Below are 135179 nucleotides of genomic sequence, written 5' to 3' on the forward strand. Positions count from 1 at the left end.
CCAAAAATTCTTTTCTTCGTAGGTGACCTTGGCGGAAACCACAGCCCGATGTCACGCCGGGATACACGACGTCCAATCAGACGTGAGCATTGTTGACCTGTCACGCCCCTCGTGCACCTGGACCGTCGTCAGTCATCTTTTGGTTTAGTGTTCAGTTGTCTCTCATATTAGTTATTTATTCATTGTCAGATTTTTGTTTTTTGCTCTGCTTTGGGGGGAAAAATCTTTGTTTCTTCATTTTCACACTTAACTTTTGTAATTTATGTTCAAGAGACATTTCTTACCGAAAACCCCAAAGTATATTACTACATTTTATTAAAACTTTTTGACATCATTTTCTTGTCTTGTTTTGATTCAGAGCACGTTTTACATCTTCTTCAAAACCTCATCATTTGTCCCTCAATTGGGGGAAAGTCGTGCTGTTTCCCTTGTTTTTATTTGACCGCAGCACGTTAACGAAGATCAGCTCAGCAACTCTACACTAAAGTCAAAGACCTTGAACTCCCATCTCCCCAGTCGATATTTAGCATCGCCCTCTCCTCCTCGAAGCCCCCGTTTGAACCGGACGGGGCGGTTTGGGGGTTTCGCGGTTGGTTTCAGATAAAGAGCGCTGCGAGTCGACGGTTTGAACCGACGGGCCAAACGCAACAGGCCTCCACCGCCGACGGCTCCACTCAAACCCCCAGCCGAGGGGCTCAGACGCCCGGCCCCGCGTCTCCTGGTCTCCTCGGGGGCCCTCCAGCCTGTGGAGGTCTCTACGATGATGATAAAGGTTTGGTGGACCCGAGGATGGGCTTCGCAATGAGCCCCCTGACATTGTTTTCTCTTCTCCCCGGTAGGTGAGGAATGCTTGGGCTTGAATACTGCTCATTTCAAAAGTATCCGGTGTTCGGCCTGGAAAACAATTTGGAGGCGTTTATTAAATTCCCCAAAAATCAGATTTGATTTCAAAGACGGTCCCAGCACTTATTTGCACTGGAACCGCTTTCTTTTTACACCCGCAGCTCACGCGCTTCCATGTGTTCCCGCTGTCCGTGACCTGTTCCGCTGTCTCCGAGCGAAACACTACACCTCTCTCTGTATTTATTTGATGTGCTTATTCTGCTGCCCAGGCAAAGAGAGAGAAGAAACACCAAAAAAATCGGGACGAAAGGAGACTCTCTGCAGAACCGTCTGACCGACATCTGAGAACGGAATTTAGTCTTTCAGCACAAAGCCTTTGTAGAGTCTGTTGTTTTTGGATGAAGTGCACGGAGCATTGAGTACTATTGCAACAAAGCATCACGCGTGCACTTATGTACACCCAAGGAGGTATGTGGGATGTTCTGCTGGTAATACGTGTGTGTGGTTACATGGATCGTGTCAAGAGGCAAACGATTTTAAACCTTTTCTGAACCGATCACTCCAATAAGTGGTTTATGACCTTAGTTGATCTCTCTCACACCTTGACCTCCTCTTGATATCGGCTGTAAAGCGTCCTTTCTGTATGAGGGAGCGAACTTCTCCCAACAATCACGCGTATCTCACGCAGGGGTTTGGCCTCTGTGTGTGTGTGTGTGTGTGTGTGGAGGAGTGTTTGCAGGATTCCTCACGCGCGGCTATCAAAGATCATCAAAACCATAGATAGACGGGATAGAAGGGGGCTTCCATTTGCCCTTTTTGTCCCCACTTGTAAGATTACACCATCCGAAATAGATGGGAACACTTCAAGCACACTTCGTAGTCTGCTTCCCTGACAATGACGTGGTCCTTGGGTACGGAATTCATCAGACGCTCCACCCAAATCCGACATATCCGCATGACGAACTGCTGATCCCGTAGAATAGATCTAAGCGGAAAGGTGTTTTTTTTGTTGTTTAACCCAAACCGGCCTCTTTTGATCGGCGTCATTGCTCCGACATAGTTACACTAATTGATTGTCTACCGCCCCAAATAACCTTCATTATTGTGCTTGTGTAAACAGAATGTCATTTCCACAGCCGACGTGGCCCCATTAGGGATCAAAGCGCCGGCTTCCTCTCCGTTATCTCCACATCAGACGGCGGCCTGTTGTGCGACGGCAGTAAAGGGGCAGTCGGGGAGCTCCCAGGGTTTCCCGCCATATTCCGACTGTGTCACTCGAGACGGGTGTCTGCGTGTTTGCTTGGGCTGGAGGTTTAAATGTGTCGTGGGTTAAAGAGTTAGTTTTTTTTCATGAGTGCACAAAGGCCCATTTAAAAATCACTGCACACGAGATTTACAACAAAAAAAAAAGAAGCGCAGCCTCGTGGCGCTGAATCAGAAATTTGAAGCAAACTACAAAGCTAACTTTCTTCTTCAAGTATTTTATTCCACGAGGATATCTGACAGTTTTTTGGGGGGGTTTCCAGGCTTTTGTAATAATCTGTAGTTTCGGGTGATTTCAGGTCCTCCGCCGCTCCTCCACTCTCTACTACATCATGTGACAAGCTGTGCTTCTCTGAGCGCCCGTGACAGGGCCTCTGGGATCCACTGTACATCAGCGCCTGATTGACAAAGTGTGCGCGCGTCACCGGGTCTTTTTATAGCGCCGTACTCTGAGTCAGACCCGAGGAGGCCTGCGTTTTGGCTGCCGCTCGCATAAATAAACCTGTTTATCACCAAACACTTCTCACACACACACACACACACACACACACCGGCGTCTTCTGCCTTTGTCGCTCTCCCAGCTAGTATCACTCTCTTTTGTTGAGATGGTATTTATGGCACTGATTTCTTTTCCTTTTCCTTCTTCCCCCGGTCCTGTCACTCAAATGCAACAAGAGCCGTGCGGAGGATATGCGGCTGTGTGATTTGAGAACAAGCGGGTTGGAGGCCACGCCGCCCGAGTGAAGGAGGCGCCGAGGGTCGTGTTTGTGTGATGGTGGCGTGATTCCGCTGCGTGGGTTGAGCAGAGTGACAGAACGCCATGTGCTAAAGATTGTGCTCTTCTGTACACAATCTTCCTGCAGCGCAGGTGATGGTGAAGTAAACCGTGGCCACGTCCAGACTAACTGCACATCAGGATAAAAATGGATGCTTTTATTCTTCTTCTTGACCCTCGTTTCATTCCATCTCAAAAAGGATTGTTTTGCAGTGCATTGTTTTGACGTTGTGTTACTTTGGAAATAAATAGGCCAAGTAGATTGAACACAAACACACTGTTGGGCTGTTTTTGCCGTCTTTTGCATGTTCCCTTTCGTCTCTGCTAGTCTATGAAGTGGAGTCATTTGGGATCGGTGCACTTTTTTTTGCTCAAGTTGTTGATTCACGACACCCAGACAGAAGCCGCATCTATTTGTGCCCAGTTGTTGTGTCTTTGAATTTCATATATTTAAGAAAGAAAGCATCCTTCATTAATCCCCTTGGGGTAGTTATTCTCTGCATTTAACGCTTTATCACGGGACATGAAGCAGCAAACCTCAGATTTCTTTATCTTACAACATTATGGTCTGAAGGCTGTGTGAAAACGTTCTCCTCATCGACACATATGCAATTGTTTCTACAAATCAAAAAGTGCCCAAAAAATGTAATCCTACTTCCCCAGAATTAAGACCAAATCCATTTTGAGGTGTGAAGCTGCTGACTCAAATCGCCCAAACAAGATTTGACTTGATTACTCAATCAATCGCCTCGCCGGGTCTGGGAACCCTCTGAGTCCGGAAAGAGGAAGATGGGAGTTAAAGTGATGGATTAAGGATGAGTGATGGAGCCCAGGGGTTGGAGACGCATGGCTGGGGCCTGTCGAGCGCGGCGGCGGTGGCGGCGTCCGGCCTGCGAGGCGGCGGCACGGTGCTTCAGTGCGAGCGGCGCAGGAAATGAAAGTCATTACTGTCGGTGCGGAGTGAGCTTCATGCCCCAAACGGGATTAGACAGAGCATCCGACATTGTTTCTATACATTGGTAGACTTAAAAGTCAAGCGCAAAATGGGATTAAAACGAGGGGGGGGGGGGGGGACCCAATAAATAACCTTCAACACCCCCCCTCATCCCCCGCGCCCCCCCCCCCCCCCCCCCCTCTGTGTTCTCGCCTCTCTTTCGTTTCTTCTCTGCCTCCCTTTGCCGCCGATTCCGCACCTCTTTCCTGTCTCCTTGTGTTCCTGTCGTCGTCTCTCTCTCACCTGTCTCGCTCCCTCTTCTGCCCCTGCGTCACATCTGTCTTTCCCTGCTTCCGCTCGCCATCGAAATGTGCAGGTGGGCGCCGACTCCCACGCGTACTTTACAGTCTCAAAAAAAAGAGAAAAGAAGAAGAAAAGAAAAAACACCCCTTCTGGGGCCAATTGGCGCTTGAAATCCAACTTCATTCCCCTCCAACTGAACCCTTTCAAAAACACCCCTCCTCTACCTCCCGCACTCTTTTTTTTTCCTCCCCCTCCTCTTTCAAAACAGCCCCATAACAAGCCGGCGAATTGTTGCCCTTCCTTAACTTTTAAGGGCATTATGCACCATGTCCAACTTCAAAGCCTGTCTTAACTCCACACTTTAATTGTATCTTCCCCAGCTCTCCGCGCGCCATTTGATTCCCGCTGACAACAGCACTTCTCCCTCCGTCCTCCTCCATCCTATCCCCCCCCCCCCCCCCCCCCCCTCCCGTCCTCCTCTGGTCCTCGACAAAGTTGTGTATGTTCGACGCACCCCGCCACCGCCGCCGCCACGCCTCCTCTCATCGGCTCCCTGCTCCCTTCTGAGGCCATTGTCCCCCTGTTGTCACCTACTTTGAAGAGGCAGCCTGCATTTCCTCTTGTTGCCCGGGGTGTGTACACACCAAACAAACCTGAAACAGTAACCCCCTGTCCTATAGTTGGCTGTCTCCCGCTGTCCTCATCATCTCCCTGTGCCCGTGTGAGCGCACTTCCTCCTCATGGCCCTGGTTGATAATTGCCATAAGCTTCCCTCTTGGTTTCATTTTCCATTGTCCTCCCCCAAAATTCTTGGCTCTGGCTTGAGATAAAGGGATGAGTACTTCAAAGGGGTCGGCAAAGAGTTTAACCCCGAGCCGAAAAAGAACAGCTCACAATACTGTAATTGAGAGCAGTTACTGATCACAGAGCGGCAGCACAGAGAGGAAAGCGCTGGAAGACGCACACACAAACACACACACACACACACTCTCTCTCGTAGTGTTTATTACTGCAACTGAGGTGGCCAGCAGCAGTTAAGACTGCTCAGAATACCATATAACACTTAAACCTTCCTCTTAAGTGGTGATAAATGAGGGGTTTTCCATCAAATCTGACTTGAGATACAGACATTATAGTTATTTTTTGTACTTTGTGCACACAAAAAGACAGTCAACAGACTTGATTGACCCCCGCAAGAGATTTATGCGCGTCTTCCGTCTCTATTTATAGGGCGCTTTGTAGTGAGGCCGAATTTGACCTGTCCCTGTAATAATATCTGTCCAAACACAGGGACGGTTACGCCCCATAACCTGCCGAAGTCCTCTTTCAAGGGTCTTTTTATAGGGCCAGGAGCCAAGGACGCCCCCGGTCTCAGGCCGGTCTCAGACCTGGGGTCGGCTCCTGAGGGGCCAGCAGGGAAAGAGCCGACCTATGGGGACCTCCCATGAACCATGCAGGGGGTTGACAAGGCAGGACATGAGGGCCCAACTGGCCACCGGTGTTGGCAGGGGGTCCACGCCATCGTCATGGTGACAGTTTCCACCCTGGTGTGTTTACTGTCAGAGGTCAGGCTCAGCCCTCCAAAGTTAACAAAGGCTGACATTGTCGGGGTCTGTATATTAGCCAGATGACCTGTACACCTACAGAAAGACCCAGAGTGTGTAGAAGAGCTTTTTTTTGTGTGTGGACTTGTTTTTAACTTTGAATCATTAGTGTCTCACATCTGGCCCGGCTTCAGGTGTCGAATACACTATACATCAGTGGTGCCCCAACTTTCTTGGTTAAATGTGGCCACAGAGCGGTCTGAGAGGAGCTCCAGGACTCGTAAGTAACGTTTAAATGCGGTTTAATCATCACTTTGTTCTCTTTTAAAACTTCAGCCATCACTCATTACAATTTAAACTCCCCTGCTTGCTGGCCAGCTCGTTTTTATGCATTCATCACAAAAGGTTATTGAGTTACAGCTAACTAGGGACGAGGTCTTAACGGGATCATAATTTCCTAAATGAACTTAGGGACGACCTCTTTCACAACCACATGCGGCTGCGCTGCCTGTTGTCGGCGGTTGGTTTTCCTGCTCTGATTGGCTAATTCTCAATGCCTCTTTCACAGACTTTTTAAGTTAAGTGCTGATAAACAAGATTGTGGGAAGGCTGGTCGGGTTAATGATTACATCTCACATGTTTAACAGCCCTTTGTATTGTGCTCTCGTATATAATTACAATGTTGTAATTGTTATATGCACGCCGCCTATTGATGTAATTACAGGTATGTAACTACAGGAGTTATACCTTTCCAGCCGATATTACCGTTATACCAATTAATGGGAATGTTTTTTTTGTGCAGGACGTGAGCGTACAGAGTTTAACGGTGATCAAATGGCCTTTGACTGATGAGTAAGGCCTTAGTCATCATGGCCTCTTCAACAGAAGTTTCCTCTATTAACCTTGATGTGCATCACTGCATCAGGGGAGAAAGTTTCCCAGCAAACCGGCTGATCAAAGTGTTTGCCTTTGTTAGGCAGTCATCTTGCGCAAAGGGTCATTGAACACTGAAGATCTATCCAAAACTAAACCAGCACCGTTGACTCTGTTATATAAACACTATAGTAAGATCACTGTCTGTAGTTATAGTCCCGTATGGATTGACAAAATGTAGGTTCCCAAACTACTGTCTGTTTCGGAACAACTCAGACAGACCAGTGAATGGATGTATATTGAATGTCTGTCTGATAAGGGCTTTTAAAAAAACTTTTTGTGTTGTCTTCTGCACTGTCAGAGCTGCCAAGAGGAGTGTTTCTTCTGTAGCTTAAATTATACAATCACATCCTTAAGGGAATTTATCCTGGCTGAACAGATGTTTTAATATGGAGCATGCTTGTTCCATGTGCCTTCACCGCCACTAGTAGGCGCTGTGGAGTGATGAACAGCGCTGCAATGTGCTATTTCCACACGTGTATGTGAACAGAATTTGCGGATTGGGACCTTTTTTTTAATCTATAATGCATGGTTTTAACATTGAGCTTGTCGTTGAGTTCTGCAGGAGGGACGTCTCTATTACCGTTAGAATAGTGTTTTTAAAAGGGGATTATAATCACAGCTGTATTATTCCCCTGAGCCATTGTCTTCTCGTAACGTGACCAATAATTCATACGCGGATATATGGACGTGCCATTTGATGCAAGCCAGTGCATTCTTTGTGCTTCAGCCGGGTCTCCAGCGGGGTTAATCTCGAGAACCCACGCGGGTCTTGAAAAGAAAAGGATCCCTGCGTCTTTAAAGTTTATGTAGCAACAGAGGGATTGTAGCGATAATGCCATTGGGGCGGCAGATCAGTTACTTCTGCCGCTCTAAAGCCTCGGGGAGTTGGCTCAAGATTACTTGTCTTTGATAAGGTCCTCGTTGTGCAGCTGCAACTTCGTGATCTGCTATTAAAAGAAAAAGATTGGTAAAACGTGGCAAAAACTCGCTATTGAGGAGGTGGGTGGGTGGGGGGGATATGAACCCTTTAAATGATGTTTCACCCGGAGTGAACGCAACGTATCTGGGCAGCTCGCGACACTTGGTTTTTTTTTGGTCGCGGGGCAATTGTTTGTTATGCAGCTGCCGGGACCTCGGCCGTCGGCTGCTCGCTTTGAAGTGCGCTGCTCCAGCCTGTCGGCTCAGTCGGTGTCGGAGTCGCCTACAGGAGAGACCTCGACGCGGGGCATGGCAGCCTGAAGCCAGAGAGGGAGGAGAAAAAAGGAGGCGGCACAGAAAAGCGGCATTTTTTTTCTTCTCTCCCCCCACCACCACCTCTCTCCCTCCTCTCGAGTGCTTTTTTTCCCTCCTCCTCTTCACCATAAACCAACTGGAACCTGAAGCGGACTGTACGTGGACGCGTCGCGGAGACGAATACTGTGGATTACACGCGTTTTTTCTTTTTATCTTGTGTGGATAAAACAATATATATATATAGATAAAAAGAAAGCCAAGAAGTGGAGTTTAATTTTGAGGAGATAACTCGTGGATCGATGGTAAGTTACACGAGTGAGTGCCTCCTCAAAGCGGCCCCCATCGGAGTTCCCTTTGATGTGCTGTTGACTCGCCTTTGAAGTAACGTTCAAGGGGGGGAATGACTTTTCTTTCAGTATCATTCTCTCCGTTTTCTTTCCGGTTTAAATTATCATTTAAAGCGAAACAAGGTGGTTTCACAGAAGTAAGGTTATTTGTTTCTTTTTTTCCTTCTTTTTGTGGTGACCCCCCCCCCCCCCCCCCCACCCTACAAGATGAGAGACTGTTGTAACTACTTGGGATCGGACGCTGTTGTTCCTATGCGCCTTGAACGCGACGTTAAATAGACTTTAAAGGACTACAATGAGGTATCAGGCGTGTGTATGCAATCTGTAATCTTCCACGTCTCCTTTCATATCATTCAAAGTGTTGCTGTCCTTAACTATATTGCCACCCCGTTTAGAGAGTGTCAGGGCTGCTATCGGGACATGTGCTGGCGGTCTGCTTGCAGCGGACGGGATGGATCCGGAAGCAAAGAGGATTTATTTGGGGGGGATCATCTCGACACGCGTGGGATTACAGACTCCTAGTGCGGTTACAATATGTATATTTTAAGAAAGAGGACAGTTTCACGCATCGCTCGGGGGGTGGGGGGGATGTTCATCTGGGTCTACTGCGCGCGTGCCAAGTTAATTCAATGTGTTGTTAATATTAGTTAATATAGCGCATTCCAGGTTGGAGATGTGGAGAAATTGTGTTTTAACTTATGTAATAATGCTGCTGCCGCGGTTGATCCTCACATTTCAGCACAAGTCAGCGAGGATCTGGAAAAAAAAGATTCCTGCTGCGCCCCCCCCCCCCCCCTCTTTTTTTTCTTTTTTCTTTTGAAGTTTGGGGCGGATCTGGTTTTGATTCAGATCAATACTTTGTGTTCCAGAGAGGAGACGGGCGGTCGGAGAGAAGCTCCCCCCGCTGACGGCAGAGAGCGAGGAGATTACACAGCCGAGGCGAACCGATCACTGCGCCGCCTCCCGGAGCCATGAGCCGCGCGCTTATGGACCACATCTCCGGTAGTTTCCGAGAAGATGCTCCTCGACCCCCGGTGCCGGGGGAGGAGGGCGAGCCCCGCCGCTACCCCGGCAAACCGGCCATGACCAAGCCCCCGCAAAAAGCCGAGGTGGTGCTCGGCTCCTCGGCGCGGAGGAACCAGGACGGTCTCGGGGAGCCGGAGGGCAGCGCGTCCCCGGACTCCCCGCTCTCCCGCTGGAACAAGTCTCTGCACTCGCTGCTCGGCGACCAGGACGGCGCCCTCCTCTTCAGGACGTTCCTGGAGCGGGAGAAGTGCGTCGACGCGTTGGACTTTTGGTTCGCCTGCAACGGCTTCCGGCAGATGGACCCGCGGGAAAGCAAAACGCAGCGGGTCGCCAAAGCCATCTACAAGCGCTACATCGAGAGCGACGGCGTGGTGGCCCAGCAGCTCAAGCCCGCCACCAAAACCTTCATCCGGGATAATATCAAGAAGCAGCACGTGGACTCCGCGATGTTCGACCAGGCGCAGACGGAGATCCAAGCCGACATGGAGGAGAACGCGTACCGGATGTTTCTGAGCTCCGGCGTCTACCTCGAGTACGCCAGGACCGGGGGAGAGACCCCCAACCACGTCGTCCAGGTCGGCTGTGGATACATGCCCACGCTCATCGAGGAGGAGGTGTGGAGCTGCGACTTCCGAGTCAAAGCGCCGCCGGGCTGCGCGTCCGTGAACGCGCAGGCGGTCACCGCGTCCGCGAGGGCGGTGGAGGTGATGGAGAGGGGACACAGGTATGGCAGCGACTCCCTTTAAAATAATAATAATAATAATGATGACGCGTTGGACTGTAAATGATGCCCGCATGTCATCTGGGGTTCTTTTTAGAGTTTGTAGAGAAACTCTCTACTCTTTCTTTTAACCCTCCGGCCCCCCTCAGCACCACCGTGTCCAGCAGCAGCAGCAGCAGCCTCTCTGCTGGCGAGGCTTTGAAATAGTCCAGCAAAGCGAGGGATCGCCTCCCTCTGGGTGGGGGGGGGAGTTCACAGAGCATGGCTGGCTCCGGCCCCAGCCAGCAAGCCGTGTGGCCGGAGGGAAACGCATCCATAGCAGATCGACATGCTGCACTTAAAGCACCTTTCTGGTGTTTATTATTATGAATGGCCTTTTTGTCCATTTCTAAAAGTGCCAAATCAAGTGCGCGCTTTTATTTGGTCGAGCAGTTTCTAAATGCATGGGATGTTTGTTTGGGGAAAGTCATCGGCGATCCGAACTGGCAGCTCGCGTGCGATGACGGCAGTGGTGAGGACTTTCTTCCAGTGTAGCGCTTGTTGCTCAGAGCCCCCTCCCTCGTCTCCTCCTCACGTCTCCTCTGAAAACGAACCCTGAACGTCAGCATCAACACCCCCCCACACTCTTCCTTCCCTCTTTACTCGTTTGCGTCAAATCTTCTCTGACCCCCCCCCCCCTCCCTAATTTTCTGCCACCCCCCCTTCCCGCGCTCACTTTTACCTTTTTCTTTTATCTTTCCTTTTGAACTTTTTGGGACTACGAAGCTTTTGGAGAGAAATTGAGGGGAAAGGAAGGACACAGAGGAGGGGGAGTGGGAGGGGGCGGTGCACCTCATGAAAGAAAGGGAGGGAGGAGAAAGGATAAATGAGAGGGGGGGGGGGGGGCGCAGGGAGGGAAGAATGCAAGGCCAGCTGTGTTAAATACCTGACTCTTTGCAAGCCCCTCTGAAGGTCAGCCTGGAGCCTACAGCTTTAGTCCTGCTGGGTCTCTCCCTCATGAAGACCCCACCCCCCCCACCCCACTCCCCCGTTTTTTCCTCTCCCCTTTCTTTCCCTCTCTTGACACTCTCCCAAGCTTCCGCTCTATACTTTTCTCTCCCTCCCGTAGCACATGTAAGAATGCAGGCCCAGCAGGAGACGAATGGGAGGAAAGAGCCAACGAGAGAAACGGAAAGAGAGAAATCGGGGGCTATTTAGGAGTACATAAATGGGGGGGGGCAAAAAAAAAGGAGAGAAAAGCCCGGCGTTGCCACCGGCGATGAGCTTCTATTTGAAGGGTGGAGGTCGGCAGGCTGCAGGGAAGCCGGCTCCTAACCGCTTATCGCTACCAAAGAAAGTCCCATTTCACTATTTCACGCACCAATCACTTCTTTCCTCGGGGTGTTTTTTTTTTTTCCAAAAGAGTGGAACAAAAAATTTGAATTCTCCACCCACACCTGTTGTGTCAGCATTGATCTGACTCTCGCCACTTGTTGCCCCCCCCCCCCCCCCAACCCTCGCAGATCGTACAAGAGAGGAGACCACGCGGGCTCGTTCGCTCCGGCCACCAGCACCAACGACAGCGAGGTCTCCAGCGACGCCCTGACCGACGACGCCATGTCCGTGACCGACAGCAGTGTGTAAGTGGAAATGAACCAGAGAGGCGACACAATGGAGGCCGTTTTTTTCCCTGTCACTGTTCTGTGACGTTATACTGTGGATGGAAGAGAAACTGTGTGAGAATAGAAGATTTTAAGAACATTTTAGTGCATCAGTTGACCGAGTAGGAGAGAAGTGCAACTACTGCCTCGTTCCCTTATTACGTCATCACAGGAATACGTTCATTCCACACCTCCTCTCCTCGCTCGTTTTGTCCCAACAGAAAACACAAAAGTTCATAGATGTTCAATTTCTCATGAAAACAGCAACAAAACAAATTTGACCACCTGAAGCGAGCGGATGTCCGGGCGGACGATCCAAAGCTGTCGCTGATTAACCGCCGTCGGGTCGACTAATCGTCACTGAAGCGCCGTGCTTCCGTCCGCACGGGGTCCACCGCTTATCTGTGTACGTGCCGGGGGGCCCGTCGCTCAGAAGAGGCGTCTTTCTCAAGCGACAGGGGGCGGGGGGGTACGATGAGGTCATCGCGCGGTGCACAGCTCAGGGCCAAGAGTGGTCAGCTAAGGGTGGGGGGTCGTACGAGAAATTGGCAAAAAACAAAAACAAATTTGTGAAAGAATCTCTGTGCAACTTGTACTTTGTCTCACGTGGGCGGCACCGAGGCCGACATGGATGATGTCACAGAAGGTCAACCGAGCTACAGATACTGACGCACTGAGGCGCCGCCGGGCAGCAATATGGCAGCTATAAAGAATTTATTATGACTTCTGACTTTTACAACAGGCTCCACTGCTCAGGCATATCTGTAGACAGCCCTGCTTCAGAGAGGCCGAAGGCCATATAGTATTATTCTGCTGTACTTTGCCCAGTGCAGTGACACTGGACACAGGGACATGCCCCACAAACACACACACACACACACACACACCTCAATTCCTGCCCGCTCTGGCCTTGATCAGCATATCTGCCTCTCTTTAGGTCAGTTAAAAGGGAGCCATAAACATTGAATCCCATTTACAGATAAAGGAAAGAATAGAAAGGGGGGGGGGCAGCACGGGGGAAGGGGCGTTTTTTTCTGTGGGAAGAGAGAGAGTGGCGGAGGGGGGGGGGATTTCTGCTTATATCTTATTTATGGATTTGCTTGGACGCTGGGGAATGCAGCTGCGCAGACTTCAAACATTACCTTATCTTACAAACCAGCCTTTTGATGTGCGGAGATCAGAGGCTGGCTGCGCTTGCCAAATGAAGATTGGGAGGGCGGGAGGGGGGGCTGCTTATGCGCATGACTGTGGCATTTCAAAGCCAAAGCGGAAAAGAGCTCCTCAGTTAGGCGAGGTCACCAGAAAGCGTCTGTTTTACGCTGTCAAGAGCTTCACGTGGAAGCTTTGGTCCCTCGTTACAGAAACCAGGTTGACTCTCTGAATCAGTCACTAATGCTAACAGTAGCCTCCGCTTAGCACGGAAGTCAGTCAGGAAATGCTAATGACGACGCTACTTCTGACTGTGTGTGTGTGTGTGGATGCAAATATGACTAATTTATGATAACCTTCTGACCAATTAAGTCAGAGCCGCGACAAACAAACAGGAAAATGAATGTCGGCATTATTTACCTCTTTCTTTTTTTAACTGAAGTTTGATGAAATAGGCGGGGGGTCAAATAGACGGGAGAATCAACAGCTTGGATTAGTTCTTTGCTTTGCTCTTCCTTGCTTACTTTGATCCACCCAGTTTGCTAATAAGCGTCTTCCCGAATGGCCGTTTGGTGTTAATTGACGTATCCGATCAGTTCCTTGACCTCTGACCTTTTGTGTTCTTTGCCCCCCCCCCCCCCCCCCTCCAGAGATGGCATCCCTCCCTATAAACTGGGCTCCAAGAAGCAGCTACACAGAGATATGCAGCGCAACATGAGGATGAACAGTCAGGTCTCCCTGCCTGCTTTTCCTGTAAGTAAACAAACACACACACACACACACACACACGTCTTTTTGAAGCAGCCCCACAGTGTTATTTCCATAGCGCCCTCAGTTCCGGGTCTCTCTTGGTTCTATGAATAGTACACAAACTGTATTCGGCATTCTCAATTCAACACGAGCAAAGATCTGAAGAGGAGCGTCAGAGACTCAGCCTCCCTCTCGGAGACACACACACACACACACACACACACACACAAGCCCCCTTGCTACCTTTGGTGTCACCTACATCCCCGTTAGGGTTCCTTGACGTCTGCGGGAGTCGGGGGGGGGTCTCTAAGCTGTTTACTGCCTCAGCGCTCGGAACGCGCCCCCCCTTTTTTCTCCCCCAATGCCGTAAATATGGAGAACAGGGAGAAATGAGGAAGATCTCTGCCGCTTTATCCCGAGGGCTCTGAAATCAGCCCGGATCCCAACAAAAACAGAAAGCCACTCCGGCACATTCACACGCACAGGCAGCGCTTTGATCCGAGGATGAATGGAGCAAACGCACAGGGAAGTGACAACTTCCAACAGAGTTGGCCCCTTCCTCTTTTTTTTTTCTTTTTTTCCACAGCATCCCCCCCCTCCCCCTACACACACACACACACACACACACACAGAGCTGCCGCATAGCGCCCCCCCTCCTCCCCACTCCTCTCAAAGCAGGCGACCTCAGGGAAGAGCGTGTCATGTGATCTCTCAGTGGGTCAGAGGTGGGAGCTGGAGGCTGAAGAGCGGCTAGCTTGAGCTTGCGAGGCGAGGAGCTCCGAGGCGGAGATCGGCTGACATGTCGCCCGAGTGGGAGCAACAGAAGCAGCTTGTTGGAATAAACTCGCCGTGACCCCCCCCCCCCCCGTCTTTGTCGACGTTACGAGACACGCAGCAAGTGTTAGTTGGCAGAGGAACGTGTTCACAGATTTCGTTCTCGCCGCTCTTCTCTCACTTTGCCTCTTTTTTGCTGCATTTTTACTTTTTTTTATGTTCTTGTTTTGGTTTCCCGTTTGATTTTTGGCAATGGCTTCCATTCCCATGGTGCACCAGCCCCGGGCTCCATCAGACAGCGCCTCCTTTTCTCACTCTTTCCTCCCCTTCATCCCTACTACAAAGGCATGGGAGAAACAAAAATCAAGAAAGCCCCCAGTGCAGAAATGCTAATAATTTAAGATGTGTGCGCGCACACACACACACTCCTTATACTGTCACTATATTGTACCTCAAAGGTGCCCAGTGTGTGACAAGGGGGGGATAAATTACCTCAACCTTTCTGATCTTTCATCCTTTTTTGGCACCTTTTTTTATCTCTTATCTTCTTCTTTCAGCCCTTCCCTCTCTTCATTCTCCTCTTTCTCTCCCCCCTGCCAGCGCACATCTCTGCATCTCAACTTCTCCCTTTTTAATCCCTCATCCTTTCCTCCCTGGAGTTCTCTTCCACCCCCTGTCGATATGTGGCTTTTATTCCTAGATGTAAAGCCACTGCTTCCCATCTATCTCTCCCTCCATCCCTCCCCGTTCTCCCCCCACTGAGTGTTTGATATTTGACTAGGAAGCCTTTGAAGTGAGCTGACTTTAAAGAGGCCCGCTGATGATGACACAGGGAACCAGCCGAGGCCTAGCCCAGCATGACTATACCCCCCCCACCCCCACCCTACCCGCCCCACCTTCCCCCATGAAACCTGCGCGTGACAGAACCCGATCGGTACCACCGGTGGTGGACAGACTGTTGCATGCGGAGAGTAGCGGTGTCCCCGATAACCAGAGGTTAACTCACACACACACACACAGACATGCAGTGGCTGACGGTTCTGCTTCTCTCCCCCCCCCCCAAAGCGCACTTGCTGGCCTCCCAAGGAGGTGGTCCCGATGAAGCCGTCGGAGTTCGCCGCCCAGCTCATATCCCGCCTGGAGAGCCTGAAGAGGAAGCAGGACACCACCAACTCCCTGGAGGAGATCCAGGAGGTACGTACGACGTTTCTCGTCCCGTCGCCAGAGAAGACGGCTGCCGGTGTTTTAAGTGCCTCGGTTGATCGTCTTGCATTCCCTGGATACCAGGAGGAGGAAAGAGATGAGGCGGAGACGGCGCTCTCACCCCACCCCTTCGCCCTCCTCCCCGAGTCCTCCGACGAGGACCCGCAGGCCATTCTGGACGAGCACCTGTCTCGCGTCCTGAAGACCCCCGGTTGCCAGTCCCCCGCCGTCGTCCGCCGCTCGCTGTGCTCCGGCTCCCCGGAGTGTCGGCCCATCGCGCGCGCCGGCTTCGGGACCAAGGCCCCGGCGGGTCCCTGCACCCCGTGCGTCTCCAGTCCCGACCAAGGGGCCAACAGCCCGACGCCGGGCCCCGGCAGGAGCTTTGTGAGCCGGCAGAACACAAAGCACATCCACCACCACTACATCCACCACCACGGCGGCCCCAAGACTCAGGAGCAGATCGAGAGGGAGGCGGCGCTTCGTGTGCATGGCCTATGCGAAGGTGGCGGCGGCAGCGATTGCCAGCCTTACCAGCGCAGCCGCAGCCTGGGCCGGGAGATGTGTGGGGCCGCCGCTACTGGCGGCAGCGTGGGGTGAGCCGCACGCACCTCTTTGCGTTATGCCGCTTGGTTTGCTTTTTCTCCATCGCCAATGCTAAGCTTCTCCCTCTCTCTCTCCCAGGCGGTCCAGCTCTCTGTCCAGGCGCGCGTGTCGCTCGGGGGCCGAGGACGGGGTGGCGGAGAGGTGCATGGAGGACTGCGGGCCTCCTCTGCAGCTGCCCAGCAACACAACGGACTCCACCCAGAACGTGCTGCAGTGGATCCTGGAGAGCAAGCGGCAAAGCAGGCACAAGTCCCACAGGTAAGCTTGAGTTGTGACTTCCCGCTTAGTTCTTTTCGGGGGGTTTTCCCGTGGCGCTGACGTGTGCCGTCTTGTTTCCTTTCCCTCCCCTCTCAGCGTCCAGAGCGTCAAAAAGACCTTCGGCGGCTCCTCGGCGCAGACGCACACGTGGGGCGGGGGCGGAAGCTGCGGCCACCTGCGTAGTCACCAGCCAGCCCAGCCGTTCATCCAGGACCCCGCCATGCCGCCCCCGCCCCCCCCCCAACACTTTGGCCCAGCTGGAGGAGGCCTGCCGCCGGCTAGGGGAGGTTTCCATCAAGCCCGCCAAGCAAAGGTACACGGCAACGAGATGCCTTATGATCATGGATTATGATGATGATGATGATGATGATGACGGTGTGTATTGTTAACGTATTGTTAACGTCTCTTCACGTCTTCAGGCATCCGATGTCCGGTCTCCAGCAAGAGAAGAGCCACCCAGTGCCTGTGCAGGCCGAGGGCTCCGCCCCTCCGTCTCTAGCCAGTCCCGCTCCCCTCGGGCTCCACCCGACCAGCGGCGGCCTCCAATCAGAAGAGTACGATGCCTCTAGCGTCCTGCCCTCCCTCTCCTCTGCTCCTCCTGTCCGCTCCTCTTCCTCCTCTTCTCAGCCATAAGCTCCACCTTGCAGTGTACTTCTACTCTTTTTTTTTTTTTTAAACTCTCCTCCGTATGCGCCGCCCGCCGCACATGTAGGGAGTCACACCAGTAGTCGCTGTGCACACGTCACATATGTGCACATACACGCGCACACGCGATCACAGTCATTATAGAAAAAAAGGTGACCCCCTTTCGTAAAGTTATTTTAAGCTGCTCTGCCTCTTTTTGCTTGCATGTGTTTTGTTGCTGCGTGTGAGTGTGAGGGGGGGGTGTAGTCACGGCACCACCTGACTGAGACGGCCTGTCACATACATATGCATCGTGTTTATTGGCGGCCCTTCAGTGGGCGGCCGGTCGGGGCCGAGCAGAGCTTTGCAACAGGAGCTTCTCTGAAGCGGCCCTACAAAGCCTTGGACAGAGCTGAGGGGCATCCGATAGCGCCGTGCCCCCCCTCCGCGTGCACGCGCCTCACATGACGGCGCCGGGTCTCTCGCCTCGCATGCGTTATTCCTCAGTCAGGGGGCTGCTAGTGCGTCTCCACCCAAGTGTTGTTGTAGATTCCCGTCTCTCAGCAGCTTTGCCTTTTTGCTTGTTTTTCTTTCTCCCGATTTCCTCTTTTGATCGTCGTTTTTGCTGCGCGCCGCGAGCGTGTAGCCCTCCTAACACGCCGTTCTCTCGCTGTGTGTCCGTCTGCAGGGCGAAGGAGGCCAGAAAGGGTTCAGGAGGCGAGACGGTGGTGACGTATTTCTTCTGTGGTGAGGAGATCCCCTACCGGAGGAACATGAAGAGCCACTGCCTCACCCTTGGCCACTTCAAGGAGCAGCTCCGCAAGAAGGGCAGCTACAGGTGTGTGTGTGACCACCAAACCGTTAGCTGGCAGAAAGGCTCCCAGCGACTAAACTGATCAGTGCTCGGGTGACCCTAAATCCCTGCGTGTGTCTCACATTGTGGGCTGTGTGTTTTTCGTGCGTACGTGTCGAGGGGGATGCAGTGAAAAGGAAAGGACACGAGGGAAGGAGGGAGGGGGCGGCGTCGGGGTTAGTGGAAGAGTTTGAACTGCAGCGATTTGGGTCCCATCTGGTATTGATTTCCATGCTAAGGCACACTTAATACACACTAATACACACGGCTTTGAAGCCTCGGCCTCTTTCATTTCAACCAACAAAGACTCGCACAAATGGCCCGGCGTGCAAATTCTTCACTGATGCTATCAGGGGCTCTTTTTCTTTCTTTTTTTCTGCCCTTGATGTGCGTGTGCGCACGCACACACACATGTACTTTGTTGAACATGCACAATGTTTACACATGTTGTAATCATTTTATGGCTGTTTTAAAGGACGATTGTTAAATGGCGCGTTTGCCGGTTTGCTGCGCCGGCCGCACAGCTTCCATTTATTTATTTTTTTATCTGTTTTACTTTGATTGCGCCTTTCCAGTTGGCATTAAAACTGAAAACCGCCGTGGTCTCCGGGATAAGCGCAGCCGTAGTGTTAATAATTACAGGTATGGAGCCATTACGCCTTTTTCCCCACCAGATGCGTAACGGAGCTTTTTGGCTCATCGAATGTGACGAGCACTTAGCTCGGTTTGCGCCACCACCTCTCCGTCTCACCTCTCCGTCTCACCTCTCCGTCTCACCTCTCCGTCCCGCTTGTCTCCGGTCCCCTGTCGGACCGTCCACTTCTTTGGATGGAGCTTGTGCGGCGCGTTTATCGCAGCCAGAGAATGTGTGGAGTTTGGGTCATTTCAGCATGGCAGCGGTTCAACAAAGAACAGTACTGCCGGGCCCTGCCAGACTATATTGGTGCCAGATGTCAGTGCAAACGTAAAGGGGGGGGCAGATCTAGCCACATAAAACACGTTGCATTGGAAATCCAGGCTTTTTTTTGTCTCTGTCTGTGTCTCAGCAGAAAATATCATGGCTCTTTAAAGGAGAAAGATGGCTGCACTTGTTGTTTTTTCTCTTTTTCCTCGTCCATATAGTCCACAAGGACACGATGATCAAGGAGTCCTCTGCGCTTTCATGTCCTCTTATTCACTCGCTTCTTCTTCCTCTGGTATTCAGTGAAGCCATCGCTGCTTTTTCTTCTCGAGCTCGTCCAGCTAGTGTGTTCTTTGGGGGGCTTTTTTGGTATCGCACATTCAACTTTGTCCGCCTTCCGTCCCATTAAAAGCAAAACGTTCACAAACATTCCAGCCCCCCCACACATGGAGCACATGGAGGCAGTTTTCCATTACATAGTTAATGAGTGATTCCTGAGACACACCAAGCAGCCCACCCCTGCTGCTTTCCCTTCCTCTAAAATGAGGATGGGGGGGGGGTTTGCATCATTAATGGCCCAGTGAAGTCATGGCTGAGGAGAAGCCCCTCCTTTCTGTTCACACACACACACACACACACACACACACAGAAAGTTGCCAGTCGGGTGCCCTTCCTACAGCCGTCAACAGGAGACAGGAAGTACACTGTGTACCGCTCGCTCCTTCCCCTCCTCCACCTTGTCTTCTCCGCTTTGTCCCCTTAATGAAACAGGGATGAGCGGTAGTTGAAGGACCCCTCCATTTTTCGGTTTATAAAGTTTATAAAGGTCAAAGGGCGTTTGACTTGGTGTGTGAGTGTTAACGCCGCCTTGTCTCTCCGGTCTCAGGTACTACTTCAAGAAGGCCAGCGACGAGTTTGCGTGCGGCGCCGTGTTCGAGGAGGTGTCGGACGACGGCTGCTCGCTGCCCACCTACCAGGGCAAGATCCTGGGCAAGGTGGAGAGGATGGAGTGAGACCCCCCCCCCCCCCGCCCCACCTCGTGGATTTTAAAACGGACCCTTCACACCTCCATGGATGTAATCCCTTCGTTCGCTCGCAAACACACACACACACACACACACACGCAGGAGCTTATCGGACTGGACATGCCGCCGAAGGAATATTGCCGACGTTCGGGAAGAGGAAGGAGGACGAGTCATCGCCATTACAGGACTGTCACCGCCTCCACGTCTAGAGGAATCAAAGAATGCGTGTCTGTCTGTTCTGTGTGTGTGTGTGTGTGCGCTCGTGTGTTGCTGGACAGAAACACGTGTGTGTGTGTTTCCAGAAGAGGAAACTCAAAAGACTTTAGGTGAATGACCACTCCTCAAAGAAGCCGTTCGGGTGGCGTTTGGATCTGAGACTGGCAGCCCACCCGAGCCCCCCCCCCTGTGCCGGCATCTGCCACTGGCTAAGCGACCCTGCTAGTGTGTGTGTGCACAGATATACATGTACATTGCATTGTAACGTGATGCTCGTATTGCTGTGTAAAGATTCGTATTGCTATTTATTGGAAGCGTCCCCGTTGTTCCTCTATGGACAAGCTGCTTGTAGTTGGAGAAACTTCTCCAAGTTTCCACATCCGTGATTCTTTTTTTTTCTTTTTTCTGTTGCCCCCCTCAACCCTTTCCCATCCTGCTGAGCATTAGTTCTCAAGCAAAAGAAATGGCTTTTATTCATTGTCCGCCCCTCCATCTTGAGCTGTAAACTTACAAAATACCTCTTCGAAGGACCCTCTCCTCCTCCTGCAGATTCAGCGATGACTCCATCTCTGATCTCCTGGCGGCAGCGCTTACTGCTGAGGCTCTTATCACTTAAAAGTTTGATAATATATTTACTACTGCAGTGCTATTTGTCGCCATCTGCGCCGAGCGTACTATGAGTGGGGGGGGGGGGGTGTAAAGAACAAAAATGCCATTAACGTGTAATTCCCAGCTAGCCTTGATCCGTCGCGTCTTAGTGCCTTTGTTTCAGTGGCGCAGGCATCGCACAAATAGCCTACGAGTTAACGAAGAGGAAAGTGCCCTGAACGTGGTCCTAGAGTCCCCAAAATGTGTTTACGCCATTATTAATATTTACCAACACAAAGCTCTATAGTGTGCCCCCCAACGTGCTTACCGATGTGATTGTGTGACTGAGTTGCTTTTGAGTAGTGTTACTCTGTGTGTTTGAAAGCTGCACTATGCGCTGCAGATGATGATGATGGTGATTTACACACTATGTCCGTAGTGTTCTAACTGAGTACAGTAGCTGTGCCTACATGGATTCTTGCCGTGTTTTACCCAATTTTCCGGGTCCTTTTACTCCCTTGGTTTTTACAAGGGGCCTTATGTTAAAAAGATATTTTTATGCCTTTTAGTATCCGTTTCATCATGTTTTATGTTTTATAATATTTTTCATGGCTTCCTTGGCTCCACTTGTAAACTGTAAATTATGCGTTCTATAGAGCTCAGTTGAAAAGATGCCTCGGTACTTTAATTATTGTAATTATGAAGAGATGTAGCCTTTATTAAAATGTTCTATTTTTCAAATTAGCAAATGGCTTCCTATGGTTTTGTGTCTGTCCAGGGGGCCGGGGTGGGGATTTTGGGTGTGTGTGCGTGTGTGTTGCAAACTTCCCCACACACACACCCCACTGCGAATATTGCAACTCGTTGGATCCGGAGAGGAATCTCTGCCAGATTTGCATCCATTATCGGCTCTTAATTTACTCCCTGTTGGAAATTAAAGCATGCAGCATTAATTTGGCCACCACAGTGTGTTTAAGTGTAAGACAGGGGGGGGGGGCTTTAACATTACACTCTGTCTTTAAAGGACAGCGTCACATTTCCTCAAGTCCGTCATTTTCTCAGGTTTTAGTTTTTTTTCGTCCCCTTCATACTGGCGGATAAAGACGCGTCCTAGTGAGTCTGTGTGATGAGTGGGGGACAAAAAACTCGCTGACACTGAAGGAACGTACAGATTCCACGCCAAAGGGCCATGTTTATGACAAACAAAGAATTTAAAATATAAACCTGCTGTCATGGTGGGAAAACCAAACATTTTAAATGTAGCTGCTTTTCTACATTTATTCTCCAATAATCTCTTGTAAATGTTAATCCATCTCTCTTCATACCATTTAACATGCCTACCCACCTCAGCCATGCTAACCCGTATGGGCAGCGTCCCATTTAGCTGAACGGGAACCGTGGGTGGCTCCCTGGACTGACGGCGTGACGCGTTAAATGCTTTGGCCTGTGACGCGAGTGCGATGCAGAGAGATCTGGGATCACAGCGTACGCCAGGCGGCCTCACGCGTCGTCTTATTTCATTTCCACTTGTACCAGCTTCTAGCTGCACATCAACACCGACGCTGAAACCCACACCGCTGTTGGCACACCGCTCTCCTCTGACACGGCGCGCTCCTTTTAAGTCGCATTGGCTCAGAGTGTTTCTCATCCACCTTTTCATATTGAAAGGGCATCATGATATTGTTAAAATATCCTTTTTCGGGTCTTTCATCAGTAAAGGTCAGTGCATACGCTTGAAGGCCGTCCTTTGGACTCTTCAGAACTAAGAGGCTCCCGCTCAGCGGCAGAAGGCCCCGTGAACCCGTCTTTGTGTGGAGGGCTATTTTAGTAGGCTCACCTTTTTGAACGGTGCACAGGGCCGGCTGGACGCTCCGCTGCTATTCAGACATCAAGCTGCTTTTCGGGTGAGTTTTTTTTAAATTATTTTTAGATTTGAGGGTTGCTAAAAAAATTCATGGACAAAGTTTGTGTGTTTTTGTGTGTTCAGAGAACATAAATTGTCCTCTGCTTCTGCTTCACCGCCCACGTCTCTGCTCTTCGAAGGCGATTAGAGAAAGACGAATGAAATCTTATTCTCACAAAGTAACCCTGACTTAAGATCCACTTAACGCTGATTTAGAGGACTGAGAATGACATTTCCATCTCCTGCTCCATCTCCTGCTCCATCTGCAAGTGTCCGAGAGACTGAATCCCTGCTCCTGGAAGTTCTGCCGTCGGTGTGTGAATGTGTGTCAAAAGAAAGAGCGACTATAAAAGAGGAGACGTCGCCTGAAAATCAGGCGACGTCTCAGCGAGAGTTATCTAGCGTAGCGTTGAATCCATGCATCGTCTCACACAGTGAGTATTGACGGCCAGATACTGCTCACCATCTTCACAGAACTGCACAAAAACGTCGTACCCCCCCCCACACACACACACACACACACACCCTTTATGTCCACATCTATGCCTGCTATTGTTTCCCCCGATGATATCCAACGTCTGCTACCTGTCCCGCCCACATGAGGCGAGATCAAAGCCTCTGACTGTGAACAGCGGCTCACAGGAACACAAACAGGAAGTGGAACCAGGATCACACGGATGCGCTTTGATTGGTGGAGGCCAAGCTTTGACGTCCGCGTGCAGTCGTTGCAGTGTTACTTCCCTAAATGTTTTTACATTTTTTTTATAGATGACCTTCACCCCTTTGCGAGAAAGTCAAATAGCTTAAATAGTCCGGAAATATGAAAAGCTTTGTGACAAAAAACACAATATGGACGAACACACAATGTAGGTTAATGTGGAGACGAGGACATGGGAAAATCTCTACTCACTGTATTTCACCGCAAACCCCAATCTCATTTAAATACAACAATCATTCCACCAGAGATGGATACGAAAGAACGAGACCCCCAATTTTGGGTCCTGAACCCCTTCATTTGGACCTCGGATCAGCCGCACAGGCATCGACCCAGACAGCAGCGGGACTGTGGTGAACCAGGGGCCCTCGTCTGGAACCCGGTCGGGCGCCGCTGTGGTCGCTGATCCCCCGACCATCTGACCAATCATGTGACTTTATATACCGGCTGATACGGCGTCTTAGCCAATCAGAACTTCGCAACCAACCAAACGGCACATCTGCTGACATGTTCAGATGACAGCTGCCTGGCCGAGAAAGAACCAGAAACCATCCCTGAAAAATACAGACGTAGCATTAGTGAACGGAATGTAGGAATCTGTAGGAAGGATATGCGTTAAAGGTGAGTGAGATAATACAGAACACTATGGGAGAAGATCTTTAAGCTTTGAACACTGCATTGCCCCCCCCCCTCCCCAAATAGATAGGGCTGACTGAAAGAAAAATCCTTATATTTCCATCCCCGATCACAAGGCAGCGGTCTGAAGAGATTGTGTATCTTAAAACGCTTTGGGAAAGGAAGAAGACGATGGGGTTTGACCGCGAGGGCCAGAAACATAATCTGCCACAAGTATCGGATGCTGCGCCGCTCGAATGGGGCGGCGAGGACGTGTGGTACGGATGGGGGCCCCGCCGTCCTGGAGGGAGTCCTGGTCTGTGCATCCTCCCCGCGGGCCCGGAGGAAAAGCATCTTTTGTGGAGCGAGCGAGCGCCATTGTCCTCCTCCGGGTGTTTACGCTGGTCTTGGATTTCAGCGAGTGCACAGCGCAGCCCCGGCGAGCCACAGGATCGCCATTGTTCTGTGCCCGTGCAGGAATGGTAGCCTGCAGTCACCTTCTGTCTGACTGTCGCCATTGTCCCCCCCCCTCCACGCCACCCAACCCCAAACTTCTTTGTTTTTGCTCCTCAACACCAGACAGCCCAGATCGTTGCCCGATGTCGCTTCCTCTCCCTCCCCATTGTTTCCTCGTCTCCCCGTGCGTGACTTTTTCTCCCCCCTTGTAGGTCGCCGTGCGCGCGTCGGTTGCTGTGAGTGGTTTGGGAGGACGGGGGGACGGGGGGAGGGGGGGTTGACTGTTAGGGTGCACACAGTGCATGTGAGGATTTATGGCTAAACACATGTGTTTCTGAGTCTTTGAGCTCCCCGTGGCGAGGGTTTGGGTAGAGTTTACAGCGAGAAGACGGGGCGCAGAGAGGGACGTGGGGGTGTATGAGAGAGAGAGAGAGAGAGAGAGAGAGAACCCAGGCCGGGACATGTGGTTCTTGTTTGGGGCGCTGCATGCAGAGAAGGCGGGTCTGGCTTCTCTTCGACTCCAACCTGCGTCTAGAATCTAAACATCCCACTGATTATTAAACAATACGGACGCCCTCGTGGCCCGTCCGTATGAACAGGGAATCGGGTTCAACACACCGGGATTCACGACCAATCAGCCTCTTTTTCCAAGGGCACGTTCTCGTATTACACATCTGTCATATTTCCTTTGTAATAGTCTATATCTGTATCTCCAATGTCCTGGATAATGTTTCTTGTTGGTTGTAACTGAGTGGGAGCATATGAGCACGATGCCTCTGGGCTCAGAGAATTCACTACAGCATGTAGTAACGTTAGACTGTGAACCATGTGAACACCCCCCCCCCCCCCACCCCCCCTTTCATTCTGCTGGAAACAAGCACACCCACAGAACTCCAAAGCCCTCTGGGTGAACAACTGTTTTACATGTGCGCACCAACCTCCAACACGCTAAAAGGCCACAATCAAGAGGCATTGATTTTACCCGATACGCTCTTCTGATGAATTTCCCACAACACTTATTTTATCAGGAAAAGTTCATCTCCGGACTATTTTACAGGTTAATGGTGGTTATGAGACGTATGAATTGAATTAGTCAAGAGTACCATTGAATGGAAAAAAAAAAGTTGTTATGTAAAGAAAACCCTCTGGAAATTCACGGAAGATTTAGCGTCTCGTAAAATAAAGCATTACTACTTAAATGCTGCGTGTAACCATGGTATCCACAGAGGCTTTATTTCATACACTATATCACTATACTATATACTACTATATAAGTCTATGTGACAAAGAAATTACACTCAGAGTCTATTTTACAGGCTGTTTCCTTCTCAACCACATCTCACTGGCATCCTCCGCGTTGGGAAAGCAGGGCACAAATAGTTCAGTATGGTACCTCTAAAATATTTCAATGGATAATAATCTGAATTTGTATTTTCCTCACTTCAAATCAACATTGAAGCTGAAACGGTTCGCAGGACATTTAGTGTTAAATGAAAAAGGCCCGTTGTGGATCCGATTTCAGTTCCCTCCGTCTGTCTAGGAGGGAAACATTTTGTGATTGTGAAGTTCAAAACGCAGAAATGAACACGTCAACTGATCAAAAGAGACATAAATAGGACAAGTGATGAACATAGTCCCAATCAAACAACGATACAGGGGTTGATAATTGGTAATGTTGCAAATAGCCAAAATCTCATACTTAGTTTCTAAGTGAAACATTTCAATTTAAATGTAGTCTTTATGACCCTCATAAACATGGTGCTGTGGAAACCACAAGAACAACATGCTGGTAAGCTTTAAAGATGGAGGTCAGTGAAGGCCGTGGCCCAAATCCTGGTGGCTCCACACAATCACCCCCGCTGCTTCTTCCACTTCTCCTCCCATCATCTCTCCGTCGCCACCTCGCTGGGAAAGACACAAGAAAGGGAGGAAGGAGGCGAAGAAAAAAAAAAAAAAAAAGAGCCGGGGAGGTGAACACGCGTGAGCCGGGGGGTCCTCGCTCTCCTGCCGGCCTGCCTGCCTGGGAAAAGAACAGACCCGGCTTCACATCGCACACACAACACACACCGCCTGCCTCAGCATACGTGTGAGCACGCATGTGAGGGCATTGGCTTGCGAGGGAGCGCGTGTTCTTGTGCGTGACCGGGAGAGCACACAAAGGGAGGAAGGATTGTTTCAAAGGAGAGAATTAGAAAGGATGACAGGAGGCCGTGTGAGAAGGACGGGGAAATCAAGCAGAGGGTGTTAGTCCCAAAAAAACAGAAGAAGAAGAAGAAGAAGAAGAGAAGCCCTTCATAAAATGTGATGAAAGAAGTCATGCAGAGCGGGACTGGATGAAGGCTCCACAGGTGCAGGAGAAAAAAAAGGCGATTCCATCGATTTTAGGTTTAGGGAAGACCTACAAAAAACCTTGCTGAAAACTTTTCAGGGGGCAAAGAGGGCAGAGGGGGAGTCATCGGGAGTCGGAACGAGGGAGGGGAAGGGACGGGACGAGGAGTCTGTGATCCAGATGAAAAGCGGAGAGAGAAAAGACAAACGTGGAGAAAGAGCCGCAGCGCTCGTGCGCCCCCCCCCCCGGCTGGGCGCGCGGGTCAGAGCCGGAGTAAACAAACCCACAGCTTAGCGGCGCGTTTGATCCGATCCAACACCAAACACCGAGCGGAGTAAACAGGAAAAGTAGACCGGGTCAGCTCCAGAGGAGGCCTGTGTGTGTGTGTGTGTGTGTGTGAGTGGCTTTGGGGGGGGTTAGATGTACCGACCCGAAAGCTAGCGATGGCCCCTCCAACGCAGCCCGTCATCACTTATTTAAACTGAAACAAAATGGGCCCCTGGTGGATGTTTTCCTACCACAGCGAACGAGTTGAGCTGATTCCTGTCGGCATGTTGTGTACACATGTTTCTTCTACGATGTACTTAGAGGGACGTTCCTCACCGGAAAAACATGTTTTGTTGATCGCCTGATAACCTTTTGGTTAATAGCAGCAAGCAGGAGGACATTTTGGACCCACTGCAGAAAATGAGGAGACGAATGATTGGAGGAAACATTGTGGAACATCTACACTTCACTCCGGTTCGCTTCGTTGGTGTGGTTGGGGCAGTGAGTGGTTCCAACGAGGGACCCCCACCCCTCCCTCCCCCCCCTGCATTACCGGAACGCGATGGTGGATGGTGGAGAAGCACCCGTCTCTAAGTACGTTGCAGAAGAAGAAGGCGTCAGACGGGACAGGTCTTATAGCGACACGCCTTCGACTGGAGTTCCAGCCTCGAAAAGTTCAAATTAGTCCATTTTTTTAAAAGGCAGTATTCAAAGGCGGTAGCATGAAAAGCATAAAAAAGGGGGGATGAAATGTCGGCACTGCGGCGTTAAAAGGGAGATGGGAGATGAGAGATGCTGGTGTCTGACTTTGGTGCGACTTCAAAAGGCTGGTGTTTAAAGCGGCGGGCCTTAATGCCGGCCCGATAGCGGAGCTGTCATGTCTGTGTGACCTCCCGCAGCTGGCCGGCCAGGGACACACGACTCACGCCGCGCGCGCACGTGTGTGTGTGCGTGTGATTCCTCGATGTGTGTGCACGACTTTTTGTACACTTCTGTGTCAGCACTCGTGTGGCTCTTGCTTTATGTCTTGATGTGATTGTCCGTGTGCCTTTTAATGTTTGTGTTTTGATGTCGTGTGTGTGTGTGTGTGTTTGTCTGAGCTGTGACTCTGTGTGTGTGTGTGTGTGTGTGTGTGCGCACAGAGGTTGAAGATCTAAGCCAGGCTCTGCCCTCTCTCTCGCCATGCACAGAGGCCTCCCACCCCCCTTTTCTTCTTGTTAAGATTCAAACGCCGATAGGCTTTGAACTGCAGCTGTAGACTCTGCAGTCGTTTCGCCGCTTTAGCTCGACTAGCTAAAGTTGCCGCGGCCGCGGATGACCATCACGCCGGCCCGTGATTAGCGGCGCGGCCGTGGGCGAAAGCGCGTCGCGCCGCTTGTTAAAGCGGGGGACTTGCCCTTGATGTGGCAGAACAGACGAGTGGTCTTAACGTGATGTCGCTCCGCTCAGCTTTTTTCTCCCTTCGGAGAAATACAGTTGATCTAACGTTTGGCACCAAGTAAACAGCTTCCAAAATGGATTAAAGAAAGTTATATTCTTGGAGGTCTATGCCCTTTTCTTTTTTTTTGGATGGCACTTTCGAACTGTTGGAAATCCTTTCAGAGGAATCTCGTACCGACATTCATGTTCCCCAGAGGATGAACTGTAACAACATTGGTGATTCCCCGACCTTCCAGCGGGTCAAACCTTTCCCCTTGACGATTAGCTTGTCAAATGTTAGCATGCTAACTCGTGAATCTTAGGGATTAGTCCCTCGTGTTGATCTGCAAAGATAAATGAACCATCTCCGTCATCTTCAGTGTTAGCTGCTCGCATTTCGCCCTTTCACTCTTGCTAAAAGAGTCACAAAACTCTCAACGGCGACGCGAACATCGCTGGTACCGTGACGGCTTCTTAACAGATTAACGGCTCTCTTATCATCTTGCACAGACCCGTCAGTTTATTTTTCTCCCCGCTTTGCGTCGCTAATGTTTTCTTGCGCTGCGTCTCTCCTTATCTGTCGGTGCTAGCGGGGCCATGAAGGCCGAGCGGCCTCTTTCCTGCTCTTTAAAGTCCAAATGGCAGCGTACCGCTGAGAGCTGCCTCTTCTCTCCTCCACCTGTTTGTTCTCGTTTCATCTTCTCTCGGAGGAGAGAGAGTCTGCCGGCCGGTACAGATGTTGTCAAAAGACCAGTACACACACACGCGCGCACACCGCGCCTCGACATATCTTTGTGTCCTTTGCATCTTCATGTTCATGCGCCCGCGTCTCCTTCCTTGATATATTCGTTTTTTGAGGCGAGCTGGAGAGCGCCGCGCCCGATCAGTTGATCAAACGGAAAGTTTCCAGTGGTCACCTCCCGGCTCCTGACTGCGCGGCCGCTCGGGCCGCCAGCGGGAGAGCGAGGGAAAAACATCGGGAGACGCTTCTGTCACACCCACGATCCCCGCTTTGATGAGTCGCATCAAACGATGTCCATATCCAAACGTCATCCTCAAAGGAAAAAACTGGGGTGGGGGGAGTCGGGGGTGAGGGGAGAGGGCGGGAGGGGGAGGGGGGGGGGGTGTATGTGTGTGCGGGAGATACGCCAGAAGAAAGAGGAGAAAAACAGCCCATGAAGATAAATAAACAGGATTCTTTGTTTCACTGGGGCGAGCTGTTGATACGGTTTACTTATTTAAAAGTGGCAGATGCGAGGTCTGCGGTGCACTTTAAAGTCCTATGTGTGTGTGTGTGAGTTTTGGGATTGTGTGTGTGTGTTTTTTTTGTCGAGATGCAAGTTGCCAGGCAGAGATAATGGACTTCTGAAGGAATAATAAGTCTTGGAAGTCCCTCGCCGGGCTATTCACAGGCAGAGATTTAGACCCGCTATCTACGCTATTCCGGAGAATTTGCATCTCAGGCATTGGAGCGACTGTTTCTGCAGTTTAGGGTTTAGTCCAAGCTGTTGTGCGCTGGCGAGGAGTCTGTGATGATAGCACACCACGGAGAGCAAAGGAGGAAACATCAAAGGCCGATTGGGCCGGTGACGTTTACCTGTACCTGGTGTCGAATGTGGTCCAACGATCCGCTTATTTGCATTCTACTTCCTGTTTCCTCGTAGCTGCTGTCTTCCCGTCGTCGCTTTTGTGGCCTTTGTTGACGCTTCTGTCGGCACTTTGTCCCTCATTTTCCTCCTTTGTTGTGTCCTCTGGCTCTGTCTTGGCATCGTGTTGAAACTGCAGCTGCCAATAAAGAGGCTTTTTCCTGTGATGAAGCTTTAATGTGCTTGTCACACGGAGCGAATGGCATATGTTTGCCCCCGTCGCTGCTTACCCAATATTCAGCCAGGGAGAAGGTAGGAGGCATGCATTTATTCATCGTTTCCTGGAGGTTCCGGGGCGCCGGTGTAAGGAGCAAATTAATAAATACAGTGAGGCACCCGGTGGAAAATGTTTCAGAGGTTTATTTTTGCTTTGTGCGGCTCAGTTGTGTGCTTTATTTGTGCTGGACTTTTCCAAAAAAACTCCAGCCTGTTTCCTTCTTTTTGTGCCCAAAGAATGGACGGACATGTGTTGTTGTTTTTATTTTTTTGTTCACCACTTCAACAAAAAGTGGGTTTAAAAGAATGAAGTGCATCCAGGGACGTTTTCCCATTGCAACCTTTCTGAAGTCACTCTGAGGTCTCCGTTTACTTCAACACGGAGCGCTTTCTCAAGCAAAATGGATCACAGTCCACATCCCGTTTCCGCCAGAAGGGCTTTATTAAGTCATGCAGAGTACCGGAGCTTTACGACTAAAAACCCCCCAAAAAAGAGGGGAAGATTCCTTTTTCAATCCTCACAGTTGCACAGAGTATATTAAGAAAAGCCGAATGTACTGTGTGTGCGTGTGTGTGTGTGACACGTAGTTTGAAATGTGTATTTGTGTGGCTGCTTTCATGCCCGTAGGTTCTCTCTCCGTTTGTGACATCCTGCGGTCTCCGCTCTGTGGCGTTCTGATGAAAGTGATCAGGCATCCTCCATCAGCATGGGGGCCACCGGCCCGCTCATTAAAAATGCTAATGTCCCCCGCCGGGCCTTTGATGTGGGACCCGGGCACACAAAGCCAGCCAAGGTTACCAAGGGCCCGTGTAATCCTTTATTCGGGGCCCCGATGCAGAGAGACACCCAGCTGAGAGCCCTGACAGTCACAATCAATCATGTCAGGGCAGCGTCACACAAGTCTGCCGACCCCCTGCAACACGCTCTGCTTTAATTAGCTCGCGGAGGAGATGCACGCACACACACACACACACACACACACACACGGCCAAACATAAAAGTACATCCTCCTGCTTCTCAAGTGGCTTCAGATAGGCATCAAGCTGTGTGTCTCTCAAGCTGTCTAATATTTGTGTGTGACTTAATTACTCTAACATACATTACAGTGTGTATGTGCAAATGGATGTGTGTGTGTGTGTGTGTGTGTTTGGATAAGGACGGATTCTTTGCCGTGATCACTTCTTCCACACTTCTGATAACTTTCTTCTCCTGACAGCAAAGCAACGAGGCTTAAAAGAGAGAGACTAGTGTGTGTGTGTGTGTGTGTGTGTGTGTGTGTGTGTGTGTGTGTGTGTGTGTGTGTGTGTGTGTGTGTGTGTGGAGGAGGAGGAGCGCAGAGGATTGAGATGGGGGTTGTTTTGAAGTTTGCTTGACATCATGTTAACAAAGCTTGCATAAACCCTCGATGGAAGGCTCGCCAAGGGCTGTCATGATAGTGTGTTTGTGTGCGTGTGTGTGTGTGTGTGTGTGTATTTGGGACCCATGCTAAGGTCTCGTCGCACTGGGAACAACGACACAAAGCTGTGGCTCCGTGCCAAAGCTCGCCCGCGCAGACCGCTAGCCTTGAGCACAGCGCCACACTTTAATTCTTGATTGAAGAGAATAATGCAAAACTGCAAAATAATTGAGTCTTTTCCAGATTGTTGCTTACCGGCTATCGGCAATATAGAGAAAATCAAGTATATATATTTTTGACCAAAACGCCTCAATGTCTATGATGTGAATAATACCAACATACTGCTCGGCCCGAAGCTGAGGATCAGTGGTGTGAAACAAAAACAGTCGGGTACTTTCTCTCTTTTTACACAGCCCTCCTGTTTTATGTATTTACACACTTTTAAGTGGCTGATATTAGAATCCAGTGCAGGCTGATGTAGAGCTTCCCTGAGGAGCAGAGTTACTTTGCTCTTTGTAACAAACTTCTGAATGTGCTGCACACACACACACACACACACACACACACACACACACACTAGTACTCGGCTCAACTCCAAACAACACCTGAGCGCAACTTCTTTTCCTGCTGTCACGCTCTGCTTTTATTTGGTGTATTCTTGGCTTCCCCAGCCCTGAGCGCTTGGCACGAAGAGTCTGTGTGGCCTCGTCATCATCATCATCATCATCATCATCATCCTCCACTGTACTCAGAAATAGAGCGTTGCTCTCACTTCACAGCGGGGCAGACTGCGGTTCGCTCTGAGTCCTGACAGCCGAGCGGCGGGGTTGGAAGGTGGCTCGAAGGAGACGGCGCAGACCAGGCGTGTTTGTTTGCTTCCCACCTTGATGAGAACAGGTGCCTGCTGGCATGAGCGGGATTTGTGTTTCTGGGAGGGAGCACGGAGGCGATCACTCGGCCATGAAAAAAAGGAAATCTCTTCCTCCCTCCTCCTCCTCCTCCTCCTCCTCTGGTGCCACACGTCAAGCGGAGGCAGGAATGCAGGAAAGGGGAAACAACAACAGAGAATGTCCTTCTCCCTGGAGCTATCTGGCAGGGTTGGATTACAAACTGAAAACACACAACTGCATGAACCCAATCACACACACACAAAACTCTGTAGTGAATCCACCTCTTGTCTCACCTCTGCCTATTCCTGGTGGCAGAAATGTGAGAATAACCTGGCTCCAGGGCTTTAAATTAAAAAATCTGCAAATTAAACCCGTAAACCCTTAAGGAAGCACAGTTCATTCGCCTTGTTAGTGATGGACTGTAGACGTATGCGAGTATCAATAATCGCAGTGATCCAGGAAAAGAAAGCTGGAATGGCGGAGCAGAACAGCGGAGGGAAAGAACAGCCGGCCAGCTCGTCCGTCGGCAGCCAGCCAGACCGACGTTTAGTGCCTGCTGTCACTCAACCGGCCCGTCAGCCCGGCCGGCGAACCAGGAGCCGTGGATTGAAAAGACGAGCGAAAACCACAGCGAGTGTCCGATGGCGGCTCCAAAGACTCTGTCACCCAACACTTTAATTACTAGTGTTTATGTGTGTGTGTGTGTGTGTGTGTGTGTGAGTGTGTCTGCAGCAGTGCCGGACCCGTTGGGCCAGTTAGGATGACCTCTCATCTCCTCAGGTTAGTCCCCCTCGCCAGCTCATTTCATTGTAGCTTCAACAGAGATATCAGCCCTTTTTTCTGCGGCAGGATTTTAAACACCTCTTTTTTCCATGGCACCTTTCACATCACACCATATATAAGAAGTGTCACATTCACATTGTGTAAAGGAATATTTAACAACCCTCTCCACGACTCCTGCAACTGTTCAACACTCGCTCCCTCGTCATTTTGACTTTTTAGACTTGCGACGGTAGCTGATGTCACGTCATCTGATGTCTCCATAATGATCATCGCACGGGCTTTAACAAAAACTCCTGAACTTGTATTTCACACACTTACAAAATATGGGGAATGGCAGAAAAAACATCAGCAAACTGGAAAATCCACATTTGGTCATTTGAGGAAAAGTCCCCATGACCTGAAAGACCTTCCCACGTCTGCCATGCAAATAACCTTGCGAGCGGTTGTAATATCTGATGGTAATCAAAGCCCTACTTCTTCCGGTTCCTCACTCACACTAACGCTGTGTTCTTTGTTAATTAAATCTTTCTTCCACCCCGTACACACGTCACAAACATGCTTCGGTCATCCCGTCTGCAGCTGTTCTGGAGGTTTTCCCTCCTGACCCCCTCACCTGCACATGCTGACTCAAGGTGTTCACTTCCCCCCCCTTCCCCTCCCTGCCAAGTACAACCGATATGCGCAAACACACACCTGCAGCCTGCAACAATAGAGGCCCTATTCTGGGTGGGCAGCCTGCTGATCCTATCGAGGACTGTGATCTGGACATGGACGGCTGCTATGCAAAGACCTACAGCGCCTCACCTTAAATGCACTCCAGTCCAAGCAGCGCATGATGCTTTTTTTTTTTTTTCTTTCAACCGCGGCCTTAACAATGATCTCATCGGGCAAGATAAAGATGTGTCGTTGCATTGTCGCGTTAGCACCCTTCTCCCGAGGGAAAGAGGTCATAACCGTCTACCGTCATTATATCTTGGACGCAGGGTCAACCGCACCACGTCTTGTGTTTCCCCCACCGGTGCTGCTCGGCCTGAGACATAACACAACATCCCCGTGGCCGTGACATCACAGTCTAAATAACATGCCTGTTAGGAATCTCCCCTTCATGTCTGCGGCTGCACGGACGGATGAAAGCGAGCGAATGAAAGAGAGGCCAAAAGCCATCAGACTCACGAGCTGCCGCCGGCTTCAAAGGCAAAAACCTCAGGCGCTGTGACACAGAACAACAAGCCGATGACGTCACCGAGGGCGCTGGGAGATTTTAACCAGACGTCCCGACGCAACTCTTGGGAATCGCAGACGGAGAGGGGGGGGGGGAAAAACCCGATCGCGAAGGAGGTTTGAGGTTTAATGAGGAAGAGAGAGAAAAACAGGGAGATCCGGAGAGCAGCAGGGTTCACAGGGGTCGGTGTGTGCACACATCGGGGCGAGATCAGAGCCGCGGGGAGCGTTCGCGTGTTTGGGAAAGGAGGGAAAGATAAATAAGCCGGACTGGCCGAGAGGCAAGGAGAAAATGGGAATGTTGAGATTCCAAAAAGGAAAATCCACGTCTCTCTCACTCAAAAACCCACACATGTGCGTTCAGAGCAGGCTGGTAAACACTGTGTGTGTGTGTTTTGTAACCATGGAACACAAGTTTTAGAAGTTTGTTATGGATTTGTTTTCAAAATTACAAGCTTTTACAACAACCCCCTTCCACAGCCAGTAGGGAGCGTATGTTTCACATGGCGACTGAGTAAAAGAGATATGATGAGAAATGATACGAGCAAAAAAAGTTGTCTGCTAGTTCCCTTTTCTCCACATGCTTGGATGCATTTCCCAGTGATATTCTGTGGCACAGTGAATAACACGTGATAACACACTGCCCTCTATGGTCCCCATGGACGGAGACAACACGAGACAAGTCCACCACCCTTCACATGCAGAAGATAAACTCAGCTGCCACGCTTGCTTTTATTGGTCCCTACTTAATGTTCTCCCCAAAGGTCGATTATGAACCTGGGCAGCAGATTGGCCATATTTACCGATGGCTTCTTCCCCCTGCAGAGAGCCAGTTTGCTGGAGGTGGGAGCCAGGCGGTAATGGGAGGATCCAAAGTATCCCAAACAAACCTGATCACTCCCCTTCCCGCCCGTCCTCCCCTCTGATCTCTCCTCTTTCATCCTCCTCCGGTAAAGCACCCTAAACCCCCCCCCCCCCACCACCACCTCCCCACACAACTCTCTTCCTCTCGCTTCGTTGTCCCAATTCTCGCTCGCTTTTCCCCCCGTCTCTAGGCAACAAGGCAATGGAGATCTGAGCGGAGAGAGAATGAGATCGGGACGCAGATAGTGAGCTGCTCTTGAAACTTTGGAGACAGCTATGCCCGGAATGCAGGTGCCTGCTGTGAGGACAACAAAGTGAGGGGGACCTGACGTGGGAGCGCAGCAGGGGGGGGGGGGCGAGGCAGCGGGGGGGGGGGACGGCGTGAGGGAGCCCGGCCCACATCTCCGCTCAAAGTTCTCTCAAACATCTCTTCAAAGTTGGTCACCGCTTGCGGCTCCCCAACACACTGCGGGTCTGAACCCCCCGCCGCCCCCCACCCACCCCCCCCAATGTGCCCGTTAACTTACAGTGAGATACGCACAGCGCACCAAAGTGCTCTGTAGACGTGGTTGAGAATGGGACATGTTTTCGTTTGAGGCAAAGAAAAGGTAGAATCTGACTATCGGTCAAACAAAGGAGCCTTGATTTTTCTCTCCCCCGTTTTTACTCTCCCTGTCTGTGTTTCTCCCTCTTTCTCTGTCTTTCTTTCCCTTGAAAGACGCTCCTCCTCTCCTCCTCTCAGTCTGTGTTCAGCAGAAGCAGAGAAGCCACATCACAGGGAGCGGAGAGGAGAAGTTAAAACAAAGTGGAGGACAGAGCTTGAGAGAGCGTGTGATGTGGTTGAGTAAAAGGACACAGATGACAGAGAATACTTGAGACAGAGATATAAAAGAACATGATTTATTCAGCGCTGTTGTGTGTGTGTGTGTGTGTGTGTTCACATTGATCTGTGTGTCCCTGAAAGTGCTTGAAAGCAAGACGTGTGTGAAGGTTTATTGGCCCCTTTGTGTTTTCTTATATGTGTGGATTTATACTGAGCATGTGTGTGTCAATAAGAGCAGTGCACAAATGTGTGTGTGTGTGTGTGTGGCCAGCTGCCCATCTGCCTGTCGGAGTCTCGGGACCCCGTGGGCCTCAAAGCCATCGAATGATTTGATTTAGTGGTGCGGGTCAAAGGTCAAGAGCCCCTAGTCTCCATCTGCGCTTGAAGAAAAGGCCATCAGGAAGGAATTAAGTTGGAGTCAATGGTCCTGGTGACATGTCTGCCATCAGTGCTTTCACACACACACACACACGCGCGCACACACACACACACACACACACACTACCAGTATGAACACCTTTGTTGGTATTAGCATTCAGATAATAGAGAAATAGAAGATCAATACTCATTTTCGCTGACGGATAATGGATATCAGTATTAACACCGTGAATGGTTAACGTTACGTGTGAACCACCAAGGGGATCCGTGCCTACAGCCTGTTACCGCTACGCCACAATGGATGCATGCTAACCAGTTAGCTAGGTAGCGGTAATGCTAGCAGCGAATCCCGACGCTCGCCCCAGTAAGTACCAGTAAGTCCCCTTGAAGCCGACACAGTGGTTCTTCAGTGAATTCTGGTTCTTTTTTTTCCAGCTGTCTCGTAAAGTAAACACTCCACCTTCCAGGAGACACCAGTGGCTACCTGAGAAAATCAGGAGCTGTTTCCCTGACAGACAGGCCTGCGATGGCTGAAGACAAGTGTGTTTGATGAAACATGGCAGGAGCCGAATCCCAGTCAGCCCCTCGGCGTTGAAGCAACCGAAGGACGACTGTGTTGTGGAAAAGTTCCCCCAAGTGGCTCAGAAGAACAGCCCCTTTTTTCCTTGTAGGTAAAGAGAAAGCTGGCGAGTTTGGGAAATAATGTTTATGTATTAGATTTCCAACGCTTCCTTTCCCGTGAGGAAATACAGATGTGAAGGTATGTTCTCCTGCTTCGAGGATCTGACGTATATCTTCTTCGGGGGGGTGACGTGAGTTTGGCTCTCCATCATTCTCAACACACAGAGGACGTTTGAGCTAAAAATGCAAGCCGGGTCGCTACTGGATGTGTTGCCTGGCATATTTTTTAAATGTATCATGTGTGCACAGTGTGTGTGCTCACACAGCCTCAGACACCTTTAAGGTTGCGCGGTGGAATGCTAAAAAGAGATGGCTGCCATTAAAGGGAACATCGGTCAAAGGCGCTCCCTATAGGCGGACCAATTTCTGCGCCTTTCAAGAAAAAGAAAAAAGGCCTGTTCTACGATGACGGCAGAACTTTAATCTTCAAACGAGCTTCATCCAGCTCTAGTGTCTTATCTTCTGGTGAGCGTTGTCAGAAGAGTGAATTTCTCTATATTCTTACTCTTTTTGTCAGCATATATAAACAAACCCGAGACCTTCGCAAATACGCACCTCCCTGCTTCCAAAAGTTGGATAAAGTCCTTTTCATTCTCTCTTTCTTGCTACTGATAAGGAGAAATAAGCGCAGGTTGTTCGCTCTTTGAGCCGGCTATCAGTAAATCCGGGGGAAATTACGCTGAGCGCAGCAGCCGTACAGCAAGTGGGTGATTACGAATTCAAATGGATGCTTTTACATCAATGGAAGGCTTTGAAGACCTCTTAATGAGCAGATAGCTGCAGTTTAACATTTGTGGAAGTGCCATCTTCGAAAGGGAAAAAGGAGTCGGGGGGGGGGGGCGGTGGACTAAGGGGGAGACTAAGGGGGAGACTAAGGGGAAAGGGTTTTTTTTGTTGATCCTGGCAGATATCGGCGGGGCAGCGCCGGGCGACTGTCTACCTCGGACCGGTGCTTGTCTTTTGAGAGCGTGCCGTTCAAGGCTGTGTTTGGAATTCGGGTTCTTTAAAACCGAATAACACCGGGACAGCGTCCCCCTCCTCCCACCCCCACCTCCCCCGCTGCTGCTGCTGCTGCTGCTGCTGATCAATGTCTGTCAAATGCGAGAGAGACGTGGCGCGTGAGATGAAAGCCGGGACGAGATGCTAAGAGGCTGAGCGCGAGAACAAAAGGGTGCTGCGGAGAACCCGACGTGCCCGCAGGATCAAATGTTGGAAGAGGAAATCAGATGAGGTGACGAGGGGGGCAGAGAGAAGGCCCGGGACGAGGCAGGCGAGGCCCGAAACAAAAGTGATGGGTCTTCTCGGGGAGGGGGAGAAAAAGGGGGAGAGATGGAAGGAGGAAGAGGAGAGGCGGCAGATAAACAAACACAGTGAGGGAGACGGAGCCCAAAAGTGTTGTTCCTCCATCTCAGCAAAGCTGCGGGAGTCTGGTGCAGCTTTGAACTCGGCCCCCATTAGAGCCCTGATGACGGTTTGAAGTGAACGGTTGAAACGAACCGGAGCATTTTAGATGTTAATTTGTTGTTGTTGTGTGTGTGTGTGTGTGTGTGTGTGTGCGGGGGGGTATTTTCTCATCATTTTCCGAACCTCCGAATCGTTCGTAGTCACACCCAATTTAACACAGCAGGATAAAATGCTTCCTTTGGCTTTGTTGTTTTCTGCTCATTGCCTCTCGTCTCTTACCTTACTTTTTGTTTCAGGCAGGGGGGGGGGAAATGTTCTGTGGCGATGTCATCCTCATACTGGGATTATTTTTACCTTTTCATCACATTGGTAGAGAGAAAAAACTCATTTTCCAAATCCTTAGTGGAGTCACATTCTGCTGTTTACCATAAGTGACTGATTTGTTGGGAAGTTTAGGATTTGACAACGGTGATTGTGTGAAAGTGCTGTGAGGCAGATTATGAAATCTCAGGCTGGTGCCGGAATAACGAGGCTTTTCGGTGCTTTGGCTTCTGTCCGATTGAGCCCAGGCAGCTCGTAGGGTTCAACGACTTAACATTGGGATCGCTGTAATTATTCGACGTCCCATCAAGCGTGTGTTTGGGGGCGGAGATCGTGCCAGGAGGAGGTCAGCTGACTTTTTTTCTTTCTTTACGGCTTCTTTGACCTCCGACCCCTAGTCGTATCTCCCGTCAGGTCCGCGGCAGTCGCTCAGATCAGAGGGCCAGTCTGGCACCACCGCCTCCAGGTTGACTCACAGCCTTTTGTCCCCAAGCCCCCCAAGCCAGGGTGACAGGTTCTGGTGGGGGGGACACGACTGGGGCTGAGGAGTGGGGGCGGGTGGCGGGGAGCGGAGGGGAGGAGGGGGGCTGGGGGGGTGAGTGTGTCTGGATGGGTCTGGTGTGTAAACACTGAGCCTCTGTGATCTGATGACACATGAAAGGGGTCTTACCCACGGGGTTGCCGGCCGATCGTCTATATGTCAACATCCCCCACCACACACACACACACGCACACACACACACACACACACGCACACACACACACACACACACACACACACACACACGCACACACACACACACACACACGCACGCACACACGCACACACGCAGACAGACTGACAGGCCCGCTCTGACACCAGATTTATGTATTTATGCATTGGGGCGGCGCAGCTCAAAGGGATACGGTTGGAGGAGGTTTGGGGAGAGTTGATGGCGAGCGAGGCTGTTGGTCTGCAGACTGTGGGGGAACTGGGAGCTGAAGGGGGGGGGGAGGAAGGGGGGGGAGGGGTTATAGGTGACAGGAGAGATTGAAGGGCAGGGGGAGGCGGACATCTGGAGAGCGGTGATGCAGAGTCATAAGTTGTCGCTTCGGTTCATCCAGACGTTTTATTGTTGAAGGGTTACAAGTATTCAGCCTGAAACACAACATTTCCTGTGAAACCTAAAAGTATCGAGTCAACCGTTCGAGTTCATATGTTTTCCTCTCTTAGTAAACACTGAGGACGCTGTACGCTGAATGCGTGGTGTAGATCTGATCTACTCCACACGTGTTTGTGGTCTTTCACCTCTTAATTTGACATACTGAAATAAAAAAACAAAATAAATACTACTTGAATGTGTTAAAAGAAACTCATTTATGTTGCTGTAGTTAAGCTGAGGTAACAATGTGTAGTAATAAAGGCCCGACACTAGAGGGCAGAGACATGTGCCTCCCCTACAATCAAAAGTACAACCGGGTGTTGCACTTATTGCCTTTGTCATTGGCATATAAAGTATGCTTCCTTGGGCAATCACGCTTACTTTTGATGTATCACAAACACGTTTCAGATGAGTCTGCGTTTGGGTGAGTTGGTGGTGGTTGTTGGTTCCAAAAAGCACCGTCACACGGAAAGATGCTGCACCTTTGTTCGCCAACCAGTCCGTTTTTTTTCTATTTTCCTAATTTATCGTTTTTCTTTTCGTTAACCAAATTTTCCCAAAACTGCTTAAAACTGCAGCTGTTCGATCTGGACGGAAAACGTACTTCCCCTCGACATGTAATTGAGGGGAGCAGTGTCGTTTTACGGGGACTTTACTTTGTAGGAGACAGGATTGGATCTGGTTGAGGAATCTCCTTTTTTTTTACTCCGGTTGGGTTTTCTACTGTTTCCTTCCTGTTAGGATGCAGCTTCAAAGGCCTCCGCAGGTCCCTCTCATCCTCGCTCTCCCTTCTTGCCTGTTTTTGTACTTAATTGCGTAAAAAGAAAAACAGGCTTGATTGTAAGCGAAGGGAAAAAAGTGATTCCAGACAATAAATCCCACTTTATGAAACGGAGATATTTCAAGGGAATTAAAGACAACGGTCATATCATCATATCATGTTTGCTCAAATCCACAGATGGTATTTTCATCATAGAAATGAACACAAGATTCATTTCAGTCCCCAGAACAGTCTTTCACTCTTTTCTTGACTGGCAAACAGCTAAGCCTCCGAGAGTAAAGAGAGATGGAGAGAAAAGGAGAGAAATAAAGGGGGGACGTCAGAGTAACTTCAATGGCCTCTCTGTGTCCATCTAATATAGAGGGCTAGCATGCTGGGAGTTGGCCCTTTCCATTCAGACAGACCCCAAACTCATAAAGACCTCTTCTATGGCCCCCAACCTGAAACCCACCCACCAAAGCCCTCGCTGGTATAGGCCCCTTCCATGGGAACTCGCAATCTGCAACGTAATCCCACTTTGGCCCCTGGAGAAGCCTTTCCAAACAAACCATGTGAGTCCTAATACCCGCGGCTTCACAAGTGGCTCCTAGCTAGGCCCGAGCTCCACCACCACCACCAACAACTTGGCCCTCCTTCTTTCTTTTTTTTCTCATTCTCTCGCTTTTCTTCTATCCGCGGGTAGACGACAAAAGAAAGGGATCTCCTTCTAATTGCTTCGGAGATTGAAAAGCCGAGAGGGGTGGTGGGCGGCTTCACAGGGAAATGAGACGGAGGCTCTGGAGGCAGCGGGGGACTGTCAGTCTGGCTTTGCCCGCCCTGGGTGTGCGGTAGCTGGGATAAAGGAGCTGGCAGGGCAGCCTCCGCCGCAGAGCAGGGCCGAGTGGATCAGAGCGGAGGCGGGAGCGGCTCCCAGGGCCCCCCCGGCCTTTACAACTCGGGCCAAACGGAGGGCTCTGAGAATGCGGCGGAGCCGAAGCTGCTCTGCTGGAGGCCCTCTTCGCTCATGGGAAAAGGACGTCTGGTCTTCACAACCCGGATTCTCACAAACCCATAGGCCGCTGAGAACACGGCGCTCGGGCCAGGAAGGACAGTCTGACGGCAGAGACGGCAGAAAACACGCTGCTTTTGGTGGCCGTCCAAAAACTCCTCCGCCCCGGATGAACGGGCTGGCCGCTGCTGATCAGCGCGGCGGCGGATGATGGAGCGTGTGAACACACAGCTGGGGTGGTCCGTGACCTTTGGATCGGTTGCTATGACATGCAGAGTTGCTAATAACACTCGTACACACACACACACACGCACACACACACACACACACACACACACACACCTTGACCTCTGCAGCGAGCATACCGTGGCTCTTTCTGTTGCTAACCCATCACCAAGCAGCAGCAGCAGCTCCTCTCATCTGTTGTCCTGAATGGAACGAAAAGGAAAGAAGCTGCTTTAGTGATGATGAAAATTTAAGATAACATTGCCAATTCATCGCCGTTCACTAATTTTCACTCATCTGTGTGTGTGGTGACACGAGATCCAAAGGATGTTAGCCTCACTCGCTCCCGAGAGTTCCCCCCAGTCTCCCCTCTCTGGCCCCCTTTCATCCCTCCATCCCTCCGCCTTTCTTCTTTTTAATACAAATCAGCCCCTCGGTGCCACGCACATGTTTTAGCGTTATTTGAACTCTGGCAGAGAACTTCAAACAGCTTTCAAAGTGAACAGTGAGTTTTTATTTATTTATTTCCCCCTCACTCGTTCTCTGCCCTTTTCTCTGTTGGAAAGAACACAGGCGGCGCTTCCAAGTACACCTGATCAGGAAGTCGAGAGACGGGGATTACGATATGCAAAATGAGGCTTTGTTATCAGAGTTGACATTCGTTAGAAATCCGAACAGAGGAGAGGTTACACGAAAAGGTGGCAACCCCCCCCCCCCCCCCACCCCTACCCGTGCCCTCTTCTAACATAACCTCCCCTCGTACACATTGGCCTACCTATAAGCCTCCTTTTTTTCCATTTAGATCAAAAGGTTACACACAACAAAGAAAGGCCTGTGTGGAAAGGAAACGCACACGCACACATACTTCTGTGTACTTTTACACAGTCAAGACTATTGATCGGTCGACTGCCCCGAAGGTGCGTGAACATCTGAGCAGCACGCGCGTGGATGTCGGGATCGGGCCGCGTCCTGGTCAGGCTGCCGTCTCCGGTGCTGTATATGCAGAACGGGAGGTCTTTTGCAATTACCAAACACTGTAGAAAGCCTTTCATGTCCCCCCCCCGGCCCCCCCGTCCCCGACCCCCTGCTGTGACATGGTATGGAGGAGGACACACATACATTATGCACACACACACACACACACATACACACGGAGAGATTGAGTCTTCCTCCCTTTCAAATACACACAGAGGAGCGTGCATATGCCCCCCCCCCTCCTTGTTCATTCTGCATACAGTTCAGTTCAAAGGAGCCCAAGCGAGGTGGCGGTCCGTGCTTCCTTTCCAGCGATTAGCCTGGCCCACCATACGCAGTGATCTATTGAGGAGGGGCTTTTATGAGCTTCATGAAGGGGTGGTTATTAGAGCTGGGGAGTGGAGATGGGCCGTCTGGCCTTTGAGGGGAGCAGCAGGGGTCCCGAGTCCTTTGATGTGAATCGCGCCGTCAGATGACTTTTGAGAGGCAGCCGCAGAACGGAATCCTCACAGAGGAGCGAGCCCTCGTGTTCTGTGAGCGACGATTGACCCACTTTGTTTGCTTCTTCTTTGTTTTTTACACCTCGCGTACAAGACAAAGACACCAAGAGAGCTGATGATGAATAAAGAGGTCACCATTATGTCCACACCCTCGTCGTACTCTAATCTTAATTTTAGTGTCACTTGTTATTTGAAAACGTCTCTCTCTCTCTCTCTCACTGTGAATTAGCAGTGTACTTGTGTACAGACACATACATTCGCTGTACAATAAACAGCTCTTGGTGATACACAGATGGAATTTCCAAGGCCATTGACCATTAAAAAATCCAATTATCTCTAGAATAATTAACAATGACTTTAATTTGAATCACTACCCCTTCTTTTGACGTGTGGCCTCGTCACAGGTGAGGAGAGCAAAGCCTCTGTTGGCGGGATGCTGGAAACAGGAAAAGCATCGACTGCCCGCTCAGACAAAAACAATGTGAATGCTTTCTCACCCACAAATAAAACCAACCTGATACTTGATACTCACTACGCTATTTGTGGAATCTATAAACCAAATCTAAAATGTGCTTGCGCGGAGTGTCCAGCGGGTGGCGCTGTTAATCCGCATCCCGTGAATGTTTTTTTTTAGCAGAGTCCTGCAGGTCTTCACGTTCATCACCCTGTTAAACAAGTGCATTTAGATATAGTTTGCAGGCACACTTTGATAACAATAAATAAATATTAAAAAAAAAACTAAATAAATAGTGATACACGCATTTGAAAGATTTGTGAAGTCAGGTCATCAAATATGACTTACTAAATATAACCAAATATGGCCGTTAAAACATTTTGAGGAGTAAGTCACTTGTATTTTAGGGAAACACTGTGAATATGAGCAACATAGAGAAAAGAGCAAGGCAGCTTTATTTGTAGCGCGTATAATTTAAAGTGGCGAAAAACAAGGCGTCGGTCAGATTAAGAAAATAAATTAAGAGAAAAGGGTGGAGAATAAAGTGCTGGTTCCTATTCACCAAACATGTACTGTATCAGTGGCAGTGTCCACCAGATGGATCCCTCTCCCCGACTCCGATCCACCGGGGTTCACGCTCACAAACTCTTATGTCACAGGTGGCTGTGCGCGCCGACGCCTCCGTGCGCTCAGTGCGGATGCGAGCACCGCCTCGCGCCGCTAGGGGGCGACTTATTCAAGCGAATACTGAATAGAACGAACCGGCCGGGTTTCGGATCGAACGTTACCGGCAGCCAGCTAAATCCATCCTGGGGTAGGTTGCGTCTGCGGCTTCTCTCTCTACGGCCGTTGCAGTTTGAATGACATCCACCTACAAAAGGATGATGGTGGTGTGTTTACCTGCAGCTAGTCGCTATTAAGGGGAGACGCGCGGGGGGGGGGGGGGGGCTCTTAGTGCTTCTTATTGGGGGGGGGATCCGCGTCGGGTGTGCATGCTGCAACGCCATGACGCGATTCACACTCTCCTGCAGCAGCACAACAAAATGTGAATCAGCCGGAAAGCCGACGATGGGACGCGTCTTTTGGGCTGTGAGTAGCGTTTGAAGAGGGGGGGGGGGGCGACAAAGGGGGCGGGGCGCCGGATATCGCCCATTCAACAATACAACACACGCCCTGGCATTAAAAAAAAAAACGTCGCGTCGGGAAAGGGGAGATCAGGTTTGGGCAGTGTGTGTCTGCCGTGGACTCTCTCTCTCTCTCCGGGTGCACAGGTCTGTCCTCACGCACGGATCCGATCATCGCACCTCGCAGAACCACAGCCTGCACAGTGGGGAGGGAGGGGGGAGGGGGAGGCGTGCGATAACTACGGTAAGGTTATTAAGGTTTTCCTTTCTTCTCCCCCGCCCCCCTTTTAGTTTGTTGTGTTGTATCAGCTGTTCAGGCCGCGGGTTGTGTGTTACGCTGAAGTGGTAAATCAGCGCGGTCTCTGAGGGGAACAAAGGGGGCGGGATGGAGCCTGAGGGAGCCAATATCTGTGATTCCTAGTGTTAATAATAGAAAAGCATAAAGAGACACCCCATGGAATGAAGCTGTCAGGGTGCCACCTCCCTGTTAACGGGCCTTGGAGCTTTTTCAGCTGTCAGATCCTCTGGGTTTGGATGGTGTGGTCCATCCCAGCTGTGTGGTGGACTCCTGGCAGGTAGGCAGGCGGCTGGCGGATCCGCGGCTCTTCACTAAACTGCACCGGTCTACTTGGTGAGCTCGACCCCCCTCTCTCCTCCTCGGTCCCCCCTGTCCAGCAGCAGGCCACATGAGACATCATCGATCGCCCCGGGACTTTTATCTGTGTGCCACCTAATTACGCCCTAATCCCCTCTTTATTCCAGGGATAGCCCACGTAGGCCGGGACAACGTTGCTTAGCCTGTTGGATCATTCGGAGGGAGTTTTTATCTGCTCTGTGGTCTCTTGTGTGTTGGTTTTCTGACGGAGTTGTATTGTGGCTTTTAACACAGGTGTGAATAAATGTCCTACATTATGTGGAGGTGATTGTACCGATCCAATATGACGTTGAGGCTGTTTTGGTTGTTCACAGTGAAACAGCTGTTGCTTTGAAAGCACATGACGGTTGTGCGCTAACCATTAAACAAAATGCGTCCGTCTGTGTTTTTCTAGGCATGCTAGCACCACGGCTGCAAGTTGTGCTGCCAGAGGAGATCGAATGCCTCTGAAATCTCAAGGTGAGACTTCTCCGCTGCTTTGACCGCGTGTGTGTGTGTATGTGTGTGTGTGTGTGTGTGTGTGTGTGTGTGTGTGTGGGAGGTGGTGGAATCAATCCAAGGCCTCAGACGACAGCCTCCTACCTCGCTGCCTTACATTGCTGTAATCATGTCCCCTTCATCTGGACTTCTCTCCCTCAAACCCCCCCAACCTCATTCCCATCTCTAACATATGCACGTGAATGTTGAATATGCTTGAATATATTTCCAAATTCTGCTTTTATGATTAAATACCCACGTATTCCGTACTGTAATTACACAAATCGCTGTGACGGTGAGAGCAAACAGTAGCAGCTGACCCACCTGAATAGGCTTTTGTTTGGATAAAAAGAGACTTGATAGCTCTGCCGCGAGGCCTTCATGCACAAACACTGCAGTATAAAAATAAAAATCCAAAGCTAGAGAAGTCTGTGTGTGCTGCAGGCTTTTAAACTTTCAAGTTCAACGGCAGCTCACATTTTTAAAATAAATGTTGTGCCCTCTTTGTGGTTTGAACCGGTGCATCCCAACAGCAATCAAACAGTCAAATAATCTGTATCTCTGGCTGAGGTGTTGACAATTCTGCCTATTAACTGCTCTACTGAGAAAGGGACACATGTCAAGGAAAGAGCCATCCAAAGTTTGTCTGATATGTTCGAGAAGAAGGTACGAGAGGTGAGCTCATTTCATGTCCGATTTCTGCAATAGTCTTTGATACGTTTTAACTGCTCTGACTGCAGGAAGTCAAGGCCGCAAGGACGGCGACACATTGCACGTGTCACCGTGCTCTGGGTTCTGGTGAAATGCAATAATCTGCCACGATAATCTGCCAAAACCAAACGGTGGCAGACGCATACGATGCTGCAAGAAGCGTCACTTTGCTTACGGTGGATGTGGAAGGACGACACAACCACACGAATGCATTCAGGAGTTACAATGGAAAAGCCACAGGTGGTTGTCACTGTGACGAGCAGCCGCAGGGGACACAGCTAATGGCTGCAGTGCGCGTGTGTGTGTGTGTGTGTGTGTGTGTGTGTGTGTGTGTGTGTGTGCGTGTGTTGACCAAGCATTGAACCACTTGAGAAAGAGAGGGAGAAAAACGAATGAGTGGTGCTTTCCTCTTATTGCAGCTATCTTGTCAAACAGGAAGTTAATCGTCTTGGGAGAGTAGATTACAAACAAATATTGCACTACACACTGACTACACACTGTTTGCAAGCCAGAGGTGTACTTCAGCCGGGCCAAAACTTCCCATCGCAAGCTTTTTCAGAGTGATAAAACCCGTTGTGACCCCGAACATGCATCCATGCGATTATGCATTTGCCGTTCGTGACACTTGAGGTAGAGAAAGTGTTACTTCCTCCTGGGCATGTTAAGCGTACGCTACAATGATACCGCATCTGTCGGGTTTCCGCATGATTCTGCATGACCTTAGATGCTATCTGACAACCATCAGGGTTGTTTCTACTTCTTGAGATCTTGGAGAAAAGTCTGCGTCTCTAACTCACTCACTCACTGCTGCTGCCTTTTCAGATATCTGATACGGGAAAGATTACAGGTTTCCACCCGCTGTCATTTTGTGTAACTCACACGCTAATTCTGCATGTATTGTGTGGCGCGTCACTGTCAAAACCCAAATGTGTTTCTCTTACGCTCCTCTCCTACTTACCGCAGGGTGTTCTCCTGATGCGTACCATGGCGTTCCCGGCTCCCTCGCATTTCAGCACCACCTATTCCTGGTGTTCAGAAAGGATAACAACATTTCTAATGTCGCCCACGCCTCCATCCCTCCATTCATCATGTAAAAAACGCTGGATTACGACTAATACCAAATCTTCCGGCGGGTTTGCAGGCTGTCAAGCAGCTTTCACATAGATTATACATTTGTTTGATATGTTTGGGTGTCTTTGTTTAAGACTGTGCGTTCCTTCGCCTTTTGATCGTTCGGCGGCACCGCACATCGATATTCGATGGCAAACCCGCTAATTACAGGAGCAAAGCGCGAAAACCCGTGTGGCGCCACTTTGGCAATTCACCAGCTTGTAATTTAACACTGAGTGGAAGAGTCAACAGCTGAAGATGTCCGGAGGGAAGCGTACTGATGTCGACCGGCATAATCAGAGGTTATTGATCAGAGGTCGTCTCTTTTTGCATTTTGAGAAGGGACAGCCACATTATGAACCAACGCACGATCTCTCCGTCTCTCACTGGCCTCAAAAAGGTAGATCTAAGCTTCATCCATTCTCTTTGGTGCTCTTAGGTGGTTTAGCGCCTACGCATCTTACACACACACACACACACACACACTGAGAACCGTTCACTGAAGATTTGAACAAACACTCCACGCACTCCGGGGAGACCAGGGTTTGTGAAGTGTGGAGGGAACTGCCATGGCGAACAAAAGGACGCGGGGATGAGTGTGGAGAAAGAAAAAAAAAAAGATGAAAGCATCACCGTTGGCATGGCAACCACCAGCCGATCTGCACGGCAGGGTTTGATGTTTGCCGCTGGATTCTGGGTTAGAGACGGAGGGGCGAAGATAACCGGTCTGATCCAGCCGAGCTGCGTGAGTGCTCTTCATCTCCCCGGCTGTTGTTTTACTGTCGTTTTATTTCGACTCCTCTTCGTTGTGAGTTTCCGTTGCCGCGCTGCTCGGACGCTGCCGGTCGATGGGCTGAGCACTGCGTTGTGTTGCAGTTTGGTGCGTTCACGTGTGCATCCGGAGGCTCGAGGTCTGTCGCTGTCACAGAAATAAATTGTTCCAGCGGGCGTATTGACGCGTCACACAGTAATGGTGTCAGTGTTGTTTACTGCCTCTTTGTAATGATGGAGTCCCGTACTGGAGCTGCTCCGCCCAAACGGTCCGTAAAGGCTGGCTGGGGAATCCAATTTTCTTTGAAATTTTCCTATTTAAATGTTTTATTGCACGGAATTCAATACGAGCTGATGGGAAATGAGCCGATAGAACAAGTCAAATGGCATTAGCTTTACATTAATTAGTAGGTAGGCATTTTATACACTTTATCATTGAAATGACAACAATTCACTGGCTCCAGTTTCCCAAATGTAAATATTTTTGTCTTCTCTGTTAGTTAAATGAATATATTCTGGTGAGATGGTCGTCGTATTACGGTACATTTACAAATACACGTGCACAGTGTGTGTGTGTGTGGTATGACCATGGCGCTGGTGATGACGGTGGAGGTGCAGGAGACAAGGCCTGTGCAGAGTTGACCTGGAGGCGGTCTGCTGTGTGTAATGTCCCCTAGCCATTGTGTCTTCTTCTATTTGTCTTCCTCTGCGTCAGGTGCTCTCTGCTCGTTACCCGGCTCCTCTGCTCCTCCGCTCCCCCCTTTTGTGTCACTTTTGTTTGCGTTCATGCACATCCAGGCAACTGCACACGTCACGGGACCAAGGAGCTCCTTTCTGTGTGCGTGCTTGTTGGTGAGTAAATGTGTGTGTGTTAGTGACATCAACTGCTCTACCAGCCTTTCTCTTTCTGTGTGTGTGTGTGTGTGTGTGTGCGCATCCTGTGCTCATCCTGAATCTCTCTGTCTCACCCGATCAAATCTCCCCCCTGTCACCCGTCCCCTTTTACTGCCTCGCCGACTTGTTTCCTTCCTCGACTCGCTCTCCATCTCCCTCCTGCCCCATTTTTCACACGGCCATCTGCTCAGTATGCTCCTGACGCCACCATTCACCCCTCCTCGTTTTTACTTTCCTGTTTGATCCTCCCTTGGTGGTCCCTAAGTTCACGTCCTTCAGCGGAGGTCACGTCGCTCTGTCCTCGACGCTCGCTGACGCATCAGATCACATCAGCACCCTGTTACTTAAGGAGAACTATCCGTTCCTTTTGGGCTCGGCAGAGATTTCGGTGGCCTGGCATGGACATTGCAGCCCACGTTGTCCTCGTCATTGCAAAGATGTAAGTGTGTCATTTCCATCAGAGGCAGGAAAAACAGTAACTGTTGAGTCATTGGCATTTATCCACGCATTTAAACCTGTACACATATGTCTTTTAGCTTAGCACAAAGAGAAATGTCACAGATTTTTCATCATCATCATCATCATTGTCATTGTCATTGGTGACTCAACTGGTGTCATTGAGTTGGTTTTGAAAATAAATACTAAATTCTTGATTGGAGGTTCTTTACTAGATTTGTGTTGCTCCGCTTTAGGCCACATTAGCTTATTTATTGTTGTTGTTGGACTTACAAAGAGAAGAATACCAAAGATAAAATTGCTGCTTCTGCATATTTTTATGTTAGGACTTCAATGCTCAAAAGCTGCAAGACTTTGTTTTCACAATCTTCATTTATTCTCTTTCACATTTCACATTTCACCCCCCATCTCTCTATAACCTCAGTGGGGTCAAACTGGGATTCATAAACACACCGATGTAACAGCTCATTCATAATCAATAGACATGTCCTCTAATCCTGGTGTTGAGCACGAGCTATCGATCATAGAGACGTAACACGCGGCGCGTCACACCAAACCCACCGTGGGGGAAGAACGATTGGCGCCACAAAATGGAACCAAGGACCGAAACAAATAAACAAAATGCCCTGCAGCAGTTAAAAACATACAATTTCTGGCTGTAGCTTCCTACTTTACAGTATCGAGTATCCAGCTTCTCATCCATCCACCAGAAAGTGAAACACAAAAATATCAAACTTTTGCTTCAATGAACCTCTACGTGTTTCTCCTGACTTCAACACTGACAATCCTAATCTGTAAATATAATACCCGGTTGCTCCTCTGGGCCTCAATCGTTGTGAGACTGTGTATCTACACAAAGGAGGGATATTGTGTCCAGGCAGAAAGAGAGACTGAAAAGAAGGCACGAATGGGATTTGCTGCAGCACCTGTCACCCCGACTGGATAAAACAAGCTGGAGGGGTTAAATCGATTAAGTGTGCTTCTTCACTCTTCAAAAGTTGAATACAGTGTTCGGCTGAGAGAAGAGCGAGACTCATTCTGCTGAAGGCAGCACAAACCACGTTGACCATTAATGCACCTCCATCTCTCTCCACTGTGTACCTCCCTCCTCTTCTCCCCGCATCAGCACCACTTTCCCCATCTGTGCCCAGTGATGAAGACGCGTGTACATTTAAATTGCCTGCATGTATGTTGAGTTGAACCGGGAAGGTGACCTATTTTTTGATAAGAAATAATATTCCCTAAACACTTTTTTCACAAAGTAGTTTTTTGTTGTATTCTATCTTCTGCTTTTCTCGTCAGTCCGCTGTGTTTGCGTTCCATCCCTGTTCGTTCCCCCCTGTCTCTTTGCCCTCTTATTTCATCCCTTCATTCCCAGCTACTTTGACCCCCCCCCCCGTGCCCCAGCTGATTAGAGTGGCCCTGCTTGCCTTGATTAATTGAGATCCATTTAATGGCAGCGGTGCACCGAGGAGAGGAAAGAACTAAAACTGTGGGTGTGCTCCCATCTGAAACTGGACACGTTCCCAGCGTGTTTTTAGTGCTCAGCTCATCATTTGTTGGGCTGTATGTGAGGCATATTCATTCAAATTACTGTACGTTGCTATCAGTTACTTCTAAATGGTTGTGTGAAACAGAAAAAGTAAAGGATTTTATTTTAATTTTATTTATAGCCCTTTATTTAAGATTATCGTTCAGTTGCTTTGAAAGATATGCACCACATGTTTGTATTCACAAAACATGGAACCAGAGAGTAAAGAGTTTGCAGTTGTGCTTTAAAATGAACAATATATACATCATCAAGTGGATGCTGATTGCTTTTCTTTCAGTCGAAATCATCGTCGCCTTTTCAGTTTTGCATACAAATGGACGCTAAGGACCCAAGCGGAACACAGCGCTGCTTAACCTTAGAACTAGACGTTTCAGCGGGATGACATTTGCATGATTTGGGGTCTTTTGTCCGCACGCTCCCTGAAACCTGTCTCCTCCTCCTTGGTTCACCCTGTCGACCTTCGCCGCCGCGCTTTAATCCGTCCTTCAGACGTTCATGACGACAGCACCCACCTCCGTCTCCCCACTCACTCGCCTCCTCCCTCCTCTCCTCGCTTCGGCCCTCCCCTCCTCTGTGTCATCCTCCCGGTTTCCTTCAAGTGAATCCCACCATCCAAAAAGCTTGTCTCTGACAGAAGCTCAGCCAACCGATGGGGCGAGTCATTTCTGCTCGCACAAGCTCACTGCTCTGTAGTTTCCCTCCTCCTTTCATTACGGGGACACTTCTATCAAGTGCAAGCAGAGGGACTTTGTGTGTGTGTGTGTGTGTGTGTGTTTGTTTGGCCCTGCCTCTTTGATAGCGCTAACCGTGGATGATGGACTCAATGCGATGTGGAAGACCAAACAGGCATAATAACTCATTAACGTGGAATCGCCCGGGTAATGAGCGACTGCCGTTCCGCCGCGTTGAGACTCAACAATAGACGCCTTGTTCCCGTGATCGCTGGAGCCTCACAGCTGCTTTGTTGTGTGATCATGTCCTGCAAATTGTTATGTGTGGGTGGGGGAGGGTTTGTGTTTATTTATGTATATGTTTATGCTTTTTACGATCCCATAAAAAGAAATAATGCAATACATGACGGTTGGATGTTCAACTTAAGGACTAAATGATGGACACAAGAAATTAAAGGAGCATTATCAGAGCAATATTTTTGCTATTGATATACAATTATAAAAATATATATTTTTTTATTAGTACAAATGAATGAAAGAAAATCCGTTTAAAGTTGCACAAATTGATATTTCGATACGGACAAAGAGTGGTTTTTGGATTCGCCAGGTTAGACAAGCATCGTTTCTTTTTTTTTTTTCTTCTGTCTCGTCTTCCCCACCTCGGAGCATTTAGCCAGCTGCAGTCTGCCTCCCGTCTAGAGGGGGGGTTTAAATACAGCTGAAATGCTGAAGGCCCGTCTCCTCCAGGCTCACGTGTTCTGAAGTCACCCATTAATCATGTTGCCATAGCGGGCGTTTGTGAGTGACTAGGCTGCTGGTAAGACAGAGACAGGCTGAAGCCTTGCATAAGGAGGGCTAATGGATCGGGGGGCAACGGCACACCTGTCCAGTCTACTCACATTAGAATGAATGGAGAGCTGCTGGCCTGTTCTCTCCTGTTGTGTGTGTGTTATGGAGACTGTGCGGACAATGTGGGAATCAATTTAATTAATCAAATTGCTGATTTGTGCTGCGGTTTGTCAACTTCCGTTTTTTCCCCCCTACCGATGTCTCTGTGGTTGTTAACCGAGTGTCCTGCTTCCGCCTCCTCGTCTCCCGCAGGCTGTGAGCCTCGTGCAGGGTGGTGATGAGCAGTCAGGGCAGCAGCAGCAGCAGGGGTAGTGGGCAGCATGGTGACACTCCTCCCCCCCGTCACGCCCCGGGACCCAAGCTGCAGGTGCAGCGCTCCCTCTCTCGGGACACCATCACCATCCACTTCTCTGCTCTGGGGAAAGAGGAAGACGACGAGGAAGAGGAGCTCTACGGCGCGCCTCTCGGATCGGCTGGGGCTGAATGCGAGCTGGGTGGCCGCGGGGGTCTTCGAGGTCTGGAGGCTGCGGGGGCCGACGAGCGGTCCGTCGCCACGGGCCTGGAGGCCGGAGAGGATCTGCGGTTTGTACCTGCAGGTGGCGAGACCTCCTTCGGAGCTGCTGTACTCCCCGTCTCATCCACCACATTGTCGGTGCGGCCCTCGGACCCACACTCACCCTCCCCAGCTATAACTATCATCCCCAGCTCCACGCAGCCCCACCTGAGCTCCAACCCTCCCGCCAGCTCCTCCTGGCCCTCCGAACGACCCTCGGCCAATCCCCCGTCCACGAGCTCCGGCTCCTCCTCCCCCTGCAAGTCTGCCGCGCTGTCGTCCTCCAAGCCTTTCCTCAGCCTCGTCCGGTCCCTGTCCAATGAGGTCGAGTCCCGGGAAACCGCTCCTGCTCCCGCCGCCGCCGCACCCTCGCAGGCGCGCCACCGTCACCTGATGAAATCTTTTGTTAAGTCTCTTTCCACGGACACATCGAAGGCTGAACACCAGGAGGGGCCTCTTCACCACTATCTCCATCACTCCCCTCACCAGCAGCCGTCCCAGCGGCCTCCACCTCGCAACATGCAGCTCTTCAAACAGTTCTCCCAGCCCCGCTTGTGCTCCAGCCCCGTCATCGTCACACAGGCAGGCGGAGACTCCAAAACGGCGCCCTCCTCGCCCATCACCTCCCCAGATGGCAGGTCTTTCTTCAAGGTCCAAGAGGTGGAGGCCAGGATAGAGGACACCAAGCGACGGCTGTCGGAGGTGATGTCGGACCCGCTGCAGCTTTTCAGTAAGATCATGGGGGACGAGTCCGGTGCGGGAGCCGTCGCCACTCATCGAGCCAAATCGCTGTCCTCCAGCGCGTCGGAGCTCAGCGGAGGGACGGCGGTAAACGGACACGCGGAAGGTACCAACAGCTACAGCATCAAGGAGGAGGAAGGGGTGGAGGAGGACGGCGGCGGCCCCGCCGGGAAGGGTCCCGACTCAGTTTTTCTTTCCTTTCCGTCGCTGGCGCCAGCCACGACCCTCACCCGGGCCCCGTCGTTCACTTTCCCCAAATCCCCTTCCCTCACTCTGGGCCGCTGCTCCATGTCGGCCCTGGTGGCCCGACAGGAAGACGAGGACTTCTGTGAACTGTACAGCGAAGACTTTGAGTTGTGCACCGATACGGAAACGCCAGACGGGGACCGTCCCGCCTCCCGGCAGCCCCGCGCTGGTAGCACCGGGCTGTGTAGTGAACTTGACACAGAGGAGGAGGAGGAGGAAGAGGAGGCGGAGGCTGTGCCAGTCACCGGCCTCATCTTCCTGACACAGTTGGTCTACTGGTACATAGTTCTACCAGTGCCTCCGTACGTGTGTGCGGTGGTGCACGGGATAGTCGCCGGGTTCATGTTGGCCTTGCTGGTCCTCTGGCTGTCCTCTCCTCGGCGCTCCTCGTCAGCGACAACAAGAGGGAGGCGGAGGATGAAGCCCTGGAACGTGGCCCAGCTGGATATCAAGGAACCGGGAACCTTCAAGGTGAGACCAAGCTCGGCATGGTTCGCAGCTGTTGCTATGCGACATCAAAACTCCTCAAAGAGCAGCGGGTGCCCTTGATTCACTGGCTCGAGGGCTAGTACAAACATATTGATAGCATAACTGCAGCATAATTAATTCCATTTTTTAGATGCATTCATTGCCCATATTTATCAGACGGTCACAAATGTGAAGGCAAACATGCATTAATCACAAAGTTCTATACAGCCAAGAGTCCGTATAATCTGTTACATGTTGATGCTCTGGTCACGTGTGAAGGTTATCCTCATACAGGATACTCATTTATCAGAGGACGAGTGCAGAAGTTTGGTCTGGCAGAGAATGCCGGGCAAAGGTAACGATAGATGGCAATGCGTCAAGAGCTTAGATATTCTAAATATTTGTTGTCCTCAGCGTTTAAACTGCAGAAGGTGGTTGTAGTTTGTTGTATAATAATATTAAGAAGGAGATTCATTTTATAGCAACATGCAAAGCTGGAATAATTACATAAAATGATATGATTATTATTTGTGACCAATATAACATTGCCACGGCAACACGGAAACATGTGAAAAGCAGCGTTGGTCTTACAGCGTTTACACTTGTAGCTCACAGCGTCTGTTATATCTTACCGTGCCGTGTCGTTTTACTCTTCAGCATAAGCTGAATTATTGTAGTTTCGGATTGATGTCCCTTTTATTTGAATTTTGCTTTCGCACTAGAAACAAGCAATGAGATATTCCCTGTTGTTTCAATGAAATTGGCTTTGCTCACAGGGCCTCTTTGAGCACTGATCAAGTGGGAGGTTGGATGAGAATTAAAGTCTATGCAGCCTCAGGGGAACCAGCATTAACATACTGGGTTTTATTACACCTTTCCTCCGGTGATGGCTGCTTTGAACCTGACATTTGACTGAGAACTGCTAACGCAACATTTGCCCCTTGTTCACACTTAACCTCACTCAGAGCTGCTGAGGGAGTTATGTAAGCGTGTGTGTGTGTGTGTGTGTGTGTGTGTGCGTTTGGGTACCAAGCCTCATAGAGGGCACAGTGGTCCCAGAAGAAGAGCTTGTGCAGACAACGATACACTCTTTTGTTGCGTTGTGTGAACTTAGTGGCGCTGCAACTGCTGAGGTCATTGTGCTGCTCATTGTGAAATATACTACAAGAAGATTGATTGACAGTTGTATTCCGGTATTCATTTTTTTAAGAGGTGAGCCCTACGATACCTTGTGATATGAGGTAATCGTCAACATATTGGTTTTTAGCGTCTGTGTGGGCCGATTAGTAACACAAAATATCATTACAGGGAAAGCCGCATGTGATGTGATGTGTTTACGCCCCCTGTGAATTAACACTCCACCCTTTCTCCTCCACCTTCAAACCCCTCAGGGCTGGATGAATGAGATCCACAGTTACGACCCGGAGATGTACCACGCCACCCTGACCCACTCCGTGTACGTCCGTCTGGAGGGCTCCGTCCTGCGTCTGTCCAAGCCCAACCGCAACGTCTCCCGCCGCGCCACGCACAACGAGCCTAAACCCGACGTCACCTACGTCAGCCAGAAGATCTACGACCTGACCGACAGCAAGGTGCGCTGGTCGTGGTTGCACGTGGCCAGTGAGAAATGCGAGAGAGGAGCTGAAATGTGTGTGTGTGTGTGTGGAGGACAGATGTTAAGTTTGTGTGTCTCTGCTGACCCCTCGGTGTATTTGTGTCTTTGATGTTGAGCCTTACAGACGGTCACATCAAGCCCACGTCCCCTCGTATTTGCTTTTGCCTGAGTGCGTGTTTGCTAGTAGGTCAAGTTCAGTGGCAAAGCTGCTCGTTTTCAGCGTCCCACAGTGTGTCTGAACATGGAGTGAATATCACCGGTCACTGACCCTGTACACACAACTTTCTGTCTGGTGAAGCAGGGAGACGACCCGATGGGTTTGTATCTCTGAAGACAGTAAGCAGGCCTTTCTAATACCGTGAAGCATAAGGAGTCACTGGCGCTGTCTTCATCGTGCTTCTCTTCTCCTCCTGGAGCTCAATGGCTCCCCAAAGGGTCCTTTCTACATCATTATTGTGGATGCGGAGTGTGTTTTGAATGTTACCTACATTTGTAGTCGCAGCACCTCCTTTTATACTACAGTACAACATGGCTACACCCAGGAGGGCTGACGGGCCTTAAACTTGCATCGGGGCCCATTCCTGAATGACCGGTACGCCGCTTCTCGCTTGATTTATTACCCCCCAGGGAATATTGAAAACATTTGCAGTTTATGTTCTCCGTGGGTAGTTTCAAGTCTTCTCCAATACAGCATGATGTTAATTGACTAAATGATGGTCCAATTGACAGTAAAATACAACACAACACAGTGTGAATTATAAAGAGGTGAGTCATGGCCTGTTTTAAGCTTTCGCCACCTCGGGGCAATGCTGTTACATTATATTTGTAGTTTCTTCTTTGTTTGTCCTAAATGTCCTACAACAAAGCACTCGCTTTCAACGCGTCTGATGGTATGATCTCAATCCATATGTCCACCACAGATCAACCTGGTGCCCCAAAGCCTGGCCAGGAAGAGGGTTTGGAACAAAAAATACCCCATTTGCATCGAGCTGGCTAAGCAGGAGGACTTTATGTCCAAGACCCAGTTGGAGAAGCCCGACGCTTGCGAGGAGAAATTACCGGGGCAGTGCGAGAAGCTGGAGCGAACGGACAAATGTGAGAAAGTCGAGGCATCGGGATCAGCGGAGGAACCCAAAAGGCCGGCCTCCGGAGGGGGGGATCTGACAATCTACCTGTTTGGGAGGACGGGTCGGGAAAAGGAGGAGTGGTTCCGCAGATTTCTTCTGGCGTCCCGAATGAAGTCCGAGGGGAGAAGTGGAAGCCTGCCTGGCATCTGCAAGAGTGGTGAGTACAGGGTGGCCCACCGAGACGCAAACAGCCAGAAATATGATGGAATAATAATAGCCAAGAGTATGTAACTGCACAGCCATCAGATGTGCGCATAAGCCCCGGCTTAGGGAGCGACAATCCCCTCAACTAGTGAACAGACGAGTGTGAATGGGTCAGCAGGATTACATGCACAGCGAAGCAGCATAGTACAGTACTGGTCTCCGCTGTGGGATATAAGCCTGCGAGGATAATGGCCAATTCAAAGGCCAACGCTTGCGGCGTGTAGGTCTAGCGATAAAAGGCAGTGTCGGGCAAACAGGATTACTTGAGATGATTTAAATATCAGGCCTGTTTTGTGGATATACTGTACATAGCAATTATGTTGAAAAGGACCATTTCCGGTGCTAATAAGAGTCGGAAGATGCCGTGTGCTGCATGCTGACGAGGCGCCCCATCCAAGGACTTGATCATGCATTATGTATGTGGAATATGATGCATTGATTTTAATATGCACAATTGTATCGCATTAACCCACTCATCCCATCCTGCACCCCTCCCCCCTTCCCTCTCACCTTCCCACCCCCCTTCACTTTTAGCCCTCTTGCCCTCCAACAGCCGCAGTAGCAGCATCCAATCTGGCGGCGGCCTGGAGGCCGAGAGCAGGAGCAGCAGCCGTGGGAGCCTGGAGGAGCTTTCTCAGTTTCGCCACAGAGAGGCCTCCTCCGCGCCCCCCTGTGGCTCCGCCGGAGGGACGAGGCAGAAGATGCTGTTGGACTATAATGTCTACATGGCCAAATATATCAACCTGCAGGAGACACAGAGAACCCCGACTGCCACTGACAGCCCCGGGCCAGCAAGCCCGGAGAGCAGCCCCAAAACTGCAAAAAAGGTAGGAGACAAATCGAAACCCCCTTGTTTTGTTGCCTGGATTGTGACATCCAATCTGGCATGTCAAGGAAAGCCGTGGCATGGAAGGGCCTCACTCACGCTAAATAGCTAATAGCTACTACTGCTGCTTTGGCCGGACAGACCATCAGTCAGACCATTCAACTTTTTGATCAATTCAATATCTTAACGTGTTCATATATTGTGTATTTGTACTCATTAGGTCATAAGAGCCTCATCTTGACTGCTATTTTACTTTACTCAAACCTTTTAGCTCAAGTCAAGAAGGTCCAAGCTTCAGCACATATCCGTATGTGTGTCCTTTAGGTACAGAGGACGCCGGAGGAGCCTGTGGAGCCTGTGGAGCCTGAGGCCTGGGTCAACGCTTTCGTGGGAAGGATATTCTGGGACTTCCTGGGAGAGAAATACTGGGCCAATGTAGTGTCCAAAAAGATCCAGATGAAGCTCAGTAAGATCAGGGTGCGTAATGGTGCTAGCTTCCATAAACATTCATCTACTACCAGAAAAGTGTTTGTCCAATGAGATCCGCTGAATGTGCAAGTTTGTGTCAAAGTCACAAGTCAAAATGTTTTTAACGCTTAACACTTCTGTGTTTACAGCTGCCATATGTTATGAATGAGCTGACTTTGACAGAGCTAGACATGGGCTTTTCCATCCCAAAGATCCTCCATGCCTCCAAACCCTCTGTTGACCACCAAGGTAGGAAGGGCATGTTTTCCACACGGCTGTGGTCTGCTACATCCCACAGTTTCTCATTTGCCTGCCATCCTCCTCTAGCTCTTCTCCTACCGTCCTCCATCCTTCAGCCCAACCCGGGCTTTATCGGTTATTTCTCTTGCCTTTGTGACATAATAGTTAGACATTCTCTCATTTTTCTATTTTTTACCAATCCATCCATCTGGTCCACCTCCCTCTCTTACCATTCCTCCGTCTTTCCTTATCTTTGCTTCTCTTCCCTCTAGACTCAGACATTTCTTCTTCCACCCAACCCTCCCTCCCTGCTCTGGAATCGAGCCCCCGTGCGTGTCTCCCTCTATTAAGCCACAGTAATTAAACTTCACGTCTTGGGACTCACCCTGCCCGCCTGCCTTGAACCTTACAGAGATGTAGAAATAACAGAGAGATGTGAAGCAAATTAATTCCTACGCAGGTTGCAGGATGGGGAGAGAAAGAGAGGAAAGGGGATCTTAAGAAAGGAAAAAGAAGGGATGATGTTGTTGGAGTTGTGTTTTAATCAGTACTGGTGCTTTAGCGGAGAGACGAACAAAGGGGCAGATTTCTTCCTTGAAATTGAATGTGTGCGATGAGTAGGTTGCAGTGCGTGGATTTGAAACAATCAGGATTTGTCCAAAGATGGTTTTGTCTGATTGTGTTTTCCGTGTAAAGGTATGAAAGCATTGAAAATGTTATACTATTCATTTGAAGTATTCACTATTTATCTGAGTGTGCAATGTTCATTACTGCTTTAAGTCTGAATTTGCTTCGATAGTAACATTCCTAATTTCATATCCTGTTCATGTTTGCTTTTCTACTGTGATGGTGATAAGAAAGACAGCGTGTGAGTGCTTCCTGACTCCTTAATGTTGAGAGGACATGATTTGATTCACGGGGCCTACTGAATGCACACAAGCTTGCGTAGAGCTTTAAAGTGGTTTTTAAAGAGAAACCGTTATAGTGAAGCAAATAGCCGGAAGCATTGAGTCAAAATGAATATATATATGAATATATTTATATTTATGTTGTGAGCGTGAACATGTCAAGAGAGAATATTAGATGGTTTGAGTGAGGATGGTCTAAGCAGAAGGTGAGAAAGAGACGGAAGATGTTTGTCCATAATTGTACAATATTGCAATAACTTTGATGTTAGGCAATAACTTATATTATGCGATCAGTGAGAGACACACGCATTTGGTCCGTGGTTCTGGTACAATATGAAATGAATCAGGCATTCGGGACAGTGTGTCTCGTTCTGACCAGAAACAACTAGAGGACGCCTGACATCTTCTGGCTTAATGCTGTCATTTAGCTTCTCTTTGAGGCTGCTGCCACACTGCTTCAGGTCAATGAGCGTTCGTGTGGAAAAGGAAACACTTTTCAGCCATAGATGTTAGGGCTCATTAAGCCAACAGCGAGCGGGGGTCTGAGTCTAAATCACCCCCCCCCCCTGTCGCTTCCTTAGAAGTGCACAAACAGGAAGTAGCCTGATAGTCATGCGCTGACCTTTTCAGTGTCTGCTAGAAGCCAGGACCTCCTCCTGACAGATGTGCAGGGGATTTAGACGCCAGGCAGGAGCTTCTCAGTTGTTCACAGAGAAAACATTTAGAGATGGTCACTTTTGACAGGGATGTGAAGTGATTTTAATACTGGTTGTGTGATTACGTCCTTACGGGTTCCCTCACTACGTGTCCAGGTCTGTGGTTTGATCTGGAGGTCTCCTACATGGGCTCCTTCCTCATGACACTGGAGACCAAGATGAACCTGGCCCGTCTGGGGAAGGAGGGCGAGGGGCTCGGCGAGCACGGGAAAGAGTGGTGAGGCATTCAAGGACACTTAGCAACAAAGCTGATTTTAAAAGATTGTAGAGAGTGGCTCCCTGTAGAGGTGTTTTCATTGCCTTTTAATACATTCTCAGTGACTAAAGGACTATTCTGAGCAGTTCTGAGCCGGATGTTAATTGAGCTTGCATTAGTTAGATGTGCTTTTTCATCATTTCTTCTTCTTACTATGTTTCTGTTACACCTCTTTTCCCCTTGATGTACGAATCATCTCTCTGGACGCGTACCTCTGTGGATTTGTCCAATGGCTGGTGAGTTTGGGCGCATGTTTCCAAATATCTAGATTACAGTTTATTTTCTTGCGTGAATCATTTGACACACACATTTCCTGTGATTTTAATCAGTAGAAATGCGTTTACGTTTTTTAACTGTTGCTCGTTCCGTCTTTGTGTGTGCGTGCGGATTGTGCGTGTGTGTGTGTGTGTGTCTGAGGCAGGCCCAGGCCGCGGACATACTGTCTGGCCGACAGCGATGAGGAATCGTCTAGTGCCGGCTCCTCCGATGAGGAGGACCCCCCAGAACTCCTCAGTGACAAAGCCATTCTCCCGGGAGCCGAGGGGTGAGCGAATGTCTCGTTGCAACAGCATCCCCCCCCCCCGTGTCTTGAGTTAAAAAAAAAGGAGCAGATACAGATTTACACTAATGTGTTGAAGCAAACTGTTCAGCCCTCGTTCCCACACACGTTGGGCAAGCTTGCTGCTGATTCAACGCAGCGCCCCGGTCACGCCCCTCCGCCGTGGGCGCTGAGTAGCGAGAGATGCTGCTGTGAATAAATAATGAACCTGACTCACTCCTTGCCTCCCCTCCTCTTCCTCCTCCTCCGCTCCCATCCTCTGCTCACGTAGCTACGTGGGAGGCCACAGGCCCAGCAAGATCATGCGCTTCGTGGACAAAATAGCCAAGTCCAAGTATTTCCAGAAGGCCACCGAGACGGAGTTCATCAAGAAGAAGATGGAGGAGGTGTCCAACACGCCCCTGCTGCTCACCGTGGAGGTGCAAGAGTTGCGAGGGACGCTGGCTGTCAACATCCCGCCTCCCCCCACGGACAGGATATGGTGAGTTCACTTTCAGGGAGCAGTGCGTTGATGACTGGAGGATGAAGTTAATGAGGATCCTGGTTTGAGAATGCAACTCAACGCCCCCTGCTGGGAAAATACAGACATGCATACAATTAAAGAATATAAATGTTTAAGAACAATGAAGGTGAAATCAGCGTACAAAACGGTGTATTTAATTAAAGATGTGCTATATTTTATCTTTAAGTAGACACTGTGTGCTTTATAAGCTTGATTTATGATGAACTTCTATCTTAGTCAAAAATGATAATATTTTTTTGATTGTTTGTCACACATTTCCTCGATGTAATGAACAAGCTGTTTTACAGCTTGAGTGAGATGATGTCCTTTTTACACGTGAATGTTTCTTGGTTCTCAGGTATGGTTTTCGGAGTCCGCCTCACCTGGAGCTGAAAGCACGACCTAAACTCGGCGAGAGGGAGGTCACTTTAGTTCACGTGACTGACTGGATTGAGAAGAAGCTCAATCAGGAATTCCAGGTAAACACTGAAAAACGCAAACTGACTCATCATGAATATAATTTCTTTGCATTGCTGATTAAGTTAGTAAGTGATGTTGCATCTCTTGGCGTTTATTAAATTTGCTCTGGTTTAAAGACCTCAGCTGCTTGACTGAGAAGCTAAAGGTTCCCTCAAGGACAAAGTCAATGTGCTTAACTGTTCAGCGTGAGGATTTAGATAATAAAAGACAACTTTGGGATTAATTTATGACCACTTACATGCACTTCAAAGCAGTGTGCCTGTGGCTTTCCCACCCCTCATGCACATAGATCCAATGTAATGACACGCCTGCCTCTAGATAATTGCCTACACCTGCAAGCTACTATCCCTGTCAGGTCTACCACACATCTGCCTTTGCCCCTGCCAGACTCCTCAGGGGGGTTATTATTATTATGCACCATCCGCCTAAACCGTTTCACCAGTAAAACACACTGCTGCAGCCTTCACTGTTGTCATTTGTGAGTAAGTGTATGCACGTGGCTTTCAACAAATGCCCACACTCATTGGCTCCCAGACATAACATTGTGGGGTTGGATAGCCAGGGGACGATGTATTTCAAGTCTATTTTTCTCCGATTTTTATTATGCTTATGTTTTAAGTTGTTACATGTTACAAAAGTATATTAATTTGTAGTTCCTTCCCTTTTGCTTCACTAGACAGCTTTTGAAGAGGAGTAGTAGATGATGGCTTTGCTTCTTTCCTCTGCTTGTCCTCCCACAGAAAATATTTGTGATGCCAAACATGGATGATCTATGGCTACCCATAATGCACTCTGCCATGGACACGCGTTCAAGCGCCAACTTGGTTACTGTGACAAATGAAAGTTCGAAGGACCCAGAACCCGAGGAGTCCGAGGTCTCTGACATGTGAAGACTGCTGTTGCATAATGGCAGACGTATTATCGCCATGGTGATGTGAAAAGACCCCCCGTCCCTCCCAGAGACGCGCTGGACCAACTCTCCCAATATTTTTACTCCTGTTCCAGCCCCGATCTTGACAAGGCTCACAAGACTGGAAGTGTCTATGAACTCGTGATCATCCGTGGCAACTAAGAGCAGGAAAACGGAGGAAAAGATTGTGACTCATCGATTGTCATCCAATCACACAGCTTTATTTGTGTGACTCAAATGTTATGAATCATTCTCTGACGAAATACAATACACGGGGCATGTCGAGACCATTTAACGAACGCGGGCGCGTGGTGGTGCATCGACAAAAAGCCATCAGGTTCATTCAATCATCGGACCGGAAGAACCATAAAACCATAATACCTGTGATGTACAGCCGAACCAAAACATTTACGTTTTTCACCGACCTTTCTAATCTTCTGAGGGAATAATCCCAAAATTTGGAAATGAGTTTGCCGAGAGTACTCGCATCTATTGACACACATTCCACAGTACACTCCCGTACACACACACACACACATTTTTATGCAAACAGATCGATGGCGCTGTGTCCACTGGAGACACTGGTTGAGTTTGAGTCCAGGGTGGACTACGTCATAACATACAGCCTTCTGACCGCATGGTCGGGATTAAAGCAAAATCTGACTTTGGAGGAGCTACTACATATCTGCAAACACAGCAGCGGAACATTGCCTAGAATGAATGTATAAATAGGAAAGTAGCTGCGCAAGGAATTGTTCATTCACTGACAACGTGCTTCTACGCAAAATGCTTCTTTTCCTGCTTTATTCAGAGCTGAGCATAAGTAATAAATAAATAATTTTCAGTTTTTTTCTATTGCCAAAGCAGTCTATCAGTACTGTGAAGAGAAAAGTAAACGGTGGTGAATGAGTACAGTATCAGAATAATGGTATTGTGTTCTCCACTGTCAACATACTGGATATTAGCCATATTATTTAAGGTTGTCATCAGACATCCAGCCAATGAACGCTCTTTCCTGTTGAGTTACTCGTTTGGTTTTCTTTCTGTACCTGTGGAATGACACCAAGACGCCGGCTGCTTTACAGGCAACTATTATTTTACGCTCAAATGTGTTTGCAAAGTGTATGAGGCAGAAAGTGCCTTTTAAATAAACATTCCTCCGTAGTGAACCACATTTGTTGCATCAGTTGAGGTTAGAGCGTGTGCCATTATTGTGTCATTGACATGCCCTTTATTTCACAAGTTTGTGTTAATTTGCAGTGATGAAAATATCGAACATTGCTGTAGTGTTCAGTGATGTCACAGAATGTCATGATTCTGATTGTTGTGGATCAATAAAACCTTTTGCTTGGGAGGTTTGTGTGCTCTGGTGGTTGCAACATTTGAATTGATACTGGTATTCTTAGAAAACCACGTGTGTTTATACTTTAGTCTTTCAATGAGTGGATTTCACCAAATTAGGCAATTTCTTCGGAGTTTTGATAAACAAATCCATTAGATTAGGGACTTAACCCAGCAAAATAGTTTTAACTTGTCACAGTAGTTTATTTTCCTATAAACCAGACATAATAGCTACCTGGATGAAGTTATAAACACATTACATAACAGAATCAGCAACATTGTTGTGTCAGCTGACCCTTTATTAAAAAAAAGAAGTTCCTAATTCCATACACCTATTTTTGTACTCATAAATGATTGTCTCTTGCTTTAAAAGAGAGACTTGGGAAATAGCCAAGAAGCTCCAGTTATAACAAGACGTGATCTGGCACTACTTTTCACCTTTGTGAATGGACAAGGGAAAGGCCACTCAGGTAGAACTTAGTGCCACAAACCAATTGACAAAAACATAATGAGCGGAAGGAAAGATGACAAGATTCTGCTGGTTGACAATTTTGTTTAATTCAAAAAGTTCCAACAAGTTAACATGTATGAAGTTGATACAGGAAACTGCTTCTAGGTGTCCTCATGTAATATACGCCGGCTTGTCCAGTCCTCATATCTGCAGAAGAAAAACCGGTTTAGTGAAGTCTGTTATTGAAAAACCATCCATTGAAACGTGCTCCGAGTTACGTCAGATCAAGAGTATCTTCAGTGTGAAATCAGAAGTCTAACGCATTAGGATCATCATCCGTAACATTTACATCTACTTTCTGATGACTTGAGGTTCTCACCGTCTTGCCACGTGCAGGAAATCAGCCACAACGAGCATCATTTTCCTGTAAATACAAAATATCTTCAGTGAACATTATTTTTGAGAAACAAAAAACACACAAGGCTGGTATTCGGGGGGGGGGGGGGGGGGGGGGGGGTCAAGGTAATTTGTAAAACAGAACCAAGCAGAATTATAAAAACTCACCTCCATGAGGCCACGTGAGAGGACGCCATCTCTCTGCGCCCACGTGTGGGTGCGCAATCCCCTCAGAAACACGGCGTGGATCCACGATCACAACAGGACCTGCATGTGACAAAGAACATCGTAAGCAATGGATACATATTTCACTTAATTTGCAATGTGAACGTTGTTAAAAACATGTTTTTACCATATTTTCGTGCCGAGGCGGCCTAGTCATCGCTCCACGAACGAGGGACCGTAATGAGGTAAAAATGGGAGGAATTCTTCCAGCAGGCTTACGTCAAGTATCATTATAATCACTCAACAACATAAACATTAATAAGCCTTTCTTATCCATAATGAAGCGCGTCTTTGCAGCCGGACTGGTCCTTCCAGGCCCGCGTGCTCTCGAGGAATGGCGCTTCTGCAGAAAATGTCGCCCCGGAACTACTTTATACAACATCCGGGTGTCTGCGGGGCTCTCCTGATTGGTTCATATCCACCTCGCCCCGCCTCCTCCTCTCCCCTCCTCCTCCACTCGTGTGGATAATCCATCCCAGAGTCCAGCCCACTCACTTCAGGAAGAAGCAGGATCCAGCGTCGCGGCCGCCGCTGATGGCTCTGACGTTACAGCGCAGGTTTAAACCGTCGTTTCGGTAAACGTGTGGCCGCGAGCCGGGACATGTCTCCCATGTAGCCGCCCCGACCGGCTGTAGTGTCGCGGGTTCGAGAGCAGAGAACATGGACCGGACGCGGAGCGGCACTCGGGCCCTGCTGTGCTGCTTCTGTGCGCTGCTCTTCTGGGTCGGTCTCCCACAAAAGGTGAGACAGGCTAGCTGGAGGAGCTAGCTTAAGTTAGGTGACATTTAGCTCCGGAGTTAGCGGTTAAACTGCACTTTTTGCGCAATGTCAGGCGTATTTTTTTTGTTCCTGCAGTAACGTTAGTTATTGTGACTCAAACGCGTGTCGATCAGTGAGCCTTTAGCGTCTCTGGGCTGCGTGGTGACTTGATATGATGCAAGTGAGAGGCTAACATTAAAGCTAGCTTGCTGGCTAAAAGCACTTTCTTTTTAATTTAGTGAAAACCTAAAATTAACTTAACGCAATTAATCCAGGGGAACAAATGAAGGAAACGTTCATAAAACAAACATAAGCCTTCCATCCGCTTTCAGGTTTGGGCTTTGAGGAATAAAACAAAAAACAAAAAAACAATATCTCTATTGGGCTACAATGATAATCTGCTGTGTTTGTGTTATTGTTTTAAATAAAGACCCCCCCCCCCCAACCTTAATTATTTTCATGCCACCAACTCCCCTCAAGTGTCTCAATATCATATAAATAGTAACTTTAACAAAAATATCCCTTGTTGAAACTAAGTGCTCGTACCGGCTTGTATTGGTGTGTTGATGTAAGTTTGTTGATATGTTAATATTTCTGTTACTTGCATGTTTACCCTCCTTATCTTTTCTCCAGATGGAACACAAGTCCTTTTGCTTGCACTTCGTTGTGTGACCGTAAAACCCACCAGTCGGTACTTTGTGCCCAAACAAAGGTGGCAAACCAGGCGGACGAGTGGGCGGCTTGGTGAAATATTTGTCTTTGTCAACAGACGTCCACAGACATAAATATTTGACATTTTAGTCACTCTCAAACCGAAGTCTCATTTACATCAAACTGTGAGAATAACATTTTAATTCAGGAGAATTAAGCACTGAGGTACGGCCTTCAGTTGCTTGGACCTCTCCAGCAATCTGAAGCAAGCAGGAGCGATGGAGCGAAGGCTGGAATATAAATCAGCCAGTGATGTGTTGTCATCTAGTTTAATTATTATGGCATGTGAGGGCACAGAACCGGATCCGCGGTATTATTAACAGGGACAAATGCGGGCCGGCTAAACTGGCCAAACTCCAGAGCCAGGTCGCTTAAAATTCTCCGGGCGGAGATCTTGGCTCCTAGGCAAGTAAACCGCTTCAGCTAAGAAGCAGATTAAAGAAGCCTTTTAATCCCCTATCATGTCTCGGGCTCCTCTCTGCCTGGTGGGGAGTCTGGTTGTCTAGGAAGGGCGTCGTTCTCACACTATGCGCATCCACTGTGTCTGAAAAGTCATCGCTGCTGTGTGCGTAAGTGTGAAACACAATTACCTTTGAACAGTCGTCCTCCCCGCGGCATGTCTCCTCACCTGTCGTGTACCTTTAAACCTCCCTGTTTGTGTTTGCCTGTCTCGTCGTTATTCGGCCCCAAAGGGAACCTCAAGTTACTTCCTACGGCCGTGTGGGTGGATCATCAGGCCGTCCTCCAGGCGGCCTCTCCCTCAATGTACACACAGGGATTCTTGAATTGCCTTTCAAAAAGTTGGCTGATCACTCGCATGTTTTTGCTCGACACCTCCCAATGACAAGTTAAAACGTGAGAGATAAGAACTTCTTGGTTCCTGTGTCGGTTTTTGTCTGCAGCTCGCTTCTCTGCAGACAACAGCCTCCTCATTGCGGCAGATGTGTTTGTGGTGGAAGTGTTCCACTTTTCAACGGAAAAACAGTGACCTTTTTAGTGAAGTCCTAACTAATACATTGGAGAGCTCAGACTAGAAGACACCCTGCGAATATGTCTTTTATTGTCTCTTAATGACAAACTGCAGTGGAGCCTTTTAGTGTCCCTTTGACGACTCGATGGACTCATTTAAATGTTTTCAGAAGCCTCCCACATAAGTGATCCTGCGAAGGCCGCTGCTTTATAGTTCACCTCGTACCCGGGTTATTTTTAGTCAAACTGGCCGCGGTTTCCTTCCTACTGAGAATTTTGAAAACCGACTCATGTAATTCGTCGGTGTTTTCTTCGCGTTTGCCGTCGCATCCTGCGCGAACCGCGTGGACGGCCCGAGTCGGAGGATAAAAGAACGTCTTTGTTCAGCCACACAATTGTTGCCTGTGGATTCCTACCAACTTATGTTGTCAGTGGCAGTCTTGTGGCGGCATCTCCACATCTGCCGCCCTACGTGTGTCCAGTCCGTCTCCTACGAAGAGGCCCTCTGTCCTGCCTGACTTACCCCACGCTACTCTCCCTCCTCTGAGATGAGCGATTGCATGTTCGCAGCTTTTGCTCCAGTTCAAGCCGGAGCCCCTCGTGCTAATAGCTGGCGTTTGTAATGCATCACCGTCTTGAAGAGATGACTGTGTCCTGCAACGGGATCACAATGCAGGTGTGCTACTGAATGGCTTGTGGGAAGGCTGCCAGTTACAGCCTGTCCTCTGTTCAGCTTGGCCTGCCATGCGAGGGACTGTGAAGAACAGCGGCTCTGCAGTCCGCTACCAGGGATATCGTGTGCATCGGAGTCCGTGTCCTTTTTTTTTTTTTTTTTCCCCGCTGTGTCCGGTTCTTTGGCGAGGAGGAAGCGAGGACGTCAGAACCCACAAAGCCGTTGGTTCTGTAGGATTGCGTAACTCGTTTGCACAACAGTGAGGAAATCGGACGGGAATCCCCGATTTTAAATATAACCTGATGCAGAATATTCAACGGTCAATGAATACCAGTGTCCTCTCCTGAACAAGGAGGCCAACAGATGTTAAGATTTCATTTGCCTGTGAAACCGAGAACCCTGACAGAGAGCACAGGGGGGTCGGGGGGGGGGGGGAAACAAGTCGGTTATGATTCTCCCTGTACACCCGTGTGCATGCTGGCGAGTGGGAACAGTCACAGGTGCACAATATCGACAGGAATGCTTGCATAGGATGTGAGACGACAGCAGGCTGCATGTTTGCCTCCGTAGAAGGTGCAACACTTTCGGTTCGTGGGGTCGTTTCTGCTTTTGTGAATCAGAACAAAGAGCCCACTGGTGTCATTCGCTCCGCTCGGGCCAGTCTTACTGCCTCTGGTGGCTGTGACTTCAAGGCACGTCGTCCCCCACGTACCATATGCAATTGATAATCTGCTACCCCCCCCCCCCCCTCCCCTGGGGGAGCTGTTCAAAGGGGTCAGTCAGTGATGGAGATCAATACTCCTCTGGTTTCAGCAGGAGAGATGTTTGTCCGTTCATCTTTTCTTGTGGTAAAGGGGGGTTGCCAGACCTACGCTGAGAACCTAGTCGCTAAAAAGTAGATTCAGAAAGTTGACGTCTGTCACGGCAGCAATGAACTGAAGCGCGCATTTATTTGCAAGCGGCACGAGTGCGGCCTCCTCCTGGCCGCTCAGCCAGACCCCTAAAGAAGCCCCACGGCTTGGTAATCGAAGGGAATTCCACAGTGGGCGAGTGGAGCACGCGTCGCCCGGAGTGTGGTTAATTCTGGCATAAGCCAAGTTGTGAGGCCATTGTTTCTTACAGGATTTACTACACCTTTTTTCTTTCTTTGGTCACCTCGTCTTCTTTCATCACGTAACGAACCAATCCGAGTGTTTTCACGTGGCCTGTTTTTCCGTGTGGGAGTAAAACTTTCTGGACAGAAGACTTCCCATGTGTTGCAGCCCACTCTTCATCTGCGCAGAGTGAAGTGGCGGCACAAAAAGAGCCCGTTCGGCCCTCTAAGAGGAATGCCGGGTGTTGAAGCCAAGCACGCGCACGCCGCCTTGTTTACCTTCCACCACGTTGCAGCCGTGGGCTCCGGCTGCTACTTTGAACCCGTGGCAGCGCGCCCCCTTGGCCGACCTCTCTCGTCGCCCCCCACACCCCCACCCGTGTAGTTTGCTCTTTAGCTCTCATTGTACGGTATTGATTTGAAATGAATTGATTAATAGAGCAGGCCGAGCCGCCTCGCTCCCAAAGGGCAACCCGACCGCCTCAGGCTGAAAACGCTGACTATCGATGGTCAAACCATCTGTCGGACAATGGAGCGTCGTCTGCCACGTTCACAGTTGGCAATGCTGTCCTTTTTTTAACTGCATCACATGTTTGGATCAGGTGTGTGTGTGTGTGAGGATCAGCAATCTCTGAATAATGTCATTATTCACAGTCCCCATGTCTGACCTCCCCTGTGCAGCGTGCGTGCTCGTACACGCCCGCTCGCTAATGTCAGAGTTGTATTCATGGTCACTTGACTGTTGTGTTGTGTTTCTGTAGGGGTTCTGCAGCGCCACGGTTTCCCTCCCGGAGAGCCTGCTCTTTGTGTCCACGCTGGACGGGAACCTCCACGCCGTCAGCAAGAAATCCGGCGCCATCAAATGGACTCTGAAGGAAGGTAGGAAGAGGACAGCGGCTAAGTGTCGCTAGTACAACACTGCAACGAAAAGGTTTAATTTATCTAAGGGCCACATGTGAGATGTCAATGGCACACGGCTGTCTGTTGTTATCTAACTTGGTCTGTTGATTTAATTTTAGAGTAAACTCTGATGTTAATGTGAACCCAAACATGATGAGATTGCTACTCCTAACAATAAAACTAATCTTAACTTGACCGTGGTTTAAGAAAAACGAAATGTACTTTCTTAATGTGATCAAGAAACACTTATTGACGTGTTGGAAATGTTTTCTGGGATTAGACTGAGGATATGCTGCTGGATGTTCTTTTAGCTGTGGAAACTGGGTAATGATTAACGGAGAGAGGGGAAAAAATAGCCGGTCATCAAGGTCAGAGTGGGCATGGGTAAGCAACCTCGCTTTAGTGTCACCTGCACACACACACACACACACCTGCACACACACAGCATGCGCTATGGTTACCATGTTAATGCAGGTGCTGTACACCTGCCGATTAGATGAGATGCACTCGAGGGTTACTGGAAAAAACAGTGGCCGTTTTCCAGTAGTTTCCCTTCCATAGGATAAGACTTTCACAGACCTAAAGACATATTTTATCACACCCTTCTTAGTAGGACTAAAACATTTGAGGAGATATTAAATCTACCGTGTTTTGAACCCACTTGTGCTGGCGAGCTCCGGCTGGCACTCCAAGTGATTAATAATCGGAGGCCGTGGCTGCTTCCTCCGCCATCTGTCTCCTGGGCTCGGAGCTATTGAATATACATCGGAGCCGCTCAGCACACACCTGTTGTTGTGCTGCAGTGAGGCACCGGTACACCCACAGAACGCGGGACGAGAGCAGTAATCCTTTCCCCTGGACGCCCCCCCCGCCTTCCGTTCAGATTTGCTAACGTGCGTTTGTTTAATCGGCCAACGGGTGTTTAGCTTATTTCCATGAACCCGTTTCTCACCACCTTCTGCAACTACAAGCAAGCGCGCGCGCACACACACACACACGCCTGCGCTTTCGTTGACCCCTCCAGGCGCCTGTGTGGAGATCCGCACCATCTGGTCTCCGCCCTGAATGTTCACACTGCAGGGAGGTGTCTGTTTGTCCAGTAACAATGGAGATTAGGCTGTAATGTTTTAACCATGTACATTATGGCTGACCGTGTTTTTAAATGGATCCATTTAATTTGATTTATAATCATCAGTTGTTCCTCGCACATCTGTGGTTTGCCGTTTGATGGCCTCCTCGTTCGACCATGAAGTGTAAGCCAGTGTTCCCTTACAAGGGAGAAAAAGAACAGTGGGACTGCAGTAGAGTTAACGATAACCGATAACAAGATAATTTTGCCAATAAACCTAATTGGCATTATCTGCATGCATAATTAGCAATGGGGATTGACTAATTTTTTTTTGAGGATATGCACTAATGTGCGCTCTTTAGATCCTCTTCGGGGTGCTTGTTTTTCCCGAGGGTAACCAGTTCTCCATTTTGGACTTGACTGTGACCCGCGTTCCCGTCCGCCTGTCACTCTGCAGCTCCTGGCCGCTGTCTCGGCGGTTGCTCGACGTTCCTGTCGGTCCTGACTTGTGTCTCTTCTTCCTCTCCTCACAGATCCAGTTCTTCAGGTCCCCACGCATGTGGCAGAGTACGTATCTTTGCAGTTTGTGCACCGCACCTGTCTAAACAACCGAAGATGATGAATGCAAACGGCTACGGCAACCCGTTGAGCTTGTCTGATGTGTCGCTGTCTTTCTTGAATCTTTACTCCAGACCAGCCTTTCTGCCGGACCCCAACGATGGCAGCCTGTATTCTCTGGGAGGAAAGAACAAGGAAGGCCTCACCGTAAGCAGAAATACTCCTCTTCCTCTCCTTGAGAGAAATGCATTTTGGTTCCCTATTCTACAGAAAAATATGTCCCCTCACCACACAAGTGTGTACAAGTCATGCTGAAAGAAATGCGCCCTCATTCTGAGGTTGCGACCGCGCGTTAACGGTATATTGTCCCCCTGTTGTCGTCTGGTTGTTGCCTAACGTGCCCTCGTTCATTTTGACCAAACAGAAATTACCGTTCACTATCCCCGAGTTGGTCCAAGCTTCTCCCTGCCGCAGCTCCGATGGTGTCCTTTACATGGGTAAGACGAACTCCCCCCAAAGGAGGATTTCTATTGTCTTTCGATTCCAACACACTGTTGTGTAGTGTCCTTCTGCATATCTTCCTCCACCGTCAGTTGCTCTAAACCAAAAGGTCCTGCTCTTTTGAATTTACAACCTTTGATGGAGGCCCTGTGCAAATATACCGTAGTGACTGTTATTGTTTAAAGGGAAGCGGTGACATTTGCCTCCTCACAGACTTCATCAGTGAAGCTTTTGTTTTCTTTGAACCAAAGCTGCTGCCAGACAGTTCATGTTTGTTGTTGTTCAAGTGTATTAGTACCACTCCCTACATTGCCAAAAACGGTCAGATGCCGATACATGATTGGTCCGTGCTTTTAATGACTCACTGGTGACACCCATCACATCACTGGGAAGGTTAAACCATTACATCGTAATCTGCACAGGTGCACCTTTTAGATCAAATTTGAGAACTTCCTGTACATGATCAATTCAGTTCCAAATCCAAAATATGTCTTTGGGTGCTGCTCATAATTGCACCCTTAATTTGGACAAAAAGCAGCAATATGAATCTTCAAGAGGGAACAGATGTGCAATGGGTGTTCCACAGTGTTACCGAGTAGGATAAATAATAACAATTTATAGACCGAATAACCGTCGTACATAAATGAAACACTATTTTAATCATTAGACTGGATTATGAAACTAACGCTGTTGCCAAGAGCTATTTGAATGCTGTAATGAGGTGTGTGTGTGTGTGTGTGTGTGTGTGTGTGTGTGTGTGTGTGTGTGTGTGTGTGTGTGTAGGTAAGAAGCAGGACCTGTGGTATGTGGTGGACCTGTTGACTGGTGAGAAGCAGCAGACTTTGACTTCCTCCTTTGCCGAGATGTTGTGTCCCTCTTCGTCGCTTCTCTATCTGGGACGCACAGGTAAAAAAAAAAAAAAAATCCAATCCAGCAACACGTGTTTTTGTTTTCAGCCGGGCCTCATCTTTGCCAGATTATGCACCCATCTCATTTGGTTGTTGATTTTTAGTCGGCCTTGTCAACAACCCTGTCTCTGTTTTGCATCATCTAATCCGAAACTGTTGGCAAACCCGTAGTTTCTGCTGCTGTCCCCTCCCTCGCTTTAAAGTCCCCCCCCCCCCCCCCCCCCCCTACCCCTGCCCCTTTCCCTCACACGTTGTAAACAAAGAGCCCTGCAAACTGAACACTTGTTATAAATCCGTCCCAGCTCATGTAGTCACCGAACAACGCACACGCAGGATTTTGTTTCACCGCGTCTTTGTATTGCAAAAAAAGGGGGAATGTAAAGGAAATTCAACCCTCCCATTTACACCCAGAAATGGAAACTCCAGGCCTGGCTTTTGTGTAAAGAAGGCAACGCAATGTGTTTTTCCTTTTTGTGAAAAAGCCCCTGTTGTTCACTTTCTAAGAGTACACCATCACCATCTACGACACAAAGAGCCGAGAGTTGCGCTGGAACGCCACCTATTCCGACTACGCCTCCACCCTTCCCGACGACGACACCAAATACAGTAAGCCGCGGGGACGCGCTGGCTCCTTTCAATCAGTGTTTCCCGCAGGAACGGACGGGTCAACGCCCGCTGTGCTTCTCCCCCCCCCACAGAGGTCGCTCACTTCGTGTCCAACGGGGACGGCCTGGTGGTGACTGTGGACAGCGACTCGGGAGACGTGCAGTGGGTGCAGAACTACAACTCTCCGGTGGTGGCCATGTACATCTGGCAGCGCGAGGGGCTGCGCAAAGTTCCCCACACCAACGTCGCCGTGGAAACCCTGCGCTACCTCACTTTCATGTCGGGAGAGGTCGGCCGCATCACCCAGTGGAAGTACCCGTTCCCCAAAGAGAACAAGCCCAAGAACAAGTTCCTGTAAGCAGAGCGAGAGTGACGAGTCCTGACCCATTTTTAAGAAAAGATGTCTTACTGTGTGTTGGAACCTTAAGTGTCAGTCAATGAAAGGGACATAACTTAATGAAAGGGTAAAATATCAACATCTGCAATTGCTTCGTTTTACAATGTGTGCTGCCTAATTTCAGCTGTGGTTTCTCAGTTTTCTTTTTATATATCGTGCTCACACCTGCTTCTACTGGAAAGGACAAACGGGACTTTCAGTGGTTACGGCGCTGTGGATGTTCACCCCCGATGTGTTGTGCCTGAGATCGTATTCTTTATTTAGCGTGGAATCTGTATTTTATTTTGTTTAACCGTTTTCTTCTACTTTTAGGGCCACTTTGTATGTGGGTAAATACTCCACCAGTCTTTATGCCTCTCCCTCCCTGGTGCACGATGGAGTCACGGTGGTGGTGAGTGACCGTTATGTGTGCTCTATATCGCGTCCTTGTAGGCAAAACACCATCATTATCAGTTAGAGATGAACATGAAATATGTAAATATTTCTCATTCAAATATTCAAGCAGTTTGGTAGTTTTTCATAGTCGATTTAAATCTTTGGTTTGCGCTTTCCAGTGTGACTACGTCCTGTCTCGGTTTCGTCTTCTCTCTCCCTGAGCTCAAGTCCTTCTTAGTGCTGCTTTTACGTAATCATGTTTGGTGTTAGATGGAAAATGAATCTGAATCTCCTAAAGGTTTTGGGAATGTGTGTGTGTGCACGCAGCCCCGCGGCAGAACCTTCCCCATGCTGGAGGGTCCGGACAGCCAGGAGACCGACGAGGACAAGGAGTGTGTCATCACGCCCAGCACCAGCGTCAAGTTCAACGCTGCGCTCCGGGAGCGAAACCGCATCAACTTCATGAGGAACTACTTGCTCCTCATAGGTACCACATCAGTGCTCCAAGGGATGTCTTCGTCTGGTTAACTGGTGTGGGTGAGGGGGGGGCTTCAGTACCACCACCTGAAAAAGAACGATTAACGGGGTTGGGTTTGACACGGCGAAAGACTTCTGTAAAATGGTTACTGTAGCTGGGTTGGGATGATTCAATGAATGTAAATTTTTTTTTTTTTTAAGAAATCCTATATAAACAGCTGCAGAGACTGTACGGTCATGTAACTCCATCCATCCATTTTCAACCGCTTATCCGGGGTCGGGTCGCAGGGGCAACAGCTCCAGCAGGGGACCCCAAACTTCCCTTTCCCGGTCCACATCTACCAGCTCTGACTGGGGGATCCCAAGGCGTTCCCAGGCCAGTGCAGAGATATAATCTCTCCACCTAGTCCTGGGGCATCCTCACCAGATGCCCAAACCACCTCAACTGGCTCCGTTCGACGCAAAGGAGCAGCGGCTCTACTCCGAGCTCCTCGCGAATGGCTGAGCTTCTCACCCTATCCCTAAGGGAGACGCCAGCCACTCTCCTGAGGAAACCCGTTTTGGCCGCTCGTACCCGTGACCTAGTTCTTTCGGTCATGACCCATCCTTCATGACCATAGGTGAGGGTAGGAACGAAGATTGACCGGTAGATCGAGAGCTTTGCCTTCCGGCTCAGCTCTCTTTTCGTCACAACGGTGCGGTAAAGCGAGTGCAATACCGCCCCCGCTGCTCCGATTCTCCGGCCAAACTCACACTCCATCTTCCCCTCACTCGTGAACAAGACCCCGAGGTACTTGAACTCCTTCACTTGGGGTAAGGACACATTCCCTACCCGGAGTAGGCAATCCATCGGTTTCCTGCTGAAGAAAAAATTACTTTTCAGTGATTTGCTAACTCTGTTTATAAGATGAACGGGCACAATCTTTTGCTAAAAATAAAAAGATTAAAGATTCCCTTAACGCTAGTTAAAATGCATATGAACCCTGGTGTATGTCGAAAGCGTCCGCTTGTACTGTTAACCGCATTCTGAAGTCCATGGCCTTTAATGGTTCCCTGCTCTTTGAGTGCCCTCTGCTGGACAATAGAATGAATCGCACTATATTGCACTGGCTCAAGTTACGCAACATCCAACCTGAAGGCAGTGTTTTCTTTTTAGTGAACGGTCGTGACGATGAAGGTGATTTTTAAAAAAGACCACTGCTGCATTTCAGGTCATCATGAGACGCCTCCTGAAGCTCACAAGAAGATCCTCGAGAAGTTCCCCGACAGCTTCCCTCGCCATCAAGGCAACGTCATCCCACCGACTACTGACAAGATAGTTGAAGAGGTGTGTGTGTGTGTGTGTGTGTGTGTGTGTGTGTGTGTGTGTGTGTGTGTGTGTGTGTGTGTGTGTGTGTGTGTGTGTGTGTGTGTGTGTGTGTGTGTGTGTGTGTGTGTGTGTGTGTGTGTGTGTGTGTGTGTGTGTGTGTGAGTGTGAGAGAGAGACCCGTAAGATGGTTTTGTCTCATCCGTACATTTCTTACACTCCTCCTCTTCTCTTCCCCCTAGAAGGGGAATGATGATGTCCCCCCTTCTCCTTCGCCAAAAACCTCCATCCAGGAACCTGCGATCATTGGGCGCACTGTGCGTTCAGAGGCTCCGGTGGACTCGATGCTCAAAGACATGGCCACCATCATCTTCTCTACTTTCCTCCTGGCTGGCTGGGTGGCCTTTATGATTACTTACCCCAAAGTGAGTCAAACGACACCACCTGCAACGGCAGAAAATCATGTAGGCGAAGAGGACCATGAGCCGGACTGGCCTCCTCCAGTTGAACGTAGGTGCTGAACGCACTTCTCCGTCTCTCCTCTCTCGCCACAGAGTGTTCACAAGCAGCAGCAGCTGCAGCACCAGGAGTTCCAGAGACAGATGGAGGAGAAGTTGGAGCTGCTCCAGAGGCAGCAGCCGTTCCCCGCTGCGGACGTGGGCCTGGGCATGGCCCCGGACGGCGACTACCTGGAGGGGGCCCACAATCGCTATGAATGCTCGGACCACAGCAGCCCCAATGTCACCCCCCGCGCCTCCAACCACAGCAACCTGTCTGTGTCTGAGCTGGGAAGCTCGGCCAACGAGCACGAAGATGGTGAATATTGAAGATTTTACAATGAAAGCCCACGGTTTGATTATACTAAAGATTGAACCCAGTTTTAATTGTATATGGTGGATCTATTCTCTTTTTTCAGAGGAGGACTCTAATACAGTCAGAGTGGGCAATGTCACTTTCCGCCCCAGAGAGGTCTTGGGTCACGGCGCCGAGGGCACCATCGTGTACAAGTAAGTCCCAATAACCGGTCGACAACTAGTCCCGGTAACCTTTTTTGTTTCATTTGTGACACAAACACAACAATGTTTTTCCATTGTTTCTCCACAAGGGGGCAGTTTGACAACCGTGCAGTGGCAGTTAAGAGAATCCTCCCAGAGTGCTTCAGCTTTGCAGACCGTGAGGTCCAGCTGCTGAGGGAGTCCGACGAGCACCCCAACGTCATCCGCTACTTCTGCAAGGAGAGGGACCGCCAGTTCCAGTACATCGCGATCGAGCTGTGTGCCGCCTCACTTCAGGAGGTAATTATCGGCTCAATAGACCACATTGTAGACATTAACTTTGGGTTGTTCCTTAGCAGCATGGCAGCCCAGTTTTAGCTTAATTTCCCTCCAATAATGAAAGTCATTAGTATGCGATTGAACTCGAAGTCTTGAGTCTTTCTCTTTTATTTTTTTATAGAGCACAAAAACTACAGAAAAAATGTGTTGCCTTGATTATGAGATGCCTTATGACCACTCTGCCTGTGCTCTCTCATCTCCAGTATGTGGAGAGGAAGGATTTTGACCGCCACGGACTGGAACCAGTGATGCTTCTTCAGCAGACCATGTCTGGACTGGCCCATCTGCACTCTCTCAACATTGGTATCTGCTATTATTTGAGTCCCGTTCTGCATTCCCAAACGACATCAACACCACTAAAGTAACTGACGGCTTCACGCTTTCCCTCCTCAGTCCACCGAGACCTGAAACCTCACAACATCCTGGTGTCCATGCCCAATGCCCACGGTCGGGTCCGGGCCATGATCTCGGACTTTGGCTTGTGTAAGAAGCTGGCAGTGGGCCGCCACAGTTTCAGCAGAAGGTCTGGGGTGCCGGGCACCGAGGGCTGGATCGCGCCCGAGGTTCTCAGTGAGGACTGCAAAGACAACCCGGTGAGTCGAGGGGAGAAAAGCCGCAGTGGAAATATCGTTGGTGTTAAATGAACGCATTTTGTGACTCCTCTGTCGTCTCATGCAGACCTGCGCTGTGGATATCTTCTCTGCCGGTTGTGTGTTCTACTACGTGGTGTCTCAGGGAAGCCATCCGTTTGGCAAGTCTCTGCAGCGGCAAGCAAACATCCTGCTGGGCACGTACAGCCTCGACCATCTGCAAACCGACAAACATGGTGAGTCCTTGAGGAGTTGCGAGGGTGAGACAGCCGAAATCCACACAACATTAAAGGCTCTTATCGTAACTTAGAAAGAAAACAACCACTTGTATGTGTGTATGAAGTGTAATCACACCCTTGTGCGATCATTTTAGAGGACATAGTAGCAAGAGATCTAATCGAGCAGATGGTGAGCATGGAGCCCCATAGGAGGCCCTCAGCTGAGAGCGTTCTCAAACACCCTTTCTTCTGGAGCCTGGAGAAGGAGCTGCAGTTCTTTCAGGTCAGCTGATTACTTCTCTCTGCTTCTGGTATCTGCATTAGGCTGTTTATTAGGGGTGTACTGTTACTAGAGCATCAGGCGCCATCAGAGCTGTTGGAATCCTGGTATGTTATATGTTGATTCTTTATTATTACACTTCTTCATACATGCAGGTGCACATGTGGTCTATTTCAATGTAATTGGGGCGGTAACGGCTGGTTGTCTGTATTAGACTGCATTCCGCATAATATCGAGTGCTTATAGGATGTATAAAAACTAAGTCCTTTCAATCACAAATCAACCTTCTAGTTTTTGTTTTTTTTTGGTCGCTCTCTCTGCAGACAACAACAAACGGCTGTCCCGGGCAGCTCAAACACACTCTGTCTGCGCAGTATTGATATTACTCACAGTGGTTTGTTTTCCGGTTGCTTGCAGGATGTCAGCGACAGAATAGAAAAGGAACCGCTGGACGGACCAATCGTGAGACAGCTGGAGAGAGGGGGGAGGGCGGTTGTCAAGGCTGACTGGAGAGAACATATCACAGTGCCCCTGCAGACTGGTAGGACGCTGGCTTCATGTGTGACTAATAGAAGCGGTTCAGAGAGTCTTTTTGTTTCTTTTGTTTGTTCAAACAAAGGGTTAAAGTGTCTTATTTCACAAACTGCTCTGACAGTATTTCAGTTTAGAGGTAGTTGCTTGAACATTATATAGGTTCATAACCGCACTGACTGCTGTTTCCTGGTGGCACAAAATATTGTGGTGAGTGGTAAAACGGAAGTAGGGCTTACTGTCAGCATCATTACCATGGCGCCATGGTAACTAGCTCTCTTTGGACTTTAGCTTTACTGGTCCAATAAAGAAAAGGCAATCTCAGATATATAGTTTTGTTTTTTTCAAATGGAAAACAAACTCATCTGAGATCATCATGTAAGTATACTACATATCATAACACAATAGTGTCAAATAAAACATTGATCTTCTCCATTTACAAAACATGAAAAGCACATTCAAGTCAAACGCTGAGGGCCAGATGCATAAAACAGGGTTGAGTCACAACCAAAACAATGTACTCTGTATGCACATGCCTCACTTCCACTCCCTCAGTTGGACGCACCTTAACATTTCTTTGCATAATCCTTCTCGTGATCGCTCCAGCACTCATGTTTGTACTTACTTTTCTGTGCCAGAGTGGATGTCAATGTGCACAAATGTGGCCATTTATAGAGCCAGTGCCGTTCGTTACATGTGCCGTTCACATATATACAGGGAAAGCCTTGAATGTCTGAAGGATCATCAATGATTCATTCATAGAGCTCATGTTAATATTGACTTTACCAAGTGCTTCAAAATTTAGGATAAAGTTGGAATATAAACATGGAATTACTGGCTCAAATGCATATTAAAATGTTGCTTATAAATCATTAATAAAACTTAATAAAAGAAGAAGAAGAAGCTGAGTCTTCTCAGGATTCCCTGTTTACTGGTTCTTTGTTGGATAGTGATTTCATTCTGTGATTTGACTCATGGGTTTTTGTTTTTTCTTCTGCAGACCTGCGTAAGTTTCGCTCCTACAAGGGCGGGTCAGTCCGAGACCTGCTCCGTGCAATGAGAAACAAGGTAGGAATGTGTACTCCTGCTTTTGTATGTAGAAGACACCGTCTCTGCAGTTTTACTCATCGCTTTAACTCCCGCCCCGGCAGAAACATCATTACCGAGAGTTGCCCGTGGAGGTTCAGGAGACTCTGGGCTCCATCCCCGACGACTTTGTCTCCTACTTCACCTCCCGCTTCCCCCACCTGCTAATGCACACGTACCGGGCCATGCGCACCTGTGTGTCGGAGAGGCTGTTCCTGCCTTACTACTCCACAGCAGAGCAGCTCGCAGCAATTCGGGCCCAGTGCCCCCCACTCGGGCCGCACGGACAAAATGAGCCGTGCAACCTGCCAACAGACACATCGTCATCGTCGTCGTCGTCCTCACAACCGCAGGTCCCCGCGCCGCCCTCACAGCCGGAGCAGGTCCCGCACACGGAGCAGGTCCCGCACACGGCGCCCGCCACTTCACCGGATGGGCCCGCGTTCTCGCATTCGCCTGTTCAGACTTCACAGCCTGAGCTGCCCACACAGACTGACTTGCAGGGGGAGACATTGAACCCCACCTCAGCCTCAGAATCCCCCACAGAGCCTCTCGGGCAAAGGGAATTGAGCCTGTCTGCGACGCACACACCGCCAGCTCCACCCGCACCGGAGAACGAACCGGTGTGAACCCCCCCGTCTCCCCCCCCAGCCAGAGTCGGGTGCACCAAGCACAGATGGGAGCATCGCCTTCACGAGTGGACACAGAGTTGCTGCACCGCGAGCTGGTGAGGACCAGGCCTGCAGTGCCTGGGATCCACGGCCGGGCGTAGCGGCTGCGCCCGCGTTTAAGTGCCTTCTGCTCGCCTGAGTGGAACTGTGTCCTGAACCGAACCGTCCCCTCGGCCCCCAGGAGGTCGGATACCCAACAGGGGGCTGTTAGAACATTATCTTGTAGCTGGACTGAGCAGAGAGAATATTTTATTTTATAACAGCATGTCCAAAAATAGTGTTTGTCCCAAAAACATGTGGCCTCTATTGTGGGGGGGGGTTCTTGATGTTTTTATAGTGCAATGTTGTATTTCCGAGTGAGGCCTGTTCACTGCACAGATGCTGTATGTATATTTTTGTATAGACTGATTCTGAAAATTGGATCATTGATGATTAATCATTCTTAACGTGGCCAATGTGCCTTTTTTTTCTTTTTATATAACCGTGCTGCATTGGTGCAGGTCTTTAAATCAACTGTGCGAAATGTTGTTGATTCCAGTTAATGCTGCTAAACTGCTTCTCTTTGTCAATCAAGATTAGATTAAGATCTATTGTGCTGACTCGGTCAGAGGCGACGGTTCCAAAGGCCGTTCAGGGTGGCTTCTGATTACAGCCGGTCGTTGGATTGATGCGATTATCAAACCAATCAAATTTGAGGTTTAGATCTCAAGTGGCAGAACTAACATAACTTTTTAAGGGTGTCAAAGTGAAGTCATTGACTTGCACATTACTTTTTTTAAATTTGTTTTTAATACTAACATTTTCCTTGTTTTGATTCTTGTATCTCACAATGGCTCTTGGGGGAATATTGACATGCATTTGACAACAGCGGCGTGCCTAGAAGAAGCTGGACACCTTTAGTGGTCACAGGGCGTGACCGTATGTTCAGGAGAAGCTACGGCGACGGTTAACATTGTTTAGCGTTGCTTCGTTCATGGTGTCACTCCCCAAGTTTTGTAGCATTTCCAAATGACAGCAGACATGTTAAATGAAGAAGTCTCTCACAAAGAGGAGCAGCACAGGGCGGTACTGAGCCGGGGTCTGGTGTACACACACACCCCTGCACTAACAATGGAATGGTCCTGGGGTGTAACTTGAAATAATGTCGTCATAAAGGTAACTTAGTCTTTCTTTTCTTCCCGTTTGAACTGTGTTAAATTCAACGGTCAGACTCACTAGGCTTGTCCCCTGGTTATTTTTCTTAAGTTTAAATGCTGTTTTACAATATTTTAAAATATTGGTCCCCTTTTTTTATACCTGCCATTTTCTACATGATTTTGTAAATTGAATCCACTTTTGCATTTCCGTTCCACTTGTGGGGATTCGAGTTGTTCTAATATGGAATAAATACTGCTTGTGCTTACACCAGCGCAGAAATAGTCCTGTTATTTTTAAAACCAGTTCCTCATCTTTTGTTACTTCTCCCTTTTGCATTCAGGACTTTTAAAACCGTATTGTTAAAGTTGTGGTTGTATTTCTACTTTGACCAGAGATCCTTTTTTTTAATGATTTGACCGTTAAACATTTTTAATTGTTTGATCCCGAATGGCCGGGCGGTTCCGTGAGTGGGGGGGGGGGTCCACTTGTGCTGGTGTCGATGGCATTTCCCCCCAAACGAAACCTAGCGATGTGCGCATGCGCAGTGGGTGCAGCCTTATTCTTTAAGAGTGAGCTCGAGTGAAATTACTGCAGTTCTCCGTTAGACGTTCATCTGTAACAACGCCGGAGGAAAACAAACAGCTCATCGGCATCTTTCGAAGGTGAGCACACTGGTGTGCTTGTGTTTGTTTCTGTTCTCGTGTCATGTTATTTTGCATAGTCGGGCATGTTTGATAACCTACATGTACGCTCAGGGAACAACGTCACTTTTTGTACGTCGGCGTTATCTCCTCCCAACGTGAGGCGGACGGGTTTCTGCGGCTGATCTCGGATGTACAGCCGCCGGTTTTTAGGAGTTTGGTGTGTAATGGAGACGGTTCGGACGGGAACCATTTTGGGGGGAAGACGCGCGAAGACACGTTACATAACATAAGAAACGAGGCTGTTTAGTTTAATAAAAGAACAAGCTGTAGACCGATTTTATATGAAATGTTAGTTAAAATGACTTATTCCCTCTACAGAAAATACGATTAAAGTCAGTGGCGGCTGGTGGATTTTATTGTTTTGGTAGGTCCAGCCAGTCAGTTTCAGTGAACCTCCCAGTATGATACTGCGGTCAACTCAGCCGACACTCGAATTTCCTTGGTCAACTCAGCCGACGCTTGAATTTTAGTGCACGTATATGCTGACATTTACGGTATTGCACAAGTAACCCAAAAAAGGCTATTTAAATAACAAATTCCAGACAATGATAGGCAAGGCAATTTTATTTGTATTGCGCTTTTCATACACAAGGCAGACTCAAAGTGCTTCACATCATAACATTTCATACAATAAAGTGAAATAAAATGCAGGAATTAAAAGACAATTAAGAACAGCAAATACAATGATAAATTAAAATCTTATTTAAATTGTTTAATTAAAGGCAGAGGTTACAAGTGCAATGTAGGTAAAATTTTGAAGGCGAAGCTGAACATAAAAGTTTTCAGTCTTGTTTTAAACGTGGTCAGAGTTGGGGCAAGTCTTATATCTTCAGGAAGTTTATTCCAGCTGTTTGTTGCGTAGTAACTAAATGATGCTTTCCCATGATTTGTATTTACTCTGGGAATCACTAACAAATTGGTGTCAGAAGAGCTTTGTGATCTTGAAGGCTTATGTAGTGGAAGCATATCAGTGATATACTTTGGCCCTAAACCATGTAGTGATTTATATGTGAGCAGTAGGATTTTGAAATTAATTCTCTGACATACTGGGAGCCAATGTACAGATTTAAGAATTGGTGTAATGTGCTCACATTTTTTGGTCTTTGTTAGAACAGGTTTTTTTGGGAGTGCTGCAAGGAGACCATTACAATAGTCCTTAACACAGGTACATTGGTCTTGGCCTGGAACTATTGAAAAATGTATTTTTATGGCAGTCCAAACATGGAGAAGCTGTCTTTTGAACGTGCAAATTATAGGGCTTTTACTTTGAAGAAATCTCAAACTGTACAGTAAAAATGTTTCAAATTCAGCATGGTAGTAGTCAGAGAGGTCCTTAACACACGTGCATTGGTCTTGGTTTGGAACTATTGATGAATCTGTTTTTATTGCAGTTTGAACTTTGAGAAATGGTCTTTTTGAACAAGCAAAAGTAGGGCTTTTACTTTTCAGAAATCTCAAACTGTACAGTAAAAATGTTTCAAATTCAGCATGGTAGTAGTCAGAGAGGTCCTTAACATGAGCACACTGGTCCTGGCTGGAATGATTTTATTGCATTTCAAATATGGAGATAAGGTCTTTTTGAACATGCAATTATAGGGCTTTTACTTTAAAGAAATCTCCAAATCTGTACAGTAAAAATATTTAACTTTTCTTACAATGGTAGTCAGATATGTCCTTATCACATGTATGTTAGTCTTTGACTGGAGTTATTGAGAAAAGTATTTTTATTGCAGTTCAAACTTTAGAAGTGGTCCTTTTGAACTAACTTAAATATAGGATAATTATCTAACTTTGTACAGTAAAAGTTTTTTTTTTGTACAATAGTAGTCAGGATGATCATGAACACACATACTTCAGTCGTTGTCCAGAATATTTGAATAAACATCTTTTATTCCGGTTACTTGTTCAATACCGTAAATATCAGCATACACGTGCACTAAAATTCAAGTGTCGGGTGAGTTGACCGCAGTAGTATGATTCAATGCAAAAAAAAAAGGTTTCAAACACGCATTAGTACTTTGCAGTTAAATATTTAACTTCCATCCATCCATTGTCAAACCGCTTATCCTGCACACAGGGTCGCGGGGGGGCTGGAGTCCATCCCAGCCAACTTCGGGCGATAGACAGGGTACACCCTCGATTGGTCGCCAGCCAATCGCAGGGCTACACAGAGACATACAACCATTCACACTCACATTCACACATCTACGGGCAATTTAAAGTCCCCAATTAACCTGATCCCCAGAGCATGTCTTTGGACTGTGGGAGGAAGCCGGAGAACCCGGAGAGAACCCACGCAGACACGGGGAGAACATGCAGACTCCACACAGAAAGGCCACTGGGCGGAATCGAACCCAGGACCTTCTTGCTGTGAGGCGACAGTGCTAGCCACCGTGCCGCCCTAAATATTTAACTTTTATTATTTTATTTATTATTACTCCGATCGCAAAGCTTTTTGATCCGAGACCAAAAGTTTTTTTTTTTGTCAAGATTAAAGCTCCTTTTATTTTTTAGACCAGAGCATTTTGTTTTGAGAGCAAACGTTTTTTGTTTTGCCGGCAAAACAAGTTTCATAAGCAAACATAACAAATAATTTATCCTCAGTTTATATATTTATCATACATTGCAATTCTCGAGCTGAAAATATTATAGTAGTAATAGTATACTATTACTGAACTGAAGCATTTATGACCAGGTTAGTGTGTTAAATTGTAAAAAATATAAGGAGCATGGGTTTAAGTATTTAACTGTTTTCTCTTGCAGATGGAAGATGATAATAGAAGAAGCCAAAGATGATAATGTGACAGTAAAGCCAAAATAAATCATGGGTGAGTGGAGAGATGATTCCTTTTTCTTCAGTACCATTTGTACCATGTGTAGTACCGTAGTCTGCATATAGTGAAATGTCTTCTTTTTTTTTTTTTTATGAATGCTAATTCATTCTGTTAAGACAACCTTGTGAAAATGACCAAGACTGGGTTTGAGTGCAATCCAAGTGTGCAGTCAGGGCTTCTTCTGGGCTCGCGAGCTACTTTTCAATCTACCAATCCATGGGGATCTGGATGACTTGAACTGATTGGACTCAGCCAGGGTTGCTTTTGAGTAAATTTAAATGCGTTCATTAGTAATCAAGAATCGCTGATCGGCATTAGCAAGTTTTCGGTTAGCTCCTGCGGTCGATCGCATCTCTGGTGACCCAACGTGATTTCTTTTCCCAAAGGCAGGCGATCTACCGCCACTGGCTTGGTGATCAACCTATTGATCGATAGTGATAACATATGATCATTGTTCAATATGTCCTAGCAGCCATGAAATGCAAAAAGTTAAAAACAACATTTGGTTTACCCTGCCCCACACAGACACAGAAGAGACCTTAGATAACATTGATCGGGAAGTAAAAGGGAGTTAACATGTCTGATGCCGGGTCTCTCAATAGTTTAACAAAATGTGAAATGCAACAAACCCGCCTGAAGTTGGAAACAAAAAGATTCCTAACCAATAATTTATCTATTTTCTCTCTATACAGCTGACGGACATGAGCAGCCACCTGAGGGTTGGACTGAATCTCATGTAAGCGACTGGCTAAAATTAATTGGAGTGAAGAAGCAGTACATAGAAAAGCTATATGAGGAAGAGGTGGACGGAAAGATCCTTCTTGCACTGGATGAGACCTTTTTAAAGTCAAAGATTGGCATGAAATTTGGGCCTGCTCATTTAATTATTCAAAAGAGAGACGAGCTCATCAACTCCAAGGAAAAGTCTCCAGTGAAGAAAAAGGCCACTAGTGGTGGAAAAAAGGAATTGGAACAGAAAAACATTGATAACGAATCTGTTCAAAGTGAAGGTCCTCTGGCACAGCTCCCAGAGAAAGCTCAAGCTGTCGTTACGAATCGACCAGCAGGTAAGGAACAACATGTGTCCCCTGCAAAAGAAGACTGCAGACCACGACCGTTTGATCAAGAAGGGATTGATTTCATATACGTAAAGCACAGAGTTCTGCAACCGGAATCGGGTGCTTTTAATCTGATATCTCCATGCCATGAATATAAATCTTTAGCCACAGCTGCTACATTGGATCGTACAAGACTTCAGGCTAAGTTTGCCGGAGAGGTCCTTAAATTTGCAACTGGCTGTATGAATATCAGATCAAATGGCACAATACACTTTGGTGTGATGGACAGCAAGGACGACGTAGGATATGTGCATGGTGAGATAATTGGTATCCCTGTTCAAGAGAAAGACATTTATGTCGACGCTTTGGACTACATCGAAAGGAGTTTCCCTTCTGGCAGGGAGCACGTACGTGAGTGTGTACGGCCACCAAGGTTTATTGAGGTTGGGGGTCGAGAATGTACAGAAAAGATGTACGTGGTAGAGGTTGACATTGTGCCTTCCATAAGTATTGTTAAGAACAAAGTGTATAGAGTTTGTCTGCCAAAATTCGCAGAGGCAACCAATAAAGTACATTTTGAGAAAGAAACGATTCTGCGGAGGGTGGGTTCAAAGACCGAACCGGTGATGGAGAAAGACATCTATGACTTTCTCGAACGTATGAAAGATCGAGATGCTCAAAGAGAAGAAGCAGAAAATAATCTGTTCCTCAGTGCCCCAGACTGCTGCCAAGACCTCGGAAGAAAACTCAAAATGCTAATGACATCTGGGAAGAAATTCATCGAAAAAGGGAAATGGTTCATACTCGTCACAAACAAATTCAACCCGGATGACCTTTGCAACATTGAATGGCTGCTGAACTTGAACATATTCTGTGTGTTTGACTTTGACCCAGACTCAAAGGTTTCAGGTCTTTGCAGTCAGTACCTTCAGCATCACATTGCAAACATGCATTCTCTGCAGAGCTACAGGATATCCGGTGACATGAGCATCAAAGAATTCACAAGCAACTTGCATCTGTTTGAGCAAACTAGCTGGATCTTTTGTAATGGCCGAAGTGACTTCAAAGTAGATGAAACTACGTGCGATGAAATGACTTGGATCAAGACAAAAATGACTGTCCTGAGGGAATCTGTGTCTTTGATCTGTAAACAAATCTTGCCAAAAGGGATATTCCAGGTTGTTTTTCTTCTCACATCACCGGTTGACAAACCCCTCTTGCACACCTTTTATGAGTTTTTCACAGACATGGAAGGCCACGAAGACATCATCTGCATCTGCGAGTCAGAGAAAAACTTCCAGAAGTGGCAAAGCTTTGCAGAGGGCTCATGTGGAGCAGAAAGTGTGAACAATGCCAGTGTTGTTGGGATGAAAATGAGTCACATTAATTCAACTCTACAGCAAGTACAACCCGTGGAAGCATCCGCCAAAAAACACTTGCCAGTGTTTGTGAAAGGGACATGTCTTCTTGAAACAACCGAAGAGGAAAAGATGTATTCTCTGGAGATTCTGACAGTTGATCTTTGTGATGGAACAACCAAAGAATTTATTGAAGAAGAGAAAGCAAACATTGACCAGCAGTTCTACCATGGCGGTCGAATAAATTGGTTGAATTTGTGGCTTTCTGATCGCAAGCATGTTGAAGAGATCATCGAAAGAGATGCTTATCAGGAAGTTTCCACTTTTGTCAATGATGCTTTGAAGTGGAATGCCAATCAAACTCCAGTGAACTGTATAAACATCTACCATCATCCAGGAAGTGGAGGCAGCACTGTCGCAAGACAGGCGCTGTGGAACAACAGGAAAAGTGTAAGGTGTGCAGTTGTGAAGCCTTCATACCCAGCCGCTCTTGTTGCACATCATGCAGTTGAACTGAGAGAATATGAAGAAAAAGATCAGCAGAAGTGTCTCCCTGTGCTGCTCCTCATTGAGGACTCGGACAAGGAATACCTAGATGATCTCAAGAATGAACTAGAAGTTGCCACCAACACCAAGAGAATCCAGCATGCAACTCTGTGTTTCATTTTGTTGAGCTGCAGACGCTCCCATGATCCGGAGAAAAGATGCAAGGAGTCTCCACTGCAGAATGTGTCCGTCACTCACAAGCTGTCTGCTCAAGAGAAGCGCAAGTTCGCTAGAAAACGAGAGGTGCTTGAGGCACAATACGAACCGGACTTCATCCTGACATTTGTTTTGATGAGCAAAGGATTCGATGAAAAGTATGTTCAACAGTTTGTGGAACATTTGCTGCAAGGCATCAACCGCCAAGATGTTGTCACTACCCTCATTCTCTATGTAGCACTGCTGAACACTTACGTTCAAAACTCGTTCATCTCTCAGTCCCATTGTGAAGCTTTGCTTGGCTTGACCGTTCGCTGGGAAAGGTTTCGCCAACATGAGTTTGAGGAATCACTCGGTGACGGGGGTAAACTAGTCTTCTTGCACCTCAGGGATGAAAAGACGCACATTGAATCAATCAGAATCATCCATCCACTCATAGCAGAGGAAATTCTAAAGCAACATTTGGGAAACCAACAGACCCAAAGCAGTTTAGCCATGGATTTGCTCCGTGACGACGTGCTTTTTAAGAACCGTTTTGGAAGGGAGGAATATCATTCATTTTTGAAAGCCCTTTTCATAAGGCGAGCCAGAATAAGCAAAGGGGACACTTATGATAGTTTCTTCTCTCCTCTGGTTGAGCACGTGAATGAAAAAGAAAAAAGCCCAGAAAAAGCAATTGACTTGCTCAAGGAAGCGTTCGAGCGCTTCAATAAAGACGCATTCTTTGCACAACAACTTGCTCGTCTTCATTACACTTATGAAAAGTTTGAAGAGGCAAAATACTGGGCGGAGACAGCAGCCAAAAAGCAGCCCAACAACTCCTACATACTTGACACAAAAGGGCAAGTGTACAAGAAATGGTTCCAAGCTAAGTGCAAAGCCATTGAGAATGACAATGTACCAAAGACAGCCCAGAATATCGCAGATGCTGTGGAGACGGCACTGAAAGCCCTGGATTGTTTTCAAGAATGTGAGAAAGCAGCTGACGCAGATATGGACAACAGTAATAGCTCAGGGTATTTCTCTGAGGTTGAGGTTGGATGCAGCCTGCTCAAACTGATCTCTTCATCGCAGGTGTTTGCAAACCGAACCAATGGCCACTCAGAGTGTATGAAGTACCTGTTAACAGAGTACATACCTGAGGAGGTTGAAGACACCTGGGAACCATTCCATGGCCGTTTGAAAAAACTGAACAAGACCATGCATGATGCCCTTGAATGGATTTCAGAAGACCTCAGTTACTTCCAGACAGACATTGGTTTGGATGGAGAAGATCCGCCTGACAGTTCTGAGGAGAAAATAAGCAACCCACTCAAATGGTTGGCAAAGAGATCTTCAGAGTATGGGAAATATTTCAGTGAAACTTTTACTGCGCTTCAAGGGGAATCCGCTGCAGCCAATCTGACTCCTTTTCAAAAGCGCATGATCATCTATAAACTTGGAGGGGGGAACATAACATCCATCCTCTTCAAGCTAACTGATCAGAGTAATTCAGTGCGTCTTCTCGAGATCATCCTGTCGCTCTACCCCAATAATCCAAAAATGGCAAAATTTGGACAAAGGGATATTATCAACTACATAATGGCCCACCTTACTCTGAAGTGCCTCTCTCCACAGATTCAGAAGGTTCCTCCTCTGAAAGATCTGCAAGCACTGTGTTTTCAGTTCCCAGCTGATAAAAGGAAATGCTTACCAAGTGCCCTGTTCTTGTTCACTTTGCTATTCTGGCCAGAGGATCATGACACCAATGATGAGAAAGAAAACAAATATGAAATTGTCCAAGCAGCTGTTGAAGACCTGGAAAAAGGCTATTGGACCAGGGCGAAGGACATTCCTCAGAGGAAGAGAAGAATTTACACCCATTTCTTTCTGGGCAATGGAAACGAACTCGATAAATTTGTCCACAAGAGAAAGTTTGAAACAGTCACAAGGGGGATCTCTGTGTCTGAGAAACGCATGAAGTGGTTTAGAGGGGAGGCATGGAAAAATCCTCAGATTGCGACCATGCTGAAATGTGTGTCTGGATGGACTGAAGATGGAGTGGTGTACCTTGAAGGCCCTCGGAAAAAGAAGTTCAAAATCCTGCCTCTTCATGTACCATCAGTGCCTCATAGTAATGAAAACATCACGTTCTACCTGGGGTTCACGTTCAGAGGACCTGTTGCCTACAACATTGTTGTGAAATCGTAGGTTGTCTTTGAAGAATGACCCTGTCACATACGGCTGCGTATCATCATCCTGAAACAGGGGTTTAATATCCACCTCGATACCAGGACCAACAACAATAAAGAACAATTATGAAAGATCTTGTTAAGACACAAAGCGTTGATCTGTAGTGTGTCAAGTATTTTGTTTCACGTTTTATGATCAAAATTTGTTTTGTATGAAAGTTAAATTACTATATTTCAAATGTTGCTCTATATATCCATATTTGTACTGACCAATATAGGCAGTGTTTTACATTTTTTGTGTGTGTATGATTTTCAATAATTGGACTATGACGATATGATCGACTCTTGATTCCAAGGTAATCACAATGTAAACTAAAATACCTACTCTACAGCTTTTTTGCTTCTCAAATAAGAACTTACAAGTCCCTGTTTAGACCTGAATTTAGTTATTTTGTTATTCTCATACTGTTGGGACCAGACAAGTTCAGGACTACAGTTCACACCTGGCATCACATTTTTAATTTAAAAATTCTTTGGAATCGTTTCAATGTTTTAGCAATAAATGTTTTAAGACCTAAGCATGAATATGCAGTGGTTTAAAATGTCATATATTGATATGCAAAAGAAAAACAAATATTGTAAAGAGTGCAATTTTAAAAAAAAGTTAAAACTCCAAAGCACCCGTCGCTTATACTTTTCTATTTTATATACGTACTTTTTGGTGGTTGTAGGAGCATGAAGTAATACTTATATTTTACATATTTCAGTAATAGTTGTCTTGGAATACTATAACATTTTTACATTTCAGTTTGTTTTCATGTTGTCAATCCTGCTACATCAACTTTTTAAGTGTGATTGATTGTGATACACTATAAATGATCTCTTAAAATGGCTAAGAGCTTTGTCTTTTACTCTTTATTGTAAGCATGTTGGAGCTGAGCCATGTACTTTAGGAATTATAAAACATGGCATAAAATGCCCCGAGGACCAAATTAAGTGGCTATTTGGTGGCAGTTAGTCATTATTCAGTCAAAGAGGTGCACTGTCCCTTTAAGAGTGAAATCATGAAAATCTCGCCGCAATAGTGTGATTAGGACACGAAAACACATTGATATGGATTTAAATAACCATGATAACAGCTGATTTTTTAAAACAGAAATGTTATTTCTTGAGGTCGCATCAAACGTTTTCATGACAGACAACGAAAAGGAAGTTCCACCAGTGCTGTTTTTTTTTTTTGCCATTTTGAGCCGTAGTTCTTGCCGTAGTTTGGAGCTTACGCTCTGCTTCGGTCCTCTACGCACGTTATTTCTGTGCGAAATTAGTCCGTCTTGACTCTGCTTCTCCGATTTATTGCAACACACACCGTGTCTGTTGACACGACCCACCGGACGTCTTTTGTTTGGTGAATCATGTTAAATGAAACGGAACAGCCCGATAGATAACAGCTAGCGAGCAGCTAATAAATCCAATGGTCGCCGAGTTAACGTCCTCGAAATGAACCACGCTGTGAGCGTAAGTGACTCTCCATCAGCTGCTTTATGCAGTAGCGGTAGAAACTCCCTCTCCCACTGAACATATATCAGTGCCCCATGGACAGCTTCCCTGGCGAGGAGGAGGGTAAATGTGTCCGCCGTGTGACTGCGCGGTAGCCGGGCTCCTCCTCGTCTTCGCGCTGTCCACGTGTTTCTACATCAACCACCTGTGCGTCCATCGGACCAGCCCGGTTCGACCGGACGACGCGAAGCAAAATAGACCTGCTATAAATATAATACACCTGCAGCAGAACATCACAGTGGAGACATGGGCAGCGGCTCGAGAGAGGCCGAAACCGACTGCTTTGCCCAGAGGGGATACGTGCAGCATGGCCCCGGAGAGCCGCTTCGACTGTGCCAGGGACCGGCTGCTGAGCCGGGGGGAGTGTGCGGAGAGGGGCTGCTGCTACGACCCTCTGCCCGGCTCCGCAGGACCACCCTGGTGCTTCTACCCCAGTTTGTACCCCGGCTACGAAATGGGTCCCCTCACTCCCACCCCGCGGGGCGAGGAGGCCTCCCTGACCCGAGCCATCCCCTCCCATCTCCCCGGAGACATCACCTCTCTACAGCTGGAAGTGTCGGAAGAGACCGCAGGCTGCTTCCATCTCACCGTGAGTACCCGGATGTGCATTAAGGCCACTTGGCTTCCCTCCGGATGTTACGTGTTATAAGGTAGTTTGGGTGGAATGTGTATTGAATGAGTAAAAAGTGCCTTTCTTTGTCCATTGAGAAGGAAACGACTAGGCTGGTACATGTGTGATTTATTATATCATTTTCTTCTGTGTACATACTTTGATGAAGCTCTAAAACATTTTTTATGTCGATTAATGCCTCAAAAAAGGCAAGATGCACTATTTAATATTTACGAATACATTTTTCTAAATGGGTTGTCAGTGATTTGTGAGTGATCCATCATTTGCTGGAGTTAATGTTTCCTGATAGTTTTTAAATTGGTGGTGTTAATAACCTTCTTCATTCATTCCTACCTAATAATGTTAAGCGGATTTATCTTTATGTTCTTCTATGAACACAGTTCATTGCTGTGTGCTGAACTTATAGCGCTTATCTTCTCTCAAGTTAAAGGACCCGTCATCTCCGAGATATGAAGTCAAACTCCCGCCTGGTGTTCCTCAGAGAAAGACTGCTGATAAAGATGTCCTCTATTCCACTGAATACCAGTCTGACCCATTCGGCTTCATAATGCGGCGTAAATCCAATGGGAGGGTGATGTGAGTACGTCTGTTTGATTTACATTTACAGTCGTATGAACAGCATCATAGTAACAGTCTGTATAGTCATAATTTATATTTTGTACATTAAAAAATATGTTTGCATTTGTAGGTTTTATTTAGCTATTTATCTATAGATGTTTATTTTGTATTATTTATAAACACTCATTGGCCACTAGCAATAGTAAAAGGGATAAGTGAGGTTGTGGGTTGCAGTGGTGCTGTACTGCAGTGAATGATATTAAACTGTGTTTGCATTAGATGGCAGTTGCGTGCTCATTGGTTCTCTGTGTCCAGCGTGAACACCACAGTCGCCCCTCTGCTGTTTGCTGATCAGTACCTGCAGATGTCCACCGCACTAGCATCGCCCCACGTGTCAGGCCTCGGGGAGCATTACACCTCCCTCCTCCTGGACCTCAACTGGACTTCTCTGACTCTCTGGAACAGAGACATGGCGCCTCATGTGAGTCGTTTGCAGTGGCTGTCGACATGAGGGTCGGTCGCTCCAAAAAAGGGGACTCAAGAAAAATGTCACGGTTCAAGAGATAAATGACTGCAACAGCAAAAAAGAGATTTTGCCCAAATGTTAATATTTTTCTCTAATCTAGCCTACCAACCCTGAACCTTTTCTTTTCAAGAATCAGATAAGGGAAAATCATTCTTTGGTTGAATTGCCCACAATAATAAGGGGTTGCAAGTAGTCGCTCTAAAACACATGTCAATGATGTCCGTTATGTGAGATATAGTGCTCTTCTCCTTTTAATCCTTAGCAAACCTCCCGAAAAACCCTTTCGATTTAGTCTTCTGCAGAACAGTCATGTTTTTGTCATTTCCAGCCTCCCCCTGTTGTCTGTTCAAGTCGTAAAGGTTGACACTCGTCTCTGCAGGCCGATGCTAACCTGTACGGCTCCCACCCATTCTACATCGTGCAGGAGCAAGACGGCCTGGCACATGGAGTCTTCCTGCTTAACAGCAATGCCATCGGTACCAAGCCGCCTTTTTTGGTCATAACTTTCCATACAGAATGTTCTTTTCCCCACATGTCAAATGTCTCTGCAGAAGTGGTGTTGCAGCCGACCCCCGCTCTCACCTGGGTGGCCATCGGTGGAGTTCTTGACCTTTACGTTTTCTTGGGTCCTGACCCTCGGAGTGTTATACGACAGTACCTCCGGGTCATTGGTGCGTCTCTTCAGTGTCCACGATCACTTAACGTATCATTAGGTAGCAAGAGGAATGGATAAACCCGATGAAGAGTGCATGTGTTAAGTTTTTACGCCTTCTTTACCCCCAGGCTATCCTATGATGCCTCCCTATTGGTCGTTGGGTTTTCATCTGTGTCGCTGGGGTTACACAACCACCGCCACTACCCGACGTGTGGCGCAACGAATGCGTAATGCAACCTTTCCCATGGTAAACACACAATACACAATATTCTATGGAATATAAGTGGTTATTATAGCTGACATGTTTTGTCTGCAAAGTTTTGCGGATTTGTGAAAATTGTAACTGCATTAAAGTCCAATAAACGCTTAGCAACTCATGTTTTTGTTGTGACATCCTCAGATAATTATATATTTTTATTAATCACCAGGACGTGCAGTGGAATGATCTGGACTATGCGAATAAGGACAGGGTATTCACCTTTGACCCCTGGCGATTTGGGGACCTCCCAGAGATGGTGGAGGAATTCCATAAAAGTGGCATGAAGTACATCCTTATCCTGGTGCGACGTCTTTTGCAGTTTTACAGTTTCACAAAGTGCTGATTTAACATTTGATTTCAAACAAATGTATCAGTGGTTTTGGTATCGTGTAGTTCTCAAAATTAGCACAACCCATTACAACGCTTTTCCAGTAGAGGGCAGCAAAGTCCTCTACACCTGGTACTGAGTCGTCCTGGTTTGTGTCTCAGGACCCGGGGATCAGCAGCACCAGCCCCCCTGGGACTTATTTTCCCTTTGATGACGGACTGAGACGAGACGTCTTCATAAAAAATGCCACAGGGCACATCCTGATTGGGAAGGTGAGACTTGTTTTTGTCTCCAGACATGTCTGCTCTCTTAGTGATGTTTGTGCGTCATGCACACAACCGTACTGCGTACTTAGGTTTGGCCGGGCCCAACCGCCTTCCCCGACTTCACCAACCCAGAGACGGGCCGCTGGTGGGAGGACTGCATCCGAGAGTTCCATTCCAAGGTTCCTGTGGATGGTCTGTGGATTGTGAGTGTTTAAAGACAGATGGAGAGTTGTACATGACTGGTTGTATTTGGTTTGTGTGCACCTTAACACCGCATAAAGAAGAACCTATCCTCTGATGTTCTCGGACCCTCCAGGACATGAATGAGCCAGCCAGTTTTGTGCAGGGCTCATCGGAGGGTTGTCCTGACGGTGATCTTGAGAACCCGCCCTACACACCCAGTAAGTGCGTTGGATCCGTCTTGCATGTTATTAGCACTTAAAGGCATTCAAACATTGATTAGTTGATATGTTAAACTACATATATGGATGTTTCACCTTTTTAAGATACTGTGTAAATGACGGTAGATGCATAACTGTCTTTTTCCTCGCTACCTTTGCGTGTCTCTGTCATTCAAACAGGGGTGGTTGGAGGCAAGTTGAACTCGGGGACTCTTTGTATGTCGGCTCAGCAGAAGCTGTCCACCCACTACAACCTACACAATATGTACGGACTGACTGAAGCCTGCGCAACGCACAGGTCAGACCATGCAGCAACGGAGATGCAGTTAGCGGAGCGATCAGCAGAATAAAGCAGCAAGTAGCAAAAACAAAATGGCCACTTGACGCAGAGTCAAATCGGTTTAGGTCAGTTGACAGAAAAGCCACTACTACTAATAGTACTAGTCCTCGGTGTGCCTCATTGAAATGTATATTTATTTTGCATGGTCGCTAGTGTGCAGACTATAGATATGTTTAATTGAGCATACTGGACGGAGAATATATGGGCCGAGTGGTTCTTTGGCCTTTTATAATTTTCATTGCATACCGCATTCATCTCGGCATCCTCAGTGCTCTCGTGAAGGTACGAGAGAAGAGACCCTTCGTCCTGTCTCGCTCCTCCTTCCCTGGGATTGGACGCTTCTCTGCAGTGTGGACGGGAGACGTCAGGAGTGACTGGGAGCAGCTTCGCTACTCCATCCCTGGTGAGGAGATGTCCGAAGGGTCAAACACTCAAAAACGTTTTTCGACATATATTTTGACTTTTTTTTACCATAACATTTGTCCTCTCAATACATTTATATTTTTTCACCAAATATATTTGGACTTTATATTGTTCGACCAAATATATTTTGCTCTTTTTTTCCCATGACATTTTTGTCCCAATATATTGGGATTTTATATTTTTTGACCAAAGATATTTTGAATTTTCTTATCGAAACTTTTTTTTCATGAAAAGGTTCTACCTAATATATTTTTTACAGTTTTCCATGATCTTTTTTTTTTTAAACTAATATATATATATATATTTTTTAATTTTCAATGGCCATTTTCGTATATATTTTTATCAGGATCAAACATTGTCACACATGTTTGAATGCACATGACTATTCAGTAAAAAAGTGACCACAGACCATCTGTAGGTTATAAACAGACCTTCTGAACTTGTACCTTTTCAGCGGTGCTGCGGTTCGGCCTGTTCGGCGTGCCTCTTGTGGGGGCGGACATCTGTGGCTTTGGAGGGAACACCAACGAGGAACTGTGTGTACGATGGATGCAGCTCGGGGCCTTCTACCCGTTTATGAGAAACCACAACGACAAGTCCAACGCAGTGAGACGGAGACACTGTTTGTGTGTTGGCCTGTGTGTGTACTGCGCGTGCTGACCCGTGTGATTCAATTTATGTGTACAGTAGTTTTTTTCCACCGCGTTTAGAGCTGTCCATCTGTTTCATGTATTATGCAGAGAGGTAACTCTATATCTTCTCATTGTCTGCGTGTGTCCCTCAGCCCCAGGAGCCCTACGTGTTCGGGCAGAAGGCCCAGGCAGCCATGCGGAGTGCATTGAACCTGCGTTACTCCCTCCTCCCGTTCCTCTACACGCTCTTCCATCATGCACACACTGCTGCTGCCACCGTGGCCAGGCCTCTCTTCATGGAGTACGTGTCCTCTCTATTTGTTATAGTTGTAAAATGACTCGAGACCAGATGCTTCCCTTTCTATAACTTGGACTTTGTCTCTCTGTACTCTCATCACTCTTAGGTTTCCCAGCGACGAGAACTGTCGGGCCATAGACCGTCAGTTCCTGTGGGGGAGTTCACTTCTTATCAGCCCAGTCTTGGAGCGAGGGGCAATAGAGCTGGCTGCTTATCTGCCCTCTGGCACTTGGTACAGCCTGCACGATGTGAGCGGAACAATACAATTTTTGTTTGTTTACTGTCAAAAGGAGCCTCGTTTGAGGCTTTCTGTAGCAACACATCACTCAAGTGTCTTACCTATTTTTCGGGGTGTGTTCCTTGCTCATTAGGGTCAGCCTTTCTACAGTAAGGGTCAGTACCTGCTCCTGCCAGCGCCTCTGGACACCATCAACGCCCATGTGAGGGAAGGACATATTATCCCCCAGCAAGTGGGTGTTTGCTGTCAACATGCAGCTCATTCTTCTGGCTTAATGCTTTCTGTTTGATTTGTGGTTCAGTTGGAGACAACAAAGGGTAGATCAAATATTTGAGGGTGGAAAAAATCTTCCTCTATATAATGCACAATTAAAATCTGGGAAACAAGCAAATGAGACTGAGACATGTTACAATCCACGTAGAGGCCTTAGTTTTCTGTATAATTGATTTGACATTAAGGTGTGTGTGTGTGTGTGTGTGTGTGTGTGTGTGTGTGTGTGTGTGTGTGTGTGTGTGTGTGAGATCAAAGGTTGTTTTGAAATCATGATTCACGCCTTTAAAGAAATTGCTGCATTTCACATCATTTCATCATGTTTTCTGTGATGGGCCTTTTCTTGTGAAGGAGCCGGCTTTGACGTCCACAGCCTCACGCAGAAACCCTTTCTTCCTGACCGTGGCTCTGTCGACAGGCGGCTGGGCCTGGGGAGACTTGTTCTGGGACGACGGCGACACACTCAACACCTTCGAAGGGGGAAATTATTGTTACGTTATCTTCACTGCTGGGCAGGTAGGAAAGAGAGAGAGAAGAGTGATATTTGCATTGTGGAAATCTGCAGAGACAGTGTTTTGCATTTTAATGCACTGCTGCTTTTCGTTCTGAATGATGTGGTGATGTTTAAATGCTAAAAAAAACAACTTACTAACAAAAAATGGATAAATTCGCACAAAAAGGACCTAATAAATTGTGCCTTAATGCTTTCTTCAGTCTCAGGTGGTGAGTGATCCCACCAGGCTGAATGGGGCCCTGGACGGTCTGGTGCTGGGCGGGCTGCAGGTGTTTGGGGTGCCCTCGCCACCCTTATATGTATTAGCCAATGGGGGAAAAGTCTGGGATTTTACGTACCGCAGTGACACCAAGGTGAGTTCAGTGAGATTCAGCACTCGTTCAGTTTGTCTTCTTTAGAAAGAGTATGATGTCATTGTGCATACAAGTGTCTCTATGTCCCCACCTGTTGTGCCTACCTTTTTACTCTTTATGTCTACTCTGTCTTTGTGTCAGAGAATATAACCATTAACGGAACTCTGTTGGTGTCTTTTCTCTTACCACAGCTTTTGACGGTGACCAACATTGCTTTGCCAATGTCAGAGGTGTTTACAGTCCAATGGGCTCTCTGATGCACTGAAGCTTGTTACCTGTGAACATATGGTAGCGCATGTAATGCTGCAAGGATCACACAGCAGCTGATTTCTTTGAGCCATCCCAACCGCCCCGGAGCTCCAGATGCACGTTATGCTTGCTATGCCTCTTTTTATTCCAAATGAGTTGCTCTGTAATTAGCGTGTTTTTTAAAACAAAGGGAGCATCATCTTGACAATCTGATATCTATGGGAGGTCATTTTTGCTGCAAACTGCTACACACCATGGCCGCGTAATATCTTGTAAATGTGTTCACCTTTCATATGTCTTTGTGTTTTATATGTAATTTTTTTACTGAAGTGCAGTGTATAAATAGATGTGTCTGCATGTGAGTGCTTATCAGAACTTTACTGGGAGTCTCCTAAGATGCTGCAAATACTGGTTCATGCTGTCTCTGAAATGAAAACCAGAATGCCAACTTGCATCATTACGTTGTCTCAACACAATACTACATGTAAGTGCCATAATTTCAAATGACTGGTTGTCTAGCAGCTGCATGACGAGATGCTGTGACTCCGTCTCTGGTCCTGATGATGGACCAACTGCATTCAAGCTTATTCTGCCAGTGACCTTTGAAACGTCACTTGTGATGAAAGAGAGAGGAGGTTGTGGTTGTCGGCTGTTGACTTTAGTTGATGTCTAATATATATTTTCTATTTAAAAACGTCGTCATGCCGTTTTGTCCCGCTCGGCTTTCAATCCAACATCTAAACGTAACGGTTTGTGTGATATTCAGGCTTCACTTTCCGGAAGTAGCGGAATTTGGGAGCCTGGTGTGGAACTGTTAAGTCAAGCATGATATGACCGAGCAAGTAGATACCGGAAGTAAGTCAGCTGCATCTTACAAATTAAAGCCCTTTTAAATTGCCCGAAGGCCTCAGCGCCGTGTTCCTCAAAAGGGAACTCTTATTTTGAAAGTTACCGGAAATGCAATACATATATTTTTCTGTGGGAAGAGCACCAGCCAAACGTGTGGTGTCACTGTCGGTAAAACACGGGGATACAAACAAACCCCACACTCCGCAAACAGCGGAGCTAAATCGGGGAGAAAAGACGGCGAAGCGACGCCGGTTTCCCGCCGCTTGGTCCTACCGGCCGCCCGCACAGATGGATGTCCGACCCGGGGTGTAGACTCCTGCCGCGGGACTGAAGGTGAGAGCTCAGCCGCTTTGGCCCCGATTTCTGTGCGCGTTCATTCATCTCTCCCGCTGGGAAACGGATGCACGGCAACCGGCGGAGAAGCAACGAGGGAATAATGTGTTAAAAAAACAAAAAAGTTTAAAGTTGCGTGTCAACGCCGACATCGTGAAATGGAACCAGCGGGCGTTTCGGCCGCTGGTTCTGTGTAGCTGATATCAAATATGCATGCTCAGGATGGTAACGGTACAGAGATCTGCTAAGCCAATGGCACACAAACACACGCATCTATATGTATACACACACATACACACATATATAAATAAATGTTGGCGTGTAAACAGTGCTGTGGTTGCAAATGGCCCATATCCGCCCGTCAGGGCAGTGATGGCTGATGGAGCATCGCGGCACGCCTCTACAGGCGGTGTTTGTGCGCTGAATCATTTCCCCACAGTCCGGCCGCTGACGGGACAGGGAGAGGCCACCTTCAACCAGCCGTGTCCTCAATGTAGATACGACTTTAGCCTCTGTGTGTGGGTCTCACACCGTTAAATCCCCCCCCCCCCCCAGTACAGGTGGTGGGAACAAGGTAAATCCCAGTACAACCTGATGGCATCTGGGAAATCATAACCACTTGGCAGTTGGATGTAACATGTTGTATGATATTCTTAATTATAGGATTTTATTTTCTCAACCATGTGTGAAATCATTCTAAACAGCGTTGGGTAAAATGCCGTTTAATACTAGAGAAGTGCACCCAGTGCATATCTCTGGTGTCTAGACACAAATTGGTTTTTAAGCCAAGATGTCTGCCAGCTTTTCGGCGCCCGAGTTTCTGCGAGGTGTGTGTGTGTGTGTGTGTACACAGTGTGTTTCATTAGCTGCTCCCCAAACACGCTGCAAACTAATATCCCCTCACTGTGCGCGCGGATGTGTTATCACACGAGGGCCCGGGGGGCCCATTGCAGAGTAGTGAGTGAGGAGTCGGCAGGCATTCAATGGCTGTATAATATAACGGGCTTTAGAAGGTGACGGGGTCAACGTGGCGCAGGGGTAGAGCGGGTGTGCCGAGAACCGCAAGGTTGGTGGTTTGTGCCCCGGCTGCTTCATGTCAAGGGGGCCCTGAGGAAGACACCTAACCCCTAATTGCTCCCCGGGCTAAAAGGTAAATGTAAGTCGGCAATGTAAGTCGCTTTGCATAAAAGTGTCAGCTAAATAACCTGTATTGTAATGTGTTTTGACAAAGTATGAGTCCCCGTAACCACGAGACGTCCTCGAGCGTGCAACCGTAACCGGTCATCCAAAATATAATGACGTGTGCTGCAGCAGGTCACGAGATCAGTCGCAGACAGACACGGAGGCGCACGCTCACACGCGATGAGCGCATGAAGATATGGACATGTTGAGTTTTAAAATATATTTTGATCAATGAAGTTTAGCCACGTTTTAACTTTGGCATTGTCATTCACTATCAGCTGGTTGCAGGGATTATGTTTTCTTTGGTTGTGTCTAAAAGGTGTGTGCCACATTTCAAAATGAGGGCATCTTAGGGCATACAAGTTGTACTTCTTCACATGAAGCTCATCAAAACACTTTTCCAGAGAGAGAAGTGCTTTCCACACTGAGTCACACATAACGTGTCCTTATAGTTCAGCCAGCCTTTCAGACTCGCACAAGAACTTTGTTTCTCAGGCCTCTCTGTGGTCTCCTTTCAGTTGCTGCAGGCATGTCCGTGTGCACCGCGGATGTAAAGGTTTCCCTTCAGCGTTCTCTCCTCTATTCAGATTCAAAGGCAGCGTGACAACTTAATTAATGCAGCCCAGTGGGGGGACCGAGAACCGGGCCACTTCCACACCCGCTGCTGAGTTTCCGTGGTGCAGGTTTATAGAGTTCATATTAAAAGGTCTCCTTTCGGAAGGCAATCTGTCAAAGAGTTGGGGGGGGGAGTGGCACCACGCTAGAGGTTGGAGTGTCTCGAGGAGGTGACCCGTTGCATAAAACCGTGTATGGTCGGGGGAGAGGAGAGGCATGGCGCGATCAGACGAGAATGAACCAGCACTATCAAACCCTGTAATCGCTTCCAGACCAGAATAACCTCAGAGAGAGCTGCACATTATTGCTGCTGTCACCAGGCCACTGGAACCAGCGGTTGAAGATGGAGGCCTGTCAGTAGGTGCAGGTAGCGTGTTTTTCAGTCCCTTGGTGTATTTGAAGCAGTTATCCTGCCTTGACTAGCCTAATATATTATCTGGATGTTAAAGAAATGGTGAATTCTGTTATGATCCAGTACATTAGAGTCCTAGTTGTGTGCAAAGTGCTTTGTAAATAAAGACTTTACTTTTTTTTTTTTACTTCTAAAACGTCAGTGAAGTGCAGGTGTGCCTGCACTGCTGTAATGTTTGATTCAATGAATACGACCCTCGATTGACTAACACCCTCCCCCAGTCTAGAAGGCCAGCAGGGCGTGTGTACTGCTAGCGCCGTTAGCGGTTAGCCAAACACACTGTGGCAGGCTGACCTACTAACAAGCTGTATAAGCATAAGCATGCGGCTTCGATGTATGCAAGATACAGCTGACTACGTCAGCTATCTACAACTGCTGCAGCGTGCGTTGCGGATTTTGAGCCAACTAAAAACCTGTTGATATTTCACCTGGCTAAAGTTCTATATACAGTGTGAAAAAAATCCTTTTATCTGTTATTCCAAAAAATATTGTGAAAATTTGAATATTCTAAAAAACCACAAACTGCTACACACCCAACGTTTTTAAATTTTAAACCAAATGAAGGCCTACAGTCGGGCTGCTCTCAGAGGTCAGCAGACTTCCTGTCTGCGGACTGGCATCAGGCGGTGGGGTTCCTGTCTAATCAGCCGGCGGTAAACATGCCCTCCGAGGAAAAAACAGGGAACATTCCTCAGATTGAGTGGGAAGCATGTGACGGTGTTCGGCCTACAAGAAGACGGGGCTCCGCACGCAAAGTGGGTCCAAAGGTACGGATCCACACGTCAAAGCAAAGGGAAAGCAATCGAGTCAACATGTTCTATGTGTACTTCCAACAACAACAACAACAACACAGTTCTGTGTTCTTTGACTCTTTGAGTAAAATCGCTTCAAGGTCTTTTCGAAAGAATGAAGCGTTTATCAACAAACGCACGTTCGTCTCATCACTCTGGAAGTAAACACACTGTACTTGTATATACGCTCCATGTCATCATTCACCCATTCACACCCTGATGACAGGAGCTACCACACACACACCCATCAGGGCCACCCGTCCATCAGTGACTTAACATCCACACGCTGTGGTCAAAGTGTCCTGCCCGAGGACACCTCGGCATCGCGGGTCGGCCGGACCTCTGACTCCCCGCTCACCCGCGGCCGCCCGCAGTTTGTGAAACGGCGGCGCTGCGACACCACAGCGATCCCGGTGACATCTGTCGGCCACCGATATCCGCTGGGGAAATTTCACACGTGTGTTTGCACACGTCTTTGTGTGCTGTTTGCAGAAGGCGGGAGCTGTTTGTTCACACACTGTATCCGCAGATCCCGTCAATGTGTCTGTAAGCGCGGGTGTCTGGGAAGAAAACGGGTAGAGGGGGGACGGGGGGGTTGAGCTGCTGCAGAGAGGACACTGCAGTGAGTACGGAGGAGGTGAAGTGTAGGTGACGAGGAAGTGTAGCAGTCCTCTGCTGTAGTGTCACGCTATCTTTTCCCTCCCTCTCTCTCTCTCTCTCTCTCTGCTCCGCGGCGTCCAGACGATGGGCCCAGCGTCCCTGTTCTTCAGGAGATGTCTCTGGGTCGGCTGCTGCGACGCGCCTCCTCCAAGGCCTCCGACCTCCTGACCTTCAACCCCGGGGCGGCGGGCTCGTCGCTGCGCTCGGGCTTGGACGGCGAAATCATCTTCTCCAAGAACAATGTGTGCGTGCACCCGGCGGAGCCGCTGCCCGGCCTGGCGGAGCACCACCCAGGTCAGGCCAAGGTTGAAACGTGGTGTTAGGACCTTAATGTGATTGTACCGCCAAATGTCCCGCCGTCAGCTGCACACGGGCGTTTCTAAAGCTTGTCCCTTATACTCCTTTATTACTATAAACTCCTTTTTTACCAAGACTCAAATATACCCGCTTTGTTTGTGCATCACATGTGTGACTGTGACCTCGTGGTAGCGTGAACACAAGGAGCATTTCCTTCTTTTTCCCTTATCATCTCGTGATCCCCTGTGTGTGTGTGTGTGTGTGTGTGTGTGTGTGTGTGGTTGGTTTCAGGCCTCTCTGGGTGTGTCCTCTTTGTGTGTTTTTATCTCAGGTTTCATGTTTGTCTTTTGTGTGACAGTTTCATGAAACGTGTCGTCATTTTTGCAGGCTACCTCTGCGTCCACACGGAGAAGGATGAGAGCGTAGGCACCACTCTGATTCTCACCTGGGTGCCCAACTCCCGCATCCAGAAGCAGGACGAGGAGGCGCTGCGCTACGTGACACCGGAGAGCTCGCCGGTCCGCAGGAATGCGCGGCGCCGAGGCCGACGGTAGGAGAGGCGTTTCTTAAAAAATGGGGACACCTCGACGCCACCCATTGATCCCCCTTGAGGCCTCGAGTTGGTTATTTTTTCAACAGTGGCACGAGGGGGAGGAGTTTGTACAACTGAGCCCCCAATAAGAACTTCACCAAAATGTCTAAATGAATTAAAGGGTTAAAGTTGTAATCGGAAAACACAGACAACTCACAAAGTAGCCCGCCCCTTAAGCATACCCGGATTTTACTACAAATGGTTCATAATTCACTTTTTAATTAACAAGAAGAAGATTTTAAACGATTGAAACGTTGCAGGCCCCACTGCCACCACCCGGCGGCCCAGGAGGAAGACGAGGACGAGGAGCGGAACATCACCAGCGGCGCGGCGGCGGAGAGCCCCGGGCTTCAGGCGGCGGCGGGAGCGGATCCCTCCTCCCACCACCAGCAGCAGCAGCAGCAGCAGCTGCCGTCGGCGGGGGAGGAGGGCGACGAGGGCTCCTGCGAGCTGTCGGACGAGGTGAGTCGGGACAGCACCATGGGTTCCGACTCGGACACGTTCTCCTCGCCGTTCTGCCTGTCCCCGGTCAGCGAGGCCCTCTGCGAAAGCAGCGGCTCCGTCTTCCTGGACAGCGAATGCAGGTGAGTCGTCGGCAGGGAGTGGGCCTCGCCCATGGGTCTGTGGTGTTATTCATAAAACTGATCAAATAAGGGTTGTTTTTGTGCCTCATATTATCAAAAATTGCTTTGATTTGGCACCTGGGAGATCAGTTGCCGGTCTCACCCTCCTCTCTCTCACCTTGGGAAGAAGTGTTTTCATTTCTATGAAAAGTCCTCATTGGTAGTTGAAGGATCTTTTTGTTGGTCAATTCAATAATGAGGTGATTTTCTGACTGGTGTAGTGTAACAGACATCCAGCAGGGGGCGCTTGTGAGACTTTACTATTGTCACTGCTATTTCCCTTGTGGATCTCCCCATGTTTTTTTGTTTTTTTTACATTATAATTTCAATGACAACTCATAATTTGACCGTTTTTGTAAGTAAGCAGCTGGCTGTTATCACTGCACTGCTTGACGAGATTTATTTAGTGTCTCAGAGCGCAAAGGATGCTGTCTGCGGCGTTTAGTGACGGAATCGTATCGCCTGCAGCGTTGCGTACATATTTAATATCCAGTGATCTCTCCGACGGTATCTGGTCTCTAACCCGCTGGGGATTAATTGTGCTCGATGCCACTTGGGTGCAAGAGCAGAGCATGTGCCGTCTGATGTAAACGCGTCTGTGGCAATAAGTAGTCCCATATTGTTTACTCCAGTTGGTCATTTAAACGGTCATTGTCAGGCCTTTGTTAATAATGAAGCATGCTGCAGATTGCTGTTCAGCTTAATAGAGCTTAATTACGTGGCTGCTTTTGTAATTATTGTGCAAGGCAATTACAGAAGCAGGCAGCCTAAATGAGGTTGACAAGATAGTAGAAAAACAACATGAAGAATAATGCGAGACAATCGGGAAAACTGAGTCTCAAATTAAGGTCGCAGACTTCAATTTGAAATGTACAGGGTCCAAAATGTTTTGTTCTGTTCAAATTACATTTATTACGTTCATACGTGAGGTTTATTCCTCTTTTTTGGGGTTTACAAAATAAATAAAATTGCATTGACCAGGTCCGTATCTGAGACCTACACTAAATGAAATGCCACATCGCTTTATTTCACTCGGGAGGCACTGATTGAACTTTTTTGGGTTGGGATTTCATGGTGCATACAGGTGAACCTCGTAAACTCACGCTGTTGTTGCAAAGTGCCCTCATGCCGGTCCAGTCAGTCTTCTTTGTGTGTTGATAAAGGGTTTGTGGCCAATGTCTCCAATGAGTTGCTCCTTTTCTAAATATAACCCCCCCCCCCCCCAAACAATAGTTCACATTCAGTCAGATGTGATCTCCTTAAGCCGTTAAAGTCGCTTTTGTTGGTCTGGAAGTGATGCAATATATTGAGTTAAAAATGTTCCTTCCGATTAATTCAGAGAAAGGGTTATTTTTGTCAGACAGATTTAGTGGCCGTTCTGGGTGTGCAGTAAAATAATTTAAGTCGTGTGTGTCTGTTGTAAAGTGAGTGGGCTTTCTCTGTGTGTGTGTGTGTGTGTGTGTGTGTGTGTTATTCCTGGTGCCACTACATTTTCACTATGATTTGTATAATACTCAATATACTACAGAGCAAAGGTGTAAAATGTGCATTCAGTTACACTAAACTACCACAAGGTGGAGCCAAAGAAAATAAGTAACTTGTGAGTGATCATTTTCCCTCTGAGGCCACGTGGTGGCTTCCTGCGCTGCACTGGGACTGACATCAGGTAGATGGATGACTTCTAGCTGGGGTGGGGGGCATGAAATGTTATTTTAAGGTCAAGATGGGCTCCTAAAGCCGCGCGGTCAATCTGACTGTCTCATGATGTCACAGATGGCACGAAATAGCCCCCTACCCCCCCCCCCAAAATCCTACAAAACCCACAGCCTCAGACCGCTCTCTAATCAAGCGAAGCCATCTGGACGGCGATCGTGTTGCTGCTCGGACCCTTCGGCCGCTCGACTTTATAATTCCCTCCGTGGCCGTTTCCTCACGCAGCTATTTGGCCCGGACTCGTTGCCCAGAATGTGTGAGCCTGTGTCAGAGTGTGTGTGTGTGTGTGTGTGTGTGTTTAGGCCTCTCTGTCTCTTTTTTTTCTGAACCACTCTCAGAGCCCGGCTTGCAGTAAGTGCATGTGTGACTTGGCAGCACGCTCTGTTTCACAGCTTCTAACCTTTTTACGCTGTCTTCCTTGTCTTCCTCCATTCCTCGGTGTCTCCTCTCATCCTCTCCCTCCACCAACCGTCCGCACCTTCCTCTCTTTATTTTGCATCCCGTCCATTTTTTTTTTTTGCTCATTCTCGGCCTGTTTTTCTCTATCTTTCTGCGTTGCCCGCCTCTCGAATATCTTACACTCCTCCCCCCCCCCCCCCCCCCCCCCCTCCCCTCCCTCACCAAAGTCTGTGTGAAGCCCTTTGATTCCCAGTGCTTCCCGGGGTTGTTGTGCTGGGCTGAATGTCAGCTCCCCGGATTAGAGGACTGAAGAGCGCGGAGCAGCATGCCAGAACCCGGGAACTCACTCAATCTTTCTTTTTCTCTCTCCTGCTTTAATTGACACTGTTAAGGGGCCAGGAACTGGAAACATGTCACTTGGAATCATTCAAAGAGAAAGGACCCCGTATGGGAGAACGGGAGCGGATGAAACGTGGAAGTGGGGAGGGGGGGGGGGGGGGGGGAGAAGAGGAATCCACAGCGAGTTCCTTTAAAGTTGAACGGTAGTTCATGAGGCCGCTGGTGAGCGTCAACGTGCGCTGCCCTCCTCAGATGGCGTTGGCATGTGATTGTTGTGTGTGTGGGAGCGACGTGCTTGGCTTTTGGGCTTGTGCTTGGGCCTGAAGCAGCAACCGTTTATCACCGCTCACATGTACGCGTAGCACAGATTTCCAGTTGAAGACATTGAACTTTGCTTTTCTTGTTTTTTTGGAGGGGTGAATTGTCCCTTTAAAAAAAAATGCTTTACAGAAAGAAAACCCTGAATGAGTTAAATGAACATACCCTGGAATCAATGTTGTAAAGAGGCGGGGAGATGCAGTCAGGCACTGCAGTAACCTCAGGACGTTATTATTACCCCCCCCCCCCCCCCCCCCCACACACACTAGTAAGAGTCCCACATCTGGCTCTTCTGGGACTATTGGAACACAGCGTGATTCATAAATACGACAAATGTCTGCTGTTTTCTCTCCAAACTTCAAACTGTACTGACCACTTTCCGATGTTGGCACTACGGAGAGCCCCTCACCCCCTCCTTCCGCCTCCTTCACCCAAGCCCCCACCCTCCACCCTCCACCCTCCTCATCGCTCGAGGGATTAGCTGAAGGGCCTCTGAGTCCCTGCAGGCTTGTAGCACTTGGTCCTGGTTCTCAGGGTGACCTGGCAGCACCCCCCCCCCCCACACACACACACACACCTCCCCCGCCCCCCCTTGTGTATGTGGAGAGAGGTGTTATGAAGGGCCTCGGGGCAGTCTGGATCTCACCCCCGGGGGCCCGGTGGGACGCGCTGGATGCAGCAGCCTGACTCCGTCAAAACAGCTTGTTTACACGCTGCACTCTTGTGTACAGTTTGCGTTAATCACGCCGCAGAGTTCCCGCTCGCAGCGGCGTGAGGCCGAGAAGCATGTGCTTCCTCGCCACAATTTTCCAATGTTTTTTTAGCACTTTTATTTACATGGGGAGAAACGCTACGGCCGTCCTTTTTTTAAAGTATATTTCCGATGGCTCGGCTTCCCTTCCAGAGGCGTCCGGGCCCCCCCCCGTGTCCTCGTGTTCCACAGCCTGCTTAGTTGCGTGATACATGAGACGGAGAGCAGTAAATCACTGGATAGCAGAGGAAACTGCAGCCTGGATTGATCAGCCTTGTTATTTTCCCCATCTGCGTACGGGGAAATGATTAGCCGGATATGATTGACTCAGGGTGGACCGGATTAGATGCGGCCGGCCGAGCCGCCTCTTGTGTTCCCCTGTAACGTTGGTGTGCATTGATAGATAGACGGTGGTTTTCTTTGTCATTTCTTCCCTTAATTGAGGACAAAAAGAGGCTTCCAGACACATTCATACAAAACAGACAAACGGCAGTTTTTTCTTTTTTTCTTTTCTTATAATCAACAATAATATCAATGACGTTTTCTAAATTCTTGTTGTGGTTATTTAAATGAATGTGTTTGAGTGGTTTTGATAGTCGTAAGTGAATAACTTCATGTAGACGTCTACTCCTCAAATGTCAGCGGGTTTAGCACATTTCTGTTTCTCAGCATTAGCACGTCTTGAGACGTGTTCGAGAGAGCATTATGGTCATTAGCTATGGTCAATTTGTGTGTGTCTGTGTGTGTGGGTGTAGGTGTGTGTGCAAAGGCCTTAAACATACTAGCCAGTGATTCGGATCATTCAAATCTGTGTGTGTGTGTGTGTGTGTGTTTTCTGTGGTGCTAGGTGAGGATTTGTGTTGGTCACATGCAAAGCTTTATCTTTTTTCTGTTGTTGTCGCTTGTGTGCTTGTTTCTCTGTGTGTGTGTGTGTGTGTGTGTGTGTGTGTGTGTGTGTGTGTGTGTGTGTGTGTGTGTGTCCTTCTGCAGTAGAAGATCCCTTGGCTCAGGTTTCAGTGCCGGGAACAACATGCTTGCCATGGGGGAATGACAGGGGAAATTGTACTGCAGACAGTGTGATTTGTGTGTGTACCAATTTCCTAGTTTGTGTGGGTTTGTGTGTGTGTGTGTGTGTGTGTGTGTGTGTGTGTGTGTGTGTGTGAGTCCTCACAAGCCTCCATGCATTCCTCCCATTCTCAGCTTCTTGGTTGAACCATACTGAGACACAAACTATATGTCTGCACAATTGTTGCTGGGCTCAACACTGCTGGCAGCTGTCTGCACTGAATTTGTTATCAATGTCCCTCGTGGAAGAAGCACAAGAAAAGAGAAATCTTTAATCTCGACGGGAAAAATATTTATCGTTACTTTGATTACATGGAAATCACTAAATTCCCCTCAGCTCAATTAAGTAAAAAAAAAAAAAGTGTATGTTTTCTCTCTGTTATTTTTTCCGCCAGGGAGCTTTGCGAAGAGTCAATGACTCACTCCGTGAGCTCCGCCTCCAGCCTGGACAGCCACGCCCCCTCCGAGAGTGGCGGCCAGTCGCACGGCGCGCGTTGGGAGGAGCAGCAGAAGGTGCTGGTGCTGGAGCAGTTGTGCGGCGTTTTCAGGGTGGACCTGGGCCACATGCGGTCGCTGAGACTCTTCTTCTGGTCAGTGGGAGGGGGGGGTACAAAGGTCACGGGGGAGGTCATGACGGGATTGTCTTGTTGCGTTTCTGTGCAGCGGATCGCGACGGAGTCAATTTGTTTGTTTATTCATAATAAGAAAGTAAGAATTGAAAAGCGGTTTTACTCCCGCTCCCACAAACACATTCCTTTCAAACCTCAATGTTGTGCCCTGATGTTGTTTTGCTGCGGCGCAGCGATGAGGCGTGTACCAGCGGCCAGCTGGTGATCGCCAGCCGAGAGAGCCAATACAAGATCCTCCACTTCCACCACGCCGGCCTGGACAAGCTGGCGGAGGTCTTCCAGCAGTGGAAGTGCTGCAGGGAAACTCAGCTTAAAGACCAGGTCTCATCTAAACTCCCATCCAGTTTCATTTATTACCCCCCCCGCGCCGCCCCCACCCTCATGCTCACCCGCTCCCGCTATCCGCCAGGTATCCGATGAGAAGTCCTGCATGCAGTTTTCCATCCAGAGGCCCACGCTGCCGTCGGCTGAGACCCACCCGGAGGAGAAGCTGTATCGCCGGCTGGACGTCACCTCCTGGCTACGTCACCTCAACCACAACGGGCAGGTGGAGGAGGAGTACAAGCTGCGCAAGGTACGTGTGCGCCTGTTTTTACAGCCCTGTTTTTCTAAGCTGCGCGTTCTCCTGCATTGGCTGCTGACAAACTCGAAGGCATATTGAAAGCGACGGCCCGCGCGGTGGAACTCTCAGTTTGTATCAGCGCCTCGGGCGCGTAGCTACTCAGAGGGTTGTTCTTGGCCATCGTCCCCCTTCCCCCCCCCACCGTGTGAGTCATCTGACTGCCCTCGGATGAAGGTTTACCACCTTGCTGAAATGACTCAGCGGCAGTTATAACACGTGAGCAGAAGCATTTCCTCTGTCACGACGTACGCGTAGGAGAACAGAAGAGCTCTGTGAAAGAACCCGTCTGCTGTAGTTCAGTGAGGTGATGGTGGAGTACAGTTTGACGTGCTCACTGTCGCCTCCCACTTTTTCCCGCCAGGCCATCTTCTTCGGCGGTATTGACCCGTCCATCCGTGGCGAGGTGTGGCCCTTCCTGCTGCACTACTACAGCTATGACTCCACCTCTCTGCAGAGGGAGGCCTGGAGGCTGCAAAAACGCTCCCTCTACCATGACATCCAACAGAGGAGGTGGGGAACAGGGCGACATGTACATGTACATATGTGTGTGTGTGTGTGTGCCATTTTTTTATTTGAAAAAGTCCGCCCAAGAAGCAGCAGATCGGCCGGCAAGCGCTCAGTCAGTCGACCATCAAACCGCACGTGAGTCTGATTGTGGATCCGCATCGCGGGCACCGAGCAATCGATCGGCACAATCAGGGAAGTGTTAACGGGGAGAGGGGGGGTGTGAAGTAAAAGGTCTCTGGAGAGAAAACATGTCAGCAGTTATCAGATCATATAGAAGGAAAACACACACACGCACACACACACACACACACATCCTCTTCATTTATCTCCACCTACGTGCACACCTTTATCGAGTGTGCACGTATTTCCACGCGTTTGGTCTGTCATTAATATGATAATAGGGCAGGTTTTCGTCTGTGAGTGCGTCAGAAGGTCTTATCAAAGGTGATGATAATTAGAGCCCTCCTTCTGACTCTGATGCGGATTCCTTTTAAAGACCATTTTGACTCCGGGCCCCACGGTTGATCTTTACAGGAGCAGGTTTACGTGTCTGTGCTTTGGCTCCTTGTCTCCTAACCTCGTGTCCTTCCCCTCATCTGCGATAACCAGCAGCCGCAGAGGGAAAGCGGCGCGGCTGTAACCACTGCGGATGTGGAAAAAGGGACATTGTGGAAAAACTTGGAGGAGATTATTATTCTTTTTTTAATTTAGCTCAATATATGTATCAGTTTTATGCAAAAATTAGGAAAACGAAAGGTTAAACCAAACCGTCACATCTATTTAGTTCATACTGTGGTGCATTGGCTGGATTTAACATCAGTTTATTTGTGGTATATTTGTCATCTTACAAGCTGCTTACTAAATAAGGAGGGCTCTTTTGAAGAGGAAGTGCTTTTATTGCATTTATGGTGCACCACGGAATAGATTTAAATAAGCTCTATTTCTAAGAGAAAGGAAAGTGAATTTCTCTCCGTCAGTTACTTCATAGATGTGCTGCTGGATACGTAGCCCAGGTTTGTGCTTGAATAATGAAATGGAATCAGAAATGATTCCTGAATTATCAAAGTAATTAAAATGTGCTCAAACCCGAGGCACTTAAGCAATTAACGTAAGAGTTTCTGCATTGCGTTAATGAAATGGAGCTTGTTATATGTTAGAAGCACTGCGTCATGCTTCGTTTTTAGTAGTGAATTATGTTCTTATTTAATATTCTTACGTTAATGCAGCTATATTGTTGCTCAACCACACCAGGCGCAGACATTTTAAAGTGATGAAAACATGTGCCTGTCCTCCAGAGAGACAGATAAGAACCAGGTCCACCCCACAAACACCCGGCGTTGAAGCTGCACAGTTGCGTGGCGTTGCATCAGGTGTGCGCTCACTATTCCTGGTGGGGCCACATGGAAAACAAACATTGTTAATTAAATCCCCTCTGCTTGTTAGGGCTCGGGTACATTAGTGCCAAACACAGACTACATGCTAATAACGTTCGGAGGGATGGGTGGTGGTTTTATGGTTGTGGTTTTGTCCCCAGTGGAGCACTGAAACACCCCTTCAGTCCTCTGCTTGCCCCCCCCCCCCACACACACACATTTTGTAATTCATATGCTGCTAACCATTAGCGTTTCACACCAGAGTGACATTTGAGGTTAAGATTGTTTTTTTTGTTTTTTTTTTATCCATCCCAATTACCTTAATTTCCTTAGAGATGGTTTCTGAAAACTTTCTTAAACTTTCTTTTTGAATCCGTCACGATTCACTCTGGAAACCTCTTTAGTGTAAGAAAACCACTGCGGTTAATTCTTTGCGCTTTTCCATTCCCGCCTGGTGTTCCAGGTTGTCCATGAGCCCGGAGGAGCACATCGAGTTCTGGAGGAAGGTCCAGTTCACTGTGGATAAAGACGTGGTGCGAACGGACCGCAGCAACGACTTCTTCAGAGGGGAGAATAACCCCAACGTGGAGATCATGAGGTCAGACTGCCTCCTTCTTTCCTCCATCACCCCTGATCTCCTCTCAATCTGCCCCCATCACTCCCATCACTCCCATCACTCCCATCCCTCGGCCCGACACACAGGCGTACCTTCTCATTTCATATTCTGAACCCTGGGGGAGCCGCAAATGAGTTCCATGCTTTATTGACTCTGACTAAGCCGCCGGAGTACTTTGGATGCGTCCTCGGAGCTAATGGCTTTCTAAACGAGGAGCGAGAGGATTTAAATAGCATATTAGTTTAGTGACTCTCTCATCGAGCCTCCTGGTGTTTGTCGAGGTGTTACGTCCTACGCTGTATGTGGGGGGGTCCTGCCCCCGTGTCCAGATGCACAGCACTCATCTCATGCTCCCATTGTACTCATGTGTCTTTCTACTCGCCATCCCGTCTAAGAATTCTACTTTATTTTGAGATTCTTTGTTTCCCAGAAGCACAACCGCTGCCCCCCCCCCCATTCTCATAGTTTTTTCCAAGTGACTATTTTTGCTGTTAATATTTCACCCATAACAATAAAAATGGGTCTTCAGGGCTTTCCCTTTGTTGTACACTCCTTACTAATGCATGAGGACTGTCATGGGAAGTTTACTTCAAAGTAATACACACACATACACACATATAATAAATATATATATATATATATATATATATATATATATATATATATATATTATATGTGTGTGTAAGAAAGATCATTAATTAGCTCCCTGGTTACCAGGGGGTCGGCATAGCAACTGCTCTGGGTTTGGCATGTTTTTCTGGGCATTACACACATGTCGGATCATACAGGGCGGGACGGTACTTTATACTTTAGAGCGGTTGGGCGGTGCTGCAAACTCACGAATGGAGGAGACGAAAAAAATCGTTTATACATTTCTGCATGTTCTCGTTCTTGACCCCCCCCCCCCCCCAGGCGGACCCTGCTCAACTACGCGGTGTTTAATCCAGACATGGGCTACTGCCAGGGCATGTCTGACCTGGTGGCCCCCCTGCTCACCGAGATCCAGGACGAAAGCGACACCTTCTGGTGCTTCGTCGGCCTCATGGAGAACACCATCTTCATCAGCTCACCCCGTGACGACGACATGGAGAGGCAGCTGGTAGGATGTTCCCGTGTTAGTCTGGGAGACGGACTAATGTCAGATCGTATCGTAGGAGAGGAAAAGAGACGGAGATATGCTTTTAGGTGCAGTGGAGTTTTCTCTCTCCGTCAATTGTAAAATATAAAGACATATTACGATATAAAAACGTCAATTTACTGTCATGCAACATCAATACTTGTGCTGTATTACCGTCATATCCCTACATAGATATTATATCTATATTCTGCCGAGCCACTTGTGTGCGTTAGCGAACCCTGACCCGGAGAAGCACCACTTCCCAGTAACAGAACAAAACCTCACCAGAAAGCGGTCGATTTGTGTTTTGTGAGACGACGCGTGTGCTTTCTGAACCGCCTCCAGATGTACCTGCGCGAGCTGCTGCGTCTCATGCTGCCTCGCTTCCACCAGCACCTGACCGGGCTGGGGGAGGACGGCCTCCAGCTGCTCTTCTGCCACCGCTGGATCCTGCTCTGCTTCAAACGAGAGTTCCCCGACACCGAGGCCCTGCGCATGTGGGAGGCCTGCTGGGCGCACTATCAGGTCAGTTTTGGGAAGGAAAACTCGATGGTGCAGCACCACGTTTCTCATTATTCTTCAGTGAGCGTGAAGAAATGCAATTGTAACATTGTTTGACATTAGAAAAAGAGGCCATGTTATCCCTTTTAAAGCTTGTCACCACAGACTGGGGTACGGTAATCCTCCTAAGTGCGTATAAAATGTCCTTAGTTTGGGGGTTTGATGGGTTTTATTCATCGGTGATCCTTTTGGTTTAGTTAATTCAACTAATGATATAATCACACATTTTGATTTAGTTTGAATGGATACATTTAAAAACTGCAGCTTTACAATGTGGACTCTACAAACGAAGAGGGCCTGTCAATGGAAGTAATATTTTCTCATAGTACCTCAACTGAAATGAAATGACACATCTTCTTACCTGAACTCATCCAGCTTTTAAGTTTTTATTTTATTTCTCCTCCTCCTAATGCCCCGGGTTTCACTGTAAACTGCCCTGCAGATCCGTGACCTTGTTGTCATTAGAATTAAATAAAAACACGCTAATTAACAAATGTCTTGTCTTTAAGTAACAACCTGCTCACTTCCCTCTTTCCTTCTCCGCATAGACGGACTACTTCCACCTGTTCCTGTGTGTGGCCATCATTGTTCTCTACGGGGAGGACGTGACCGAGCAGCAGCTCGCCACCGACCAAATGTTGCTCCACTTCAGCAACCTCTCCATGCACATGAACGGAGAACTGGTGCTACGCAAGGTATGCGAGGGCTCCACCATGTCCCCAGTGTGCACCCAGAGCCAATAGCTTTTCCATTCGTCCGAATGGTATTTGAATAACCGTTGCATTATGACCACGCCGGTGGCAATTCCTCGGCATGTTTGATTCAAATCGCCGTGTCGTGTCTGCGCAAGGAAGCGCCGTCCCGATGCTGCAGCCGTGTCGTGTTGTGACACAGAGACCCGCCCACAGAGGCCTTGGGCTGCTGCGTGGGACGCTGCCCCGCGGCCAAGCAGAGGATTTATGATCTGCATCCCCTGCTACTGTGTTTGGGCGCCGGCCCTCATCTTTATGGATGCTGCGTCAGAGCCACAGGCGCGCTGCTCATTCCTGCATGCAGCAGACGTAACTCCCTGTGCCGTTCGCTTGGGGTTTTGTGTCGGCTGCGCGTCGGCTTTTCAGCTCTAGGTGCCACTCTACTCGGCATTGCTTTGTTTCCTCGGTCGGGGGTGTACATTTTATTTCAACATTTTATCCTCTATGTTAGACATCTGCATGAAGCTATTTTCAATGCCCAGTTGCTTTCCCCATTCAATATAAATGAGTGCATCTTGCCTTCTTTGCCTTGCTCTTCCAGGCCCGCAGCCTTCTCTACCAGTTCCGCCTGCTACCCAGAATCCCCTGCAGCCTACATGACCTTTGTAAACTGTGTGGCCCGGGGATGTGGGACAGCCGCTACATCCCCACCGTGGAGTGTTCAGGTGAGCACCCGGACTCCCAGAGCTGCCCCTATGGAGGCACCTCCACCCCCCAGCCCTCCTCCCCCTCCCTGTCCTCCTCACCAAACCCCGCCCCCACGCCGCCGCTAAAGGGTAAGAAAGGCTCCAAAACCCGGGACATTTTTACCTTCCGGAAACCGTCCTGAGAAGAAGCCCACGGGGAGCGTCGCTGGTCCGGTTTTTGCACCCTGAATCCCTGAACTACGCGCCGCCCTCTGGCTGCTCGCCCCGCTTCTAGTTTCCCCACCTGACTGAGGATGTCGGCCTCTCGATCCTTCCACCAGGAACAACGAGGAGCACTGCCTTAACAGAATTATATTTGCCAGGCGAGCCCCAAAACGGGGGCTTTCCTGCTGGAGGCAGAAAGGACAATCGGCGGCCGCAGCCTCGGTCCGGAGCGGCTTCAGGTCCGGGTCTGCTGCTGGCTTGGCGTTCCTCCAGTGGGCACGGGGTCACGTCAGGGTCTCAGCCAACCGGCCTGAAATCCAGCCGACTCTGACCGAGGGGGGGTGAAGTGAAAACTGGAGATTCATTCACAGGACTTGAACTTGAGCTTCTCCAAACAGTGGCGTGTTCTCACAATGGAATATGTGTGTGGATATCAGATGACATGTGCATATCTCAAGCCTGAGTCGGACACATTAAACATGAAATCCAAACCTTCTGCGTTAACAAAGAAGGGTTGGCCTACAAATAGGATTATAACGAGTTACCTTCTGAGTTTTGTTTCTTTCTTTCCAAACAAGTGAATGTTTGCGTTTATTTCAGCGGTTTCAAATATTTAGCAATACTATATCCTTGCATGAAGTGTTCCTGACATATAGAGGGCACGACTTGTTTGTTGGAAAACACCAAAGCCCAAAACACAAGTTAGAATGTGTTTACACAACAAACAGCCACATCGCGATAGGGCTCCGCTTATTTCCATTCGTGTCATTTGTGTTATAATGTTTTGTCCCGGCAGGCGGGTGCCTCCGGGCTAAAGAGTGACCCGGGCTAACCGTTTGGACCACGCCGCCGTGAGAGAGCGCTCCGTGTCGAGTGGTCGATGGACACGAAGCCGCCGTCTTTCCAAAGAAAGGATAGAGCTTGTTTTTACCCTGACGGAAAAACTGGCGGCTTGGTGGTTTTTACTTGAAGTTTGGTCTTTTTTGTGTTGAACCATGTTTACACAGTGTGTGTGTTTTTTTCTTTTTTTCTTTCTCTACTTTCACACCTTACACTGCAAACGCACTATCAACACAGAGAATCAGTCCACATGAATGTATCTGGGGGATTTCGTGCTTCTTTTTACTCCAGTGTGTGTGTGTGTGTGTGTGTGTGTGTGTGTGTGTGTGTGTGTGTGTGTGTGTGTGTGTGTGACCCCCCCACATCTGGTAATGAGTTGGAGAACAGCCATAGAGAGCCTCCCTGCCTCCCCCGCTGACCAGTCTCTTTAATTCTAGCAGTCATCATGGGGAGCAGGAGAGAAGGAAAGTGAAGCTGGCGCTTTAGAGGAAAAGAAATAAAAAAATAAAGTGTGATCCAAGCATAGCGCGGAGATCTGCATCTCGCCTTTTGTGAGTGGGGAAAAAAAAAGGGTCTTCACTCGGAGGCTTTTGCTTCACAGCCTTTGAGTGACGTCCCCCGGCGCTAAAAACATCGTCAAATTGCTGCTAAAATATCACATCGAGACCTTCAATCAGCCCCCCCCCACCTCTTTCTCTCTTTCTCTCTCTCGCTACGTCTCTTGTGGTCTCTTTCGCTCAGCAAGCAGACTCTGCAAATGACATTTGTAGCTGCTCCTTCTCCCTAATAGTTATCACGTGCATGCGCGCTCTGGAAAGACCCGCAGAGTTTAAAAAGAGTAAAGTCAGAGATGCACGATGGGAAAGTAATCAAAACTGTGTGGGTGAGTTTTTTTTCTTGTTTTTTTTTCGCCCAAAATCCTCATTGAAATCACATTGTCTACAGACACCGTATGTCACGATATCAACATCCGCTCCTTGTTCAAGGGGCTTTGACCATCACTGAATGTACAATGTCGCTGATCTCTACGGTATGTTGGTGAATCACTGTACACACCTCAGAGAAGAATGCTATTCTTATTATTGGTATTAAAAACACAGATGTACTTTCGAAAAGCAGGTCTTGAAAATGATTTACTGAACAATATATGAGCAAGCGTTGAATTGAAGGCTTTTTGACAGTTAATAACTTGTGATTGTGATCTGATTCTGAGTAAAAGAATGCTGGATTTACAGAGGCACCACCAGTATGTTCGGTCATTAAATACCGCTCATGTTATAGCATAAACTCTGTGTATTGTTTTCTAATTAATGAAGTAAACACAGGGGACATTATGAATATAGAAGGAGTAATTTACGAAACCAAATGTATTCATACCGAAAATATTACCATAATACTATTAGTTTGGAATAGGAATAGATTTTCAACCACAAGGCTTATTTGCATATTTCTGGTTTCCTTTTGAAAAAAGTTACGGACTATGAATCCAAAATTCAGCCTTCTGTCACCATTATTGAGTGAATTAAAATGAATTAAATGGGGGAAAAGTATGATTTTAATCCCGTCTTCGTATATAATCAAAATTTCTGGATAACATCACCATTTGTTACATGAATACGATGCATCTGATGATGCATTTAACTGTAAATTTAACGACAACAAAATATTTGTTCATGAAGGCAAACTCATGTTCATGTTACGGCCATATGTACGCCTCCTAAAGAACGCAATATTGAGTAATAAACCCAATTCATAATTCATGTGACTGAAGAGCTCGATGCTTTAAGGGCAGATGCAAAGAAATTTTTTTTTCTTCTTGCAGCTGCTGAATGGGAGAAAACAGAATTTGTGTGCTACTTAAAAAAATAAACTATACCTTCATACATTCTAGTACAGTTGTAGTTAGATGATATATTTCTAAACCCCTCAAAGAGCTTTTCTCCAATCTAAAGCACGACACACGTGCTGCCCGAAGCAGCCGGTGCAGACAAACTGGTTGTTTGTAGTCTGCCTTCCTTTAACTCGGCAAAGATGAAAAATATGAGGCGTGAATTCTTCCTCACGGGGGATTTCCATTCCAGTTTTCTAACAAAAAAAAAAAGCCTCCCATGAGAAAATGCGGCAAGCAGACCTGGTGGGCATCCCATAGTTAAGCCCACAGTCTTATCAGCCTCTGCTGTTTGTTGTGGCTGCTTGATTGTGTGTGTGTGTGTGTGTGTGTGTGTGTGTGTGTGTGTGTGTGTGTGTGTGTGTGTGTGTGTGTGTGACGGCTCAGCGATCAACTGACGGTCACAGCTGTGGAGATAACATCAGATACTTCCATCAGGCGGCTGCCACCTTGGGAGAGAAAGTAAGACTCTCGGGGAACGGCTGTGGTCGGCAGGTAGTCTGGTTCAGTCACTGTTTCCAGTGAAAAAAAACAACCCAAACATACGTGTTACAGGATGTTTTTTTTGGCAAATACCGTCCAAGCGGTTGGGAATATTTTTGCTCCCTTATCATCTCTTTCTCGTCTCTGTGTTTTAACCTCACACTATTTTACTGACGTCGTCAGTGTTGCAGGTTTTCTTTGGGAGAAGCAGTTTGAAACTATCATCACCGGTGCCTCTAGATCTCACAGGGAGAAATGCTCCCAATGAACCCAATCCATTGGCAGCAATACGCTAAACTATGATTGTTCTGCTTTCCAGAGACCCCCGCTGCCACTGACAAGGGGGTCTGCCTGCCTCCAATTAGGACCCATTAGCCCCTCGGTGATAGCACCAATGAGGGCTAATGCGTTGCTGAAGCGTAAAACCAAGATAAAGGGAAAATTACAATAAATACATAAATGAATAAAAGGCCCCTCCTCATTACTCAAATCTTTTGAGTGACTGCTGTCGTTTGCATCTGCGGGTGAAATGAAATGACCGTACATTTGCATGGCGGAGCGACGCGTTGATCCCGTGAAAACCATAAAGACTCTCGCACCGTTGCTAAGTCTGCTGCTCTTCAGAGGTGTTTATTTCTACTCAGGGTTGGGTTAGAGCGTTTTTTTGCTGTTGTAGTAACTCATTGTGATCGATTAGGGCTGCGGTTTAACGGCCCTCATACAACGTGTGCGTGGAATCAAATGGCCGACCTGTTGTCAGCGGCGAGTTGCAGCTGCACGAGGACCACAGACACTGTGCGTCAGTAGACGTAAGTCGACCTCGGGGGGGCTTTGTGATGCACTTCTGTGCTCCGTCAGTCTTTACATGAGCATCACACACTAAAAACCTGCCTGTTTGTACAAGAAACCATTCCTCAACCCCCCCCCCCCCTTCCACTCCTCCCTCTCCCCTACCTTGTTGAATGAGCGGCCTCCTCCACCCCAATCCTCTCGTTTCCTCCGCACTGACAGGCGGTGTGAGGCCCGGCTGCCCTCCTGTCACGAGGCACGCAGCGAGCGCCGGCCCATCGCCCCGTAATTATCAATTACAGGGCCCTGCTTCCACACCTGGAGCAGGCCAGACTGGGAATGAGCTCAGCCCATTAGGACGGACCTCCGGCTGGTTGTTTATGGAGGGGGCTGGGCTCCACCCTCCAGAGGTGTTAATGGGCCTTGCAGGGGTAGAGTCAGCTGGCGGATCCATCACAGTGTCTGATGACATGCTGCACTGCCGTTGGGAATTTAATACCCATTTCTAGTTTGGATACGTGTCGTTATTTATCATTTCACGCACCGATTTTACATATTTTATGTTCCGTTCGAATGCTTTAAGCCATTTAACTCCGACGTGAATTCCAAGAGATCGTTTTAGAGCGAAACAGATTGCAGTAAAAGGCTCTGTTATATTGTATTACATAGATAGATCCATGAGAAATGCATTAAAGGAGCAGCAGATTTTACCCATTAAAGTCAATTTAGTAGGGACTGCACATCCTGTACAATTGTTGTAAAATTGTCATCTGTAAAATGTTTTGTGTGGCAAGCGAACGGCTTTGTAAAGAATGCCAAAATGATTGGAATTAGAAAATGAATCACTTAGGCCTCTCCGCTCAATACAAATCCTGTGTTACAAACTGGAGACATGGAAATGTCTGGATCCATAGTGGGGATTGATATATTAAATAGTTGGGATTTCATTGCAGCTGATAGCTAATTGCATCGGTGACTTCACATAAAAGATAAAACATTGAAGATGTAAAATGTTTAAGAAATAATGTTCACGCATTAAAAATGTGATTGAACGTATGCAATGGTTAATTAAATAAATGATTAAAAGAATGAAAAAAATAATAAAGCCCACAGGGAAGCTATTTGCACCATAAACACCATGAACCCAGCATGTTGCTGCACCATGTGTCTCATGATGATATAACACAGTTGGGATTTTAGAAGTTAACGAAATCGAAAGAAGTGATTACCTTTGGGACAGACATGGGTCGGTTGAGGGCGGCGCACAATTGTCTGCAATTGAAGTTTTATAAAAGAAATTGAAAAGCTACAAAAAATGGAGGAGCTCCCTCTCATTTATTGACCACAACACTGATGCTGATACTCTTCTTTATCTGCTGAGAGTTCACAATGTGCAGAGGAGGTTTTGGGGTCATAAATGGTTATAAATAAATAGTAAATTGTAATAAATAAATGTGTCATCACCTATTGGATTTCCTCAGAAGGTATGAGAGCCGTGTTCCTCCACCACTAGGATTTGTAACAGGATTAAGAAAGAATCTGTTTTATTATTACCTTCTCACATCCCACTGTGCGAGCCGACATCCCCAGAAAAGGTGCAGCATTGAAATAACGCAGCTGCTCCTTTTCTTACGTACGAGATTATGACGCGCATGTAGATCACGGCTCCTGTGTCACACCTGTAGCCTCCACCTGCCGCTTTCTACTCATGCGCCAAGACGCCAAAAATAGATCCACCTCTCTCTCTCCCCCCTTGAATGCAAATAGATTGACTTGGCCTTTCATCATGACAGTAGCCTCCCCCCCCCCCCCTTTGAAGCCCGTCTCTCGTGTGTGCTCGACTAGGTGAAAGAGTCGCAGCAGCCATGTTCTATATCGCGCAGAAGATTGAAATGAAAATGAGGTATTTCTCAGAATAGCTGCAGGCAGGGAGGGGAGGGTCATAGTAGGGGGATTGGGGGTGACGGGGGTGAGGATGTACGTTCTGACTCTCTGTGTGTTTCAGAGCTCACGGGTTGTTATGGGTCCATGTGTCACAGGTGTGGATGGAGTGAGTGGCGTGGCGCGTGGGCCGCATTGGCTTTGCAATTGGTTTACGTTGTGTGACAGAGACACGCACAGAGCGGCTGTGCTGTGTGTGTGTGTGTGTGTGTGTGTGTGTGTGTGTGTGTGTGTGTGTGTGTGTGAAACATTGTGTTTTGGAGGGAGGAAATAAGTGAGTATGGTTTGCGTTTATCCTCCTTCTACAAAGAAGCTCTATGATTCACACAAATTGAAAGTATGCGTAACGCAATATAAACTATATTATTCATACCAAGATATTTCACTTTGATGTACATGGCCCGTTATATTGCTGCCAAAAAATCCATTATCCCAAACAATAACTTCTCATATGTAAGCATAATTACCAGTATGAAACCAGAGGCGGTTACAGTGATTTAACTGTGGTACCATCCTGTGCTTTTAATTTCTGTCTGACAATGTTTTAAATTCCCAAACTTAAATGGCCAAAACCAACAATAAATCAACCCTGTTTATCCAAATCCAGACATATCTTACTCCTCTGTGCCATTGATAATTCATCAAATCATTGACTGACATGTTTGCATGGGGTGATGTGTTCCCGTATCATGAGGAACTTGGGTGTGGTGGTTTTCTCTTTTATTAGTCACATACAGTCCTGCTGCTGTAAATAATTACATGAGCAAACATGTCTCAAGCAGCTGAAAATAGCCAACAAAAGCTCTATTTAGTTCTGTTAAGGGCTATTTTAATAAAAGATTGAGATAAACTACTTTTTACAGGGCTTAAGGCTCAGTACAAATACATTAAGTTATAAAAGAAACAGAAATGAGGTAAGAATTTTTTGTTGTTGTCGATGAAAACAAAATTGTCAAAGTTCAGGCCTACTCTCCTCCAGCTAGAGTTACTTAACATTATGTAAAGAGAGATTAGAAATATGTGCAACATTGTTGCTTGATTTTGTTTTTCAGTTCGCCCGTTTCAGAGAACTGAGCCTTTTTGAACCTTTTCAGACGCGACGCCAGTAAGACCTAACTCAACAAGAAGATGACACAACGAGAAGCACGGACATAACTGGAGCCAGAAGTCATCCAGACAGCCATTAGTGATGTTGCCATGATGTGTCCACACACCCTCGGTGCATTAAGCCTCCCTGCTGTCCCCCGTTGTGCCTCACTGGGGCTGAGGGAGATGTGCACTGACGCAAGCTCCAGTCTCTCCTGGGCAGCCATGCAGGTAAATAAACTGGTGATTGTGTGCTGAGGGAGGACGTCACGTGCACAGATGAAAAAGCCTGTTGATTACTGATCGTCTAGCCAGGCTAATAACGCTCCACGTCCTGGCTTTCAGCCCCGAGATGAGTTCTGGGTCAATCTATCCCGCATCGACCTGCTGGAGACGTCTCCTCCGACCAGCATTATTCGCTTGGGTTTTAATTGCGTCCGTGTGCGGGTTCGGTCATTGATTTCAATACGGGAGATGATGAAAATGGTCTTTCGCAATGAGTGACTGATCAATCGGACTGAACTGAAACTCTCCTGTACGGCGTTTGAGACGTGAGAACATCTCTGCTCCCTGCTTGTGCGGTGAATGACTTATCGTTGCTCTACTCCACCCTGCGGCTCTGACACATCTCCGTGATCAGCGTGACCACCTCTCGTGTTTGTTCTCATGTCTGGGGAATCCTTGTGGCTTCTCAGCCGTCACCTCCAACTAAACAACTCCGCTCAATGTGTTTTTAAACCTCACTTCTTTGTGAAACATCCCTGTTGTTTGTTATTCGACTATTCTGAGTAAGTGTGGCATAAAAGCCATGAGTCACACCGTGATGACTTCTTTCATTACTTGCTTGTGTATTTGTGTCTTCTTTTCTGTTGAACTCTTTTGTTAAGGAAGGGTTAAGTGGAAACACTCACACACACAACCTCATTAAGACAATAGCTGTCCTTTCTGACAATGCACCAATTAGTCTGTATCCTGTGATAACAAAGTGCTTCGTTGGGGGCTCATTTCCTCCCGTTATTCAATCCAAATCTTTGCCCGCTCAAATGAAAAGCACTTGTAGCATGACAAGTAGACGTATCCACCATTATCCCTCTTTACTATTATTCGTCTCCAATAAGCGCTACAGCTCCCCTAAGGGCGACAAGGCGGGCCTCCACGCGGTTCGATCCTAATCAGACACTGCTTGCCTGTTTTTGAGTCGGCTGCTGTGAAAGGCCCCGGCGCCTCAGGCACCGCTGACTGCGACGGAGGGGGGCCCCCACCAGGGACCCTATGGTCGCTCCATTGGGAGGGGTCCCTAATCCGGGATTATACTCCCAGACCCGCAGCCAGCTGGATTACGAGACCGTCGGCGGAAAAGGGCACCGTCAGCGCTCCTGTTCCCCAGCAGCTCAGTGGATTAGAGCCGCGAGGACGGCGGGCTGCCTGCGAGGGGCAGAGAGCGAGGGGAAGGTCCCCTCTCCCCTCGGCTCCACTGCGGCACCATACATGGAGATGGAAAAAAAAGGGCCGGCGGTTGAGTGCGCACTCGTACACGAAGAAGAGTTGATTTTTCCATCCTTGACTTTAGGTGTTCAAATATGGTTGGATAATGGGGGGGGGGGGGGGGGGGCTTCACGGGCGGATGACGCTCAATGAAAAAGTTGGTTCGCACTATCGCACGTTTGTACCCCTCGTATCCCTCGGCCCTGTGTGTGTGTGTGTGTGTGTGTACAGAGGACAGCTTCCATAGAGCTGCAACCTGCTGTCCCCATCCACACAACAGTCAATGTGTGTTTGCACATCACGCTTTGTCGGTGTGCTGTAGAGAGCAGCAACTGGTTGCATTCGTGTACCTTGTGTTTACTGTGGTCTGGGTGTGAAACTCAGGGCTGGATTGCAGCAGCAGCAGCAGCAGATACCTCAGCGAGTTTCTACAGCCGGTAATCAGCTGCTATTGATTGCAAAGCAGTCAATGAGAGTAGAGTCTCAATGTGCCCTCGGAGCTGCCGCGGCCGGATCGATCGCGGCCTGCAGCCTTTGTGCGACCGGCCTGATGGAATGTGTTCAGCAATGTGCAGTGTTTAGCTTTCCTTGATAAGATCTAAAGAACATCTTCTTCTTTTTTTTAGAATTTGTGTCTGTTGTTTGGTGATTTCTCCATCTTTTTTTTTTTTTTTTTCTTGTCGCCCGTGAAGTGAAAAGCGATTTGTAGATCCACTCGCAAACAAATGCACGCGTTCATCCATGAGAGTAATATGCATGCGACCACATTACCTCCCCATCAAAACCACATCCTGTCAACTTAATGCAGAGAAAGAGGCCATATTGAAATTGCCAGGTGCCTAATTTGGTCTTTGTTGCACATAATTGAAACCACTCATCCCTCCCCCCACAGAAGGCGGGGGGGGGGGGGGGGGGGGGGGGGGGGGAGGGGGGGTGAGAGAGAGAGAGATAATTGCCTTATAAGGCAGTGGACTGTTATGGACGTGACGTCTCATTCCCAGCAGCGTGCTGGCAGATGATACGGTAAAGCCCACATCTCAAACCCATCTGAAGAAAGCTGGCTCTCAGGCTTTGGTTTGATAGCTCCAGCTGTCCCGTTTAGGACACACACACACACACACACACACGCACACACATATATGTTACATCTGTATTTGTGTATATCTGTTTTTGCTTGAAGGGGGGATGGTGTGTGTGTTTTCGAGGGGTGTACGTGTAGCGTGTTATTGACTTCTCTGCAGGGGGGATTTTGCTGGAATGTGTGTGTGTGTGTGTTTGTGTGTCTGTGGAGACAGTTGCTGAGTCAGGGGGTTGATTTAAAGTGTAAGTATTGTAGTGCAGGTGTAGGTTACGGCACAAACGCGCCACAATGAGTGTTTTTTCCTCCTGTGTATGTATATCTGCCAGCAGTCTCACTCCGTCTCGCCGTCTTTCCTTATTGCATCCCTCTCTCCCGTCTCCATCACTATCCCTCGCCGGTTCCCTGCATCTCGGCGTTCCCCTCCCCCCAAACACGCAGCCGGGCTGGGATGTATGTGTGTGCGTGGTTGAGTGTGTGTGTGTGTGTGTGTGTGTGTGTGTGTGTGTGTGTGTGTGTGCTCCCAGCTGGGGGGGGGGGGGGGGGGGGGCAGCAGTAGGGAGGGATGTTCTTTGGGGAAATGGAGGACGGTATGCAGTCTGCTCCTCTTGGAAAACTGTCAGAGTACCATCTCTCCTTCTCCCGATCCTTTGTCCTTAAAAAAATAAAAAATAAAAAAAACATCTCTGTTTCACTGGATCAGATCTTGTCTCTAAGAAAATCCCCATTTCCCTCTACCTGTCACCCCCCACCCTCCCTCCCCATCTCTCTATCTCCGTTCTCTGCCTTCCCCTGTTGTCTGCGTGTGATTTGTCAGGTTTTATTTCCCTGTTGCTGGTGCCCTCTCAGCATGTGCCGCTGTCCCCCGCAGAGAGGGCTTTTCTCCTGTCACACTAACCCCACACCACAGGGCGTCTTCTCACTAACAAACAGTGTCTTTAAAGCCCACCCCTCCATTTATCTCAGCTCCATTCTTTTTTTTTTCTTCTTTTATTCCTCTTTTTTATTTATTTTTAGAAGTGCCGCAAGCTCCTTTCAATTATCTTCCCCTTCTTCTCAACGGTCGCCGGGAGACGGCTTTCCTGGGTAAATATTTGCTTTTCATGAACGTGCCATCATTAAGCAGCGTGCATATAGGTGTGGGCGCAGCACCGTCGAAATGTTAATTGTGGCTCGGCGAGACCCTCTTGTGCATTCCTCCCCTCGCAGGAATCTGGCAGGAGCTCAGACAGTGAACAGACGTCTGGGTCAGGGCAGGCTCAGGCAGCCAGAGTGTGAGAGGAGGAGAGACGGAGGGGAAATGAGTGAATAAGAGAAATAAGAGCTGCACCCATTTTGACGTGAGCGGAATGACTCGTAGAACCTTTAATTGCAGCGTCAGGCGAGCGAGTCCGGCGCCATCGTGCAGACCTCCAGGTCCAACGCGAGCCGCAGGAGGGTCGTGACTCTCCAAAGAGCTGCTTTGTTCCTCTTGAAGGCACTTCCCCACCACCCGAAGGCCCTTCAGCCACTGGACTCTTTTCACAAAATGTCTTCAAATTACAGCAGTATTTCAAACTAAAAGGCCAATCATAAACGTTCCTCCCGCTGTTTCGGGGGAATAGGTCTCCCGCCTTTTCCCTGTTTTTTTTACCTGCTTTTAATTACAATGTGGCGCTAGCCTACCATTTCCTCCTTTGAGATTTCTATTTAATGATACCTGTTATTTATTAAAAACATTATCACTATAATTATCAGGGCTGAGATCAATTTTGAGCATGTGTGGGTGGTTGAGTCGTCAATTCTAGTACAACTGCATGAAGACCGGGGGGCGGCGTGAAAAAGGAGGGATTAGAGTCCGCTTCACCACGGAGCCCGTATCTGTTGCAAGATCGCTTTAATACGGTGAACAGCAGCGGCTTTGTTTTGGGAGAAGGAATGCAGCCGCTTCGGTTCAATTCTGGAGGCGGCCATTTCCGTCGGCACGAGGGTTCAGCTGCGTTGGCGGAGCTTCTTCACTTGGGGAGAATTTGGACGTCGCGATGTGATGTAAAGCGTTCAGACATCCAATCAAAACGGATCAAACAAGTGATTGTTCAGGATCAGGATGGTAACCTGCAGGTTCCGGGCAAAGCCGGAGTAAATTCACAAACAAGGCTTTCCAGGCGCCTTCACTCCTGCTGACGTCATTTAAATGTGCCAGTGGTGGAGGAGGCATGGATTATTTACCCAATAAATAACCAAGAGGAGGACGGCTTGGATTGTAGACTCACGACAGCCCGGACGCGGCTTGTGGGGTCCAGAAATAAACAATGCTGTATTACTATTATTATTATGTCTCTTGTCTCTAAGAGCGATGGTTGCCGCAGACAGACGGGGTGTAGTCACAGGGATGATGTCGGTCCCATGACGACGAGGCCCGGTTGACTCTGCTCCGTCTGCGTCGCCGTCATCTCGTGACTCGAGTGTATTTCCATGCAGAGAGATGGAGCAGGGAAGCAGCACCTTTTCCCCCCTGAAGGAAAGCTGACAGGTGGATCTTTGTTTGCCTCTGTTTTTCCCCTCGGTTCATGCTGGCCGTGCAGGTGCGTGTGGACGGAACGACGCCCTCACGTGATTCATTGACCTGCATTTGCTCCTTTTTGTTTCCACCCTTAAACCGGCCTCCTCGTCATCACCGCTGTTTTTTGGTTTCTTTCCACAGGTGACTTGTTTGTGCGCCCGCCCTCCTTTTGTCTCCCGTCTAACACCCTCCCCCTCCCGCCTCTCCCCGCCTGCTGCTTTCCCCCAGAAGTCAACCTGTTATCGGCAGGGTCTATGAATAGCACAGGGTTGGAGCTGCGACCCCCCCCCCTAACATAGCTCATGTCTTATGCATTGCTCCTGCATGCAGAATCCCTCAAGCCCAATTCCCAAAGTTACTCGGCTGTAGTTCTGCCGCCACGATTGGTTTCCTAAAAAGACGCTGTGCAATACCAGCGTGTTTTTGGAGATTCACATTCCACATAAAATATGTGATAATGCCACTAGTGTGAAGGTTAAATAAGCTTCTCACATAATGTGGACACGTGTCTTTGCAGCAGAAGCAGCTGCATCGTCGTTCTGCTACTCTTGAGATGAAAAGCATGAAGCTGCTGATAAACTGTTATATTCATATCATTCTGAACACATTTTTCCTGCAGCAGACACCGGCCTACACAGTTTATTCATCCAGAGATCGCAGCTCGACAGATGCAGCGCACAGATAAGCGTCCATTGCCGTTTGGAGGCGTCTTTCTTCTTTACTCCTGGGTTTTTTAGTTGTGGCCAGATTCTTATTTTCCAAACGCTGGAACGTGTTTGCAATGCGGCGAGCGCGCGGCATCATCCTCCCCGAGTTTCTCCTCTATGCCACATCTCCAATAATACACCAGGGACAACAAGCTTAGCAGTGACAGGCCCAAATCCCTCTTTCCACAGGACTGATTTCTGGATTAAGGAGGGGAGATTTCCACACCTCTGAATTGTGTCGTGTTACGGGGCTCACGCATCTTTTCACGCATCTTTTCTTCTGCGGCGTGCAAGGAAATGGGAGCATTTCTTTACTTACACAGATTTAGAACGATTCTGGATGAGCCATCTGAAGCCAATACATGAGGTTTGAAGCATGGGAGAAGGTGGAGAATGAGAGTGATTATTGTGGTAAACCCCCTTTTATGGAGGGATTTTGGAGCGTCATTATAAACAGATCACCTAAACAGAGTCTTATGCATGTTTGATTCCTAAAAAGCAATGTTCACTGAAGGCGGGGTGGAATTCTTTGTGTGTAAATTCAAGCACGGCCGATTTGGACCCATGACTCGCCCACCGCTTTGACGCATTTTGATGCAACATAAAGGTTGGGAATATTTTCTCTTTTAGCTTGATTTAAATTTTTTTTATAAAAACCCCTCTCCACTTTATTACTCCTCCTCCTCTTCCTCCTCCACTCCTTTTTTCCCTCTCGGTCCTAGGTCCTAGGTCCTCTTGGACCTTCCTCACGCCCCTCCGTCATTTTTTCCCTCATTCCATTACCAAACATTGTTTAGACTTTCCAAGTTCCGCATTCTTCCGCACGGCCTGTCGAACCGCTGGAAGGATTCCTAGCCTGTGATTATCCTCTCATATTTCATTTACACACACACACACACACACACACAGACACACAGAGGACGCAATAAATTAACAGAATGCCGTGTACTCTTTTATTACCTCTGAAGAAAGGTTTATTGTTTATTTTTGTAGGGGGTTCAATTGATTTACTGTTGCATTCCAAAATGTCCGAATACCATTGATTATCTTTTGAGTAACCAATCTCGAGAGTTTGTATTGTTATTTTTAACAGATGCTGTATTGCGGGCAGAGCTTGTGTGTGTTGCTCTATTTTTTCCTCTTTGTTAGTGAATTTATTTTATATTGACAGAGAAAATAAGTGAAGAGAAAATAATAAGTAATAAGTAAGGAAATGATAAAATTCTAAACAAACTGAGCTGAAATTTCCCTCACGTTGCATCTGCAGCCTTTACATGCATTCCTAATTATAGCAAAACAAACGTTTTGTCAGAAATAACTGTACTTTTTGCCTGAATGAATAAACAAATCAAAACTGTTTATGTATCTGGAGCAGACACACGCGCAGACAAACACACATGCACACACACAGCCCCCCCACATACACACACGCACACACACAACCTACCACTTGACAGTGTGCGTTAATTGTGTTGGGCCTCAGGGCAAAAATAACATTGCACCAAAGATGGAGAGACAGTGTCTTCTGTTTGTCAGCAGACTGCGCCTTTCTACCAAGACAAAGGACGCGATCATTTAAAACAACTGTATCCTGTTTTTTATTCATGTAAACTGAAGTCACTTATTACATGTTACACGTAAATACGGAAAATATATTCTTTCTTTTGTCATCCACAGCCTACATCCGCCAATGAATCCCAATAGTCAGTGTTTTCATTACTATATGACTGTTAATTGCTAATTAGGCCGATGTAGCAACAGACCCCTGTGTGAGGTGATAGCACGGTGTCGGTGTACACAGAATAATTACAATGGAAGGTGTCGTATGAGCGTGTCAACATCTGCTCCCTCTGTGTGGCTGCAGGAAAAGAAACCTCTCACAAACGTGACACCTTATACTTACCGGCACGCCGTTATTTGTGTCAATGTTTAGCAGGTCATTTCCTGCAGAATAGTTGATTTCGAGATTTTCGATCCGGAACGAGAGAAGGTTTCATTCTGTGGACCTTTTTCAGCCATAACAGACATTTCCTTAGCTTGTGCAAAACTTTGATAATGACTGTAAATAGTATCATCAAGCGTTTTTACACATTTTTGCTATACTGTTTTTGTTTTCAGGTCTTTAATAATCAATGTGAACCATTCTAAATGTGCAAATGCTGGAGGAATCCCGGTGCTTGATTGCGTATCTTCGGTTTATCTGATGTTCCTGCAGCACAAATGTATCCTTGTTCCGCGGAAGTTCACTACACCGGAAACCGCTTCCCATGAACGTGCTTTGAACACTTAAGTGTCAGGAATTCTAAAGAGCTACATGTCTCAGAAGTAACCAGTAAAACCGGATTTAGAGGAGAAGAACAATAGAGATCAGCTTCTGACACCATGTGAGCACAGTATCTGCACTGTAGCTCTCCGTCAACGTGCCCATGTTCTGCTTTAATCCCTTATGACATTAAAGCAAATGTACGTTTGAGCTTTGGGACTGCGGCTCACTTGTTGAGAAGCTTGTCTGTGAGGAGAACTATTCTGGAAACACATGTTGGTCTAATGGATTTAGTACGGTTGTAAATTACATTCAACAGAGTGCCGGAGCATCAGTACCACTCACACGGAAATGAGCACCGTACTTGAAAGCTTTTAAACATTATATTCAAGGCTTTACCAGCTTTGTATGTGCACACGTGCTGCATCTTCATTTTCACCTCCTCTCTGCAGACCAAGTTGAATAAATATGTCTTTGCTTTTTCTTTTTTTACTCATTTTCAAGACGATTCTTTATTTCCTCCCAATCATACATTTCATGCCTTGCTTCATACAGATTGCACGAATTATATAGATTCATTTCATGCTTCATTGGAATTGCTTGTTGCACAAACTACGCTTTAAATTTGAACTGCAGTTTTGTTTCTAAATTCAGACGCTACAGCACAAACATGCGTTAGATTTCCACTGTATTTCCCAAATGCAGAGCTTGGGTGCAAGAGTTGGTTGTGCATTTGTGCCTGGTATGCATAAGTGTTTGTGTGTACGAGCGGGTGACTGTGTACATATTTAAACTGTTGATCGTGCGATTGGTGTGAGCATGCAGCCTGCATGATTTTAACCTGTGCCTCAGCCTCATTAGGCCTGCCTCCGTTGCCATGGTTGTCTATTAGAGCAGCAGAGATTAAAGACTCATTTACATGTGAAAGAGGAGAGTGGTTAGAGAGAGAGAGAGAGAGAGAGAGAGAGAGAGAGAGAGAGAGAGAGAGAGAGAGAGAGAGAGAGAGAGAGAGAGAGAGAGAGAGAGAGAGAGAGAGAGAGAGAGAGAGAGAGAGACTACACTCTACTGCACTCTCCTCACTTTAGTGGATTCTGCAGAAGAGGGTCTGATAGGGTGCAGGCAAGTGTTTGCAGAATCTTTGACCAACATTTTGCCCATCTAAGTCTACGTACACGTGTGTGTGTCATCAAATTGCTCGAGGTTTATAATATGAAATATCTTGTGAGCCAAAG

At 48.1% G+C, this 135179-nt stretch overlaps 7 protein-coding genes and 1 long non-coding RNA gene across 31 annotated transcripts in view; 7 read left to right on the plus strand and 1 right to left on the minus strand.

Moving 5' to 3' along the window:
- Nucleotides 1-334, plus strand: part of cep112 (centrosomal protein 112) — a 75561-nt gene extending 75227 nt beyond the window's left edge. For 9 of the 15 annotated variants that reach the window (XR_013451322.1, XM_040191793.2, XM_078083819.1 and 6 more), the window contains one exon: nt 23-334. Coding sequence is in view for 8 of the 15 variants with exons in the window: in XM_078083819.1 (XP_077939945.1) it covers nt 23-148 (126 nt within the window). In the remaining 7 variants the exon portion in view is untranslated. The other 6 variants (XR_013451323.1, XM_078083820.1, XM_078083822.1 and 3 more) reach the window with 1 other exon arrangement.
- A 6971-nt stretch (nt 335-7305) lies between these two features.
- axin2 (axin 2 (conductin, axil)) lies at nt 7306-21253 on the plus strand. The gene is given in 12 exon segments (XM_040191788.2): nt 7306-8133; nt 9048-9928; nt 11428-11544; nt 13365-13467; nt 15304-15432; nt 15526-16034; nt 16123-16302; nt 16399-16528; nt 16530-16615; nt 16722-16856; nt 17615-17764; nt 19567-21253. Coding segments are annotated over 11 exon segments (2445 nt in total). The 5' UTR covers nt 7306-8133; nt 9048-9149; the 3' UTR covers nt 19694-21253.
- A 23385-nt stretch (nt 21254-44638) lies between these two features.
- On the plus strand, nt 44639-65345 carry tex2 (testis expressed 2). 7 transcript variants are annotated; one of them, XM_078083833.1, is made up of 13 exons: nt 44639-44716; nt 46076-46140; nt 53425-55183; nt 56572-56772; nt 57716-58079; nt 58661-58953; nt 59277-59429; nt 59570-59669; nt 61381-61501; nt 61962-62084; nt 62371-62580; nt 62960-63080; nt 63822-65345. In XM_078083833.1, the coding sequence occupies exons 3-13, from the start codon at nt 53450-53452 to the stop codon at nt 63969-63971; spliced, it is 3570 nt and encodes a 1189-aa protein (XP_077939959.1). In that variant the 5' UTR covers nt 44639-44716; nt 46076-46140; nt 53425-53449; the 3' UTR covers nt 63972-65345. The 7 variants fall into 7 exon arrangements, with proteins under 7 accessions (XP_077939959.1, XP_077939962.1, XP_077939958.1 ...); XM_078083836.1 differs by having other exon boundaries at nt 44703-44991; XM_078083832.1 differs by having other exon boundaries at nt 44713-45270.
- Nucleotides 65346-65868: 523 nt separating this feature from the next.
- On the minus strand, nt 65869-66874 carry LOC120827848 (uncharacterized). The gene is made up of 4 exons (XR_005713455.2): nt 66532-66874; nt 66348-66446; nt 66163-66207; nt 65869-65990 (listed from the first exon to the last, which is right to left on the minus strand). It is a non-coding gene; the product is annotated as an uncharacterized LOC120827848 (long non-coding RNA).
- Nucleotides 66860-83832, plus strand: ern1 (endoplasmic reticulum to nucleus signaling 1). The gene is made up of 22 exons (XM_040190970.2): nt 66860-67145; nt 71371-71488; nt 73112-73145; nt 73271-73343; nt 73561-73633; nt 74421-74543; nt 75050-75151; nt 75244-75505; nt 75861-75939; nt 76251-76410; nt 77612-77727; nt 77949-78131; nt 78261-78522; nt 78623-78713; nt 78812-79001; nt 79244-79343; nt 79434-79633; nt 79719-79866; nt 80004-80131; nt 80546-80669; nt 81660-81727; nt 81811-83832. Exons 1-22 carry the CDS (start codon nt 67065-67067, stop codon nt 82372-82374), a joined length of 3279 nt encoding a protein of 1092 aa, XP_040046904.2. The 5' UTR covers nt 66860-67064; the 3' UTR covers nt 82375-83832.
- Nucleotides 83833-84078: 246 nt separating this feature from the next.
- samd9l (sterile alpha motif domain containing 9 like) lies at nt 84079-93273 on the plus strand. 2 transcript variants are annotated; one of them, XM_040190968.2, is made up of 3 exons: nt 84079-84215; nt 87021-87085; nt 87784-93273. In XM_040190968.2, exons 2-3 carry the CDS (start codon nt 87082-87084, stop codon nt 92397-92399), a joined length of 4620 nt encoding a protein of 1539 aa, XP_040046902.2. In that variant the 5' UTR covers nt 84079-84215; nt 87021-87081; the 3' UTR covers nt 92400-93273. The 2 variants fall into 2 exon arrangements, with proteins under 2 accessions (XP_040046902.2, XP_077939957.1); XM_078083831.1 differs by lacking the exon at nt 87021-87085 and having other exon boundaries at nt 84094-84215.
- On the plus strand, nt 93273-101572 carry gaa (alpha glucosidase). Of its 2 annotated transcripts, none has more exons than XR_013451324.1 (19): nt 93273-94526; nt 94993-95144; nt 95442-95607; nt 96032-96128; nt 96204-96323; nt 96436-96554; nt 96736-96867; nt 97056-97166; nt 97250-97363; nt 97477-97561; nt 97742-97859; nt 98171-98304; nt 98779-98964; nt 99109-99257; nt 99361-99502; nt 99626-99724; nt 100114-100278; nt 100477-100629; nt 100821-101572. XR_013451324.1 is itself a non-coding variant. In XM_040190973.2 (19 exons), exons 1-19 carry the CDS (start codon nt 94005-94007, stop codon nt 100884-100886), a joined length of 2796 nt encoding a protein of 931 aa, XP_040046907.2. In that variant the 5' UTR covers nt 93273-94004; the 3' UTR covers nt 100887-101572. The 2 variants fall into 2 exon arrangements, 1 of the variants encoding a protein (XP_040046907.2); XM_040190973.2 differs by having other exon boundaries at nt 98779-98930.
- Nucleotides 101573-101833: 261 nt separating this feature from the next.
- Nucleotides 101834-120972, plus strand: tbc1d16 (TBC1 domain family, member 16). 2 transcript variants are annotated; one of them, XM_040190975.2, is made up of 13 exons: nt 101834-102060; nt 105802-106014; nt 106405-106567; nt 106870-107193; nt 112213-112407; nt 112620-112767; nt 112856-113020; nt 113430-113578; nt 115412-115546; nt 116477-116663; nt 117027-117206; nt 117791-117937; nt 118536-120972. In XM_040190975.2, exons 2-13 carry the CDS (start codon nt 105834-105836, stop codon nt 118821-118823), a joined length of 2262 nt encoding a protein of 753 aa, XP_040046909.2. In that variant the 5' UTR covers nt 101834-102060; nt 105802-105833; the 3' UTR covers nt 118824-120972. The 2 variants fall into 2 exon arrangements, with proteins under 2 accessions (XP_040046909.2, XP_077939965.1); XM_078083839.1 differs by lacking the exon at nt 101834-102060 and adding an exon at nt 104126-104224.
- The last annotated feature ends 14207 nt before the right edge of the window (nt 120973-135179 follow it).

This window comes from Gasterosteus aculeatus, chromosome 11 (assembly GCF_964276395.1).
Source record: "Gasterosteus aculeatus chromosome 11, fGasAcu3.hap1.1, whole genome shotgun sequence".
NCBI classification, from domain to species: Eukaryota; Metazoa; Chordata; class Actinopteri; order Perciformes; family Gasterosteidae; genus Gasterosteus; species Gasterosteus aculeatus.

Coding starts and splice junctions, on each gene's coding strand:
- tex2 (XM_078083833.1), top strand. CDS start 53,450: ATGAGCAGTCAGGGCAGCAGCAGCAGCAGGGGTAGTGGGCAGCATGGT. Junction 58,080..58,660: donor GCCTGGCATCTGCAAGAGTG/GTGAGTACAGGG, acceptor CTTCACTTTTAG/CCCTCTTGCCCTCCAACAGC. Junction 59,670..61,380: donor ACCCTCTGTTGACCACCAAG/GTAGGAAGGGCA, acceptor CTACGTGTCCAG/GTCTGTGGTTTGATCTGGAG.
- ern1 (XM_040190970.2), top strand. CDS start 67,065: ATGGACCGGACGCGGAGCGGCACTCGGGCCCTGCTGTGCTGCTTCTGT. Junction 67,146..71,370: donor GGGTCGGTCTCCCACAAAAG/GTGAGACAGGCT, acceptor GTGTTTCTGTAG/GGGTTCTGCAGCGCCACGGT. Junction 79,634..79,718: donor AGGACTGCAAAGACAACCCG/GTGAGTCGAGGG, acceptor CGTCTCATGCAG/ACCTGCGCTGTGGATATCTT.
- gaa (XM_040190973.2), top strand. CDS start 94,005: ATGTGTCCGCCGTGTGACTGCGCGGTAGCCGGGCTCCTCCTCGTCTTC. Junction 95,608..96,031: donor ACAGAGACATGGCGCCTCAT/GTGAGTCGTTTG, acceptor TCGTCTCTGCAG/GCCGATGCTAACCTGTACGG. Junction 100,279..100,476: donor TTATCTTCACTGCTGGGCAG/GTAGGAAAGAGA, acceptor TGCTTTCTTCAG/TCTCAGGTGGTGAGTGATCC.
- tbc1d16 (XM_040190975.2), top strand. CDS start 105,834: ATGTCTCTGGGTCGGCTGCTGCGACGCGCCTCCTCCAAGGCCTCCGAC. Junction 117,207..117,790: donor CCTGCTGGGCGCACTATCAG/GTCAGTTTTGGG, acceptor TTCTCCGCATAG/ACGGACTACTTCCACCTGTT. Junction 117,938..118,535: donor GAGAACTGGTGCTACGCAAG/GTATGCGAGGGC, acceptor TTGCTCTTCCAG/GCCCGCAGCCTTCTCTACCA.